The 118,081-nt window shown below is 36.5% G+C and overlaps 2 protein-coding genes across 2 annotated transcripts in view; both read right to left on the bottom strand.

The window, feature by feature from the left end:
* Nucleotides 1-15,587: 15,587 nt before the first annotated feature.
* itga1 (integrin, alpha 1) lies at nt 15,588-102,456 on the bottom strand. The gene is made up of 30 exons (XM_088910296.1): nt 102,140-102,456; nt 81,147-81,267; nt 77,072-77,184; nt 75,446-75,534; nt 74,312-74,426; nt 73,624-73,751; nt 72,357-72,505; nt 58,608-58,758; nt 58,118-58,283; nt 56,918-56,991; nt 55,028-55,172; nt 52,221-52,363; nt 51,910-52,053; nt 50,924-51,181; nt 50,260-50,390; nt 45,926-46,092; nt 45,340-45,476; nt 43,561-43,671; nt 39,780-39,865; nt 35,866-36,001; nt 35,274-35,351; nt 34,691-34,767; nt 33,966-34,055; nt 32,960-33,062; nt 24,559-24,672; nt 22,857-22,961; nt 22,562-22,666; nt 22,375-22,470; nt 20,679-20,792; nt 15,588-20,274 (listed from the first exon to the last, which is right to left on the bottom strand). The coding sequence occupies exons 1-30, from the start codon at nt 102,180-102,182 to the stop codon at nt 20,221-20,223; spliced, it is 3,543 nt and encodes a 1,180-aa protein (XP_088766422.1). The 5' UTR covers nt 102,183-102,456; the 3' UTR covers nt 15,588-20,220.
* A 14,579-nt stretch (nt 102,457-117,035) lies between these two features.
* LOC148837756 (zinc finger BED domain-containing protein 5-like) overlaps nt 117,036-118,081 on the bottom strand; it is a 1,380-nt gene continuing 334 nt past the window's right edge. The window contains exon 2 of the mRNA XM_088911136.1: nt 117,036-117,762. Coding sequence (XP_088767262.1) covers nt 117,036-117,762 — 727 coding nt within the window. The remainder of the gene's footprint in view (nt 117,763-118,081) is intronic.

Raw genomic sequence — 118,081 nt, 5'->3', positions numbered from 1 at the left:
CTGTAAATATCCATATGCTCCTTGATGTTAGTGTGGCTTTTGATACAATGAATCATTCAGGGCGAGAACATTCTTGTCTATCAATGGTACTGTCTTTAACAGGTTCTGTTCTTATCTTACTGGCAGGCAGCATTTTGTTTCCCTTGCCGCTCATAAATCCCCCATCGCTCCTGTCAATCACAGTGTGCTGCAGGGCTCAGTTTTGGACCATTTAGCTTTAGATTTTTAAATAGGCTTCAGATTATACACTACCACAGTTTTTCAGTTTCACTATTATGCTGATGCTACTCAGATTTACATTGAAACCTCTTCCCTTCTGATCTCCCCTCTTCCATCACTTATCTATTGTTTGTGTGGCATCAAACTCTGATTGACATTGAATACCCTGAACCTAAACAGTAACAAAACATAATTTTTACTGGTGGATAGCAAATGTTAGATGGAAAATCTAGAGAGCTCTACAGTAATGGTGGATAACGTCCCCATATATTTATCAGCCATAGTAAAAAATGTGATAGTCAGACTTGAGTGTTCCCTAACACTTCTCATTGAGTTGTAATACTATATGTCCAAAACTCTAGCAGAAGCTTGGCTGCATATCACTCCTTCACATAAGTCTCTACATTAGTAGCCTATTAAGTTACATATTCAATATAAGATCTTGTTACTGTCTTTTAAAAACCTAAAAAAATCTTTCAAAGACCTTTCTGTCTTTGCTCCATTATTATGGAATACCCTTCCTCAAACTCTACTCTGATTATCTTCAAATTCAAACTCAAAACTCATCTTTTTTACTAGGGCCTATGTCTGATTGATCTACATTCTATCTCTGTGTACCTGTATGTTCTTGTTGAATTGTTTTTCTTTCTTTTACTTTTTATGCCTCCACTTTGCCCTAATATCTAATAGGGATCACTTTGCTGTAGTTGAAGCTCTTGCTGTTTCTGCTTGGCAATCCAGCATTGATTGCTTCTCTTCACTCCTGAGACACCATCATCATCCAGTGTCTCAGTGCAGCCCTTTTAGTTCCTGGTTTCCAGTTCCTTCAGGCTCCACCTGGGAGCTCTGCCCGTGGTCTGGAGGATTCTAGTAGCTAAGAGGGAAACGAAGGATGGGTCTGAAGCAGGGATCTGTCTTCAGTAGATGTCTCCGTCGGCCTGGTCCAGATATCAGTGTGGTCTCGTGAAAAGCAGTCCTCCGGGGAAGTGCTTGGAAACTCACAGAACCGTATTCCCTTCCCAGGTGTATGCCTGACAGTGCACGCCTGCGTTGGTGTGAGCAGGACCTCCTCAGAGCTTTGAATTGGCCCATCTCCTGGTGCCATCTGGTCAGAGTTTCCTGTCTGGCCTGGGAGGTTAGATCCCTCCACCCTAGGATGTTCCTCTGGACAAAGCACAGCTCTGGACTTTGGTCCTACACAAGCTTTCCCCGCTCTTTCCCCTCCTATGCTCCAGTCTTCCTGTCTGCTTGGGGGTGGGCGCAGGTCTTCTACCTGAGCCATGGAGGAGAAGCCTCTTGAAGAGATCCGTTTTTTATTAAATATTGCAAAATCATCCAATTGTGTTGTGCCAAGTCACCATACGATATCTCACACTTGTTCTCCGTTTAGGCTGAGTTGACAGAGGAGTTCATCATCATCTTTTTGCTAAATTGTCATCCTCTGAGGCTGACTGTAGAAGGAATGACTGTAGAACTGTAGGAAATATGATAACTGCAACTACACTTTCACAGGACCAGAGCTGTATTGATGTACAGTAAATAGTAATAATGATATTCTATGAAATGAAATGCAGAAAGAATGAAAGAAACGTGATACCAGTTATTATTCATGTTACTTGTCATTTCTTTTTTTGAATCAGTAACACCCAAGTTGCAAATCAGGAGGGGAAGTAGCCAATGGGTCATTGTGATGAAGGGTCAATAAGGGACTCAGAAGCAAACTGTGTCAACTACTGTATGTCACATCCACATATACCTTGTAAAATAGAGGGTGAGGTCCACATCACAACAAGCAGAGATCCTCGATAGATATCCCATTGAAGACAGGACCCTGAGTGAATCAATGAGGAACCAAAAAGTTTGGAATTCTCATAGCCCCCTGGTCTCAACAGTTCACCTGACCAGCTGGTGCTGGGTGAGTTACTCCACAAAGGAAGAATATTCATTGCTTAACTTTATTTTATATAGCCCCTTTAAAAGTTTACAGAATGACAACAACAATAAGAAATACACAACATATGCACAATGAGAATACACAATGAGAGGAAATAGTAGATGGAGGTATTGAATACAGTGGGGGCAGAAGGGTAAAGAACAGAACAGAGTAAAGGCTCTTCTTAAGAAGAAGGTTTAGAAGATTTGAAGGAGTTAGGGTTAGGGTTATAACAGGGGCATAACAGGAGAAGGCCCTATCATCTGTAGAGTGAAAATGGGCTTGGACGACAGATAGCTCAGACAGGTACCGAGGTGCCAAGGCATGCAGAGCCTTATAGGTGAGCATGAGGATTTTGAAGTTGACACAAACTTTGACAGGAAGCCAGTGCAAGGACTCCAGGAGAGGAGTAATGTAATCACTTGCACTAGACCTGGTCAGGATTCTGGCTTCCTGAATTTTGGACATACTAGAGTTTGTTCAATGTGTATTTAGAAACCCCAGCAAGTAGAGCATTACAGTAGTCAATTCAGGAGAAGACACGTGTTCATCAGCTTTTCAGCCACAGTTAGCGTGGAAGACCGAATGAAAAGGTCAAGACAGTGACTATGCGTGGGAAAGGTTTTCTGTTTGCACCTAAGACCACTGTCTTAGGTGCAAACTAAAGCCTGTGATTCTTCACACCCATTCAACCAGAGAGAAATGAAACAGATTGCATGATGCTTGTTTGTTTGACTTCTGACACTGCCCCTTTCCCTGTATGTTCCTTTGATATGTTAAAATCTTGCCTACTTTTAATGTTTAAAAAGGAAAGTGTAACTTCAGTCCAGGGAGCATGTCTTACTGAGTGCTAGGGGAAACCCTTTCTCTGTGATATGCTCCCCTTCAGCTGATTGAATTAAAGATCTCTGTTTGACAATCTCCTAACCTGAGTGACTACAGAGTTTTCTTCGACATTAGCGATAACATAGGATGGTAGGCTAGCAATATTTTTGAGGTGAAAGAAATATGTTTTGGCAGTATGTCACACATGTAAGTCAGATGTCAAGCCTGAATCAAATATCACCCTCAAGTTTTTCAATTTAGACTGAAACTCAAAGACAGAACCATCCACAGATAGGATTACAGCATTGGCTTTACAAAGTTGATGGGGGGTGCCAATAAGCATGACTTCAGTCATGTCACAGTTTAGATAAAGGAAATTTTGAGGCATCCATTTTTTTATGTCGGTCTGTAATTAGATAGAATAGAGACAGCCACATCAGTGTGAGGTTTGGTATGGATGTAGATTTGAGTATCATCAGCATAATAATGATAGTTGAGGCCATGTGATCTTAAAAGCTGACTAAGTGGAAACATGCTGAAAAGTAGGGGGTCCAGTATTGAGCCCTGAAGAACACCAGACTTGACGAGTCTAATTTCAGTCCTAAATCCACCAAGAGAGACAAAGTGACAGCGATCAGCGAGGTAAGACTTGAATCATTTGAGAGCAGTGTCAGAAACTCCAAACAGTCTCAAGAAGAGAAAGTAAGGTATCATGGTTAACAATGTTGAAAGCAGCACTGAGATCGAGAAGAATGAAGATAGAAAGAAAACCAGAATCAGAAGCTATTAGAAGATTGTTAGTGACTTTGACCAAGGCAGTTTCTGTGCTGTGAAGTTGTCGGAAACCAAAAGGTGGTAACTGAATTGTGACAACACATTATAGAATTTTTTCAAGAAAAGGTAATTGTTTAAATTGTCTAGAGCCATGTTTGGCTTTTTTTCCACGGGGGTAATAGCAGCAATTTTGAGGACCATGGGTACTACACCCATGCTCAAGGATTCATTTATTATATTGAGGACAATGGGGCAGAGAGAAGTGAAACAGAACTGAAATAAAGAGGTGGGAATGGGATCTAATATAGAGGTGGTGGATTTCATATGCAAAACCAGTTTACAGATGGATGCAGTGTCCAGAAAAGAAAAGTTAGAAAGAAGGGAACCAGTAAAGTTAGGCAAGCAGGGAGGAGGTGTGGAAATTATATGCGTTGTGGAGAGAATGTGATGCTGGATTTTGTTGATTTTGGAGCTAAAGAAATCTAAAAATGTGTTGCAAATTTACAATGAGGCATATAATTTGGTGGGGCAGTTTGGGTTTAGCAGTCTGTTGACGGTGGTGAAAAGGTTATTTTCAATGATGTGAGAAAAGTAGGTGAAGGCCAGATTAGGCTGGAGTGTGGCTGAAGACAAGACAAACTCCACAAAGACCATGAAAATGCTGAGCAATATGAATTGACATTGTCCTGCTCATTGATATTCAAAGGGATGCCACTTTGCCACTTTCAGATATACAGGAGATACACAGACTGAAGAAACTCAAAAGCAAGCCACAACTGCACCAGCAAAGTTTTCCTTTGTATTAATTCAGTCATTGGTGGTCAAGTGAGGGCCAGATATGATGTCTTTTTCCCCATCTATTTTTGGAATTTATAGTGGTGCCCTCTAGAAAGACTTTGAAGCATAGCATGGCCACTACTACACATTGAGAGACATTGAACAATATAACTGCACAAATACTCCTTGAGTTTTTTTTTCTCGTGTGTATAAAGGGTTATAAGGGTGTCACGACCACCAGCCAGCGAAGATCATCTCACAAAAGAACTAAGCGCCACCGCACATGTTAATCCATCAGCACGCGCTCTACCGTGCGGCAAGCAGCACTATTTTAACCATCCTAACCCACTTCCCGCTGCTCGGTATTGAGTCTACTTCTTGAGAGCTCTACCTGGCGTTTATTCTGTACCTCACATTCTTCTGGATTCTGGACTTCCCTTTTGCCTTTTGACTTTGGACCTCGCCTCTCGTTTCGGATTGTTTGCCACTATTTGTACTTCCTGGATTTCGAACCACCTTTCTCCTTTTGACCACAGACTCGCCTTAAGTACCACATTGTTCGCCTGCTTTGTCACCTACCTACTCCTGCGTCTGCACAGGATCTGTATACCTTTTCATTGAGGATGCCTCTTCTCTGAGGGTCTCTCGGAGGGACTGAAGGACCACCTGGTACTCATGCCAATACACACCCGGTCTCCAGAGGCGGCGATCGTTCAGGTGGTTGAATTGGACACCCGCATTCGGCTTCGGAGAGAAGAGAGACACCCAGGAAGCAGACCTGTGCGTCCTGTGGGCCCGCTCCCCTCGGTGCCCACCCTGCCACATGCAACCCTGTCCTTGGAGGAAAAGGAAAGGCGCCATCAGGAGGGACTGTGTCTGTACTGTGCTGCGTCAGATCATCTTCTCTCTGCTTGTCCTTTGAGACCCCTGTATCCATCTCGAACCCTCCCACAGCCTACTGTTAGAGTCAGTAGTGCTGTTTTCTCACAATCCTCTTCTGGGCCTTTATTTCCGGCTGAGATTTCATGGATGGATACACACCTTCCCCTTTCGGTTTTGGTTGACTCGGGGGCAGCGGGGAACTTTGTAGAAGCCACTTTTGCGAAGAAGTGGGATATTCCTCTCGCTCCGGTCTTGCCCCCTTCCTGCATTCAAGCTTTGGATGGATCACTGATTGCTCCTGGACGGATTACCTGGCAGACCATTCCTCTATCCCTTACAGTCGGTGCCACACATGTGGAGAACATTTCACTCCTTCTCCTGGATTCACCTGCCTACCCGGTAATCCTGGGTCTTCCCTGGCTCAAGAAGCACGATCCCCCAATATGCGCATCTGAAACAAGCCTTTGACAAATGGAAGGCTTTTTCACTTCCCCCTCACCGTACCTGCGACTGTGCAATTGAATTGCTTCCAGGAACCCTTCCACCCAAAGGACGGATCTACCCTCTCACTCAGGCAGAGAATCAAGCCCTGGAGGACTATATCAAGGAGGCCCTGGATTCAGGTTTCATTTGTCCCTCCTCATCTCCAGCATGTGCTGGGTTTTTCTTCATAGGGAAGAAGGATGGCTCCTTGCGGCCGTGTATTGACTAAAGAGGGCTGAACTCCATTACGATCAAACATCGCTACCCCTTGCCTTTAATCCCAGCCGCTCTGGAGTCCTTACGCGGAGTGTCCATCTTCTCGAAATTAGATCTACTGGGGGCTTATAATTTAATCAGGATATGCGAAGGGGACGAGTGGAAGACGGCCTTTATGACCACGCACGGGCATTATGAATATCAGGTTATGTCTTTTGGACTCGTTAATGCCCTTGCGGTCTTCCAAACCTTCATGAATGACATCTTTAGGGTCATGGGAAATTTTGTTTTGGTATACTTGGACGACATCCTCATTTTTTCCGCCAACCCTCAAGAACATGTCCATCACATCCAGTCGGTCTTGTCCAGACTCATTGACAACAAGCTTGAGAAGTGCATTTTTCATGCTTCTAAGATTCACTTTCTGGGCTACATTATTTCTCCCCTTGGAGTGGAGATGGACTCAGCTAAGGTCACTGCTATCAATGACTGGCCAGTGCCTCGCAATTTAAAGCAAATCCAATGCTTTCTAGGTTTTGCCAACTTCTACAGGCGATTCATCCGGAACTTTAGCTCCGTTGTGGCGCCCATCACGGCTCTGACCCACAACCGACCAAGCCGGGATAAAAGGAACCCGGAGGCTAACCAGGCATTCCTACGCCTGAAACAACTCTTCGGCTCGGCTCCACTCCTACGGCATCTGGATCCCTCCCAGCCTTTCATTGTTGAAGTTGATGCCTCTGCCTATGGGGTTGGTGCAGTCCTCTCCCAGCGCCACGAAGAGGAGCGCATTCCACATCCATGTGCCTTCTTTTCTAAGAAGCTAATTACGAAGAGGTTAATTACGACGTGGCCCTCCTTGCTATCAAGCTGGCCCTCGAGGAATGGAGACGCTGGCTGGAGGGAGCTCACCACCCATTTGTCATTATCACAGACCATAAGAACCTGTCCTATATTCAATCTGCCAAATGCCTCAACTCACCCGTTGGTCAGGCCCGTTGGTCACTTTTCTTTTCTCGTTTCAATTTTGTCATTACCTATATGCCTGGCTCCAAGAATGGGAGGGCTGATGCACTCTCTAGGCTCCATGACCCCCTGGACCTGGACTATACAGCTGAACCAATCATCTCATCCAATGAAAGCCGATGTTGCCAAGTATGTTCGAGCATGCCCCATCTGTGCCAGGACTAAGACTCCACGGGTTAGGAAAGCTGGCCTTCTTCACCCCCTTCTGATCCCACACCGCCCTTGGTCCCATATAGCTGTTGATTTCATTATGGATCTTCCTAACAGACATGGCCATACCGTAATCATGGTGGCCTCTGATCGATTTTTCAAAGCAGCCCATTTTGTCCCCCTCCCCGCACTGCCCATGGCCCAGGAAATGGTGACACTGTTTGTGCAGCAGGTTTTCAGGATACATGGTCTGCTCAGGGATGTGGTCTCTGACAGGGGCCCTCAATTTGTCTCTGCCTTTTGGAAGGCTTTCTGTCAAGCACTTGGGACCCATGTATCTTTGACTTCTGGATATCACCCTGAGGCCAATGGACAGGTGGAAAGGACTAACCAAAGCCTCCTTACCTTTCTGAGAACATTCACCTCCTCTTCACATGATGACTGGTTGGGGCTGCTTCCCTGGGCAGAGTATGCCCATAACTCCCTTACCTCCTCCTCCACAGGTCTCTCTCCCTTCCTCTGTTCATTAGGATATCAACCCACGCTCATCCCCGACACCCCTCCGGATACGGCCGTGCCTTTGGTGCAACAATTTATTTCCAAGCTGCCGCGGTCCTGGAGAATGGCTAGGACAGCTCTCACCAAGTTGTCCCAGCGCCAGGCCAGATTCGCTAACAGGCATTGCAGATCAGCCCCCCGTTTTCGAAGAGGAGAGTTAGTCTGGTTATCCATGAGGAACCTACCTCTACACCTGGCTTCCAAGAAGCTTGGTCCTAGGTACTGTACATCGGCCCATTCCCCGAATGTGACCCAGAACTGGGAAAGCAATTAGAGGGTCTCTAAATCATCTCTCACTGACAGAACAATTAAGTCAACCACAAGGGAATCTGGACACTTGACTGAGAGACCTGACTATATCTGGGACCCGGCTATAAAGGTACAAGGAATGAGAGTGCATTAACTGGCCTGCACTGATGGAAGAGGGTACTGTAAAGATGTCTTTGGAGGTTCACAAGATATTGCCACTGTACCCAGTTCGGGTAAGACCAACATGGAAAAGCTGACTAAGTTGAAGAGACCTCTGAAGTGATTCAGCCCATCTTGCTTGATTGTTATCGTATAAGTTTAGTGAAACTAGAATTTTGTCTAACTGGATCTTCAAGGTGTCCAGATTTTGAGCCTAAGCCACCTGGATAAGAAGAATGTTCCAGACATCCGGCATAAAGAAATATTTACTTTTCTCTTTCTTAGAGATTTCATTTCAGTTTATAATTGTGACCATGTCTGTTTGTTTCTCTACTGAGTGTGAAACAAACCCCTGGAATAACACTATCTATATAAGTGAAGATTGGACTGTATATACTTGAACCAAACCTACTCATTCTCCTGTGTTCTATACAGAAGGTACAGTATTTAGTTCCTTTAACCTGTTTTTACATGACAATCCCCTGGGAAAATAAATCTTTTTTATTTCTGTTCTTTGAATGCTTTCTAATATACTTTTTGTAATACCAAACACCGTTTTCAAAATGAAGTTTTACTAAAACTTTTGTTTTTACTGTTTTCTCACATTCCCTAATTGAGAACATTAAATGAACAGCTTGAGAACTATACCCAAACAGTAACAGTAAACAGTAGATAAGTCTTAAGTAACATAACTGTTATATTGGAGCTTCAAGTCCCTGCAGACACTGCTGTTGTGCCTTGAGTGACTTTACTGCAGTTGCTACAGTTCACCCAGCTATATACAGTAATGATGCAGCTACTACAGCAAGCTTGCTGCAGCATATCGCAATATTATTCACCACACCGTATTTAACTTTACACTGGTAAAAAAAAGATAGGTGGCACTTGAGGTCTTTAGATGTTAGTAAAACAATTGCAGGTTTGAATCTGTTTTACTACTTTATCTCTTTAAATTTGAATCATTAAATTGAAATATTAAATTTAAATCATGTATCTACAGGAAATATTTTGGTAGGTAAACATAACAGAAGTCTAAGGACATCTCTGAACATCATTACCAATATTAATTTATGAATAATAAATAATAAAAGTATAATATACAGTATAGTTGGTATTTGTTGGTAAAATAAAAAATATGTTACACAATAGTACTCTGCCTTCTTCACAAACAATTTCTGTGTCAAAGTCTTTAACTCAGTCACTTGCTGTGGTTTTACACTTACACTTATAAAATGGACATGGCAAGATGTGTGTACAGTATGTACTTTATTGTTGCATGTCTAGGACTATTGTTTGTTTTAATATATATATATATGTTTTATTTTGACTGTCGGGTTGAGTTTTGCATGGTGATACCAAAGACAAAGTTCCATCCATTTTGGATGGATGATAAAGTTATTTCTTATCTAATCTTATCTGATCCCAGCAAGCTATGGGCGCAAGGCAGACTCTGGACTGGATGCCAGTCCATCACAGGGTACGCACAGATGTACGCACAGACAGACATGAACACACTCACACCAATTTTCACAGAAGGCAGTTAACCTACCAGTATATTTTTGCGCTATGGGAGGAAACTGCAGCACCTCAAGGAAACCCACACAAACACTGAAAGAACACGCAAACTCCACATGCAGGAAATGAACCCTAGGGCAGCTTGGTAAAGTTGTCTCCCCTGCACATGAAGATGCTCTCACTTTCAACCAATACTAACAATGAAACCCACTGAAATCCACTGCATTTCATTCCCGAGATATAGCATATTTTATTTCAGGGTATGACATCACTCTGTAACATTGGTGTACTGTTATATTATGACTGACCTCTTTGATCGCTCAGTTGAATATATTGATGGCCTCATGATTTTATTTTAAATCTAAAGTAATTTGAGAAACATATTTTCTTTAAAGTTGCAGCAAATACGTTATAAGCTAATAAAAAAATACAGTGAATACAGTAGTAATGAAAATATTTTGTTTCTATTAAGTGGTGCAATGAGTACTGACGAAATAAACTGAAAATCTCTGACATGCTACAAATTGTTGATACCAGTGCTGAAGAAAAATATTGCAACCTGTTTTAACATTCTGTGACCTGAGTGCTCAGACCCCCTGCAGTTTGCATACTGGTGTTAAAAGTCCACTGATGACACTATTTAACTGGCTCTTCACACTGCCTTGGCTCATTTGGATGATAAAGACACTTATGTCAGAATACTATTCATTGATTACAGCTCCACCTTTAACACCATAGTTCAATCCAGCAAGTTTAAGAATCTGGGCACCTCTATTTGCAGCTGGATTCTGGATTTCTTGGCTGGCAGACCACTGACTGTGAGGATCGATGGAAAGCTTTCTTCCACACTGACCATCAATATAGGTGCCTCTCAGGGATGTGTCCTTAGCTCCCTGCTGTTTTCCTCGTTTACCCATGATTGTGTAGTCAGACACAGTTCCATCTACAAGTATGCTGATGACACTACCATCAAATCAGCAGTAATGATTAGACAGCCTATAAGGATATGGTCAGGTACCTGGTGGAGTGGTGCCTTGACAACAAACTGTCCCTCAACTTCACCAAACCAAAGAGCTGGTTGTTGATTTTAAAGGCAGGGTATTGAACACACCCCTATTCACATCAATGGGGTGACTGTAGAGATGGTTAGAAGCTTCAAGTTCCTTGGTGCCTTCATTACTAATGATTTAGTGTGGTCCCAACATGAAACTGAAGCTACAAAGAAAATAATCCTAATTTCCTCAGGCAGTTGAAAACATTTGGTCTATCTTAAACTATTCTTATTACATATTACAGGTGCTATTATAGTAATAAACTTTATTTTATATAGAGCCTTTAAAAGGTGGCTTCTCAAAGCACTTTACAGAATGACAACAACAATAAATAAAAAGAATACACAAGATAAAACACAATTACAATACACAGAGGAGACTGTGGGTTGTGGTACTAAGTAAAGTAGGAGCAGAGGGGTAAAGAATGAAAGCAGTTAAGAAGAAGGTTTTGAGTCTGGATTTGAAGGAGTTTAGAGAAGATGACTCTCTGATATCCTTGGGGAGAGAGTTCCAGGGCTTGGGGGCATAACAGGAGAAGGCCCTGTCAACCATAGAGTATAGAAGGGCTTGGGGGATAGTTAGGAGACCAGAAGAGCGAAGGTTGCGAGGTGGGGAGTCAGGCGATAATAGTTCAGACAGGTACTGAGGTGCCAAGCCATGCAGAGCCTTATACTGTAGGTGAGCATGAGGATTTTAAAGTCCACATGAAATTTGACAGGAAGCCAGTGCAAGGACTCCAGGATAGGAGTAATGTGAACACTTGCACTAGACCTGGTCAGGATTCTGGACATACTGCAGTTTGTTCAATGTAGATTTAGATACCCCAATGAGTAGAGCATTACAGTAGTCAATTCAGGAAAACACAAATGTGTTAATCATCTTTTCAGCCACAGATAGTGATAACATAGGGTGTAGTCTAACGATATTTCTGAGGTGAAAGAAAGATGTTTTGACAATGTGCTGCACATGTGGGTCGTATGTTAAGCCAGAATTGAATATCACCCCAAGGTTTTTCAATTTAGGCAGAAGCTCAAGTACAGAACCATCTACAGATAGGATTAGATGATTGGCTTTACAAAGTTAATGGGGGGTGCCAATAAGCATGACTTCAGTCTTGTCACAGTTAAGATGAAGGAAATTTTGAGTCATCCAAGTTTTTATGTCAGAGATGCAACTAGATAGAAAAGAGACAGCCACATCAGTGTCAGGTTTGGTATGGATGTATATTTGAGTATCATCAACATAAAAATGATAACTGTGACCATGTGATCTTAAAAGCTGACCAAGTGGAAACTTGGTAAATGCTGAAGAGTAAGGAGCCCAGTATTGAGCCCTGAAGAACACCAGACTTAACAAGACCAATTTCAGACCTATACCCATTAAGAGAGACAAATTGACAGCGATCAGTCAGGTAAGACTTGAGCCATTTGAGAGTAGTGTCAAAAACTCCAAAAACAGTCTGAAGACGATAAAGTAACAGTGGTCTAGGACTGTAAGGCAGTCATTGTGGGGAATGACGGTTTAGAGAGATGTGATATCCATTGTAAAAATGTAGCATTCAGGACCCTGAAACTGGAAATTGTTGAAAAAGTGGAGGGCATGGTTAGTGTCCTTGATATACGTAGCCTTATGGAGCCATTTACCCAGCGGTCTCATCAGGCTGTTGAGAAAGGCCGAGATGTGAGTAGTTGGAAAGTTGCATGCTGAGACAATGGGGCGTCCAGGGGTGTCGAGTTTATGGATTTTGAGGAGGTGGTAAAATAAGGGATACATGGTAATTTTCAACGATGAGCAGGTTCGCCTGCTGGGTGAGTTCCTTGCTGCTGATAAGGAGGGAGATGGTGGATACCACTTCCTTATGGTAGTCTGTGGTAGGATCCTGTTGGAGAGGACGGTAAGCAGAAGTTTTGGTTACTTGTCCGGAGGCTTCATTAATATACAAGTCTTTTTGCCACACCACAAAAGTGCCTCCTTTGTCCGCTGGTTTAATGACAATATCATCTCTATTGCAGAGAAATTGGAATGCCTGAGTTTCTCCATGGGTGACGTTAGACCTTTGTTATTCTGGGTATAAAAAGGGTATAGAAAGGGTCTTGGGAGCTTGATTGAAAAATCAATTGATTGAAAAATACATAAAATTCATAAAATAATAATAAATAAAACAAATAAAATATAATTAACAAATAAATTATAATAGATTAATAAATAATTTAATATTTATTAAACATAAAAATATTTATTTTATTTCATTATTAGAGAAATAGTCTTAATTATCCCAATTCTGTTAAAAACACAAATTTCCTGTTGCTTGGATTTGAACACAGGTCACAGGTTGCAAGTAAGAACTACACCACTGAACTAAAGCATCACCCTGCCTGAACAAGCTAAACTACAACTGTTTCATTTTCCATTACACTGCAACTAAGTATTAAATGTAATATATAAATATACACTGGATAAACAACACACAATTTAAATTAATGATGTTATAATTGCTTGCAGAGGAAGTAAAACCAAGCAAACCTGAAGTCCGTTTTATTTCAAAGTTTTTCTAAATAAATCTATCTTAATAAAAATGATAAATGAAATCTTGGACAAAATTACAGAGAAACACACTAAAAACAGCATACATTTAAAAAATAATTGTCAGAATTATCGCAGCATTGTTTTGGAGAAAGTGTGGTTTTCCTTTACAGCCACTATGTAAAATACATTTTAAACAATCAAAATCTGAAATGAAATAATCTGTTTTCCTACTGCTGTTTATACACAATTACTAAGACTTCTGTGCTAGTACTAACACTGTATGCACTGCATGGCATTGTTGCACATGGCTTTTGAAAAGAAAATCAAGAATTTCAAAATATGGTGAATGGAAACAAATTTGTACTGTATGCTTTTTTCTTATCAAGTTCAAATGTCTTGCTCTGGTGCCTTTTTTATTTGCAGGTTACACGGTGAAATATAAAATGTCCTTAATATTTCACTTCTCTGTTTTTTGTTGAATCCATCTTAAAAACTTAAAAGGTTACATATGTGAATTTAGACATGTACAGTATATGTGTATTCATACAGTAGCGAGACTAGAACTTCCTGAAAAGTTCGCTTGTGCTCCCTCCTGTGGTGAAAACTTACAAATAGTTTACGGAGTATAGAGCAGGGACATCCAATCACCGGTGTTTGGAATCCAGCAGGTTATCTTTGGCTCAGACAAGAATGTAAAACGTTCTAAATGATTACTGAAAGAGTTTATTATATCCAGTGAGTCACAAACATAAGCAATAATTGCCTTAAATGGAAATGTAACCATATACTGATAAATAGTGACTGAAATTAACATAAAGGTACTGTGTCCCATTACTTCTGTTCACTTAAAATCACTGGGTTTTTGTTCAATGATCTTATGTACTGTATGCATGAAAGTACCTCAAATATAAAATATATATTACATTGTACTTACCATTCATATTAACATATTGATCACAAATACATATTGCTTGACTGTAATGCAGAAATAACAGTTTTCAATTTAGTGTTAGAAATATATTCGTTTTATGCTAGAACTAGATTGGAAGGTGGAGCTTTCCAAATTCTAGTATTGGTTAAATAAAGTCGAAGATGTCAGCTGTCTCACTCTTAATAGGGATAATCAGTGTGACATATTGTAGTTAACGTAGACTGCATTTGGTTTCCATTGACAAAAGTGAGCTGAAGCAATATTCAGTAAATTATTCATCAAGCAATTTCACAAGTGAGTGTGGAATAACAGGAAGAAAGGTTAAAAAAACATAACCCCTTTGTATCGTTTGAAGCAAGATTTACGGTTTTGATTTCTCTCTCATTCTCAGAAGTTGAAAATGTAGCACTGTACCACATATGGTTTTCAAGTACTGTAAGTGATCAGACATTATTATACCTTCCAGAGCAAAGTTTAATTCTGGACTTGCAAGACTTCAGACCTGCAGTCATCTCTCACCAATTTTCTGAAATGTTTTAAGTCTCCTGTACATCACTATGCAATAATCCCCTAAAACACCAAAGATTGGTCCATATACTGTATTTGCTTTGCTGAGCCTTGCTTGCACACACATTTGATAAAGCTTCGGAAACACCATCATGCTCTTACAGTACTATGGGAAGATCATAAAATCATTAGCTATCCATAGCAGATGATATAACTTAAAGGACACCAACATTTCTGGGCTAAGCTTGGTTCACTTCACTTTAAAATTGTGCCTAGTCATTTGCAAGCAAAGCTCACCTCAATTATTTCTTGTAACTTGACATCTGTTTCTGATATCTCCCCTTTTAATGGTTGGGGTCTTTTTTCACATACACATTATTTTTGTAATAAAGTATATATATATTCTCATGTTACTTAATCTGTTAGTGAAATTACATTTTTTTTCAGATTTCGAAATACTGTTTCAAATGATGTCTACATAACCTTTCTTTTAATGAATCAATGGAAACACAAATGTCCCACATGTTATTGATTTTAACTCTATAGCAGTGCACTATGGCATTAAATATAAAAAAAATCTACATGGAACACTACATTCATTTACTTATTAAAACTGAAAAGACAAATGTATTACTTTTAAGAAACGTTTTACATTTAAGATGTAACCATTGTTCTTAATATGTCATAGCTTAAAGGCAGAATTGGGAAATAGTAAGTAGTAATATTAGAAAATAATAAAATGGGAAATAATAAGTAATAGTAACTTTTTTGTAGAAAACAGAAATAGTAAGAAACAAATACAGTATTTTTTTTGTGTTTTTATTAAAAACATTTTCACAGAATTAAAGTGATAACATTTTTTTCTGTGCTGTAGAAGGTACATAAGTTAAACCAGTGCATTATATTTGAAAACAGATACACAGTGCAGATGACCAATAGTTTAATGTTTTCATTATAAACATCCCCTGGATTCATAGTGTCAAACAAGGATCAACTTATATCATTTCCACACAACATATATAATGGAACAAGTAATAGGTTTATTCCATGCTGAAAAAAAGAAGAAAGAAAACACAACGTTTCCGCCATGGAGCCTTCTTCAGGTGGGGAAGCCTGATGTACTGTATTAATTTCACATGATGATGACATGTAAGAAAATTGAATAACACCTGAAGAAGGCTCCACGGCCGAAATGTTGTATTTTCTTTCTTCTATTTTTTCAGCATGGAATAAACCTATTACTTGTTCCTTTGCAGCCTACTCATGCTGACACAGCTACCCACCTGAACTACAACATATATAATAGCTGTTATATGTTTACATATGTTTGCAACAGTGGTGATGATATTCTTTTCCTTGAAGACTACAAAACGTACTTGTGCAAAATTATTAACATTTCATCAAAACACCCAATACAATCATATTCCACGCAATGGAAAAAGAACACACCAATCCAACAACTGAGTGTAAAAATACCATAAAACATTGGAGCATTGGACAAATATGTACAGAATTTGTGTCAAAGGAATAATAATTAGAATGATAAAAACCATCAAAAACTGTACAGAATAAATGGCTTGACAATTAGTAATCACATTACAAAATGATCCACTGTACTGCAGACATGTATTTTACAAAAGCCAATGTATTAATTTCACATGATGATGACATGTAAGGAAATTGAATAATGAAAAAGAAGTACCAATTGTTTTCTGTTCATTCATAATACAAAATACCACATTGTGGAAGAAGACTATTAGCACTATTTACATGTTTTAAACATCAGAACTGCTAAAATGTGCTAAACAAGTGCTCTTTTTATGACTGTTGGACTTGGGACATCATAGAATTTACAAATCAGGCATGAAAGTAAGACCATCAGAAAGGCTTTAGCCAAAACATGAATGAAAGTACATTATATTTCTCTTTCTATTACTATTTTGAATAATGTAAAACAATTCATTAATTGCATGTTAATTTTCTATTTTGATATTCCATTCAATTACTGTTAAAAAGAAACTTATGTGCATTGATAAAGTATGAATTTAACAGCATTTAGTTTAATTTACAATATAGTGGATTTCGGTAGAATACAGAATATGCTATTTAATGTAAGTAAAAACTTAAAAAAATTAAATTATAAAAACGTTAAACAGTTTACCTACATAAACACCAGGAAAGTAATCAACAGCAAAACCAATACTTCTATTTCACAAGTAGGAGGAAACTGCAAATGCAAAGTTTTTTATTTTTTAGGTATACTGAATTTACATGCATACTGAAATCTGAAATATCATAATACACAAAACTAAATTTAAACAGAAGTGGTCAATAAGCATAAATGTACAGCTGGATCCAGGAGACCAAGTAAAATATCATGTCTAAGCAGGACTACAATTTTTGAAAGCCTTCAAAATCTACAGTCTGTCTGCATGGAACCTACAGGATATCTGTGAATGCAGACAGGCAAAGTTGCAAATCTCTTTTTAAGAAAATACAGTACACTTAGCTAAGTACTGTATATGCAGTCTGGTAGTGTACCAGTAAACAAGTCTGAAAATTCTTTGACAAAATCCAGTGGTCTGTTGAGTTAAATATTGCCTGTGTCTGAAGCACATGCCAATGTTCATGAGCAAAATAAGGTGACAACTATAAATTGTGCATTATATCTATTGTTAAGCATAATGTAGAAGAGAAAGGATTGTATTGTGTTGTATTGTATGAGATAGGTTTAGTTTTTCAGAGAGTGGAAATCTTTGTGAAATTGAAGAAACTGTATAGTAAGTACGGTAAAGTATCAAGTGTTACCATTACACACAAAATAATGGTTGCAGGTTTATAAGTCAATGATCAGAAGCACACAATCTAGTCAGCTAACTTGAATCGAATTGGTATTATATCAACACACGCAATGGCATATTTTACATTGCACTAGAAGCACCTGATAGTGTTCAGTTTTCACCACAACAGTCCTAAATCTCGCTGCTGTAGAAAAAATTACAAAAGAGAGAATCTTTTTCACTCTTTATGTTCTACAGTCATGCTGTTTAAGCTGATTCACTTGGATCCTTCCAGAAAAGGCTTAATGTGTTTCTTGAATAAAAGTTGACTCATATCTTCAAAAAGGTTAATAAGGGTGTTTTACAGTATGTAAATCCATTTTCAGAAATGCCCTGAGCCCATTGTAATGTAGATACATAAGAATTTATGATGATGTACAGAAACACACACTGTATGGCATAAGGCATAGCTTTCTGTCTCTTATTCTGTAATACAATAAAGAAGACACATACAGCTAGAGGTGACTTAATTATCTGAAGCACTGATATAGAACTAATGGGAATTGTGTACACCTGTGGAGGCAATGAATAGACTAAGAACATAAGAAGGTCACAAAGTAGTGGAGGACAAATGACCATCACACTCTTTAGGTCACTGGTAGCTTAAAAGACCTCATCTAGCTATTTCTTTTTTTGTGTAAAAAGACTATGTAGCGAGTGACAGAAATAATACCTTGAAATACTTTGAATGCAATTCTCCCTCATTGTAACTATTGTAATATACTGTAATACTGAAGATGGACTGAATGCCCTCCTCTCCTTTGTAACCTTACTTGTAGTATGAATGAACCTGATGAATTTGTAGCTGCTTTTTGACCCACCAATTTGAATAAACTCAGTTATCATCAGCTTTCACAGAATATTGAATAGAAGTCTAAATAGATGAAGAACTCGATTTTCTAATGTTGGTAAAATGTAGACTAGCAAATTACACAGGCTTTGTAAAAATTTACTGCTGTTGCATTTTGAACTACATATACAGTATGCTGAGTAGGATCATGGTTTTCATAATCATACTTTCCTGTTCCTTCAAACAAATGTATTATTTTTTTTTCTGAACATTTAAAAAATGCATTTTAGTGTAACAAAAGATGTCACTCTACATGTGCTGTGGTCTGGTTTTACATAAGGAACTTCATTAACAGACACACAGTATAATAAAAAGACTATATAAAAATATAATAAAAAGACATGATCTCATGATCTCAGACATGTTTTTTTAAAGATTACTTTTGATCCTAAATTCTGATGTAAAAATTGATAAATAAAAAGAAATTAAATTTATGTCTAAAATAATTGGAATTATATTGGGGGCGGTGGCTCTGTGGCTAAGGATCTACTCTGCGCCTGTGGCTGAAAGGTTGCCGGTTCAAATCCCATGGGCAGCAGAGGAATCCTACTCTGTTGGGCCCCTGAGCAAGGCCCTTAACCCCAACTTCTCCAGGGGTGCTGTATAAATGGCTGACCCTGTGATCTGACCCCAAGCTTATCTCCCTGTCTGTGTATCTCATGGAGAGCAAGCTGGGATTTGTGAAGAGACAAATTCCTAATACAAGAAATTGTATATGGCTAATAAAGTGTAAGGATACTCTGAAGAGGAGATAAGGGTCCTGTGCAGACGCAGGAGTAGGTGGGAGGCACAGCAACAAACAATCCGATACAAGGAATGAGTTTGTGGTCAGAGGGAGAAAGGAAGGTCGAAAACCAGGGCAAACACAGGTGGCAAGTAATCCAAGTCAAGAGGCGATATCGTGGTCGAAGGGAGGAAGGTAGGTAGAAATCCGGCAAAGACACAGGTGGCAAACAATCCGAGTAGCAAAGCGAGACCTGAAGTCCGAAGGCAAAAGGGTAGTCGAAAATTCAGGTAGTCACAGGGTATAGAAATCGCTAGGTAGAGCTCTCAAAGAGTTTACTCAATACCGAGCAGCAGGACGCGGGTTGGAGAGGCTTAAATACTGCAGCCTGCCGCACGGTAGGGCGTCTGATGTTGAGTTAACACGTGCGGCGGCACTTGTAATTATCGCACTGCTGCTGCTACTGGTTAGTTCTCCTGGGGGCTGGTCTGGGCAGGTTGGTGGTTGTGACATAAAGTGATCTTATATTAACATTTACAAAACAGGTTTCTTATTAAATTATGCCAGATCCTGTATTTAAACATAGTACTCTTCACTTACAGTATGTGTTGAATAATGTAACACTTAGTTTTGCTTCAGAAGCACAGAAATATAATTAACTCATTTGAAAGCATTTGACTAAATTAGCACAGCACACGTGAGAAGGATACCATGTTATACCCTAAACTTTTAATTAATCTAAAATTCATTTTTCTAAATTCATTTTTTTACATTAAGTAGAGGCACAAAAGTTTGATATAGAAAAGACCAAACATCATGCTTTCTGATAATTTCTCAAACTATGCAAACTTGTTTGCATTTGCGATATCCTCACAATGATACAGCATTCTTAATTACCAGCAAGTAAAATATAGAAAATATTTATAACATTTCGGCTGGTTGATCAAATGCAGTTACTGTATCAAGTGATGTTGCAAGTAAATCAGACCTGAGGAAGTGGATTGTAAATACATTTGATTAGTTTTCAGTTCATGTCTTCTTTTGTTGCTTCCTTCAGTGGTCTATTGAAAAATCCAGCCTGTCAAGAAAAAAGAGAAGGTTTCAAATAAGAAAAAAAATGCAAAATATGCTTATGTGGGCATAAATATATAGATCACCTGCTGTTTCTCATGATATATATGATACTATATACAGTAGATAAGATCTGTCTTTATTGCTGTTTTATTTCATTATTCCACCATTCTATTGCATTTAAAGCTTGTGACATTTGGTAAACAATAATCCTACCATTGACAGGGCCAGCTGGCACCACAACTTTTCATGAGACACCATGTCCCTCATCTAAAGGGACCTAGAATATGAAATGTAATTCTACAATTGCCATGTATTAAAACTAAACTACTTGAAAAATGAAAATTCCCAAAATAAAGCAGCTGCAATAAACTTATTTAGAAGCAAAGGTATGATTTGATTTATACTGACCTTCCACAATGCAAAAATGACAAGGGCCAATATCAGCAATCCTATGAGAATACTCAGTATTATAAGCCAGAGCGGTATTCCACCTAAAGATTCTTTTGATATCTTTATTGTTACCTAAAATTAAAAAACAAAACGGTTTTAAGGAAATGTTCAAAGTAGAACCTTTTTAAACAAAATAACGTGATTTCTATCATTGTTTCTATTTAATTCTGAAAAAGTTATCTCCTTGAACACCCCAGGAGCAAAGATTTCTGTGAATGTCTTTCATTGTAAAGATCCTCAGGCCTTAAATTAATTAAAAAAATTATTTTCCTTTGAGGGTTTCTACATTCCTTATATTCATTAATGAGGCATTCACATGGCTAACATGACTCCCATTGGAATGTTTTTAAAAGGGTACAGGCTTCAGACAACATTAGGCATTACTACAGAACAAAAGAACAAGAAGGGTATATAAATGCTCACATATTCACTTTTTATATGAACAGCTAGTTGAAAGAAGACCAGTGAAAGAAACAAATTCCTTTATAAAACTGTGACATCGAGAAATGGAACACCATCGCTAAATTGGAAGACTCCAAAGCAGAAATAGAAAAAAGTGTTCCTCATAAGAGCTATTCACTGTATTTAGCATGGCTATACAACATCATGATAGGTTAAAGGCTAAAATTAGTCTGTCAATCAGTGGTGTTTGGTAATTGTGTGGTAGATGTATCCAATGCATGACTGACAAATCCTTCTGCAGTGGCTACAGAAGGATTGAACACAGTGGCTGAAGGCTGGAACACACTCTACTTCCTGGCTTGCCTGCTGGCTTCAGCCTTACTCTCTAATGGCTGTCCATAGGGAGTGCAGCTGTCTTGACCTGACTTTTATAGACTGAGTAGGTATGGACAAAGTCCTCTTTTTGCCTGTGGAATTGTCTGTGGGAATAATGATTTTCCTAAATTCTTGTTTGACTTTGTCACTGTTAGGAGCTATGAACTAAATCTAACCCTAGCCCTATGCATCACAGCCCGTTATTGAGTTAGTCTTCGAACACAGCCTTTACAGAATGCAACTGATCTTGAGGCATGAGCTCCATGGGTCATACAAGTGCAGCTTGTGAATGAAGCTTGCAAGTGAATATGGAAGCTACTTAATCCATGCACCTGGAGACTGCTGAATAGAGAGAACACATTTTGCACACAGACAATTTTCTAAAAATCATGTCAAAGGTCTTTTATAGATCAATAGGTCAATAAAAGCTACATAGAGAGGCGTCTGTTGTTCATGGGTTTTATGCATTTGAAAGACATATTAATCACACTTAAAAAAATCTGAATCTGCAATAGCTTCACATATCATTTATTTAGTTTCATTAGACTACTACTCTATTTTTGAATCTCAGGATAAAAGGTTTCATCATATTGGATATCTCATGTACAGCACATGTCATTTGCTACTTGGGTTTTGTCGACTTCTAGATATTTCTGTTTTACCTTTGCTTAAGGCGTAGTTCAGCAAAAACAAGTATTACCAGAAAGGAAATATGACCAAAAGATTTTGATATTCAATTTCCTAAATGTTTCTGAATCTATGATCTTCTGAATGTATGAATCTAACCGAAAAAGCTAAGTGAGTGCACATAACTACATTTTTGGACATTAGTTAAACAATGTTTAGAATTAAAACTACTGTTTTGAAGCATACTTACTATTCTGCTCGCACTGTCTTTGTTCAGAATGGTGATTGATGTATCCTGAGGTTTCAATAAAGCATGGACAAGCAATTGTAGATCAGTGAATTCAGCCTACAAGAAGCAAAGAAAACCACACACTGTAATTATATTGCACTACACTGATTTAGTTCAAAGTGAAATAAATTATTCAGATCAAATGTACTTTAACAAATGTGGGCTTCCAGACACGCAGTGTGATGTTCACATGAGTTGAAGTTGCAGGGATTATATCACATAACAATGATGCACATTTTAAAGGCTGACAATTCTGTAAGGAGACAAAAGGAAGAAAATACAGGATTAAAACAATTCCTGATATAATACAACAAATATTTAATTTATTGTTTTATAGATATTTAATACATTTTAGATCTACTGCATGTAGTATGAACTATCAAATAAACCTACATTTTACAAATACAGAACAGCTCTTAAGTTAAAAACAAACTATGGCTTACCACAACATAGCTGCTGAGAGTTTCTTTGTAAGGGGAAGGGGTATAATGGCTTTCTGGGCCAATACGCAACGGGTTCACCAAATGTACATCTTTGCATTTCACATTCTGAAAAATGAAAGAACTTCATTATACAAGCTAAATGAAAATGGGTCACACTGTTTTTCCATGCTATATCTGTTGTGCCTGTTATTGGTTATTTTCCCTATATAGTTGAGATGCTGTACTCAGTGTGATGCAGTGTACTGTATATCTTATCACCAAGACAAATACAATGTGTAAATCCTTATGGGAGATTTTACAATGCATTTTGCTCCAGAGAAGGTACCTAATCTACAGTATGCACCTAAATCTATGAAGGTACAGTACTACTGAAGCTAAAGACAATGTACAGTGCTTGTGGAAAACACTAATTCACTTAAACCTTAATATGAGCATTTTGAATAATTATTTATATTTGGAAAGAAAAAAAGTGGAGCAAATTGTAAAGCGGGGCAAGTTTTTTTTAATTGTCCTTTTAATGGGAAAATGTTTCAGTCAAGTTACACATAGCAGTTGGTTTCATTTACAGATCAGATTCTGTTACTGCCTGAGTAAAGCACCCTGAAAACTTCTAAACAATAAATATGTTTATCTTTAAAAACTAACATTCTAAAATGATTGTTTTGAAAAACATGCTAGTTATGAAACCCATGAATCCATATCAGAATATACAAATTGTAGCCTATGGAAAGAAACTGACAAATATAGTACATACTGTAGTATAATATGTAGTTTAAAATGAAACTGTTGCTTAAAGTAAAAAAATACACATCAAATTACAGTATTAACACTATATTTGACATTGTATTCAATGTGTATATGGGCTAAAAAAATTAAATAACATTAAATTATGTGAATGAATAGCTTCCACATGAACTAGTTTATTGAGGATACTATGGATCTAAAAGACAGACTGCTTTAAATTTTATTTTGGATTGAGTTGTGTTATAAGTTAAGTCTAGGAAAGGTATCATATAATTATTGCCTTAACATCAAAAGTTTCATTTTACAGACACTCTTAATTACTTTATTCCTGAGTACAGACATTTGTCTCCTGTATGCTGACAGGAAATATGAAAGTGGACACAACAATATCCCTGGGCTGCTGGGGAGAGGATGTTGGTCATCTGTTATTTCTGATTAACTATGGTATGAAGCTGCTAGAAACAATGTCTGTATAGCTGCACACCCCTTACAGAAAAAACAACCCAGCAGGGGCCTGGTGGGCTGCAGGGACTTCTCTGGCTAAGTAATCCCACCCCACCCTTGAAGGCACTCAGCCAGATGTGCGTCGCTGCTTGGGGAAATCCTTGTCATGGTCAGTTAAAGACGTGACCCAGGATCAGATAATCATAGAGCTCAACCTGTGCTCAGGTGTGTGCCATGTACCGATGAAGTAACTCAAGAGGCCCACTTCATACATCTTTTAAACATAAGAAAGGGGTTTACAGCTCCATTTTCAATTTAAACATATACGGTTTAAGGAAATTGTGATGCTTAACTTGTGTGTTTAATGATAGAATAACAACATTTTAAAACCTAAGCTTATTTCAACCGCAGAATGTAAGAGCAAATGTCTTCCATATCAATCTAAATATTTTATTTTAAAATATAAATGATATGATGTAGAATAAATAGAATATATATGTATATTCAGACTCACCTCTGAAGTTTCCACATGCGTCATATACAGTAGGATGTTTTCTTGTAGAGATTCAAAAGGAAAAGTGACATTTATTTTAAGAGAAGGTATTGGCAAGTTTGGTTCTTTGTGGATCTGTTGAATGAAAAGCAAAAAACAGTGATCTAATAATTTTACACTAATGGAAAAAGTCATTATTATTTTGAAACAAAACTGGAAAGGAAGCTGGGCATTCAAAATATTTTACCAAAATAAATAGGCATAAATGGGGAGTTGTAATGTAAATGTTAAGGTCACCAATTAAAATACTGGCTAATATGCCTCTATAGCCAGGAATGAAAACAATGTCTATAGTTTTCTTGCAGTGAGATGGTGAAACAGGCACAAATGTAAAAGAATAATGAGTATTTATTTACAACACTTAACACATAAACACACAAACTACTCTTTACAAATAATTTCCAGAGATAGAATCCCAGGTCTAGACCTATAATTGAAAACTACCCTCACTTGTCCCCTCAAAGGTGGACAAAATGTATTGTGAATTAACAGAGACACAGCAGTGCAGTTTAGGCAATTCTGGTTTCTATACAATAAAAGTACTTTGAGACAGCCTGCTCTCTAAAACTGATAGCAGATTCTGACAAGTTTTGCATGGCATGTACTGTACTAAATAATTCTGGACTCTTCTGCCCTTAGAAATATCTGTTATATTTCAGTTGTCAAAAGAGGAGGCCTGGCTGCTAGTGCTTTAGACCTGTAAGACGTAAGGTGGAACTCACTCACAATATCTACAAATGTAGCCATTCAAAATGCATGGTAAAACCCCGTACCATGGGATTTGAGCTAGAGGCGACTGCAGTACGTGATTTGCTGGCCAAAGATGATCAACAGGTGGCACTTGTGGTGCATTAGTTGTTAGTGAAATGATTGCTTTATTTAATCTCTTTACAGTGCATGTTTAAATCTGTTAATTATGGAATATTCATATGGAATTTTACAACTAAAGGGAAATTTTGGTAGCTGAGCATAAAAATAACACTAGCATGATGTCTCCGAATGTTATATCCTCATAAAAGATATTCATTTAGGAATAGAAATATATTATACATACTATTATACATAGTGTATATGGCTGGTAGTGGTAGCTTAAAAAAAAGAACACAACAGTATTCCACTTGATTCATAAACATTATATGCATCAAAGTCTTTAACTCAGTCACTTACTGTGGTTATCTTGGAACATGTTTTACGTGCTTGTTCTGAATTAAGTTTATATACTTTGTAAAAAGCTATATGTTTTAACCTTTTCTATGAATACTTGCTGGCGTTATTTCAGTAAAAAATAACACTTTTTTTGTAAACATCTGCATCAATGTCTTTGACTCATTCACTCATGATTACGTTGGAAACATTTTAACCTGTCTGTTTCAGCTCTGTTTCGAAATTTCACTTTGGTACAGTGGATTAGGCGCTTGAACGTGGAGATCAGTGTTCAATTCCTTGTCAAGGCATGTGTTTTTCTTTTAACAAATAAGGACTATTTTTTTAAATAATGTATATTACATTATGTATATGTACATTATATTGACATTTTATTTTTATATATTACAATGTGTTCAATAAATAAATTGAAAATATGAATAAGCAAATGTGAATACTGTCAACATTGGGAGTAAAAAACAGTTCAACCGGTTAAATTCAACTCAATTCAAAATACTGCATCCCAATGGGGCAATTCAAGACAAGCCTTTACAAGTCTTAAAATGAAATAGTACAGTATATATTACAATTATAATCGAGAATAACAAAGCAATATTAAAAACACCACAGAAATCAAACTATAATAATGCATCTGATCATTATTAACAATATTAAATTATTAATAATAACAATTTCAAACCGTTTGTATTTTGTTCAGGGTCATTTCTCACCGTTTTCACAACCTTCGCTTTCTTATTAAAACACCTATTTTTGAGACAGGATGCTTCAGATTTCAATAACTTTGCAAACAAATGACACAGAGCCTTGAAACTACAGGCAATTTAAAGATCGCAATTTGTGAAAATTTTCACAAATTTTATATAAACAATATCTAGTACCTCTTTCCATTTTCAGAAACCTTATTTTTAGAAACCTTATTTTGAATAAAGTGGATCTCAAGTGTGAGTGAATCATAATGTGAGAATTACTGTTCCTACGTATGCAGACACCTCACCATATAAAGCTTTCTGTGCATTCTTTGTGTATATCCTAATCGCAGTGGGGGGAGGTGTGTGGGGAAAGGTTTAGGCTGAAATTGAATTGGGACTCTGTATTCTTCACACCTGTGTTTTTCTTCGCTTTTCAGCATGTTATTCCAACCTTTACTTGTTCCTTTGCAGCCTAGGCATGCTGATGCAGCTCCCTTCTTGAACTCTCGGTTCTTGACTTTACAACTATTTTTATTTTCTTTATGCAAGTTTGAAGTGCGACGACAAATTAAACCAATTGTAAATATGATGTTTACATTATTCATTTTATATATCACAGTATATTCACTTGACATTCATGATCATTTAAGCTAATGGAGGAGTGTCAGATGTCAAGAAGAAGCCAACAACCATGGACGGACCGACAAAGCAATTTGGAAGGGTTAACAATCCAGCCATTGCAAAGGGTGCAACTGCAGTACCCACAAATAAATAAAAAATAAACTTTTTTTTCTCCTGATCATAAGTGTAACAAATTGTCACGTTTCCCTTCCTTGTGTAGCAATCATGACGTTTCCGAAATATGAAGCTTCATAATTTTTGAAGAATTTACTACCAATAAGTCTCTGAGAGCCATTATAATATTAATAATAATATTAATTTATTGATAGAGATATATGTATTTAGCTGGTTGTATCAGGATATTAATTGTATATATCACAGTATTTAAATGTTCAATTCACATTCATGTTCACATAGCAGGGTACTGGGAACCCCCCATGGACAGACAAAGGTGATAAAGGTGTTAAAAATTCAAAGGGATGCCATGTGGCAGAGTTCAGCGCATTTTAAATTAATGAGAGGCTATAAATAATAATAAAGGTGATGAAGGTGATAAAAAGCCATTCAAAAGGCTGCAGTGTGTTAACACAAACTCTAACAGAGCCGCTAGTGACAGCAAGGTGACTTCCTGCTCAATTACATGAGAGCAACAGTACAGTCATATAGATTTTAAATTCATTAAGCAACATTAGCGGAGAATGCGAACGATGGAAGTGGTGGCGTCTCCCGGAATGCAAGGCCCAGCTAGCGACCAGCCTAGGTACGATCGACATGGACCTCGACCAGCCGGCGGTGGCCATTTGGGACGATGTGGCTAGTCAGATCCACGGAGTGGCGAGCAACACCCTTGGGGAGACGAAGCCTGGGAAGAGGTTTATCGACAAGCAAATATGGTGGTGGAATGAAGAAGTGCAGAGAGTCATCAAGGAGAAGAAGATGGTGTTCAAGACGTGGCTCCAATCTCGCAACGACGTGGACTACCAACATTACAAGACCCTCAAGTCGGCAGCGAAGCGGGCAGTGGCTGTGGCGAAGACTGTGCATTGTAACCGGTTGTATGAAGAATTGGACACGCCTGAGGGAGCGAATAAGATCTACCGCCTGGCCAGCGCACGCCACCGCAGGACATCGGCCAAGTAAGGCAAGTCAAGGACGACGACCAGGAGCCGAGAGGAGCCGACATTCTCGTGAGCCTCTTCAACCGAATCACCAACAAAGGCGCAGTCCCACCGATTTGGGCAACCAGCACCATGGTGCCCAACTGGAAGGGCAAAGGTGTTGTCATGGAGTGCTCAAATTACCGACCAATTCGCCTTCTGTGCCATGCAATGAAGATCTTTGAGCGGGTCCTCGGTGCCAGACTCCGCAAGACGTTCAGTGTCACATTGAATCAATGTGGCTTTGTCAAAGGGTGTGGGACGACAGACGCCATCCACGCTGCCCGGTTGCTCTTGGAGAAGCACCGGGAGAAGAACAAGTCCATCCACATGGCGTTCCTGGATTTGGAGAAAGCATTCGATCGGATCCCACATGAGCTCATCTGGCACGCCTTGCAATCACACAACGTCCCCGAGGCCTACATCCACTGGGTCCAGCTGCTTTACTGCAACATCACCAGCGTCGTCCGAGGCCCAGTGGGCACTTCACTGCCTTTCGCCATAAACGTCGACGTTCACCAAGGATCAGCCCTTTCGCCCCTGCTCTTTGTGCTCTGCATGGACACGGCGACGGCCGACCTCCAGGCACCTCACCCATGATCACTGCTCTACACTGATGATGTCTTCTTGGTGGATGAAGAACGCCAAGAGCTCCAACACCAAATGCAGAGATGGAAGATCCGACTGGACGAGCATGGAATGCGGCTGAACACCAAGAAGACCGAGTACATGGAGTGCGGCCCTCAAACGGATGGATCTAACAGCATTAGAGGTGAAGATCTCAAGAAAGTGACGCAGTTTAAATACCTCGGCTCCATCATCAGCAGCGACGGTGACACCCTCCCAGACACCAGGGCCCAAGTGAACACGGCGTGGATGAAGTTGCACCAGGTCACCGGTGTTCTCTGCGATCACTGGAGGCCAATCCGACTCAAGGCCAAAGTTTACAAGACTGTTGTCTGTCCTGTCGCCCTGTATGGATCGGAATGCTGGCCAGCAACTTCCAGGCATGAGCAGGCCCTCCATGTCATGGAAATGAGAATGATCCGGTGGTGTCTCGGCCTAACAAGATTTGACCACATCCTCAATGACGATGACGCATGGGAGTGGCACCAATAATGGAGAAGATGCGAGAAGGAAGACTGCGATGGTATGGACATGTGATGAGAAGTGGCAAGCACACGGTGGCATGGACAGCAATGTGACTGAGCCCGCAGGGTCAACGGTTGCGAGGGCGGCCCAAGAAGTGGTGGATGGATTGGATCACTGAAGACATGTGGAAAGTGAACGTCACCCCGGAGAACACCTATGACCGCGCCAAATGGAGACGAGCGTGCCGACAAGCGGACCCTGCTGATGCTGGATTAACAGTAGGATGAAGATTCCATATTTCATTTAAATTCGAACATTTTAACAAATACAAAAACCTGCAATGGTGGCTGTATACGTTACACTCTCCCCGCTTAATTCGCTGTCCTCTGCGAAGGGCCATTCCACCCCGCTGCTGACACCAATGTAGCGCTCTGGGGTTCACGTGGGTATGCACCCTCAACTCTGCCGCCTCAGGTCGGCCCCCCACTGTCGGGGACTCAAACCCGGGCCTCCGGCGTTACTCAACAGGGACCCAGCCACTTGAGCTAAAGGGAAATCTCCCATCAGCCCGACGTCTGCGGTCCCTGCTATTCACAGGGAAGGGCGGTGATGTCACATTGCTGGTAAGCCGGCTTGAACAACCTGCAATGGTGGCTGTATGCGTTACAGGGGGATAAACAGGGGGAACTCCACGGACTTTCTTCTTTGAACTAAACCGTGCTCCAGTAAATAATGTACATCACCTTCTGCAACTCTTCTAGTTTAGCAGGATTTGTCCGAAAAGCACATTGTTTAATGGGGGTGACATTACCCTTGTCTATATCACTGTATGACACAGGTTTGAGTCAGAGTGTCTGTTAATAAAACAAAGCGCCCAATAAATTTAACTATTGTACGATTTATTTTTCCATTTCAGCTAAATGAGGGGAATACAAAGTCAAATCAGTCAGGATCTTGGAGTTTAATAAGGGAGTGCTTTGCTCTAAAATATTTTGTGTAACAAGAATGTCAGCATCTAGACATTTTTTTTCCAATAACAGCAAGTGGTGTTCTTACTACGTATTCTTAGAAAAGGACAAAACATTATACAGTAACTTTTTTTGAAGTACTGTCAGGCGAATGCGCTACAATATAAACTTTAAAAAGTCAGAACAAACACGTTAAAACCATAACCCACTGTACGTCACCGAGTTAAAGTTTTATGAAGAAGGTGGAATACTGTTGTGTATGTTTTCATATTTAGCTGTCACTACCATCTGCTTTTTGTACATTAGGTATGTATTACATTATACTACTGTTTACATTTTCTACTACCAAAATTTACCTTTGGATTTTCTCTACAGTAGGTGGATGTAAACTTGAAAGAGGCACATTACAATAATAATATACTATTTCTTGTATATTCAACTGAGCAATCTTGCTTTTTAAAAAATATACCTAATTTTTAATTGATTTAATATTTAACATGCCGTAATACACAGTTTTAAATTAATAAAAGTCTAAACAGTATACAACTCAATTTCTATCATTGGAAAAAGATTGTCCCTCAGCATTGACCAGGATTCGAAACCAGGCATTTTCTGGTGACAGCCAAAATACTCCACACACCACCTTAAGCTTTCACTGCTCCACCTAGCGGTTTTACAAAGTAGTGCAGTCTCACAACTGAAAATTTCTAAAAAGCTGCAGTACCCCGCAGGCCCTGAACTGCGAAATACTGCAGTATCCTTCGCACATTCTAAATGGCCAGATCTGTATATAGTATTATAGTAGGCTATAGTACATGTGGTTTCATCTTTGGCTCACAGAACCTATCCCATGTCTAGCTTAACAGCAGATGTCTGATTGGTGGTAGTCACAGAGAACACTCAAAACAACCTTCCCAATTGGACCTGGGCTCTGCTAATGTAATGTAATTGCATTGCTCTCTAGATGTAACGGATACAGTCAGAAATAGCCTTCATATTTTATCTTATTGATTTGTATTGACTAAATGGTACAGAATGTTAAATGGCAACAAGATCATACAGTATACAGTAAATCTACAATGGTATACTTTCCCACACACAACAATGTAAGGATAAAATTAAATAGAGATTCTAATGTAAGACAAGATTCTGTAGAAAGTATATCTGCATTCCAATTACCATTCTGAAAAGACATATTGATTTAGATGGTGTTCATTTTAGAAGGCTAATAGAAAAGGAGATGACTTTCAGTACTTGACAGTAAATCATCATTTACTAGGAATGACATTAGCCAAGAATCTGCCATATTAACATTTTTTTGAGTATTTTAAGTTACAATAATTTGGCTTAACCTGTTTGGCTGAGGGTTAACCTTCATGCATGTATGCAAGGGAGAGAAGGGGATTACATATGATATTTATAATGTTTAAGTGGGGAAAAGATGTCAGGATTAATTATAAATTACTGACAGTTGATACTGATTGAACCTTGCTGTTGTCACCCCTTCCAAATTATTGTAATAAACTCTATTATGTTTACATTCACCACCCCCACTACAAGCCCTGCTCTTTCAGTAACTTAAAAAACCTAATTATGTCAATTTGGTGAGCTCAGCAAAAAAAACTTAAACTTAACAAATCTGCAGGGTTAAAGATAAGATGGTTTATTATCTACAGTAGGTCATTACAATCTACTAGTGAAAAGACAAGTGGGTTAATCAGTATGGTTTAGCTACTGTACCTCACATGCAGGTCAGATTTGATTTGTTCATTTTAAGTGAATCCCTAGGGATATTCATTTTGAACAGCTCAGATGGGTTCCCTGCTTAATTATTGGAATTCTTTTGCTGCCTCTTTCTCATATGAACAGTTATGGTTATGGGGCTAGTTGAGTGAATTTTAACAGTTGTAAAAAGACCTGTTTTCTTTCTTATTGTTATACCAGATTGCAGGAAGCATGAAACTATGGGTGGTCAAATACCTGCTGTGTTTGCATTGTGATGAATGAATGCTGATGCATGACACCCTGTGACAATAACCCCCATGGCTGCTGAAATTCTATAAGCTGTTGGTATTTGATTGTTAATGGAAACTTGGCATTGTCTAAAGAAAGTTTCATATGTAAAAGGTTATACAGGCTTGGCATTTGGAGACTGTTGCTTGCATTACCATTTGTTTAGTTTCTTAATATGCTGTTATTAGTCAGGCCATTGACCTCTCATATATTCCTCATTTTTGCACTATACAATCCATCCATCCATTTTCTAACTGCTAATTTAAATCCAGGGTGACTGGGGAGCCAGAAGCTATCATGGGAATCAACAGGTATACAGCAGGGTACACCCTGCATGGGACGGCAGTCAATTTGCAGAGACAGAGACAAGCACACACTCACACCAAAGCTAGTTTTGCCAGAAACCAGTTAACCCACCTGCATGTTTTTGGACTATGGGAGGAAACTAGAGCACCTGGACAGAATGTACAAACTCCATGCACATAGCAACTCAGGTCTGGAATTGAACCAGGGCTCCACACCATTACAAAATCATAGCATCATAAAATTACTGTTATGACTTCAAAGTGTTTTAAAGAAAATGTGGTTTACACAGTTAATGGGCAGATAAATCAGATGCCTGCCATTCACTTCTGTAGACTGCATGAAGCTTTCTTACCATGTAGCTGATATTCACTTCATCTCCAATCATGTCGGTGCTATTAAGAACACTTGGAAAAGTATCTCCTTGTTTTATATAGAAGTGAAATTCTCTGATGGAACTGAAATTGAAATAGGACTTATCAATTGCAATATGAATTAAATACAATTAGAATAGTAATAACTTAGAATAAAATATAAATACATCTAGTAATAACTGGCATATTTACATTATAAACCATGTAAATAACAGCCCATATTCACTTTTGTGATACTAAAATACTGTAGAGTTATATATCTTTCACAGATTAGTGTACTAATGATAGATACCTCAATCAAATAATTTTAAAATCTGTATAATACCAAAAATAATTGACTGTTGAAAAAAATCATTCAACTTAGCATTTTGAGTAATTAACTTTTCCCTTAATTCTGAAATGAAATATTATTTCTTAACACAATGGTCCCAGTAAATTGTAACATAAATAATTATATACTGTAGTGTTATGTCAGTGGCTGAACTCTTTGGGTGAAGTTCAGCCCTCCACCACCAGAAGGCAGCATGTTCACAAAGTACTCTTCCACTAATAAGGTTCTGCATTCCCGTGTATCCTGCAGTCAAAAAGAAGCTGAATAGTCTAAGGACTATTTGCTCCACTTCTTTCAATATGGAGTACAGATATTGGAACTGCATTGTCAATAACATTATACTGATAACACATCAATTTTCCACTGTACAGGCGGCATGATTGCATGGTATTTAAAAAGGTTTTCTGAAAAACAAATTTGCGTGTAATAGTCATACTTTGCAAAAATGTGTTAAACAAAAGTATTCTAGAAAAATATTATTTAATTTGTTATTATTTTGAACATTTAGAAATGTTCCCACTTCTTTTCTTGAATATAAAGGCTCTTTATCTTGTGTTTGTGTTTCTACTGCAGCATGGTTTGACTTAGTGCCTTTTTACTGGTCACTGGTCACGATTAAAGAAAATGTATCTATTGTAGGATCTTGCAATGCTCACCTTAAAAACTGAAGACTTGCTTCATAGTTCACTGGAATTATTATAGTATTGTAGTTGTCAAAAAGTGTTGACTCAGGCTCCTCACTATCACTGCAATACAAAAATGATAACCATATCATATTATAGCCACACTTTTATTTATTAGTACAATTTTGGAATGAAAAGGCAATTATAATCAGTGAATAACGTACATACAAGCATTTGTTTTCAATCAACTGGAAAGTGATAGGTTCCTATACAGTTTAATTCTTACATTGCTCTGTTTTTTAAAATATTTAAAACTATTTTTTTTTCACAAAAAGGATAAAGATGAGAAGTTTATCCAGTCAAAAATACTTCAATGCATCCGTCTTAATTAATGTTTGAAAGATACCTTTGATATTTGCCGTGTACAGTATGTGCACCAGTTAATTATGATTATGTCACATACCTCAAGTCACCTGATACAAGAATAGATTTGAAATTAAAAATGCTTTCTCTGTCTTGAACAAGTATCTTGCAGGCATGAGAAAAAGACAAACATAAATCCCACCAATCTGTAATGCTCTTGGGATACTTTTTGTTGCCTTTAAAAACAAAGTCTGCAGGCATTTGTGAAAAAGTCTGTGTTTTTTGTTGGGGAATAACACAAATGTACAGCTACAATTCAATCAAAAGCACATATCTTTTTATCTGCTGATATACAGTAAGTGATAAAATGCCCATATTAAGATAGAAAGCTATACCTTGTTGCAGAAACATTGATAATAATATTAGGCAGTAGATGTGAAGTATTGATTTGAAATACAACATCAAAAGTATCCTGTGTGAAGAAAAAAAACAAAGACTGGTTAACTATATTGGAGAACAATATTAAAATGTTCTACCTGTTATTTTTCAAATTGAAATAATAAAATAACTGTGATATAAATTAGGAGTCTCCAACCCTGGTCTAGGAGAGCATTATTCCAATTAGTCTTATACAGTAGGTCACTTTGTATAATCTTTGTAAAGATTAGGAATATTTAAATATTATTGTTCAATGTATTCAGCTAGGATAGTTCTGCTCCTTTAGGGATGAAAGAAAATTATGATTTATATTCATTGTGATCTCTAAATGATATAACAAATCACCCATTTAATTGGATTGGGACACTCCAAACCAGGTGTGTAGATGGCTACTATAAATAAAGAAAAAAACTGGATCACAGGGATGGAGGCCAGTTGGGCAACAGGATCTAAAAGATATCATAAACCATTATTCATAAGTCTTAAACGTAACATCTTCCTGTTCAAATCCAAGTATCATTTCCAAAGGTGTTTCCTCACCATTTCTCCTTTTCTTAGAAAGGGATATCCAACAGCACAGGTGATATTATGATTAGACTCGCAGTCTTTCTCTCTTGGCTGAAATGAAATTAAAAATGTGTGCCTTTTAAAAAATTATTTCACTGAGGAAAACATTCTTCAATAGTTAGTATCCAGTAAGTATAGAATTCGGGATAATGAAATACAATTTTACTCTATGACTTTGAAAAACAGGAAAATATATTGAACTATGATTACACATACAATGTATTTGCATTCACTTTATCTTCAAAATATATTGCTTTTGTTTTTTTCAGATGACAAGTTTCTTTAAACTTATTTTGTAAAGATTCAAAGACAATGACAGAAATTAAGGTTCTGTACCTACAGCACAGATTTATCCATTGATTTAAGAACAGAAAAGATTGTAATGTGAAATAGATTGTATTTGAAAATATTATTAATGTACTGTAGTAGGATAAGAAGTACCTTTGGAATAAAATCAAATACTCTAAAATTAGCTGATAAAAGAACTATTTTAAGAATTTAAATTAAAGATAAAATAATACTCATTTGAATCAATTTAAGAGAGTATTGTACATAAAACATTTACCTCTGTTCTAACAAAATTGATATTTTTGGAATAACTGATTGTAATTCTGGTATTGTATGCACTATCTTTATTGTTTTTGATTGTTATTGATACGTTGAACTTCTCCTGGCCTGGTTTAATGATGAAAGGTGAAGACCTGAAATACAGACAACATTAGTCATGTACTGTAATACAGAAAGGTCTTGGGGACACAATTAAAAGTAGTTTTAAATGTAATTTTTAAAGAAACTCAAACTCTAGTACAAAAACACACGTAATACACAAGAAGAAAAAGCAATGCAAAAATGTTGAAGGAAACTAATGGATTTGGGAAATTAATTCCACAGACAGGGTTCTACACAGGAAAATACTATTTCTCATTTGCTTTTGCCAAAGTTGGAAAAGCCTAAATAAGCAGATCTCAAATAAAAATAGAACTATACAGTAGTTATGCAATAAGTCTTTAATATAACTAGGAACTAGACTATTCAGTATCTCACACTGTACATAAGTAGGACATTGAGATTCTTAAAGTCTATTTTAAATTTCACTAGCAGCCATTGTGATTTTTAGAAGACAAGAGTTACACGCAGAAGTAAAGACCTTGAATTAATACATGAGCTTTGGAAATACCCCAATATTCCAGTAGTTTAACTTTGGTAAAGTTAAAGCATGTGCAGTTTTAATATTTCAGCTCCAGAAAGGCAGAGCTAAGATCTTAACTGAGCAATTTTAAACAGGTTGAGAAGTGAAATTCTGTGAAGTTCTCAACATGTCCTTCAACTTACAATGCAGAATCAAAAGTAACACTAACTGTCATTTAGGGTTTGATTCCAGAACTGTCTACAACAGCACTGAAAACACCAGCTTTACTAATTTTGATGTTAGAATCCCATAAGCATACTGTAACTTCAGTCTTGCCATAATTTAAGTTCTGTTGCATTCATGTCTTCATTTCAGGTAGGCACCTTTAAAAACATTCCTTTTTAGCATTCATACCTGGTCAAGAAGCAAATTGTGGGACAACACCAGATTTTAAACAGCCAAGATGTCACGATTGGCATCCCTCTTCTTAAAGGGCCCTTTCATATTTTAGTTGATTATGCGCACCTGCCTCTTGTTTTGTCCCACTGTTTAATCCTGGTGTTCTCACTATTCCTGGCTCAGCACTGGGAGATGGATGCCCGGAAGTCCTCCTACCTGTGGGTCCAGCAGAGACCCCACGGCACAGGCTTCATCACGGTTTCCTGACCATCTGAGTCCGGGGCTTGGAGTGCCTGGCCTTGTCACCTTCGTTTTATTCCCTGTCCCTGTTCTGGATCTGGTTCCGGATTTTAACTGTGTTTGTTTCATTTTGGTTGGATCATCTGGTTTTGGACTTTGGACTGCACCCTGGATTCCCCCTTTTGAACTGCCTGAACTTGTTTGCCATTGCCACATTCCCCGAGCACCAGATCACTGTAGTTATGCCCCCCTGTCTGTCAACCCGTCCTGATCCACTTCATCTCGTCCCCTGATGTCCTTCTCCACTTACTTCTGGATAAAACCATCTGCATAGGGTCCTGAACTACGCTTTGCGGGAGCCTGGACCGGCTCCCATTGCACAAGATTTACAAATTGTCTCCCAGAAGTCAAATAGTAGCCAAACCAATAAAGGGAAGTTGTAATGATCCCGTGATAATTTTCCATGTGAACCAGTAAGATGTATATTATGTGATTATAGATTGTATCAAAAATTGCACTGAATTCCAGATAAGGAATAAGATAATATTGACCCACTGTCAAAAACCATTAGCAAATCTTTAACTACCTTAACAAGTGCTGTTTCAGTTCTATTGAAAAGGTTCAAAGAGCTCATCAGATGCAAAATGAAATTGTAATTAAGATACCATTGCCTATTTCGTATTTTTTCGTAAGAAAAGACGTATTGAAAATATAATTTTTTAATTGCTTGTTAGTCAGAGGGCTTTAATCACTGATGTCTAAAGGATGCTTAAGTACTAGTTAGAAAATATTAATTTTGGTTACATTAACAAAACTTTGAGAAATTAAATAAAAGTGGGTAAAATATTTTAATTTAAATTAATTACAATTTGTGGTCTTGGCTTTAACCTACTATAAAAGTATCACAGTGACAAATACTGTATGTTTATGGACATCTCTAATTATACAGAGCTCTGTGTTTCACTGCAATAATTATTTTCACATTCAATCAAATGGGAAGCAAATTATATTATATTAAGTGCAGTAAGCATGAGCAAAACATGGAAATTAGACAATGGAAAGGTTCAACATACTGTTCAAAATATAATAGACAATGTATTCAGTCAGTTGTGTTGTAAAAATCTGTATAATTCAATAATACTATAGTGTAATTACTACATTCTTTCACAGAACATGTGACTTTTTTCTGTTTTTGATTCAGGTTAGTCTCCTGTGTTGAGAACACTTTTTCATTACTAGTAGTACCTACTTTTTACCTATTTATTACTTGTTCCTTGCTTTTATTATTTTTTTAGTTGAAATTGTAATGAGGAGGTTCAGCACTGACACACCTAGCTGTTAGTTGTGTGTACAGTACATGAGTCACTCCTCAGCTGGTACACAGCCTGCACTGTGGTTTTATTTCTGACCTTTCTAATTTTTCCCCATTGGAACTATTTACCAATATTTTAATGGCACTAAGTATTTTAAAATCATATGTTATCCATTTTTTGCATCACAATGGTTACAGCATAAGTGTTGGCCTTCCATCAATATCCTTAAAAAACTATTTAGTTGTTTATAGTGTTTATTACAATTTATACAATGAGAGCCAGTGTTATGGGTCTCATATTTACAACAGATGCCAAGCTGTCATCATGGTTTATGCAGGAGATGTATATTTCCTGCAGGAAGTATACCTATAAAGTTTGGAGTTAAATTGAGAATTTTAGCAAATTCTTTGTGTGAAGGGCTGCATTTATTAAAATGTTTTACAACTTGTTGTGGGGTGTACAAAAAAGTTTGTAATTTTTTTAGTGCAATCTTTTCAAACTTTTGACTGCCGATTAAAATCTTCAAAGTTTCAATTTCATTAGTATTGCAGAAGAAAGGTTTTTTAGTTTTTTTAAATACATGGGTCAGGCCAGCATCATGGTTAAATTTTGTCAAAAGAATAACAGTTTGCCTGTCCCATATTATGGCATACTGCATACTGTGACATTTGTTGGCTACTTATTCTTAATGAAAAGCATTTTCAAAAGTGATCAGGAATAAAATGTAAAAATACTTATGGGCACAGCAAAAATGGATGAAAAATACATTAATGTTGTAACTCTTAATTAGAAAGTAGCACTGTAAGCTTCACTAGGTGGGGTTAAGATAATTTAGATTCTTTACAGTGTTGGTGAAATGGTCTCCCTCATTTTCTATATTTGTTTATAAGCGTCAAAGCTTTAGCTTAAAACATTAAGGTTGGAAACACTCAGCTGTAAAGATTGCTGTGAAGTTCTTTCTAAGAGATTCATGTAGCTTAAAATATTAAAAGAGTACATACAGTAGATATTGAACTTGTTTTTCTTTCCTTACAGACTATTTAAAAGGGGCCTTTAATTAATAGTTTGTTACTGAAGTAGTAGCTGTTCTCTATAATCAGTTTAGTATAAATACTCTCTTCCCAACATTTACCTCATTGCATGTTTAACTCATCCCTCCACCTTATAATCACTTTGGAAGCACCTCCTAGTTGGTGTTGGGTTCTGGTGGCCTTTTCCTTATGGCTAGGAAAATGCTACTGTACATCCAGACAGTTGCAGAATTGGTTGAAGTGAAATCTCTATCTTAAAATCCTCACACACTGAACTCCTTGATTCCAAGTTTGCCTAAAACTATTTTAAAGTCTAGACTTTTATGAGCTCTTCACCCTGTTTTTAATTTATGAAATGTATACATACCTGTCTCCTTTTATATCAGCTTCTGAATGTAGCTGTAAATCTGTAATGCATTTTTCATTTTTTCCACAGTCCATTGTGAAAAGTATCTAAAAAAAGACATTCAATGACATCATAATTTTTAGTTTTATTTTTTCCTTTCATTGTTTTTTTATTCTGAAGTGATCACATATATGATTAGGCAAGTTCTTTACTCCAGCCCTTTGTTCTTTGGTCCAACATTTTGCTATGATGTAATCTTAATGTGTTTGATAATTTTGGCAATCAAAATTATTCACCCCCCCCCAGACCTTTTCACATTTTATTGTGTCTTGCAATATGGAATCGTAATGTATTTAATTTAGTTTTTTTGCCATTGATTGATACAAAAACACTCCCCAACTTCAAAGTGAAAACATAATTTGACACATCATCCTTAATCCATTTTTAATTATTTATAAAATCATAAAATAACTGATTACGTAAGTATTCACCCCCTTGAGTCAGTATTTGGTAGAGGCAGAAATTAGAGCCATGGTGTCACGGCTCTAGCTCACCACCAACACAATCCTCAGCACAGACAGGCCTCTACCTCAGCCAATTTGCTTAGGTGGTGACCTCGGAATGAATTATCCTACCATCTTGCCATATCACTACCATGACCCCGCAGCACTATCATACTTAAAGACTTTTCGCAGTATCCTTACTGCTCAGTATTTGGTTTACGCCTTCCCTTCGTCTTTGCCTATAGTATTCCTCGTGTTTGTTCATCCTTGGTTTCAAGACTAAAGCTTCTCGTCTAACTACTTTATGTTCTTGGATTAGCGTTTTTCAGCACCTCCGCCCTTCGGATCTACTACGTACTGTAGATAAGTATTCCCGACCCTTTTGTTTTTTCAGACTCTTCACAGGGTCCTTTACACAACCTCTCTGTGAACTGACATACATAACACACGAGTCTTTTGGGATAAGTCTTGGACACTGCAATTTCTACTTATTCTTCTTTGCAAAATTGATCAGGCTGCTCAAATTGGATGTGGACCATTGGTGAATGGCAGGTTTCAACAGCTGCCTGACAATTGTCGGGTCACTGCAGATTACTGATTTATTTTCTGTTTTTTTAAGCCACTGTAGTGTGGTTTTTGTTATGTTTTGTCTCATTGTCCTGTTGGAAGATATATTTTCTCCCAAGTTCATGGTCTGTCGCAAACTGCAGTAAGTTTTTATCTAGGAATTCTGTGTACTTAGCTGTATCCATTTTTCCATCTATCTCCACAAGACTTCTGGGCCCTGACACAGGGAATCATCCCTGTAGCAATGAGCTGCCAACACCATTCATCATAATAGGGATGGTGTTCTTAGTATCATGTGTGATGTTATACTTGAGTGCACTAAGCATTAAGGCCAAAAAGGTCTTCCACATGCCCTCTGGCAAACTGTAGTAGAGATTTCATGGGAGTTTTTTTCAACAATGGCTTCCATTTTGAAACTCTCCCATTTTGAAGCCCAGATTTGTGAAGTATCCTGGCAATTGTTGTCATATGCACAGTTTCTCCCGTCTCAGCCATTGAAGACTGTAATGCCTTTAGGGTCAGCATGGGCACATTGGTGGTCTCCCTAAACAGAGCCTTTCTCTCCAGTTTTTGAGGATGTATTGTTCTGCACAGATTCACAGTTGTGCTATATTTCTCCATTTCTTTATAATGGACCTTACTGTTCTTTGGGAAATATTAAATGGCTTGGGAAATTTGTTATATCCTTCCCCTGATTGGTGTTTTTCAATAACCCTATCTATATTTGGTTTGAATATTCCTTCATCTGCATGATGTAGGTTTTGTTGGGATTGTACTAATCAACTCTCAGAAAAAGGTATATTTAACCTGAACTCATGTGAAACACCTTAGCTGCACACAGGTCGACTCCATTCAAGTATTTATATTACTTCTAAAGACAATTGGTTGCACGGGAGACTATTTAGGTGTGTCATATCGAAAAGGTGAATTCCTACGCAATCAGTTTTTTTCTTTTTTATACAGTATGTATAATTAATTTAGGATTTGTAAAATGTTAAACTGAAAATTTAATTTTCACTTTGACCTTATTGAGGGTTTTGTGTCGATCAATGGCAATAAATCTCAGTTAAATACATTATGATTTCTTGTTGTCACACAATAAAATGTGACAAAGTCTAAGGATGGTAAACAAATTTTGTAGCCATTTTACATCAAAACTACAATAATGCATTTTCTTTAAACCAACCTTGATATTGATATCATATTGCAAATATCATAATGTTTTGTCCTGAGCTTAATTCAAAATATTTGCCCCCCATAGCCCTATGCCTCCTTTCTGGTTATCAATTCATGACTTATATAGATGTAATTGACTCTGTCACACACTCTCAGAACAGTAGGTTTTAATACTGCATGATGCTATTGTAAAAGTACTAAAAGTCCAAAAAGAAATCAAAATGTGAAGAGTTTTACAATTTAGTATTTGGCACCTAGTTGATTTAAATTTTTAACATTAGTGTAATATTTACATACTGATGCTATAATGTTTTAATCGGGTAAATAGCTGTAGCTCAAACACACAGGTACTGACACAGGTAGTGCAGGAACACACCACCAGGCGAAATAAATTTGGCAAAAAATCTCATACTGTATTGTACTTTTCAGTGCTTCTTTTTTTCTCAAACACTGTCAATGTGAACACTCCTTTTACTCTTTTTCTATTTTCGGGCCCCTTGGAATGTTGACAAGATAAACAATCTCAGTATTCTAGACCATGGCAGAACTGTAGATGCATCGTAGAGAAAACTATAATCTGTGTGTGATATCCTTATCTGACTAGTTCCAGGTCCAAAATGAGTAACAGTTGTATGGAAAATAAAACTAGCTCAGAAAAAAAAGACAGCAAATCAGACATCTACTTGAAGGTTTTAAAAACCCTTCCTCAAAGGGGGGAAAGAAATCAAGGTAACAAAGATCTTAGAAGAATTACAGGAAAAATTAGTAGCCAGACATTCTTGAGTGAAGGAAATCTTGCAGGGAATCTAGATATTCAAATTGTGCTACTTAAGCATATATGTATTTATTAATAAAATGAAAATTATATGTAGGACAGAATATTGTTTTCAGCTAAGTTCAAAGGAAATTAAAAAGCCACAATAAGCCACAATAAGCACAATAAGTTCAAGTACAGTAGGTAGCTGCGTCAGTATGCATAGGCTGCAAAGGAACAGGTAACGGGGAAAAGAAAAGAAAGGAAACACAACGTTTCGGCTCACACCTGAAGAAGGTTCCACAGCCGAAACATTGTGTTTCCTTTCTTTTCTTTTCAGCGTGGAATAAACCCGTTACCTGTTCCTTAATAATGTATATTTGATTTTTCTCCAGAATAGATAGAATGGATATTGTTAGAAATAGGTGGGTAGCTGCGTCAGCATGCGTAGGCTGCAAAGGAACAAGTAATAGGTTTATTCCATGCTGAAAAAAAGAAGAGAGAAACAAGCCTGAAGAAGGCTCCACAGCCGAAACGTTGTGTTTTTTCTCTCTTCTTTTTTTCAGCATGGAATAAACCTATTACTTGTTCCATTGTTAGAAATAGTTTGCCCAATTCCTTTGATTTACAATTTGAAAAAATAAAGGTTCAACCATTAATAAGCTGTTTTAGTGTTCTGAAACACTAGGATTTCTGTAGGTGTTGAATAATATATACTCTATATACTGTAACCATTGCATTATGTGGAAATTAGTATTTCCAAAACGGCATAGTCAAATCAGCTTTCAATTGAGAAACTTACAGACTTATTTAATGAAGTTGGAAGGTCACCATCTAGGACAGGGCCCTTTGTGTCATCAGATAGACCAAATTCTAGTGAAACTTTCACGGGATCTTTAAAGTCAGGTTTGTCCTAGAAGAAACCAAAAAAAAGTTTAACAAAAAAGAAAAACATCCTTACAATTACAATTGAAACAGTTCTGGTTTATAGTGTTCAATCATTCAGTAATTCTGAGGCCCAAGGGATTTATTTTTTCCCTGCATTTTTTTTAAGATGCCATACTATCTAGGAAAACGGATGCGAACAAGTTAGCGTCATGGACAGTTATTCATATTGTGTTCTGAATTAAAATGTAATTAGATAAAGATACTTCATTTTCAATTTTTTGCATAGACATTTCTTGTATGTGTCATATTCCACAACATAGTAACATTATTTTACTAAACAGTAATTAATTGTGAATAACAATTGATTTAAATAGTTTACTATTGAAGAGCACAGTGGACCTGGTGGCCTTTATATTTTCATTGTTTCAGTAGTATTTCACCAAGTTTTCTATTACTGGTATGGAAGAATTTTGTTTTTTGCTTTGGGTTTACAATCGCCCTTACTTAGAAGGGTAGGAAAGTATTATGTTTCTAAGCCTTACCCTTTTGTACCTTTACTTACAATATGTGCCTGTACAATAGACTTAAGAAGTACAACATGTTATCTGGACAGCACATGTTAGTAATCACACAGTACAGCTGTCCTGCCCAACCACAGACTGTTTCCTTATTTGTGGAATATCTCTGGAAAGCATAAAACAGCCTAAGCTCCTTGTAGCTGAGCAATTTTGAGGAATGTAAACTCTTTGAAATGGTTCTGTTTTCTGCTTCCTATTAAAATATATTTCCTCTCTCAAAAACTGAAAACTTAAAATTAGCCATTGTATTGAAATATGCCCATTATGTGATTTTCATAACTCACATTTTTACAATACAAATGAAAATACAATAATAACCTGTAGATTAAATTAATCAGTATGAATGTAAGAAAAAAACATGGTTACACAAAGGGATAAAGGGAACACAAAGGAACTGTACATTATGTCCTTTGCATTTTTTGCAAGGTGTAATAAAATAGACATTATTTGAAACCATGGACATCACACAGGACCATGGGGCAGGACCCACCTATTTTTTACACCTGCTGTCGTAGCCCATTAAATGACATTGTCAGCATACGGTAGGCTAGACTCAGTAGACAGAGCTTTATCTAGTAAATTAACTAACAACGTTTGTGGACACAAAGACAAAAAGATGACATATTCACAAGGGAGGATGGCTTCTAAATCCCTGATTTCTCTAGACCATGTTGCTAAACTTGTACAACAGGCAGTGACCCTTGCTGACAGGATGACCACATGGGGACTACATGAAAGTGAGTTTACCAAGCCTGTGAAATAAAACAAGTTTGTATCTCAAGGGGAGTGCAGGACTATCCAGCTGCCACATGCTTTACAAATGTTTCCATCCCCTGCTGCAAAAAACATACAAATAATCACCCCAAAATGTCATCACAGACCACTCACCCTGAAGCCTGTTTATGCCACGTTATAGCTTTCTATGAGAACATTTTATATTTATATCAAAGGAATTGCTGGGAGGATAAAGCGAGCATTTTACATTTTGAAATATGTAATCTAGTTTGTGAGCAATACTCTGTATACAGTTTATAGCAGCAGAATGGAATTAAGCATAAAAGCACTGTGGTATTCCTAGCCCACTATCTAAAGGAAATGAAGAATGATTTACTTGCCAACATGTAGAAGGTATGGACTCTGCACAGCTTATCATGGATTGTAACCTTCATCTGAAGCTTCCTGTCAGTTGAGTTAAGAAACAATGCTCTTGATACCAGCCTTTGGAAGTCTAGGGTTAGACTGTAGTTGAAATCTGAAAAATGACCATATATTAAGAGAATGAAAACCAAGTAAATGAAACTGTTTTTTAGGAGACAATATTTATATTTATAAAGTTTATTTTGACACTAGTTACTCTTATTTATAACACTGTACTGAGCTGAGTGTATTATTATTGTATAATATATATATACAGTATATATTTTATATAATACAATTGTCAGACTAATGCTTGTTGAAAAACAGAAGCATTCTGTACTTTCTTACTGTACAAACTCCGGTGACAAAATCTTTAATTATAGTAACTTAGCCCTTCCAAGACACTGAGCTCAAAGTCATTACTTGACTAAGTGACAGGAAATGTAATGCTGTTTTTGTGAGGTAAAAAAAACAACACTGTAATGGTTTTATATGCATAAGTTATTTTACAATAAACGCTGGTCAACCAATGGTTATTGTTAGGAATTGCAACAAGAATCTTACCAATGGAGGATTGTGTCTTCTGATCCGGTTTTAGGGTGTAATTAAAGCAGACAGTGGTCTGAACACAAACTGTATTCCTTTCATTAACTTTACATTGTGTTTGCTGTACATTTATTTTGTCTGGGTTAAAAGACATATTTGCCCTTAGTTCTGCTACATCACGAGACCTGGTTGGAAAAAAAACGCAAAACAATAAAATAAAGAAAACAGTTTAATCTTCACAGATATGCTTTTAAGATATTTGTAACATTACTTGTATGACTTGAATGGGACATAAAACAAAACAGATTAATCCTATTAATTCATATTTGCATTATGAAGCAATATTAAACTTAAATCAACTCAGAAAATGTTTGGAAAAGTGTAGTAAAATTGTTTACTAAACAACAATACTAGAGTTGCATGCACCACCCATCCTTTCTTCCTGTTATGATGTACAGATACTGGTTACAAAGTGTAAACTACAGATTTTCCTTCAAAATATGAGAAGATTAATCTGATTATCCAACCTATCTAAACTAAGAAAATAAAAAGCCTTGCTTAATATGATTCAGCATACACTATCGTGAATTGTGTGTAAAGTTAAAATTGTACAAGGTAAAAAAAATGCAAACATTGTTTTATTTTCTGTGATTTTGAATGTTTTTCTAAGTTAATATTTAAGTTAATATGTTGGTTTTAAAGGAACACAGGTCTGGTATTTGATTTTTATAACCCCACATTTTTTAGAGATAACTAACATTGTTTGGGTCCTCAAAAATAGTTGAAAGGTCACCATTAGTTGAATAATAATTATAATAATAATAATAATAATAATACCACCACCAACAACAATAATAATAATAATAATTATTATAATTATTGCTTTACAGGCAATGGGGACTTCCCTTCACCACCACCAATGTATAACTCTCACCTGGATGATGCGACAGTAGACTTAGTGCACCAGTAATGACGAGAACAGAGTGATGAAGCCAATTTATAGATGGGGATTATTAGGAGGCCATAACTGATAAGGCCCAATTGGAAATTTGGCCAGGATAAAGGGGTAACACCCATACTTTTTTTGGGGAAACGCCCTGGGATTTGTAATGACCACAGAGAGTAAGGATCTCAGTTTTGCGTCTCATCCGAAGGATGGTGCCTTTTTACAGTATAGTGTCCCCGTCACTATATTAGGATCCACACTGACCGCCGGGCTAGTGTGCCCTACTGGCCCACTAACACCACTTCCAGCAGCAACCTTAGTTTTTCCCATGAGGTCTCCCATGCAGGTACCGATCAGGCTCACACCTGCTTCAGTTGGTTGCCAGTTGTGAGTTGCAGGGTGCTATGTCTGCTGGCTATAAAGGAATTGCTGCTGGAATAAAGTAATTAAAACAGAGATAGAATAGATGTTGACTTCTGTCTGTGGTTAAATCTAACCCTAACCCCAACTCCAGCCAGCCATGGCTGGGTAGCTTGTTCATACTCCCACAACCCTTTGGGTAAAGAAGTATCTCCTATTCTTACCTTTAAAATGAACTTCCATGAAGTTTCCAATTGTGGCATCTGGTTTGTGTTTCACATAAAATTCTGAGCAAATTTTGTTCAGGTTTTTCAGTAGTGGACATTTCCTTAAGTGCCAGAATACTTATGATTGATCTTCTCTGGACTGACTTCAGAGCAACAATACCTTTACTATAATATGATTACCAAGATTGTAGACAATATTATAAATTTCACTTACTAGTGAAATATACAATTTGAACATAACATCTCTTGATTTAAATTTTACACTTTTAGATATAATCAAATCAAATCAAATCAAAGTTTATTTATCAAATGCACAACAATACGTGCAGCAGTAGTTGCTTGCAATGAAATGTCTTTTTCTGTGAGCTCACAACAATCACAAGAATCACAAAAATCACAAAATTCACAAAAAACACAAAAATCACAAAATTTGAGGTTACATTTTTTTAAATTGAATACCATTTTATTTGGCTTTTTAGTTGCTTACATTATGTAAATAATGTATCAACATAAAAATCTAAGACTTTTTCATAAGTGGTATGCCATGATGTTTGTACTACCTGCATTTGAAAACCTGCACTTCTGTACATAAAACATTATCTGACAGGTGTTTTCCAGTCTTAAATTTTATCTAAATTACTTTGAATCTAATTTGATGATTAGTGGTTGATAATCATCTTAATTTGATATGACCTGCAAGCAAGTTTACTAACTATACTGGAATACAGATCATTGATATAAATGAACAAGATCAGGGTACCTAGTACAGAATCATGTGGTACTCCATATCATCTCATTACATAACCCCAATGTATTAATTTATCTTTACCGTCTGTTTTCTATTTAATAACCAATTTCTAATCCAAACACTTACATTTCTCTGAATTAATACCACCCTCAGAACTCTCCAGCTTCATGCGTATTCAATACCTATTCTGTTCCCTTTGTTGATCAAATAATCTCTTTGTTCATTTTTAAGATCAGCAACTGAATAGCAGAAATCTGAGAGCTTAAGTCTGCACCTATGGCAACAACCCATGAAATCTATTGAGGTTTACAAAGCTGTTTCTCAGATGACTATGGGACATTGAATACTGCGTATATGTTTGCAGTACTTTTAATTAAATAGTCAAATCTGATGTATGAAATTGAAATTTTTGTACTTTAGCCTGTCTGTTTCTTTAGGCATGGAAACTGAAGGACGTTCTTTGAACAGATTCCAGAGCATAAATTAATTATAGCCAGCAGCTATATCACCCTTCAACTTACAACTGGCAACCCACTGAACTTAAGCAGGTGTAAGCCTGGCTAGTACCTGGATGGGAGATCTCCTGGGAGCTACTGTAGGGTTGCTGCTGGAAGAGGTGTTAGTGGGGCCAGTAGGAGGCCACTGTTCTCCTCCCCACTGATACCTGATGTGTGGTGAGCATCCAGGTGGATGTTGCACTTTGGTGGTTGTGGAGGGGAGTCCCCATTACCTGTAAAGCGCTCTGAGTGGAGTGTCCAGAAAAGCTCCATATAAATTATTATTATTAAATGTTCTTTTTTTCCAACGTGACAATCAGAATTGTACATAATATATAAATGTTTCAATTTTAATGTAACCTCCATTCATGTTAAGTTTAATAATTATTTATATTACAATCTTGTCCCTCAGTGATTTTCAACAATGTCTAGTGGAGGATATTTGAAGAGTCTGCATAAAGACAGTACCTAAATCCTTTTCATAAGCAACTTTTTCAAGCTCACCTTCCCCATCTTATAATACTACTTACTACTGTTTCCTTTTCTGAAATACTGTGCACTTGTATTAATTTAATGTCAATCATTTTCAGAGCATTGTTTGATATAGTTTAATAACTCTAAACTTTTGTTCCTAGGGTTTTTCTTATTACTGCAATATAATATTTACCTCATTTTTAAGACACTCTGAAGCCGAAACTTATCTCTTATAAACTTCCTCAGATGAGATGGAAGCACAATCAGTATGATACCCAAGTAAAATAAAACAGGAAAAAGACCCAATATATTGCATACATTGTGATATCTAGTAATTATTTTACAGATCTGTTGTTCTTTGTATGTAATTCTTAGACTACCATTATATCATATCTCTCTTGCTGGATATATTTCACAAAATCTTATCTGCAACTAAATCTAACTATGAGACCAATCTATCTTGGATCAATACATTGCAAGGTATTTAGGCTAGAGTGAATTGTGTTACATTAAATGATCCCCTGCCATTATGGTTTACTAAAGCCAATAATTGTAAAAACATTTTAAAATGTAATCTGATAGATTTTAAACCTTAATGTAGAAGAATGTAGGAGAAACAAAACAAATCATTGCAACTACCATATAAAACCCCATTGAATATCCTGTCTTTAAAACTAGAAGCGGGAACTATATTGCAAAAAAAGGCACTGTCCCTTGGATGAGATGTAAAACCAAGGTCCTGACTTTCCGTGGTCATTAAAAATTCCTGGGCATTTCTCGACAAGTGTAGGTGTGATACACCCATGACGTGATCTAATTTGTCCCTGGCCTTTATAGTACGTGGCCTCTTACTGTAACTATCGCCATTTACGTATTGGCTTCATCACTCTGTTAGCTCTCTCTGATAGCTGACGTGTGGTGAGTGCACTGGTGCACTTTGCCTGCCGTCTCATTATCCAGGTGGATGCTGCGCATTGGTGATGGAGGGGAGTCCCCATTACTTGTGAAGTGCTTTGAGTGGAGTGTCCAGAAAAACGCCATATAAGTGTAAGGAATTATTTTTTATTATTAGAAGAAAGAAGCCAAATATTAATACGCACCAGAAAAGAGAGGCACCTCCCAGACCTCCAATTGTGACATCAGTGATTCCATCTCCATTTAAGTCCAGTACTCCATGAATAGACTGTCCAAAGAATTTCATCTTCTCACCATCTCCACCTGAAGCAATTCTCTAATACAACCGATTGCCAAATGAGCACTTCCTTGCAGTATAAAGTTAAAAAATCACAATTTATTGTCCCTTTTTTATATTCTGTAAGTAAACTGTTTTGTTCCTGTAGCTACACCTTTAAGCAAAGTTCACTTATGGGCTTTTGAAATAATTAAAAAAAAACACATAAACAGCATATGACCAAATCCAACCACAAAAAGCATACAGAATAACGCTGTGAACACATTCAGATGCAGATAGTTCAGAAAGACTAACTTTAATCTATACATACAGTATTAACACTAACATAAAAGTTCCAGAGTCTGATTACTCAATGGAATCCCTGATGTATTAAATTCTACATTTTAAAATATAAAAAATATTTAGATTTATACTTCAGTACACAGAATTATGTTAAAAATGAAAATAATACAATTTGCAAAAAATAAAGACTACTGCTAAGAGAAGGCCATAAACCATATTTTGTATCTGTCAAGAGCTGACCTCTTGTTTCAAAATGCCTACTCATGGAAGATCTTTTTGAAAGTATTTACCTGCACATACTTCTCACGTATGGAATTCCCCGATCCATGGTATATATAAACTGCTCCTCGATGGTCATCTTCTAAAGGGGCTCCAATCACGACGTCATTAAAGCCATCCAGATTGAGGTCGGTTACTGCGGCAATAGCCGTTCCAAACCGAGACCCACACGGTTCGTTCTTTTTGACGATTTTGCAGGAGCTGGCTGAATGAGCGTTGCAACACATCTGTTTGACAGGCTTCAATGTCATCTGGTGTTCAAATGCACCCTGTTGCAGTAGCAGAGGCAGTCAATATCCATATAACTTATCCATACAAGGATGTCAGTGAATGAATCATTGTTTCAACAGTAATTAGTACACTTCCCCAGCATAAACCAATCTAAAAATGAAGAAATGAAAAGTACCAAGTTCGTGTAATAGATTTAATTATAGAAACATAAGCAATCAGTATTGGTTCTTACCTTGAGGACAGGTTAGGGCCCAGGCAGTTTTAATGAGATTAAACCACATTTTACGATATAGGAAATGTTGCACTGTGAAGTTTTGCTTTCTAAAATATTTAGCTTACAATGCAACTAGAAACAGAAAATGCATTACTAGAAACAGAAAATTCTAGTGCTGGGGTCTGTTCTATAGTCATATAGCATTTCATCTTCAGTGAGTACATCAATTGGTTAAACTTAAATAGTGCTTTTCAATCCAGAAAACCCAAAGAGTCTTGAATATAGTAAGGGGCCATCTTCATCCACCACTAGAGTGAAACATTCAAATAGGTGAGGTTTCACAATAATTAGGTGCTGGCAGCCCTAACACATACAGTAACAGATGAGGTAGAGAAGTGAGACATTGCTTCACCAGTTGAATTAAGGGGAAACTTCATGTAGACCAGATTGTGTAATTCCAGAGTGGAATCTAACAACAATGCTAAGGTCACAACCTATTGTCTTTTGGTTACTCCTAGCACCAAACTCTGTAATGTAACAGCTTCATCGTACCTTATTTAGCTTGTAGATATATACTTGACCTTGCTCTTCTCTTTCATTTCCCATATACATTGGTGCCCCAACAAGCAAGATGTCAGTGAATGAATCATTGTTAATGTCAACAGTTGTTAGTACACTTCCAAAGTATGAACCAATCTAAAAATGAAGAAATGAAAAGTACCAAGTTAATACAACAGATGAGCAATCAGTATTGGTTCCTACTTTGAGGACAAGTTATGATCCAAGCTGTTTTATTAAAGGGCTTCTTCAAAACATGTGTAAATGTTGTAGGCATAATGGCATTTATGCAATATTTCAAGTACCTGTTCTCCCTTTAAAATCTGTTTGACATTAACTGTAGTTCCATTGAAGGTGTAGACGACGACTCTTCCTGTATGGTTGTACCGAGGTGCTCCAGCAATGTACAGCACACCCTCAGCTGTGGATGCTGACTCAACATCATAACCTAAAAGATACCATCCAGTTATTTTAATGACTGTTCATGATACTGAAATACTGAACCAAATTCTAAGCAGTATAGATTTAATTTGCTATTGTAGCAGCAATGCTTATTAATAAGACCGAATAAAGTGTTGCTGTGCTTTTCTCAATGAGGCCCATCTCTTTCATCTCTGTGTTCCAAGTCACAGAGGAGTTATATATGTTTGTGCACTGATTTAGGGATGTTTGTCTTCCTGATAAGGAACAGTTCCCAGGATCGGGATGCAATCATCTATCATGATAGATGCCCACTTTTGGTGCCCTGTTGTCTAGTAAGACCCTAAGCACATCTGGATTGTGGTCCTAGAGTCAGAAGTCATGGTCAATCATTCCTAAAGTTGACCAACCAATCAGGAACCTGCAGGGTATAGGGACCCCAACTGTCTGGCAATCTCTTGACCAATCACCAACCGTATGTCCTCCAGTTAAAAGGCATTGCACAGAGCTCCGAGATTGCTTCTTCGTTCACTCTTGCACTCCTTCAGATTTGCTTGAGTAACTTGGCTGTCTAATGTGACTGCCAGTTTTGTTGTCTGAATGTTAGTAACTTTTTCCCAAGTGCTGAGCCAGAGAGAGCCCATATGTAAAGACAGAATTCTGCCCGAGGTCAAGCCTGCAGCAAGACTTCGTGAACTGCTAACAACCATTGTTGTACCCGCCTGACCACCGGAGCAATACGGTTGGACTTTTGTCAACATCTGAATACTTTTATTCAGAGGTAGCCGGTATGCCGGGAGCAAACCAAGTTTCTCCCCCCAAAGAGTGACTTGCTCTGACCATGTAGTCACCTCTGTGAACAGACTTCCACTAGTCCAGCTCAACACTAACTAGCAGGTCCCTGGAGAGTAACAACGGTCCAGCGCAAAGCTGACAGAAGAACACTCTTTCTCCTTCTCCCCACAACTCTGAGTCGCGCCAGGACTGGTGGGTCATTGAGCCAGGAGACCACGGATTGGATACCGCTTCGACAGAGCCTGTCAGCTGTTCCTCCTGTATTTACCTACGGGTATCTAGTGTAGAATCTGTATTAATGAGACGGATTAACGAGATAGTATACCCGAATGGTATACTAAATGCATATTCCTTGTCTTGTATCTCTTCCTGATTGTGATCTATTCTGTATCTTGGTAACCCTTACAATAAGATCTGCCGTCTGTATCCAGGCAAAGTGTCATATGTTTTTATATGCACAATCTTATGTATTAATAAATGTATTTAGTGTATTTGAACCTGTGTAGGATTATTCTGATGATTGAATCCTAATAGCCAAAGAACCACCACGTGAATTACTGTTACAATTAGTAAATTGTCCAAGTAAATTAATAAAACTCCTACACTATACTTAGTTCATTTAATGTTACTTGCATCGTACTCCTCAATGGATATTAGAAAACACACAAGCTGTTATGTTTTCAAGTCATCTAGAGATAGGATGTCAGTGTATAACAGATATGCAAATTGTGTTTCTTGGATTTCAGTGAGTTTCTCTTCCCTGGACAAGAGTGGAAATTCACTGAATGCAATGTAGGTTATAATAAAGTGCATAAAAGGCACTAAAAATTTAACATTTAATATTGTTGTTAATATTACTGTAGTGTCACGTACTGTATGTATATTTTGTCCCAGGATGTAATTTGATCTGTTGTCTTTCTCCCAGTACTCAAAGTATAATGTACAAAATACTGAATCCATTCATAGAGTGATCATGTGACCAGGCAAGTTTGAAAACACTTTCAAACTCTAGAGGATTATGTCACTGAAACAGGTTAACAGGTCCTGTTAGAGTGGTTTGATAAAAACCTGCAATTTTCAGCAAAATCTCTGATCAACAAGAGGGTATTTAAGTGCAAACATAGAGAGTGTACAGGCATCCGTTGCAATTCATGTTTTAAACTGTAGGCATTTGTTAGTCAAAATAATGGAAGTTCTTATTTTTGGTTTACCAGTATTGAATATGTAAGTCAAACACTGAACAAATTTATAACATCAGCAACATCAGAGAAGTATGTCAGTGGGTTTGGGCATCTCTCAAGCACAACACATTTTTGTTATAATAAAAGACAATCCAGATTTTTATTTTTCATCATGTCTTCAGGCTAAAACTATCCAAACATAAGCAGTTCTTCTATTGGGCATATCGAAACTCTGCAGCTGAGAACATCTACAAATCTTTTAAAACTAATAAAAATCTGAAGATTTTTTTTTATCAGAACTAAATTGATAGTGTGTCCACTTTTTATAGAGGAAATCTTTGTAGTTTGTTGCTATGGGTTAAGAGGATTGTTTAGTCTATTGAAAGTCAGCCAATTATTTAGTTTACATCTCTGATGCTAAAGGAGCAAATATAAGTATTCACCCAGACATTCAAGCATATCTTCCACATCTTGCTATTATTAACTTACGTCAAACATTCCCAGTTGCACACCCTGCCTCTTTGTATAATAATTACAAACCTTAAAAGGCAATGAGACCCAGGCGGGCAAGCAGTGCCATGCAAAAACATTTCAGGGTCCTGAAATTTACTTCATAGATCAGTTTTATTAAGTTAAGTTAAGCAAATTGGATTAATACTATTGCACTTAATCAGAAACTGTTTCCAGTATTAATTCAATACTTCTTTTGAACTTACCAACATAGCCAGCTAAGCCTTCATACTTATCAACAAAGGGATTATGAAATGTTGTTTTGTCTGGAATAATAAAATTCTCTCCACTTTGCATGACCACAGTTCCGTTCCAGTCATAAGCTCCAACTGCTCCAAGCATGACTCCTTCCTTTATAAGAACAGAAAATGGAAAAGAGTTAAGATGTTTGTCCACCCATCTATCTGTCTTAACAGACACATAAGGATAACAGTTTAACAAATGTAGACACAGTGTTAAAAGCATTAAAACCAAATGAAGGGATTTTTTATTCTAACTGAGTATAATGGTTTGTTTAGGACTGAAACCCTTTTTTAACAAAGGTGTAGAAGGTGATTCATCGGGATCCTTCAAAAAGTTACAAAATGCTGCCCCTTGCATGGCAAATCTACTGGCACCAAGGAAGTTATATTAAGACAATAAGACCATGTACACAGCTTGGTGGCTGGGTGATGTTAAAACAAGAAAGCTGAGGCTTCCAACTGGCCACGTGAACCTTTGAGATGGAGTGCATCAAAAAGAGATTGGACTGAATGACTGATTGATTGGCCCATGGATACTTGTAAGATTTTGTATGTTATGGATAAAAAAATGGATTTAGAAAGAGTTTTTGCGCAGCTTTTTGTCAAGCAGCCTAGCATTTCACAGTTCTGAATATCTGAAATAGTCATGTACATTTTGTAATTTAATAAGAATATAAGAACAGAATATGAGAAAAGTTACAAACAAGCGGACATTGTTCTGCCCAACATGTCAGTGTTGTGGTGGTTGTTGTACCAAAGGATTTCATTAACCATTTCGCAATATCGACTTCATTGGCTGGGTAGCTTGTTGCACGGTCTCACTACCTTTTGGGTAAGAAGTGAAATCACTCATTATTCAGAGTCTCAAATAGATCACATAACAGGCTTGTCTCTTTCGTTTAGGATGGACTTCTTACCTTAAAGAGTACTAAACCTAAAAAGTTATTATGCCTTCTGGCACTGCACTTACCTGGTTCTTCTTTTACCGTGCTGATCACACCAAGTCTCCCGGTGAGGTCTACTCTCTATCTATATTGACTCCCTTATCTCTCCTGAAACCTCTTTCTGCTTTCTCTGCCTACTGTATCTTTCTCAGATATTCTGCGCCCCCTCATTGATCTTTTTTTGTTTAGAAATACAGAGAATCTAAAATCAATCTAAAGTACAGCAGATGAAATCTGACCAGAGTGGGCTAGTTATTCTAAAGATCAGATAGTTTGATGGGATACTGTGAGTCTTAGTTCTTGATTCTCTTTAAGTGGGAAAAAATGTATTTCAGTTAATTAAACAATTCATTAGATTCTTTGTAAAATGTGGTGAATCTTGAAACAATATGCAAGCTGATCACATAATTCATTGAGTCATTATGGTAGCGGCATAGAGGAAAATTAAATATGTCAGATAAGAAAGCAGCTAAAAATAAACTTAGAAAAGGTGACACAGAGAAATTTAGAGCTAGAAAAAATTCAAACAAAGCCCCAGTTTAAACATCAGCTAACAAAATTGTTAAAATAAAAATCAGTTGTGAAACATATTTGAAGATAATTAGTGTTATGTTAGTAGTATTAATCACTAAAATGTTTTGATCAGATAGTGCAGACTCCTTCTTCACTTTCATCTTTTTATTTACATTACAGTCTGTCTGAAGATAAGACTGTCAGGAGACAAAGAATAAGATAATTTCTTAGTCGGGATTTGTTTTTGGAAATTTTACTGTTTGAGTCACAAGTTGATAGTATAGTAGTGTGCATAGCTGCCTTCCAAATAGTTGACCCAAGTTCGATTCCTGGTCAACACATCAATGCTGAATTATACAGTACATACAGTACATTCAAAAAGGCAAAATAAACTTACTTTAGAAGTATGAGCACTGAATCCAGCTTGAGACATTTCCATCTCAAACGAAGCTGCTTGTTGATCAGAGGTAGCTAACAAAAATGAACAAATTAATATGAATCAAAGAGAATTTTAAAATATATACTACTGTATATACAGCATACATTACACAGTACTGTACATTCAAAGGACTGGTGTCTCATCCAGGTGGAGAGCAGTCACATGCTCTCAGTCCTGTCTTGTGCCCTATGTTTCTGGGATCACTGTGATTTGCCACAACCCTCACAAAGAGAAGTGGCTTTCTCATTATGGAGGGATAATTACAAATAAGTGCCTGATTACAAAATTCTGAATAAACCATCTGTTTTGCCTGATCTCCAAAACTCAAAGTAAAAAAAAAAAACCTCTTTGTAATACTGGGCAACATTTTGAAGTTGAGATTAAAATAATATTGCACAATGAAAGTTGTATTCCCTGAACAGGAAATGCTACTTTCGCAGTGCAATATTTCAATTCCAATATAATAGTAAAACATATAACATAACATTCTTAGTTTGTTTTCAATAGATCCCATTTATACTTTTATTTGGTTGCAAAGTCACTGGGCTAACCTACTGTACATGTACAGTACTTGAGAGTAAACATTCACAGAAAATATTTTCTTTACAGCTGCAACAGTGGACAGCTGCATCAGAAGTTTTTCCCTTCCTGCTTCAATAAAATATGTATTTATCTATGTTTCGTTTACTTAGATAATAGGATTAAATCCTAGGAGGATCAATCAGTGCTAAGTGCAGTTATTTCTCTCTCTAATTATCTATTTCATACATGCTTAAATATGCTTTTAGAGACTAACATCTAATTTAATACCTGCAGCAAGTAACATGAGCTAAACACCCCAAATCTAAACTACATTTATTATTCCATGTTGTTGTAGTACATATCAAAAATTAATCTATGATACATGTGTTACATTAGTTTGCACTGTGCAAATTATGCTATATATATATATGAATACACATTATACTGTACATATTTGAGCCTCTAAATAGACTTGAGTTATATAACAAATGACATGTCAGTTATTTAAAACTACAGTATACATCAGCACCCAAAAACAGTTTCAGTTACTTGGCATTTCATTAAATTCAGCATAATATACTGACAAGATACTTATGTAAGTCATTTAAAAAAGAAAATTTAAAATACATTTCTTACCTTCTAATGCAAAAATCCTTTCTCCAAGAGCATCGGCAATTGTTACCAAAGCGATTTCATCCGAGACGTTGAAGAAATGCTGTTCGGTAGGCTTACTTGCTATTGACTTAATTTCTGCAATAAACTTATCAATGCTCTGATTTTGTCTGCTGTAACTACCAAGAACCTAAAACATAGTAAAATCAATTATTTTACATGGAATATATTGTAAGACTACTAGACTGCTCAAAACCCAACCACTGGTGCTGTATAAAAGCAATTGAATTTTGAAAGCTTAACATTTAATAATTTTTCAGAAAAGAAAAACAATAGTTAACATAGATGTGCAGTGTCTACAATAACATGCTTAGGTTGACAAAATATTGAAATGAAATGTCTGTCTGTTCCTTTATCTTGGTAAATAGCATTAGACATACTGTACAATTGATGTGTACAAACCAAAGAGAATGTAACGTATGTATATAAAATATGTTTGCCTCATTTGACTTACAGCTATTGAAAACCTTTGAATTCCATCATTTTCACAGTCTTTAATGACACCAGGGAGGTTATAGCTGTCATGGGATTCACCATCTGTCACTATCACCATGACTTTTTTCACTCCTCGCCGTGCTCCCCGTGCTTCTGTGAAGGCCTCAGTTCTGAAAGTTAGGATAGACACCAGTTAGAAAAATTACGGGTCTTTCACATGAATGTTATTGGTGTGTTATTGTCCAATTTCAAATTGCTCCGTAATCTGAATTCAATTTAAAACTGTACAACAAAATCAAACAATTTACTCAAAATTGCTTTTAAATAAATATAAAACTAAAATGATATTATCTAATTGTATAATTTGTTTCTATATCTAAATGCACAACATTAGATTTAATGCATACACAACACAATACTCATACACTTATAATCAACACAATTATGTTATAGTTCTATTTCTCATCTGGAGGATCTGGGAAGCTTGTTAAGACTGAAGGGCAAAACTTAGAGGAGAACCTTCTTCAAATCTTTCAACATGAGCATGATCCAAAGGACAAGGCCAAAGCTACACTTAAGAAATAAGAAAGTTAAAGTTTAAGAATTTAAGTTTTAAATGAAATATTACAGTTCAAATATATATAAAGATTATTTTGTAAAGTTAAAAAACAATAAATCATATTACAGGACTTAATCACTTGCAACAGTACTACATATACTACAGTTAAGGATATATTATTAGAATCATAACCACCAAAAAAAAAAAACAGCCAAAACCTTCAAATCATTCCCAGATGAAATACAGTACAAACCATTGGAGGTTAACACTTCCTGAAGTGCTACACAGAAAAAAGTAATTCCCTCATCACCATATGGTAGGAAAAAGTCTGTGGGAGTTACTGTTGTATTGAACTGTATTGTTCATCTCTGCACAGATCTTCTCCATGAAAAACAGTAGGGCGATTGTAAAATCTCTCACTGTCTCCAATTCATTATACGATCCAAAATGATGTACTACAGTACACAGACTTAGAACATATCTGAATAAATACAGTATGGTAACTGATAGGATATTAGAACTTCTGCACCAAACAAATATACTGTAACATAAAATTTAATGCTGGGGAGCAGAAACCACAAAACGCCTTGCATATATTGTGGGAGCAAAAGAATATATATTAGTTAAGCACATGGTTGCCCTGAAACAAACAGACAAACATTTCCCTTTATGAAGGGAAAACTAGCAGATTCCTAAAATAGCACATGACTGAACTAAAAAATGCATCAGTAAACTCAAAACATGTACCTCTTTCAATGAGGTACATTGAAATGTACCTGAAAATTGAATTTATGAATAACTACAGCAAGATCCTGGAAAGAGTACACATTGAAAGAATTTCATCTTATTCCAGGATAGGTGTTATTTCATAAAATGGCTATACTGTACAAATTGTTAAAGAAACTTCTGACAAGATGATTCAAATGTTTGGAAGGCAGCTTTAATTTACTTTATAATTATGTCAGCGTGCACAACTTTTAATTTGAAATTGTGTTAGTGAGAAAAATGCATTGAAGATGTAAGTTGACAGGGTTAACTGCCCTGTACAGATTAACAGTAGTTTAACAAATATGTCATCTGTCATGTGATGTTCTGATAATAAAGAAGTAGTTCAAAAGTTCTTTACAATCTTAGGGATTCTTGGTTACTATGCTCTATGGGTCTGCACCCCTGTTTCATAACCAGAAACAAAACATACAATTCATATAGACTGAACATGTGCCACCTAATAAATGTGTAATGATAATGATCATGATATTATAAATTCCTGAAGTGGTATATTATAGACAAAAAGCTAATATTCTTACAGTATACAGTATCTTATGTTTCTGTGTACACAGATATGCAGTATAAAACAGTTAATACTAGTAGCCTATTTCATTATTATCTCTATGCTGAAAATACAGTATTATGAGAGCCCGTATTGCCTATTCTACTATTGCAACTAAAGGTGCACTGCAAAAGTATTTAGACCCCTTTCTATGGTGTACCATTCTGTGAAATGATGCGTATATACTTTTTAAGCTTAATATTTTCTCACAAGCTTAATACATTTAAGATAAGTTACAATTAATGGCAGGAAAAATGAAAAAGAAAGAAAACTGAAATATGGTGATTACATTTACTCAAGCTTATTCAAATTGCTTGGGGATCACTTATCAAAAGCGGTTTTCAAGTCTTCAACACGTTGACTGGGCCACACAGTGACATTTATTTTTAAGCCAGTGGTTTAAGTGTACTTTAAGTGTAGTTTTGACCCCATGCTTTGGACCATTATTCCACTGAAAGGTGAATTTCTGTCCCAGTTATAGGTCTGAAACAGGTTTTCTTCTAGACTTTGCCAGTACAGTACTTTGTGCCATCTACATTCCCTTCAGTCTTTATAAGCTTCAAGACCCTGCTGATGAGAAGCAGAACTAGAGCTTAATGCTGCCACTTCCCTGGTTGACAGTAGGAATTGATAAAAACAGATAAAGGTTTATTCCATGCTGGAAGGAAAAAAAGGGTCTCTACTGATCTGCATATGTAACTTTATCCCTGAGTTGTTTTGAAAGCTTCAAGGTATTTATGGTGGAATATTTCGTTTTTTGCCTAAAATTCACTACTCAACTAATTGCCCTGATATTTTTGTATCTAAATTAATTTACCTTTGCCACAACAAAAGATATGAATATTTATGCTAAAAAATACTATTTTTTATTTATTATTTACTTTCTTATTGCTTCTTTCTTTGAATGGTGTGGGGTAGGTTTTGTGTAACAAAAAGTAATTGCTACTTTGAATGTAATAATTATAAACAACAAAATCTAAAAGTTGTGAATGGGTCTGAATATACATTTGCAAGGCATTGTATATCCTTTGTTTTGCAATTCATCCAGTGCTTTGTGTCTACATTAATCTGTATGAGCCATGAAATATTTGATATGGGGGAGCAGATTGCTACAACAAAGTTTTTTTTTAATAAAAGACCATTATAACATACAGTACGTGATGTTACAAACAAGAAGAGGTCATTTGGTCCAGTTGCTGGTTGCTACAGTACAGGATTTGAGAAATGAATCTCCTGCTTCTGAAATAAACCAAAATATCAGTTTCAACTATATGGCTTAGTCGATTGTTGCCATAATCTTTGTTTTTGAATATTATCTCTGGAAGTTGCAGGATAAAAAATAGTCGCTGATCAGGGTGTGGTTTTTCCATGTTGCGGTGGAAATCTACAGGTCATGAATTGCAGTTTCAGTATGTCAGTATGAGTTGGTCCCAACCCTTTGGAAATCAAGGCTTGGATTGTGTTTTAATTCTCACAAACTAGAGAGTGAGAATCACTGTGGGTTGTGTTGAGAAACCCGATGACTGGACAGACAGAAATTCCTTCACTGGTCTTTGGGGAGTCTATATAATTTTTGGATCCTGCTCCCATTGGCAAAGGAGAAATCTTTTTGGTGTCTGGAATTGGCATGGTTGTATACACTTTTGATGACGATGTTTAGTTTCTAGGGGTTATTACTGTTTGCAACAGCACGAATGTGTGAGTTTGACAAATCATGAGATCTGGAATGCAGCTTTGAAAGTACCCACAAGAAGAAATACAAAGAGTTGTGATAACTGTCACAAACAATTATAGCAGCTTGCCTCTGCAATTGGGAAAGACTCCTCAGTAAAAGAAAACAAATAATGCTCTCTTAATAACTTTTTGTTTTTAGAAGAAAACCATATGTTTCTCAGTCATCAGTAACCGCTTGGTCTTTAGGAGGTCATGGTTAACCAGAAGCTAACAACAGTGGGGTGGTCCATTGCAGGGTATACACACATATACTGTAGTATATACCTGTACGGAAGGATTTTTTTAGAAGCTGATCAGCATGCTTTCCAGTGAGCTGGAGCACTTGGAGATAGTGAGAACATACAAACTACGAAAAAGCAATAACCACCATGCCACCCAATAAATAAAACAATTACCAATACAGAATTACAAAGAAATTGCACTGTAAAATAATTTAAAAACAACAACAACAACACAGTTTATAGTTAAAGAAAGGGAAAAGGGATCTTAGAAGGGCCAAGACAGAAACAGAGAAGAATATTGCAACACTGGGTGAAATAATGCTTTTTAGTACTGCAACAGCAAACAGTAAAGCTAAGTAATGAAAAAAACTCTTCCAGCACACAAGACAGCATTCATTCAATGGAAAATTGTTAATGTAGTACCCATCAATAAAATACTTAACATGATAAAAACAAACAGTAATTATACAGTAGACCAACAAGTCTGACTGATATTACATATACGTTTACAGAAACGATATGTAAAATTAAACTATACTACTGTATGACAGTAGGATTCTCGAGAATAGTTAAGAATGCTTTAAATAGGTAAGCCTACCTTAACTAGGATGGTCTTTGAATAATCAAAAGCAATAATAGATACACACAGAGCATTGAATATGTTGTATTTAGTTGTTTAGAGGACTTTTGTTAAAGTTCACACACAGTACAAGATACAGTAAATGCTTAAACTGAATTGATCTGAAGGTATTCCAGAAAACATCTGTTTTTTTGATTAAGAACTGCTTCATAAATAAAAAAAAAAAACAGAGTACAGATTGTGTAGTGAGTTTCACATTAATTAATGTTAGGACCACAGCTCTTCCAAATTTATGAGAATTATCTAGATTCTGATATAGCTAGTGAAATAGTAAAGTTCTCAGATAATACCAAAATAGGAGGATTGGCAAACACTGTAAAGGAATTTCTGCTCTAAAGGAATTATTTAAAAAAACAGATTGGACACACATTTCACAGACAGTTGCAAGCAGACAGCAGATACTGTATTGCTGCACTGGAGTCTGTCCAGGGAAGAGCAGCCAAACAAAAATGCTGGTTTGTTTTTATCATGTAAACTGTAGGAATGTCCTACAATTGTAGAATACTGCATTTAAAACCGAAAACAGAAAGTAAACAAATTTCTTTACCAAAAGGGTTGTGGGAATCTGGAACAAGCTAAACAACCATGTTGTTTAAGCAAGATAATTTCCATTTTCTTTTAAGATAGGGCAGGACGATATCCTTGGATCCGTTAACCACAGTATTAGCTACCAAACAGGCTAGATACTGTATAACAAATGAGCTCCTTTCATGTCTAACTATTCTTCTGTTCTTATGTATTACAAATGAAAACTATACATACAGTATAAGAAACAAATATAGGAAAATTACTTTTTCTTTTTGTGTTGGCCCATTTAGATTGAGTAGCGTATGCCTATTCATACAGATGAATTTGGAGCCCCTTGTGAAAAACAAAAGTGTGCAGCATGGCTGATGTCGATGACACTTGGGATGGTGGATGGGTGTTAGAGTAGTGAAATAGTGGGTTAGAGTTATATCTTAGAGATGCATATTTATACCTTAGATAATTCTATGAATGAATGAACTCCAACATGAAAAGTAGTAAGGAAATGATTGTTTTATATGCTGTACAGTATTTGAAACAGACTTGTGTTTGAACCATTTTACATTAGATGTCTATATTGAATAAGGAAGGAAAATCCCTACAATCTTACTTACTCAATACTTTTACACAATGACCAAAATGTATCTGGTCAATATAGTGATCTGCCAGTAATTTTTATATACTGTATAACTTAACATTAAATCAAATATAAATTGTTTGCTTATGAACTGAATAGTTCTATGAACAGTTCTAAACACGACTAATCAACTATAAATATAATTTCTAGTTATTAGTATTGTTACAGCCTCAGGTAGGTGATAATGGAGGTGTCTAAGAATCTAGATAAAGTGTGTAACAACCTGGCATGTCAACATTTCCAGCTTCAAAGCAAAGGGGATGTTTGCTGAGTCTATGATCAAAGCAATCATAAAGTTTACAATGATCGGAGTATATTTTGGAATAGGAAAATAGGCTCCCATGTACTGTATTTTGTTGCATCTGGGTTAGAGAGATAGAGATTTAATCATTGTATTCTATTTAGTGTAGAAGGCATCTTCTTATCTTTTCTTTGGCCTCTGTAGGTATTATTTACATAAAAATAATTGATAATTGCCTGGGGTTCTCTGAGTGATTTAGATGCAGGCCTCTGAAACGCTTTGTCTGTACATACTGTATACGTGGAGAAACTTGTATGTTTTATGTTTGTCACTGTCATTGTTAATACATATTTGTTTCACCACATGTGCCTGAGTCATTATTATTAAAGCTATAGCAGTGCACAAAGAATTCATGTGCCTCCAATTATACCATCCACTTAGGTATAATTCTGGCAAAATCCTTACAAGATGGGGGATCAATTATTTTACTTATTGACTATTCTGCTTGGTCATTTCCTGATTATTCACCATTTTCGCAACTGCCCATTTGTAATAGTATGATCTACTTATGATGATCTACTGGAATATGATCTAGTATGATCTATTGCAGCCAGCAGCCATATCACTCTGCAACTCATAAGTGGCAACCCACTAAAGCCAAGCAGGCATGAGCCTGGTCAGTACCTGGATGGGAGACCTCCTGGGAAAAACTGCTGGAAGAGGTGTTAGTGGGGCCAGAAGGGGGTGCTCACCCTGTGGTCCATGTGGGTCCTAATGCCCCAGTATAGTGATGGGGACAGTATAGTGTAAACAGGCACCGTCCTTCGGATGAGACGTAAAACCGAGGTCCTGACTATCTGTGGTCATTAAAAATCCCAGGGCATTTCTCGAAAAGAGTAGGGGTGTCACCCCAGTGTCCTGGAGAAATTTCACATTGGCCCTTACCTGTCATAGCCTCCTAATAATCCCCATCTATGAATTGGCTACATTACTCTGCTCTCCTCCCCTCTGATAGCTGATGTGTGGTGAGCGTTCTGGTGCACTATGGCTGCCGTCGCATCATCCAGGTGGATGCTGCACATTGGTGGTAGTGGAGGGGAGTCCCCATTACCCGTAAAGCGCTTTGAGTGGAGTGTCCAGAAAAGCGCTATACAAGCGTAAGCAATTATTATAATTATTACTTCAAACCTTTCTTCTCCTCTCTTCACTTGACACCACTGTCGATATTGCTTCTCTGCTGATCCCGCATCCTCTCCACTCCTGGCTTTTGTTCTCCTATACTTTATCAACAGCTGGTTTTCCTCTCTCCCTCACACCTGAAGAAGGCTCCACAGCCAAAATGTTGTGTCTCTTTTCTTTTCAGCATGGAATAAACCTTTACTTGTTTCTTATGTACTATAATAATAGAGTATGTGTGTTTTTAACATTAAACAGGAAAAAAAAATAAATTAAATCATTGTACACTGATCTTTACAATGTTTAATGTCTACAATAGGAAGAATGAAAATGTTGACAAAAAACATATTGGTAGAGAGGTACAGACACATACTTGTGGAGTTTCTGTGATATCCCCCAAAAATTATTTAAAAGAAATGTATTCATAATAATGTAATTTTTTAAAGTTAAAAAAGCTTTCTGTCTAGTTCTGTGTAATTCCCTTTCAAATAAAATTAAAAAAATACAAAAAGTTATATTTAAAAGCTTTAAGTCATGTAAAATCTATCAGTATGTCTATGCCTATTTGAGGTGAAAATCTTAACAAACTTTATGCCACCATGTGCTCTGGGCCTCAGTGTTAACATTTCCAGCACTGTGCACAAAGAAGAGAATATTTTTTAATGGCATTTCTATAACAGATATCATCACCAAGACATCCAAGCATTTTGCTATTAAAGTATAACAAAAAAGTACTGAATACTTAATTGAGTGCAGTTAGTCTTGAGAATTATTATAAAGAAACAAGCAAAGGAAATAACCAAACCTTGTCTTCTCTTGCCTAACATATTGCAAGCAGAACATTCTGCAGGCTAAATTTTAGACTCATGAACACATGTGGAAAATATGGTAAGCAGGCTTCATTCCATTCCACTGAAATGTTTCTTTAGAATCATAATTGTCAATGTGTCACTTTAATCTCAAAGCTTTGGTAAAGATGTGCTGTACTTGGGAGACTTTGATGTTTTAGATATTTTTCCATGTGCAGAATGACTGCAGAGTTCAGCTTGCACAGCATTTATTCTGTCACAAAACTACAGTAAAGAAATACACTGAGCTTATACTAGAGCAAATGTATTTATTTCTCTGCTAACATCTTACATGCACTTACAGTACATACTGAAGTGATGTTAGTTTATGTTATGAACCCTTCTTAGGCTCTTGCTCATTCCTTTATGTTCCTTAGGAATAACACATAAAACATCCACATGGACAGTGTCAAACTGTACAGCATAAACTACCTGGCAAAAATGACATCAGAAGACGAGCTCAACTTGCTCAGGATAGTAGTATAATTTAAAAATCTAAAGCCAGATTACTGAAAAGCATGATCAATATTTCACAGTGTCTAATAATTATTAAAAGCTGCAACATGTTTCTGAAGTATCCTAGTTGAGAGACTAACTTTAAATGACCTTTGACTATGCTCCAGCTTAAATACATATTATTTATATATAAAAAAAATAATATATTATGTATGTTATTTTAAGATTGTATAAATAATATTACACAATATTATTGTTACAACTTTAGGTGACTGAGAAGTGTCTCTTAGATTTTAGATGATACTTGGCAGAGTAAACACTTCTAGCTTCAAAGAAGAGAGGACGTTTGTTGAAATGTGGGGGTTGCTTGATCAGAAACCATTGTAAAGGTTACCCTGGTATACCTAGGTAAGTTGTGGGTTAATGACTGTCAATGAACAATACAGAAACACACAATATATGACCACATTAAGAGCACAGAGCAAGAAGAAAGGAAACAAAAAGTAAGAACAAGAAACAAGAAGAGGAGAGAGAAGAGAGGAATTGGAACTTGAAGCTTACACCAGGCTGAGTTAAATATTTGAATCTTGCTAGCGAGAGCTTGCTATTGTGTTTTTAGCTAACTTGGGTTTCGAGGGTAAAAGACATCTCAGTTAGAAAATGTCTTTCCTGCTTAAGGGTGCATTTTTAGAATAAGGAGAAAGGCTCCCATTTATTTTGTGGCATCCAGGATGCAGAGAGAGAGGTTTAACTGCAGGTTGTATCGCATTTATTTAGAAAGACAGCTTATTTGTTATTTGGCCTCTATGGGCATTAATAATTTAATACTTAGTAGTAGTCTTGAAGTTTTCTGGGTGATTAGGATGTTAGGTCTCTGAAAGGCATTGTTTAGAAATACTATACATACAGTAACTTGTGTCTTGTATGTTTTGTTATTTTTATTTATTGTCATCATTAATAAATACCTAGTGTACCTGAATTATTACTCTTTTCAACAAAGCTATGCCAGAGAATAAAGAATTCACATGCCTCTAATTATACCAACTGCTCGGGTATATTCTAGAGAAATCACTTACAGGTTGGGGGTTATGAATATTTATTTTATTTATTGACTAAACCATTCGGTCAACCTCTGATTTTTACCATATGTATTTACAAAAATTTATGGTCTTAAGTAATTTGGTTTGAAAGTTGAAGAAGCAAATGAGCTTCCACCTGCCCCGATGAAAGTGATCACATTATAGATAATTACCAATGAAGTGCATACAGAATTTGACTAGTTTAAGTGGATGATACCTGGCCATGTGGAGGAGACAGTAGAATTCCTATAATGAACCAAGCAGGTGTTACGCCTCGGCATTCCACCTCGCATTCCAGCACTGTTCCCAGCCTACTTAATGCTGCTTCACTCTCTCACCCGTGCTCAGTATTAGGTTTTCCTGGCTAGAGCTACCCCCGTCTTCCTGCGATTAATTACGTCTTGGTTTTTGGCTTCCTGACCCTGGTTTGTTCTCCGACTACGTCTCCTGGTTTTGTTTTGGTACTTTGACTATCGTTCTGGCTTAGACCCTCGGCTTACTCAAGGCTTCCGGCTCCGCTTCTGATTTTGTACTTCCGCACCAGTTTGTTTTCCTTCGGCTTTCTGACCTCGGACTGTTTAATCGACTACACCTCTGAAGTTTGTTTATTCTGCATAGGGTCCTCATTAATATTCTGTAACAGCAGGCACCTACTGTACCACTTGCAAGTGGAGAAATGAAATTAAACATTCCAAAAGCAAATTCAGCATTAGGAGATAAAAGCACACCAAGCTCATACAGTATAGTATTCAGTTGTTGAAAAACCAAGACAGGTATTAAATACAGATCATGAATGTAGTGGAGGCCATACTGTAATTACAATTTATTAAATAGGTGTTAAGCTGAGGGGCTGAGAGTCCATGCAAATATTTGGGTTGCCCAGGGAAAGTCAGGATGTAAGGTGCTCCTAGCCTGGGTGTAACAGTCCCCCAATGGTGGGTCTTCACACACCCCTTGAATCCAGAATGCATACAGAGCTCATCTGTATTCTCCACAGGCAGAGTGATGGGAGGAAGATTGATATTGGTCAGTGTGGGGTTGAGAATCGAAACGTTTAAAGCTGAGAGCAGGGTAGTGCAAGGAGATAGGTGAAGTGTTCATGTTCCAGGACCTTGTACGGGCTGATATATGTAGAACCTGATTTTCCAAGAGGGCAGTTGGAGACAAAGATATCGAGTGGAGAGCCAGACTCATTGTCCAAGAATGATGTTTTGACAAAATGTCGCACATGTGGGTTGAATGTTAAGCCTGAATCAAATATCATTTTTTCAATTTAGACTGAAGCTCAAGTACAGAACCATCTACACATAGGGTTACAGCATTGGCTTTCCAAAGTTGATGGGGGGTGCCAATAAGCATGACTTCAGTCTTGTCACAGGTTAGATTAAGGAATTTTTTTGTCATTCATGTTTTTATGTCGGAAAAGCAATTAGAAAAAATAGAGACAGCCACATCAGTGTCAGGTTGGGTTTTGATGTGCTGTAGATCTTAATATCATTGAAGTCATGTGATCTTAAAAGCTGACCAAGTGGAAACATGTAAATGCTGAAAAGTAGGGGGCCCAGTATTGAGCCCTGAGACTTAACAAGTCCAATTTCAGACCTAAATCCACCAAGAGACAAAGCGACAATGATCAGTGAGGTAAGACTTGAACCATTTAAGAGCAGTGTCAGAAACTCCAAAGAGAGTCTCAAGGCGAGAAAGTGAGATATCAAAGTGTCGAAAGCAGCACTGTGATCAAGAAGAGGATAGAGAATCAGAATCAGAAGCCATTACAAGATAATTAGTGACTTTGACCAGAACACTTTCTGTGCTGTGAAGTTGTCGGAAGCTAGATCGTAGGAGGGTTTGAAAAGTTTAATTGCAATGAGGTGGTAATTTAACAGAATTGTAACAGCACGTGTCTTCTCCTGAATTGAATACTGTGACACTCTACTCGCAGGGGTTTCTAAATCCACATTGAATAAACTCCAGTATGTCCAACATTCGGAAGTCAGAATCCTGACCAGGTCTAGTGTAAGTGATCATATTACTCCTATCTTGGAGTTTTTACACTGGCTTCCTGTCAGGTTTTGTGTCGACTTCAAATCCTTATGCTGACCCATAAAGTTCTGCTTGGCTTGGCATCACAGGAACTGTCTGAGCTGCTAACGTCCTACTCCCAACCTTGAAACCTTCGCTATTCTAATTCTGGTCTTCTATCTGTCCCCAAAGCCTATCTACACTCTATGGGTGACATGGTGTTCTCCCAAAGCTCTGGAACTCTATCCGTAAGGATAACAGAGAGTCACCTTTCCTAAATTCTTTCAAATCAAGATTCAAAACCTTCTTCTTTAGAAGGGCCTTTACTTTAACTGGTTCTGTTATTTAAACCTTTGCTCCTACCGTATTCAGTATCCCTATCTACTGTCTCCTCTCATTGTGTATTTTCATTGTAAGTTCCATGTTATTATTGTATATGTTTATTCCTTACAATTTACTGTTAATCTGTGGTTTGAAAGAAATATTTCATTCCATTGCAACATGACATAGAGAGCAATTATAAAACAATTAATTTAAAAACAAAACATGGGGACAACACACTTCTAAAATAAACATTCCATAAACCTGGTATAAATGTAAGCATTAAGAACGAAGCCCATAATTGAAAGACAGAAGTTTGTGAAAGATATTCCTACCACCTAAAATAAATTGTTAGGTTATAGTGAAACACAGTATCACCTCAAAGCATCTACACTACAGACAATATTGCATTACTTAAAAAGACAGACACGGGTATTTTTCAAGCGGATGTGAAGAACAGAATTTAGTGAATCTGACAAAGCATTAATTCCTATAAAAAGGTGGAGGGGTCTGATTATTTTAAAGTATCCAAAGTATCAATGTGCTTTGAACGAACTAATGAGTGACCTTCAATATTGCAAGTCGGACATATGACAAAATGAAACGTTCTGCATAAAGTAATCACTATAACATGTTGGAAGAGGTACAAGGGACATTAAAAATGTAAGAAATATCAGCTTCAGCTAGAGACAGGTCATTTTCTGCCCTATCCATTTGATAACAGTGGTTGCATCATCAGTTGAAGCACAAAGCAGGAAAAGTCACAGCTAGAAATTACACTTTAAATGAAGAAAAGTTCAAAGTACAATTACAAACTGTCTTCCCTAATAATTTTAGTAATAAATGCAGTAGCAACAAGTGAGAGGATGCCATTTGGGTCTTCTAGCTTGTTTGCTTGTAGCAAATTAAACTGAGCAACAAATCCAGTTAATATTTCTTGAAAGAAACCAGTGTGTCAGCTTTGGCAACATGGTTGTGTAGCTTGTTGCTACAATCCGCTGTGTTAATAAAGTGTCCCTTGTTTTCCGTTTTAATTGCTCTTTCCACTAATATGCTCTTGTTTGTGTCTCACTGTTAATTCTGTAGTAATCCATTGGGTTGACTTTGAGAATTTTGAATACTTGAATCATTTCCCACTGTTGTCTTCTCTGTTCAGCTAACAAGATTCAATTCATTTAGCCTGTCAAAGCATCACATTCCTTTAAATCCAAGAATGTATATGGTCATGCTTCTTTGGGGTGATTCCAGAACAACAATATCAGTTTAACAAAGTGATGACCAGAATTCTACACAGTATTCTAAATAAGGTCTTACTAGCACATTATACATCTTTTAACATAACATCCTCTGATTTACCTTTGCATGCAGCTGAAAATAATATGTATATATGAGATTAGTTGATTTTTAGAAAGATGAATCATAAAATAATGCTAACCCATTAACGTTAAATTACAGTTTGTCTCAAGAGCTTGGAAGGAGGGCAAACTTAAATTCCCACCACCTTTAGGGTATAAATATGAATACTATAAATCAACTTGATTTTTTTTGCTTGGAAATATATAACAGATAATACAGTAATTTGTTTTTCATTCCATCACACACTGTTCGTGCATTTAAATATGATACAATCATAGCCATTAATTTGTGAGCAAATAACCTGGCACTCCCTTTTATTTGGGACGATAAGAGAAATACAGTAACAATAGTGCATTATTTTCCGGCCAAAAGAATAATTTATTCAAATCCCTTATTCTAAGCATTCATTGTTAAAAAAAAACATACAATCTTAAGACAAGTAAGCAATTCTCATTTATGTTGCGGAAAACTTTTCTTATCAAAATTTAAAGAATCCATAAAACTAAAATTGTTACAAAAAGAAACATGATTTTCCCAGTGTGAAAGTCAGGCTGGACTAATTGTGTAATATCCTCTTTGTAGTCCAGATACTGGGGCAGAACAGAAAAAGTATAAAAAAGTACCTGGCTGTGTGAATTCCAAGAGCTGTCATTGTTCTGTTCCCCTGCCTCTGGGGGATTTTCTCTGCTGCAGCAACTAAGTCTTCAGTGTTGTTGAACTGACTAAGGTTGAACACATGACCAATGTCATGTCCATACTGGACAATTCCAACCTAAAATGGGATAACCAGACCAGACAACAACCTGTCATTTGAGGTCAGTGAAAAAAAACCTTTTGCTTTCAGCCTTCCCTGGAAGGAATTATTAATTTATATGCAGCATATGACATGACTTGGATCTGATACAACGTCTTTCAGCAAGCACTGTAATTACCTATAATATAATGAAAAACATGATCCAAAAATGTCATCTGCTTAGAATATACAGTATTAGTTACAGGTGGTTAACATTAATAAAACTTTACATTAACAGCTACAATTTTAACATGCATTTAGACATTTTTGCTGCTTTGCCCCACTGCAAATGCTGTTTTCAATTGATTTTTAATTTTGTTTTATTTTTTGCATTGTGGATCTCATTTTCTAGAGATGTGGATGCAGTATACAGTGGTCTTCTAAAATAGGAAAGCATCTAAACTAACCAAATACCCATGAAACCCATGGAGAATGACAGTAAGATAACAAATACAAGAGGAGTTGCATTTCGGGTCTTGAGACCTTTGCATTGAGAAAATGTACACTCTGTGGTGGTCTGAAGCTGGTTACTCAGGTTCAGACCAGTAGAAGAATACAAATTCAACCAATGATGTACAGCTCCAAAAGTGAAGTAGTTAACCACTGCTTTGGAAAGTCTGGGGTGTTCTTACCACAACTTGCGGGAGAAAAATTGAGATGGGATAACCAGATAAGGAGGAAAAAAACAAGATATATTTTATTTTAATCAAAATCATAATTTCTCAATATAAATCTGAGGAACAGAGCTTGTACAATACATACTGCATAGAGCTACAATAAGTGACAGCTCCCTTAGGTTAGCTAGAATAACAGTGTTTCTACTCAGGATTTGCAAGCATTTGAGACAATATTTACATTTAATTGAATACTCAGTGCAAAGTGTAAAGAAACAACAGAGAAATCATGGAATAACAAAATGATATTTAAGAAAAACCCCGGAATCAAATGTATAAGTACAGAACGAGGCTGCTTTAAACTACAGCATAATGAGTCAATGTAAGATGTACAGTAATTGCTCTCCTTTAAGGGTCAGATATTAGCCCTGTTATGTGTGTAGGAGTAGGGTATTCAATTATAATCTTGTATTGATTCCTTACCTGTGATTTGTTTGGGCCAACATCAATGCTTTTCAGCAGTTTTACTAAGAAGTCAATTACACTTTTCCAAGGATAGATACTATTAGAGCCATCCAGAACAATTACTATGTCAAGTGCAGTTTTACACCCTGGAATATACAATAATATACAATAAGTTTTACCACAAGCTTATATTAAAAACAACAACAACAACAACAACACGTGCAGTAAAAATGATAATTTATGCACTTGCAATACATTTAGGGAATTTTATTTTGCTAACACCTAGATTATAAATAGATATTGTGGTTCTATTAATTTTTAGTAACCACAAATTATATTACTGTAGTTAAATGCCAATTTATTTAGTGTGAAATTGATAAAATAAAAATTGATTATTAAAAAATAAAAGAGGAAAATGGTTGGAAAAAGGAAAAGTAATGGTTGGAAATACACAGGCTACAGTCATCTAGTCTTACTGAGCTAGCTGAGAAGCTGAGAAGATTAATGTGCTTGAATCACTCCTAATACTCCTAGTACTGCAGATGGAGAAAAACACAGAGCAATAAAGACAGCTCTTTCCTAAATTGGAAATGTTGGTTTCATTGCAGAGCAGTTTACAGTGTCTGGTATGTCATCATGTACACTAGTTCTGCTCAGTGCTCTTCCAAAACACACAGTGAGTAAACTAAACTTGTGGTTTGCATACCTTTCACAGTTGGAGCTATAGAGTTAACAACCTCAAAAGATGAACTGATATTGGAGCATATGCCCGTTGTATAGAGCAGACTTCCACATTTATAGGCATATGATGGTCCACAGGCCTAAAAAATTAAAAACATTTTTTTTTCTCTAGCAATGTAAAAGAAACAAAAACAGACTGTAATTCAACATGGATTTTGTGAATATGAAATCTATCAAAGACATGAATCCTAAAAACCATACAATGCATCACCATACCAAACTTATTACCCTGATTTATCTCTGTTATGTGGGGAGGAAATTGTTGCTAAAGTGTTGTGAGATTAGCAAGAAACAATTGCTGGTTGTATTTGAAAATAAGAACAATTAAATAATAAATAAATAATTGAATAAAATTAAAATAATTATTTGTAGTTGAAAGTGTTCTGAAAACTCTGGATCATAAAATTGAAGTGTAATCATTCTGAAAGACTCAAACAGTATTGATTCCCATCAGTGATCCATAAATATGGTCACATTCTTGGTAAAAGGTTCTTAAAGGTAACAATACAAAAATCTGATCTGTATCTGTATTGCTACTGTAAAGTTGATTTTTGCCACAATGTATATAGCTAGCTAAAACAGTTATTTTACCAGATACAATACATTTTTATTTTTAAATATGTTGCAATTAACACTGAACTTTATTTTGTAGTTGTGTAATGAAATAGTTATTTGTCTTGGACGGATGAAATATAACTATGCTGTACATCGGCACATGTACAGTAACTATGGTATATACACGATTGCTTGGGGTCTCTAGATTCTCAGTTCAAGTTTGTCACCATTTTAATAATAGGTCCCAAATAAGGAATTTTCCAAATCCATGGGAATAATGAGTCTTCTGGGTGTCTGTTGAAAGATTTTTGTTTCCGGAAAGGGGCTTCCATAGATAACCGTAGATTTCTGTGAGTAAATGTAACACAGTACAATTGGTAGAATATTATAATGCCCTGGAGATTTCTAATACCTACAGTATACTCATAATAATAATACTCGTGCCTTAATTAATCTACTTCAAGATCTTCTTTTCTGTGAATGCTTGTAATTCTTCATACTCTTTTCCTTTAACTTTTATAAGTTTTAAAATCCTTTTTCTCACCAGAAATCCTCCATTTGGATTAGTGACTAAAGTGGTTCCAAGGGTCATGTTTTCCTTGACTTCAGTAACATTAGGAATTGTTGTGTATTCTGTGAGAAAGAAAAAATAATAAACCAAGTGAATCCTAAAAAAAAAAAAACACCAGCTATACTTTGTCCCATTCTGTCTCCCATAGGTATGGCAAAATATTATGTTGTTAACATCTTAATCATTAAAATTATTGATAAACAGAGATGTTCTCAATTATCATTTTTGTTTTGTGAGTGAGAATTAACACAGATCATATCACCAGTATGTAATTGGTGTTGGGAGAACAAGTATAGGTAATTTACAGGGCTCAGTGTGGGATTATTTTTTTTCATTAATGGAATGTGCCACTTTATAGGAAGTGCTGCTGTGTAGCTAGGAGACTTTGAGCAACTGTGATTGAATCCTGATAGAGGGGGAGCAGAGATGCATTCATGACATTAACAGTAAGGATAATAATAGTGTTAAATTTACTGTAGTAATAGCAGTTTTGAGGAGCTGAGCAGTACATGAAGTTCCTTTCAGAGCGGCAAAGGAACAAGCAGAGGTAATTTCATGTTGATAAGAAAAAAACCAGTAGGAAAGATATTTTTTTCTGAGAAGAAAGTCTTCATGTATGTGGTAGTGATCACAATACTACTAGGAATAATATTGTATTACAGAACTCTTCATAAGAATTGATCTTTGAGTTTCCACATCATTGCAATATTGGATGTAATACTATGGAGAAAATGCTTTTTTGATTAATCTTAATCCTAATTGAAGTGAGGGATAGATGAGATCAACATACGGGAGAAGGAGAAAAAGAAAACAAAGTCAGTAGTGACAACTATTAAAATGATTTATATGCAACCCCTATCTCTTCTTCTCTTTCATAAACAGCTGAACAAATATTCATATTGTCCTTTGCATACTGTAGGTATCATTTTCTTTAAAAATGTGCAAATGTGCCTTTTCTTTTAAAAAATTTGCAGATGTTTGATGATGATGTAAATGATACCATGAGTATGACAATGTGGATATCATAAACATTTTATCCATCTATAGAGATACTGTTTTGTAAGCTATAAAATAGCAAAATACCATTGCATGACTGTCAAAAAGTGTAACCATAACAGTGAGTTTTCTTGTTAATACCACATACATAAAGCCTTATGTTATTTTCAATAGAACAAAATCTACATTAATGTACTGCATGATACTTGTAGCATTTTTTACGTCCTGTGTGGGTCCTTGTTACATTTGCCTTTGAGCATTGACTGTTTAAATAACTAAATGGATGGTCACTTCTTTCCTGTGACTAAGTAAATTTATGTAGACTGTATGTGTGAAAATGACAGGTATGAGTTATTTCTCTGTTTTTAAAATTTTTCTTTTAATAAAGACTGACATTCTGAAAGTGGAACATAATGCTGCTCTATTTTTTACCATAAGTCATGAAAGATGCACACTAGTACACACTGTACATCTGAAACATTTAATGCACACTAGCACATCATGTCAAGAGCTATAATCCTCTCGAAGCAACCACTGATGTAATTTCAGGATTGTTACACAGAAGTAAAGCACAAGCCCAACAAATATGATATTGTTTCCTACCGGGCAGCTCAAGTTTCATGCAGCTGGAATTCCTGCCCTTGCCTACAGGGCATTTGTAGACATCTCCTGTTCTTTTTGCTGGCTGTCCAACCAAGGGAGATCCAATTAGTACCCTAAAACAGTAACAAAGAGGCTTTTACAGTTTTTCATAAACCAATGATCCCAGATATGGTTATTTATATCTATAGATGTTTAGATAAAATCTCATCTCAATTACTGTACTTCGATTTCTTCTGATATCACATCTATAATAATAATAATAATAATACTTTGTCTTTCTGTAAAACATGCACATTTGCTCAACAGCCTTGTTACCCCTGATGTCACTACAGTAATTATATTTTATTTGTCATAAAAAAACACATGTTTTATGGGGAAGGGGAGAAAAGTGGATCAACTACATTGCTCAGAGGGCTGTGGGGATGACTTGCTATATGCTGTCACCTGACCAGACTGGCTAAGTGAAGTGGATCCTTATCAGTTTGCAGTATCAGAGCAAGCGAGCAGTCAAGAGTTTTTGTGCAGGTCAGTGAACCTTATGTTAGCTGTGCTGGCAAGCAGTTAACAACACAGTGAGGAACTGAAATGACAGCAACATTAGCAACAGGAGTTAAGCTTTGGTCATGTGTTTTGTTTTGATTTAAATTATTTTCATTGCAGATATGTACACCTCCTTCATGTTAGAACACTTCTTCCATGCAAGAAGATGAGTGGAAAACAGTCTGGCTGTGGTGATTAGCAACCCTGAGCTATCACACATGGAATAACATGGGGTTTGTTTCAGCCTTCATGGTCACATTCACTGTCAGAATTTCATCGACCAAAAATCAAAACTGTAACATGAAACAACTATTGAATAAAAATAAGAATATGGTGTAGCTTCACCAGCTGATTCACTCTTTTACAAGGAGCCCACAGCCTCTGGTAAGTGATCAGTTTTAGCCACTACTCCAATTAAAGCTACTGTATCCTGGACACTTTCACTTGTCACATTTTGCTTATGTAATGGCGTGTGCTTTTGTTGTCCATGGGAACATGTTCCTCATGGTTTCATTGCAATATTCAGTTTCATGATGCAGATCTGTAAAGTACCAAATAACTTCATAAACATCTTGTATAAGAACATAAACAAGGCTGCTAATGAGAGAAGGCCATTTGGTCCATCTTCCTTCAATCATTAGCAGCTAATTAGTCCAAGGATCTCCTTCCAGCTGTTTCTTGAAAGAAGCCAGGGTATCGGCTTCAACAGCATTACTGGGTAGCTGTTGAAGTCCTGTTGAAGTTGATTCAGTATTCTTTCAGCTTTACAAATGTTACATTCCAACAGCATGTTAACATAGGAATTAACTTCCATTCCTTTCTGCTTGTTTTGAATAAGAAAATGAGAAAATTAAAATGCGAAAATGATCTAAAGCACATGCTGAACGTGACATTAACAGTTATCATAAATGTTGATTACTGTGCTTTTATGAGAACCCTAGTACCGTAGTAGAAATTTATGAACCCATATTTATGTCCCATGTGAACTTTCCTAATTAGAATGCATTAGGACAGGTTACTATACCAAGGCAATCATTTCCACATGTGTGTCGAAAGATTTAAAGAAAGCATTTTCAAAGGGTTGGTGAATGGTATTTATGATGAAAATTAATGTGCAGTTAGGCTTGTTTCAATAGAGAAAGGGGGCAGAGTCACCCAGTTTTACAATGTATTTATGTGAAGGTTTTTATATCTAAGTAACCTGGTACCAGTAACAGACTAACTAGAGAGCCAAACATGTTTTTTTATCACTAGCCCTGCCAGTTAAAAATGTTTATTGTTGAATTTTTAAGCTTATTAAAGTTGTCTCACGTTACTTGTAATCAAGCTTTTTGTTGTTGTGTTTGCATAGAACTCTTATCCAGTACTGGACTGGTAAAACACATATTATATTAGTTGATTTACAAAGATTTAATATACAGTATCATGATCTACTAGCTCAAGGTGTGGGCATTGGTGAAGAGGAAAGTGAGATACAGACATAGAGTGCAATTAGAAAAGCCAAGCAGGAGGCCACAGAAGGCAACTGTAAAGATTAAATCAGTAAAAGTCTGAAAGGTGACCTCTTTATGACCCTTGTCTTATATTCTTGTCTGTGGCTTTTTTGCTGTGGACTTTGAGCTGTGCATTGTAACTAGCACCAGGAGGGCTATTATGCTTGTACTTCCTGGAACCTACAACCACATTTATAAGTGCTAAAGTACTTAAAACAAAATTGATGCAATGAGAATTATATCTCCACACAACTTTAAATTAAATTAATTTGCTCAAAAAAGACATAATATGTTTTATGTTTTCATACATTATATGATGGGATACATATTAATTTCAGGTAAATTTTCAGAATACAAACTAGGACATTACAGGGCAGACACAAACACAGACACACAAACTCAGATCAGGGGCAATTATTCCAGAAGTCAATTAACCTACCAGTATCAGTATGTATCAGTACCAGAGCACCCAGAGAAAACCCACATGAATAGAGGGAGAACATACAAACACCATGCAGATAGTAATTGAACACAGTTCCCCACTTCTGTGAGGCAGCAATGCTATTGTTATGACCCCAAGTGTCTAGAGGTAAAGGGGTGTAACATTGAGGATAATTCTTTTGGAATTTTGGGTTTTGGTGAGGGACTAGGAAGCGTGATAACAAGGGTAAGGAACTAGAGTGGTGCCAAAGAAAAGAAAATAAACAAAATGGAGCTGGCTAGGAAAGTGAGGGAAAGCTAATCTGACTACAAAAGAAAACCCAAAACACACGGTCTTCGGCGTCTTCAACACCCTAGCTAACCTCCACTGACTACCCAAAACCATACAAGACAAATGGCACTCACCCGTACTAAACTAGTGTACTAATACAAAATCAACTAAGTGTGTAAAGTGTACCCAACAACCTAAAATAACCTTATCTACAAAAGTTCACACAAAAACACAAGTGAACCAGAAATACAAATAAGGGAAAACAAGAGTAATCAACAGGAACAGGGTACAAAAGAACACAAAAGGTGAACATGTAACACGTTAGGGCAAGGTAATGGCAAAACAAGGATAAACACACAAACAAACAAAAGTACAAAGAAACTAACAGAAAACCAATAAAACAAAAAAGCCGAAACTCGAAGCAAAGCGAAGCGATAACCAAAACCAAACGGGACCAAAGTCAAACAAAAGGCCTCTCCTTGCTGAAAACCTCCATGTTATATGCTGAATAAGATGTGTTCTGATTGGCTGAGAGCTAATTGATGATGACGTCATACTGAAAGTGTGGTGTAATGGTGGGTCAATGGGGAAGGGAGAACAATCAAGGGTCAGCAGTGTGGACATAACAGAAAAAACACACACAGAACACACACTGGGACGTAACAGCTATCCACTGCATCTCTGTGCCACACAGTTTAGAAGTTATTTGGGACAATAATTTTAACACACTCAACAATCGTTGTGCCCTTTAATAAAGGCATAAATTGCTTATATTGATAACTTACTAATGTTTCCAATAGAAATAGGTTATTATGGGTGACATATAAAATATGTGGATCTGGGAATTCCAGAACCAGAATTAGATTTATGCCCCTGTTCGAAGATATGATATAGAGATTATTAAACTGAATCCTAGAGTGCTGCAGTCCTGCATTAATCACTAATGTTCATTCCGGAACAACTCTTTATCTAATTGAACCAATTATTGTCTAATCCAGTGCTTCTTAACAGGCATTCCCAGCTTTTTGGTTGTTGCATTGAAAAAAAGGGTAAAGAGGGTAGTCTTTTGATTTAACTAGAAGGAAACTAACATAAGAATCAGTGAGTGATTTTTATTTTTGTCTTTTTTTTGTTGTACATGGAAAAAAACATTACATTCACTTATTTTTCATGTCAATAAAAGTCTGTAAAAAAGGATTTAGGACACTAAGGGCACTTAGGACTGGACTGTCTCCATCTTGTTTCAAGAAACAGTGAAAGGATTTACTTGTCTCTGTAGCTCTTTGCCTTATTTAAAAAAATACCATAAAGTGCACTGCAATTAACTTACCATTTCCCTTCACTGTTTTCAAACTGTTGAACACTATACCCAAACATGTCTTCTACAGAGCCACTAAATGACATGCCATTTTTCTCATCCACGTTGAATGCTGTTGCACACTGAAGCAAAACTGGAAGGAAAACAAAATAAACAAGAAAGGTTTTGACATTTATTTAGTCGTATGTAGCTCAGATTTATTAAGTTATTTTGGGTGTCTCAAAAGAAAAATAGTGACCCGGTCTGCAATGTCATTTTTTTTTAAAACAACACTAAAGGTGGAACAAATAAAAGTTCTACTGTATATTAATTTATTACCGATCTATAAGATTTTCCTTAATGTCCAATGAAAATACTGTACAATAATGAAAACAAATATATTGTCAAAACCAAGATTGATATTTATTCTTATATAGTATGAGTATTCAAAGCTTTTATCTTATTTCTTTACAAGCTGAGAAATGAATTGAGAGATCTTAGAGTTGCTTTTTTTCTTTAATGCTACCTTTGGGTTTTCCCAGAAAATTGTACGTGTTCAATGGTAAAACGTACCTTTCATCTAAAAACACTGACATTGGTCAACTTTTAAGCAGGTTATACACCAATCTAAGATATTGATCGTAACATTATACACTTCTATAAAATAAAATTATAGAAGATTACAAAAGGTAGCTAAATAACCAGGTAGGATGTGAGTGATTTGGTTTACAAGTTCTACACTAATATCTCATGTTTCTTTCTAAAAATAAATAAGAAACTATGGGTTAAGTCAAACCTGCAAACCAACCACCAGCCAAACTGTATATTAGAAACCAGTAAACTGCAACAGGTTATGCTTGCCAGAGGCTTGCTGCTTATACCTAATAAAAACCTGCTGTCAGGGGCTGACAATAAAACAATAAAAAGTAAGAAATAAAAGCTATTATGTTCAAAGCACAGACTGAAGTGTTCAATATGTAAGGACCTGTAACCTGGTGAAAGCAAAAAGTATTAAAAGCATCCTTTCTCAGATGAATGCATGCATGCATAAAGCACTGATATATTCAAAACCAAAACCTACAAATGGTATTTAAAGATTTTGTATGAATTCAGCCCTTTGTATGCAGAAGTAAATACTTTAAAAATTTTATTTTTTGTCACCTCTGACCCTGTTGCTGACCTTTCATCCGCTCAGACAAAAATGTTCTGAGAAAAAGCTCTCTTAATCTTTCAGATTCTTGTTTTTGGAGGCTATAAAATAAAGACCCACTATTTATAGTGTACATGGCCTCATTGTTCTTGTCACAGCTAGACCGTTCATTCCAAATAGCATGCAAAGAAATTCCTTCCTGTAACTCCTTATATTTATGATTTGCTAATAGACATGTGGTACTTGCTACATTATTCAGCTATTTAAAAAATTAGCACATTTCCATTAATTTTCCATTAAAAAATATTTATGGAAAACACCCAGAGAGAGGGTGTTTCTTGTTAATATTGTGGTTGCACTCTGAATACAACATTATGTTGCAAGATTTTTGGCTAAAAATGAATGAATGAATTAATTAATTTATTTAATTATTTATATGAACCCAGAAAATCGGAATGCAATGCAATGATAACAACAAGCAACAAGTCATAACCATATCATATTGAACTGAGACAAAGAAATAAATTATAAAAAATAAATACCAATGCAGATCAAACCTAGATCTGTTTGTGTTCACTCCATCTATACTGCAGAGATCTGTTTTTCCAGATCAGTGTAGCAGGGGAGCCAGAGCCTATCCCTGCAAGCTGTGAGTGCAAAGGCAGGCACTCTGAACAGGACAGTCTTTCACAGGGCACACACAGACACAAACATGCACATACTCACACTAGGGCCAATCAACTTTCCCTGATGCCAATCAACCTACCAATATGCCTTTGGGCTGTGGGAGGAAACCTGAGCACCTGGCAGAAACTCACACATACAAACTTCACACATATAATTATGTTGGACCCTGGGCCCCAGTGCTGCATGGAAACAATGCTAACTTACTGAACCCCTGCACCACCTACTATAAAACACATTTACAATAATAATGATGGGTTTATATTAGTTTTTCAATGTCTTCAGTATGTACAATATGACTGTCCCAAACACCATGGTTGGTATGCATCTGTGCTTGAAAAACACTGAATACTAAGATAGTACCCTAAACTACTGTACAGTATATGATTATTCAGTATTTGTTTGTAAATTGGAAATCACTTCACAAGGTGGTTTAATCAATTTGAGTCAAATGGTCAGACATAAAGAGAGTTGCACCAGAGGTTTGCTTGTAAAATAAAAACCCTGTCATGAATTAAAGTGGTCAGTTCCACCTACAGTATAACATTTAACTGAGAATGTAAAATATATTGCCTTTTAACTAATGACAGTAACGTGTTTACAGATGTCATGTCAAACTACTTCTATCTGCTATACGTAAGCATGCCCAGCGGATCTGCGTTGATGTATCACAACAGAGGTTAAAGAAATGAAAGGAGGTTACTATTTTAATTATGAAAATGTTCTTAGACAAATAAATACATTTTTTATTAGACCACTTGAAAGTGACATTTCAATGCAAGTTTGTTTTTTTTTAAATTAAACAGGTTTCACTTTATTTTGGCAAAGGAGTTTGTGCAACAGTCTCAGGCAGGGGTGTCATCTGGGGAACTGAAAGGGGTGGCTTTCCTGGTGGGTATGATATGTTAAAATATTATGTTTTTTATTTGTAAATTTAGAGCTATAAACAGAGGAGAATGAGAAAAGCCAGACTGACTCCCCTGAAATACACAGTTTCAATGTATTTGTCTTTTACCATATCCCAGGTGATCCCAGAGTTTTATTGCCAGTTGGAGAAGAAGTATGACCATCATTGGTAACACTGCATGCCTGCAAGCACCTACTGTAGGACGTAGCAAGGCTCACTATGTTATTAAGCTCTGACAGAGCCCTGGTCAACTAATCCCACTTTGCCCTCACCAGTGCTCAGAAAACTGTGTGCTAGTGTCTGGAAAATACCGGTTACAGATGAGCAACTTTACCATTTGAACCAAACTGCAGTCCACAAAATATTGTATCTTTAGACTTCAATGGATAATGATCCCTGAAATACTGACATGCTCCACTGCCAAACTGTCTTCAGTTTGAGAACGATAGTTCTGTTCCCTTGTATTTATTATAATAAAATACATATGTCATGTTCTACCAATAACATTACTACAGTAGTTCTTGTTAATGGTAAGTACACAAGTAATAATGGTGTACCAATGGTAAGTACACAGTATAAAAACATGTTTTTACAAAAAGAACATGCATTGTGAGTATTTTAATTCTTTAAAATTGCCTGGCCAATTGCATTTGTAAGTGCACAAAATACCAAAACACTCTAGTGTTTACTTTATTACAAAAGGTCATGTTAACAGTACTCATTGGCCACAGTATTAGCTGAATCCCAAGTGAAATCAGGAAATCTGCTGATAAAACAGGGAAGTCTGCAGTTGTAACCTCCCAGTTTTGATTGTAGTTAGTAACTTTGATGGTTTGCTTTAAAACTGTTTGAAAGTCAAAACTATCTGTGTCCTGTCGTTTTTACTCCAACCAAGTTTATGACCACAGGCTGATTGTTTTAGTTTTGTGTTTGAGGCTTATTTTAAAAAAATATATTTTGCACTTAATGTTGCAAGGTGAGTGGGACCAACCGTGTGCTAATTAGTCATTTTCAGAACTGCCCACATTCAGGTGTGTAAATGTAAATCATTGTGGGACTGTCTCATATTTTCTTTGGCAACAATGTTCTTTATATATTTTTAAGACTAAGGCCTGAGCTCAGAAAAAAAGTCTGAACAAGCAAGCCAATCAATTACAACATAATTGATTAAAAGCTGGACAAAAATCATCAGACAGCAGTCCCCCAGGACAAAGGTTAAGAATTACAGTACTGGTATAGACAGTATTAACTGCTAATTAGTAATAAAGCTAATTACAGTTACAGTACATTTTACCCCTATAGAATGGAACCTAAAACATACTGAGCATTCCTTGAGTAAAGTAAAAAATGCAGCTGTAATGTAGTAATGTATAATATACTGTAAAGTTCAACTGAATAGCTTGGCATATATCTACGTATATCTATTGCTAGATCAGACTGCAAATTTCCAAGAAGTAGTAATCAAGCCAATCTTCAAAACTATATCAAAACAGATTAAGGTTATCCAGAAAGGATCACTCATCATGAATATAAGAAAACAGTTGACTTATTTTTACTCTGAGGAAGACCAGTTTGTGGTATAGTATCTGTTGAACTTGTCCTGAAAAATGATGGAGATTTACAGTAAAAGCGTCCTGTGCTTTCATTAGTTTTAGTAATGCTTACTTGGCTGTTTCTGATTGATCAGAGAACTGCTCTATTGATTGCTTCAGTAAGAGCAAATGCTGCAGCAATTTAATAAATAGTTTCCAAATAGCCATTGCATGATATATTCTGCCCAACCTGTTATATCAAATGCAAATGTCAAATATCAGATCAAAACATTCACCATGGCCAGTGTTGGGGGGTGTTTGCATTTATCTTTGTTCCTTCACTGCAATGAATAGAATAGGTTTTGTTTAGGTGACTTTGCAGAAATGCTTACACTCCTTTTACTATTACAAGTATAAGTATTAACTTGTACAGTATAAGACTGTCATGGTAAAGGTTGGTTGGTTTAGGATGGTTAAGACTTTAAAGTGAATTCCCCCTCTTCGTGTGCAATCTTTGGATGGTTCCCCAGTATTCCCCAGAGCTCTACTCAGACTTTGACGTTGACAATTTGTCTGTTTGTCTACCCGACACCTTCCACTAAGGCAACCATCTCGCAAGCTTGCCCGCAGGTACATCGGCCCTTTTCGTCGTGCAGTTCACTCCAGTAACTTACTGTATGAACTGGCCTTGCCTCCTACCTTTAGGATTCACCCTACATTCCATATTTCCCTCCTTAAGCCCTTTCACAAGATCCACTTTGTTGAAACCCCAACCCCCACCGCCTCAGGTAATTGACGGACTCCCTGCCTTTACTGTAAATAAGATCCTAGACTCCAATTGGTCTTGTGGCTCCCTGCAGTATCTTGTTGATTGGGAAGGCTATGGCCCAGAGGAACGTTCGTGGGTACAGAAGGATATACTGAATCCAACCCTGATCCGGGACTTTCATCATAACTTCCCTAATTGTCCTGCTAAGGTGGGGGTGTGGGGGATAATGTTACGATCCCCGCTTCCCAGCAACGGAGTTCGGACAGCAGAAGAAGGTGTAGACCACGCTGAATTAGGCAACCTATCGGATCACTTATTCACCATGTAGTGGCAAGGCTTATTAATAATACAGGTATTAAGTTTGCTGCTCCCTTGCCAGTCCCTCTCTCCCTCATCTCAGTGGTGCTGGACACAGAGAGGCCATTCCATTTTGTTTAGATTTAAGGTGTTTTTCTATCTGATAGAGTTTCCTGATAAGGAACAACTTCCAAGACTGAGATTCTCCAGCCACCCCAATAAATGGTCATCTCTGGTGCCTTACTGTCTGGGAGATTCCAAAGGAGAGTCTCATCCCAGGCTGTTTACATCCCTATTGTCAGAGAGCATGGTTACTCATCCTGCACCTCGATCAGCCAATCAGCCACGTGGGCCTTGAATGCCCGCAGAACATTCAACTAATGAACGACCGTAGTTCCTCCAGATAAAACAGGCAGCACAGAGCGCCTCCTGGACATTTCTCAGACTCAGCTCCTCCTGGACATTCTCCGACTCAGCTCGGACAACCACGTAACAGCCAGTGTGTCCGAGTGCCAGGACTTTACTTTGTTCTAAGAGTCGAGAATGGAGGTCCCCCGCGCGTAACCAAAGGATCCGCCCAAGATTAGCCCAGTAGCAAGCCTCGTGAACTGCCGGTACCCCACCGCGAACGCTCGCCTGATCAACAAGTGAACTACGGTCGCAACTGTCGACAGCTGAATCTCAGTATTCAGGACTAGTGTTGCATCGGAAACAAACCGGTCTTTTTCCCGTCTAAAGAGTGTGACTTGCTTGGACCCACAGTCACTTTCCATGTGCACAATCTCTGCTAGTTGAGCCAGGACTAACTAGCCAGTCTTCAGAGAGCCCACTGCCAGCGCGCCTCAGCAGCAGAAATCTCTCCCTCCTTCTCCCCCCCCATCTCATGCCAAACCAGGACTGCCTGGCACCAGGCCAGAGGACGCCGATTGGATGCAGCAACAGCCTGCCGCTGTTCCTTTGTGTCCGCGGGAGATCTGTATCCACACAAATTGGATGAGTATTCAACATTCTGCATTACAGCTCGAGAATTCAATTATTACCTCAACCCAGTTGATATTAATTTAATTCCTATGAGTGACGTACTTGCTTGTGAGTATTGAAGAAAGATGTGAAGACGGGGGTTTGAATTTAATCCTTTCTGTATGCGGTTTAGACTTCTAAGTCACAAGCTGGGGTTTATGGCAGGAAAGGGGGTTAACTAATAAGGATTGCAGATGCAAGCTAGGAACCCCCCTGGGTGTAATCTTAAACTGACCATTTGGCCAGGACATCGTAAACTGGCCAAATACCATGAACCCCCCTCTTTACCATCAGACCGAGTGACGTCAGAAACGAGGAAGAAGACACTATATAACCCAAAAGTTTGTACCAGTATGGAGAACAATACTTCGGTTTTGTTGTTTCTTGCGGGAAACAAGACTTCGGCTTTATTGTTCCTTGCATGCAATAAACTCATCTGTTTTACTTCATCTCGGGATCAAGAACCTTATTCTTTCTGTTACAACAGTATCTAGTGTAGAAGTTGTAATCAAAGTTCATTAATGAAACGGTATAAATGAATGGTATACTGAATGTATGTCCCTCTAGGTATTTGTAACTCTTCGTTATTGAATATATATCTTTTGTTTTCTGCTAACCTTCACTCTTAAGATATGTTATGTTCAAATGCACATTTTATGTATTAATAAATGTATTGTCGTGTATTAGTATCCGTGTGTGTGTGTTGCTGAGTTATCCCGCAAGGTCAGTTTTCTAATAGCCATCAAATAATAATTTTGTGACTTATTGCTACAATTAATAATTGTCCCAGTAAATGCACAAAACCCCTACAACCACCACACCTCCATCTCATTATATACTTAAGCACAGTCTTCCCTAACCTCCTCTCTCACTTATGGTTTTCCATGTGAGCTTCATTACTGCTTTACGCTTTTTTTCTCGTTTACACCTTTTCGGCTTGGAACTGCTTTTCTCTGTTGGACCTACAGCTTTTGGATTACAGCTTGGCTTTTGAAAGTACCCCTCTAGGTTTTGGATTTCTGACTTTCTCCCTTTACTACGCCTCCCGGATTGCGGCTGTGACTCAGAAATCACGCTCTCTCGATTTAGGATTACTGGCTCCCCCTTTTGACTTAATTTTTTCGAATTGCAGAGAAGTTCTTTTGCAGGATTATTTTCCAGCTCCCGCATTAGGGTTTAATTCTTAGTTTTGTTTTTATTAGCCAGACTCGTAACAGGGGCCCTAATAGATGAAAGAAGTTAATGAATTAATAAAATACTCTATATGCTGCAAGTGGCATAATTTGCTTCCTGTGAAATGCCTTTGCATGTATATTTTTCTTTCTTAGAATTGTTTCCTATAAAAACAAATGTGGACTTTCAATTTAGATTCACTATTGATACCTTCTCAAATAAAAAAAAATACTTTAGGTCATTTGAATTTAGTGAGTCATATTTCCAGCTCAATCAAACCTCTCTAGTTTCATACAGACATGTTCTTTATACACAATAATATATCTAAAGCTATTACCAATACTATCATTGTAAGAAATTGAGGTTATTAACATTTTATAAAATTAGCAAAAGTACAATATTTATACTGTGAAGAACATAAAAATGAATTTCATTTTTGCACTGCATGACTGACCATAATAAACATAAATACACAAGTACAAGTATAAGGAAACTCATTTATACTTTGACAATAAGATTAGGAAGCTTAGGTTTCTGTGCATTGTGCTTCAAAGGGTGTTGTATTAACAAAACTAAAACAGAGTGGTAATTATGCTGAATTAAGTTTTTGTTTCAAAAACATATCTTCAAACACTTTAGAACCAGACAAGAAAACAAACTGTGTAAGCAATTGCCATCCTATACACTAATCTCGCATATCAGCTGCAGCTCACATACTGTATAGCACGTGTAATAATGTATCTACTCCAACAGCATGTACATAAATTACTATTTGTATGCTAATTATTGTTCTCATACTGGGCTGAGAACATGATTACATGTCTAGCTGCTCACTATAAATAGTTTTTTATGGATTGGCTGGATCATAGACTTTAACTGAGTCTACAGTAACACATGCTGTACCTATTGAAGATTTTGCATCTGTTTTGTGTGTCTGTTCTTTGACTCTGACTGGGGGTGAATCTACATCTGACTGCATAGGATTCCATTGCACCGTTTTATGGACAAGTACATTGCCAGTGTTAATTTGGTATATGTGCAGGAGGGTGATTGTGTCATCAGACCTCAGTGTCTACAGAGGGGGCCTGTGAACAAAAAGCTTCTATTAAGGATAATCTATAACTTGCTGTATCTTGTTTACTGAATTGATATAATTATTGAATAGTTTTTGCATAAATGCTGTTCAACCTAGACAAATGCAGCATATTATCCCCACTACTTGGATAACAACTGTGAAGCTTAGCTTAGTGTTAAGCTTCACGGTACTGAAACACTCACCCAACAAACACCTTTTTCTCCTTGAATCCTGAACACTGAATAAATGGGATTTTTCTCAGCTTGTATCTTTTTCAATTCGCTGCCTTCTCTTAGGCTATGGCTCCCCATCTCACTATCTGTCATAATCTGTTACTTAACCGTCCTAAACGCTGGCACATTCCCACAACCTCACTTAATCAGACACCAGCCCGGTCCAATTCTCAGAAACGACAACGCACTAAATAATCATCCAATCTTTCGCCGCATCTGTTATTTAAACCTTCCTCAAACCACACTTCATCGCTTGGAATTAAACAGCCTGTTTTCCTCGCTCTGTCACCCTTTTCGAAAACCTTCTCGCCTTCCTGAAATCCGACTCACTGCCTGCGTCACCGACACTGACTTTGCCTAGCCCTTTGGATTGACGATTGCTGTCTCTGCCTTCCTTGAATCTGACTCTCTGCCTGCCTCATGACACCAACTTGCCTTGCCCAATTGGTTTCGTTCAAGACCTGCATAGGGTTCTTCGCTTCGCTTTGTGACACCCCAGCCTCTTCAGTCTTGTTCAGCTGGGAACCTTCACCTAAAGTTGGACAGCTTCATTCCAGCCAGCTTCTCTGCTGCATTAAGGCAGCCTTTTTCCTGCACAGTAATACATTAATTCGGCCAGCTCCATCTCCAATCATCATGCGTTATTACTTCATCATCTCTCATTAAAGCCTTGCTCCCATTGGGCCTTCCCTAAGACTCCAGAGGCTTCGCTGTGACCTTATGCTTGGTACTCGGCTTATTATTCACCACAGCAGCATAACGGTTTCCTTAAATATACAAAAAGAATCAATTCAAAGGCAAAATGTCTACCATGTTGTTTTTATTACTGATATTCATTTAGTTTAATTGATCGCCTTTTATTTCTTTCTTTAAAACACTTCCAAATCACAAACGTTTAGCAAAAAATGTAAGAACTTTACGCATAGATATCACAGATAACATATTACTTTTATAACAAATAGTCTTCAAAGATTATTTTGTGCACTGCTTTGGAATTATTAAACTGAAGGGAGTGTTGTTAGGAACCAAAATGTAGGGCACAAATGGCTCTAATCTTCTAGAACTTAATCTTTTTAAGCATGGAAACAAAAACTACCCAAAGAATGACATAATTCATTTTACTGGTTAGAAAGGCATGTATCCAAGAAGCACACACCCACTTGAGTAGATTTACAGTAGTGTCTTTATTTCTCAATGTATTCTAAAACCATAGCCAAAAGAGTGTAACCTTTGTGTTTGCAGTTATTTTAAATGTCTTTAATCACAGATTTCAGAAATTAAATGTGCCACACTTAATACAAATACTATCAAAAGCTCTGCAACATCTGTCTAGAAATGTAGTCTCAATAGAAGTTGCTTGAAGGTAACATGCACAGTAATGTATGTTTAACCTTCTAAATACTTTCTGCTGTACTGTGCCACATACTGTACAGTACAGTATGAGCTTGCAGGAAAAGATATCAATAGACTGGTGGATTGTTTTGTGTATGGACTATATAACAGACAGCTTTCCAATTTACACAATGTGGAATTTCTTTCAAGTAGCACTTCATTCATAACTTTGTTTTAGATTTTTAACCTGTTACTGAATATTGACTCCTTTTTAAGTTGCATACATTTATATTAATGTACAGGCATATACACATTGTACTGTAGCTTGTAACCTCCCTGAATGTCTCCCTAGTCAGGGTTCACTAATCTACACAAGTAACCTACAGGCATGTGTTTAGAGCAGATGGAGCAGTACAGAAAAGATGCACTGTAGTTATTATACTGTGTTTGTCTTCTATTAATGCTTTTCTATGTGTGCTAGTTGTATTTTTCATTTTAGAATGAAAATATCCCTTTATCCAAATAAGATCATGACCCAAATCAGATTCTCAACAGCTGAGTTTTTTTAAAACCTCATTCTTTTTTTAATTCTTAGAAATACATCTCCTGTGGCCAAAAGTATACATTTCAGGCTCATTTTTGGTTCACAGAAAATGTACAGTTGTTTCCTGTTTCTAAGAGGACAAATGAGGCTGCTTGCAGGGGTAGTTAGTTCACTTTTGCACCTATAAGAGAATAGTTTTAAGCTTCTTGACTACAATATTACACTGCCACCGAGTTTTGTAGGCCCAATATAGCTGTTTCTACAGCTTGAATGAACCTTTAAAAAGTTAATAAATACCACCCAATTAATTTTATATAGCAAAACTAATATACATTAATATACAGTTATACCTGTAGCTTATTGACACAGTGGTTAGCATTGGTGCCTGACAGCGCTGGAGCCCTGGGTTCAATTCTGGACCTATATATGAGGAGTTTGTATGTTCTCCCCATGTTCACATGAGTTTCCCCTGGGTTTTCCGGTTTCCTCTCACAGTCCAAAAACATATTGGAAATTGAATTGGCTTCAGGGAAAATGGTCCCTGCTGTAAATGTCTGTGTTTATGTCTGTTTCTGTGTGTGCCCTGCGACTGACAGGCATCCCCATCCATGGTGTATCCTGCCTTGCACCCAATGCTTTTGGGACACGCTCCGGGCCACTGTGACCCAGAATTGGATAAGCAGTTATTAAAAGTGATATTATATAATGATATACAGTATATAGCACCAGAGTGAGTTAAAGCCTGACTCAGTAGACAGCTGCCTCAAGGCAGGATACAAAATGGGTGATGCCACGGTCCCTTTATCATAAATAACATCTAGCAACAAAATTAAAACCTGTGGTTTATAAAGTATACTTTATGGAAAGAAGTCTGTAATACATATTTTACTAATAACATCAGTGACCACACATAGCAGACCATCCATTTGAAGTACTAGTAACAAATTTCAAACAAGGTGAAGTGCCTTACAAAATTATTCAGATCCTTCTAATGTTGTTTTTTAAAAAAAGTTCTTCTTTTTTGCAATTTGTGAAATCATTTTTTAAACTTAATATTTTATTTAGAGCTTGAATGCTACAACTGAAGATTTCTAAGGCAAGTTATATGAAATGGCAGCAAAGAAAGAAGGATGAAACATGTTACTGCCAGAAGTATTCAGTGCCATGAACTAAATAAAAAACATTTGGTGGATGTGCTTTTGACAGCAATTACAGCAGCAAGTCTTTTTAGTAAGACTCTGCTAGGTGACTTTTTTGCGACTTCTTCTTGACAGATTTGTTCAAGTTATTTGAGGATCACTAACATCAGTGTTCAAGTCTTATTTGACTGTAGGGATGGTGTTGACTGGAGATTTGTGTGTTAAGTCTGTACCAAATGTAACATTTAGCATTTAGACCATACAATTTTGGTCTAATCTGACCACAACACCTTTTACCACATTTTCGCTAGATTGCTAACTAGACTTTACTAGATTGCAAATTAGTAACTAGGGTATTTTAATGGCTTTTTTTAGTAATGGCTTCCTCCTTGCCATTCTGCCATATAGGGTAGTTTGAAAAGTATTCAAGAGCATTTTTCTCTTCTCTCAGTCATTGAATTCTGTAGATCTTTCAAAGTTGTGGCCTCCCAGCAATTGAAAGAGTTGGCCTGATCTAGCTAGAGTATACCCTTCTCTATTATTGCACACAGAGAATGGTCAATCAACTAATTGTGTGTGTCACTAAGGTAATTTCTTCACCTATGTTAATTTAAGTTTATCATAACAAACAAATAAACTGACATGCTTAAATATCTATTTTATCTTGATAAGAAAAGACTACAATTCTAACAATCAAAATTCTCAAAGTCATTGACAAATTTAACCCTTTCAGGTTAACAGTGGGAAAATTAAGTGGATACTAAGTGGATAATACTGAGAACAGGAGACACTTCTTTGTGATATGGAAGTCTTAAGTAAATGCTCCAGTCATGTCCTTAAAGCCAGTAAAATCCCATGCTTTAAGGAATAGTGATCCTCTGATAAATTAGCTACTAAAAACCAAATAAACTAAATGGTCTTCTCTCATTTACACAATTTCTTGTGTTCTTATGAATTACATTAAAAAAAAATAACAGTTTCTTGAACACAAACGGGTCATTTAATTTCCAAATACACAAAGTATCCATCAACTAAATATATCATTCCACAAAATAAGCTGAGGTGAAAATTATATGACCTGTAGGTCTTTGTCAGCTTGTTTGGAAGAAAGTTTAATTCCACATAAACCTGATTATGCTTCAATACCAAATTGATACCCAGTGGTATGACAGTGTTGTTTCATGCTCCTCATGGCCCACTCAGTAATCTGTTGGGGGATGCAGTTCAATTCCTCTTAAAATAAAAACCCAAGCTTCTTCCAAAGACATTCCAGAGGTGAACAACAGGTAAGTGGTCAGCTGACTGTATATCACAAAATCTCTAGAGTAAATCTCTAGTGTATCCATCACAATATAAACAGTCAGTCCCAAGTAATGCCATTTTTGAAAATGAAGCCACAGTCAGGATGCCTTTCAGTGTTTGTAGCACAACACTGTAATCCTACAAGCCGCTGGGAAGCTGCAGGAGTCACTATGACATCTGGAAATGAGAGAGCCCTAGTGAACTAATCCTGTCCCATCCCCTGGTGGCACTCAGCCAGTTGTGCTCCACTGGGAAATCTTGTCACAGTCAATGACTTGAACTTGAGATGCCTGGAACCATGTGAAAACCTTTACCACTTAAGTCATACAAGAGCCCCAGGTCAAGTTCTAAAGCACTGAGATCTGGTTACTTTGTTCACAAATCTTTGCCAACATTTCTCCATCACATGAAATGAACCTGAATTTGTCTATCTTCTTCTTATTGCAAATAGAAAAACTTAAAGGTTTTAACAAAATATTTAAAGATTATTTAAAAAAAAGTCATATTTTCTGTAATGACTTCTAAAAGCAAGTAGTTATTTTAATTTTTTGGTGCGACCTGTCTTTGTTGTTGTCTACCCTTGTTTTTCAAATGCCAGATGTGAAATTTCCAGACTTGTTTTAAAAATTCCAGACAATGTTATACATACTGTAGTGTGAAAATAAAAGATAATGTAATCATTTTACTGTCTCTTGAGGTTTACTGACACCCTAGCTGGTTTGCTTGTTACCAAGAAACACGATAGAAAACATTCCACAAATATATACAGTAACATTCTCAGAGTGTCTGCACACAAAGAGCTCTCTTCAAGGATATGTAACAGACAATCCTTGAACTCTTATATAGGTGTTATATGTGTACTAGCACCTCACTGTCTCAAAATAGCTATGCCATAGCTCTCCCATTGTATTCACAGATTGAAATATTGATAAAAAAATTTGCAAGGCATGAACAGACAGACATGCTCACCATCTTTTGGAGCACCTAGAGGAAACCCACAAAACATGGGAAGAACATACAAACTCAACACCTATAACACAGTAGGTCTGGAATTGAAACCAGGGCCACAGAACAGGGCAGCTATGTTAACCACTGCACCACTGTGCCTCCCTTGAATTATACAGTTCCAGTTCTATTCTATTTTTCTAAAGCTTTATTTTTCTCATTTTTACACAGGATTGCTCCCATTCAGATTTCCAAGGTCATTCTATGAACCGTATTTTTAACATCGGGAATAGAAAGCAGGAAGAAGCAAGATTAGATTATCTGGCAGTGCTAACATCAAGAAATCGTAAACAATCATCTCCAAATACTCCAATTAGAAACTGAAAACAACTGTTGCATTGTTTGCTTTAATTGCAGAAAAGGGCTTAACTCTAGTGGCTTGTTGGTATGAAAAAGAGTCTCAGTTTTAGTTTGTGGAGCTATGAACAAGAATAGTCTAAAAACCAAAATGAAACATACTGTGTGAGAAGCAGGACATCCTGTTGATCAGATATCTTTTTTAAATTAAGATGGTATTAGGAGTTTTAAAATGAAGCTAAATATTTATGTGACATTTCCTTCCTGTTCTTTTTCTAAAAAAATAGTGGCAGCTGTAACATTTCTGCTGTACTTAAGTTAAACTCTAACCACTTCTTGAAATATTTTCTAAGTATCATGTGATCAGGGTTCTGCTATAGCAGCTCAACACTTAAGGTCCAGACAGCCTTTTTCATTTTGTAGTTTTCTCCTGGTTTTGGTGGATTTTTCTATCAGGGATGTCAGTGTAACAGATTTGACAGGATGGGAGGTTGATGTGCTCAGGGAATTTGTGATCAGGATTAATTGATATGGTGAAATAGTACTGTATATGCTTGGAAATGGTGTTAACAGGCAACAAAGGATCCTCCTTATTTGCTCTTTCTATGGGCACTTAGCAGGGGTTCCCACTTTCCAGCTCAATTCCAGGAAATTCCAGCTTAACTGATAATTAACCAACTATTTCTACCTCTATTGTCATTAACAATTCACAACATTGTATTTCGTTCATGCAGATAATGTTTCCATAGCCTTGTCTCATCTTATAATAATTTTGAAGCTTTGAAGCTTATCAGAGTCTAAAATTAATTGGTCTGTTCAAAGTATAACCTTTTCTGGGACTTTTGTCAGTGAAGACATTAAAGTATAGACATTAGAAGTATAAATGCTAGTCATAGTTCACCTCATCTACTACTGTATGAACTGTATACTACAGTATATGTGCCCAGACGCCTGATAGTTATTTGTTTTGTAACAAGTTCAACAATGAATATAAGAATGAAGTGTCTGCTTTCTGCTGTTTTCAATTCCTTCTTTGGAAAAGAAACAAGACAAAACTAAGAATGCTCTGCATTCTTTTTCTGGACACAGACACTTTGTCAGACAACTTGTAGGGAACAAACTTTGTAACCATGTAACTGGCAAACATATTTTGTAACTCTCAGTACAGCACTTTCATGGCTCTAGGTATCAGTGAAAGAAGGGCTTTGTACATACAGATGATTTCCTGGAAATCAGAACAGTTTTGGTAGAGCACTTTGGTAGAAATGTCTTGAGAAATCCTACAGCTGAATTATATAGTAATAATAAAACAGCCAAGAAATATTCATTTGTTGAGAATCATATCATTAGGTTTAATCAAGCCTTGCTTAAGTCTGCAAATTTGTATGAGTTCATGTAAAGGAGGAAGACATTGCAAGTATGGAAAAGGTTTGTCTTCTAATTACAAACCAATCTATTGTCTATCCATAGCATTATACAGGTATTAAATCATTTCTATCAATTTAGAATCTCCAATTATTTTTTTGTCACAGAGAGTTCTGGCCCCCACGCACATGGCAGAATAAAGTGTATAGGCAGACTCCTATACACTCCTCCAAGTCATTCACCTTCCAGCCACTTGTCTTCCTGCATGTCACATGAACCACAGCCAGTGGGTGGTTAGTGATGGAGGAGAAGCAAGTCCCTCACTGACACCTCTACATGGCAGCAGGGGTCTCAAAATAATTCTGATAATAAGTAAAAAATCTCAAAATGATCCCACAATGTCTTCATTTCATGTTTATCAGCCATTATAATATTATATTGGATCTCATTTATTTTCTGTAACTACTAAAGGTTTGTGAGAACACTTACAGGTATATCTCAACATTACATTATCAACTGGTAAATAGATCTAGGCAGAACCTCTTTGATCATGTCTGAAGCCCCTTCAGTCTTTGGAGCTGGAATGCATTTGAGTATTGATGCAAATCACAATAGGTAGCAAATAGTCTGACTTCAGTTCATGAGACATGACCATGAACTGTATATAGCATATACTGTATAAAGTATAGCAGTATTTTGATTAATGAACTAAAATGGCTCAAGTAAAGTACAGCATGACAATACTTTACTGTATTTTTTCTAAGAAGGAGAATGTATTTCAAAATCTGTATCTACCCTTAAGTAGACCATGGTGCACCCAAAGCTGCAACTCACTGCAAATCCAAAACCAGAGCAAAAGCTGGTGAGTCTTTTTCCTTGCAAAAAAATGTAATTCTTCTGTTTTATGCATTATAGCTTTACCAGTCTTCACCCTTATTTTTACTCAATTATCTGTTTTTTAGATTTAAATCAGATAACCAACTTTGCCATTCATTCATTGAAGGAAATCTACCCATATATTTTCTAATCCACTTAGCCAATACAGGGTTGTGGGGGATGTTGGAGCCTAGCCCAGCAAAAAACAAGCACAATGCAGGTTACATCCTGGACAGGACACTGGTCCATTCCAGGACACATGCACACACTTACACCAAGGCTGATTCTACAGAAATCAATTTACCTACCGGCATGTCTTTGGGCTGTAAGAGGAAAACAGAGCACCAGGATGAAACCCACATGAACACAGGAGCAACATACAGTACAAACTCCACTCAGATAGCACTCCAGAAATTGAACCCAGAGTCCCAGTGCTGAGAAGCCCTGTGTTGTCCACTGTGCCACTGTGCCACCCTTGAAGGAAGTCTTTTGACATTGATTTTTGACATTTAATACTGATAATATAATAATAATAATTAATAATTCACAACGTTTCGGCCGTGGAGCCTTCTTCAGGTGTATATAAGAAATAAAGTTTGCATACCCTTGACTATGAATAACTTTAACACTGGATTACACTTGAATGTAAAACAAGTTCCAAATATACTGTAGCTTTGCAATATTGTTTGCACCTTTCACAGGAAATTGCAATGAAAGCACATTCTGATGTGTAAATTACTTTTAACTCTTATTTAAGACAATCTTCAAAACATTAATAATATATATCAGTATTGTTTGATTAAGGCAAATCCAAAACACCACAAATTTTTTAAATCGTTGTTTTAATAATTTAGTAAATAACAAGATAATGTGTTTTCACTTGTGCACATTGCATTGGAAACAGATTTCATTGAGGATGGCTTTCAACACTACAAGATCTGAAGAACTCCCATGCCCCACTATGTTTAGTGTTAAATACCACAATAACAAAATTAATTGCACATTGTTAGATATACCTGTAGCTAAAAAGTTTCTCCTTAAAAATAATACCATTTCCTTCTGGAAGTTAGTCTTTTCTGTTAATTATATTTATTAAATCTTTTGATCTTTAAAGGATATTATGACTCATAACATGCTACAGTATGTGCTAGAAAGAGCTGACAAAGCGCCTTTTTTGGAATCTGTTTTGGAACCAATGTGTTTCTATATTCTTGTGCAAACCGCTTCTTCTGTCTTTCTTCCTGTGCCTTCTTATTGTTATGATAGCCAAAAGACATTACTATGCATACACAAGGATGAGGAATCACTATTTTTTAATGTTAAATAAAATTGCAATTTAATACTTTCAGACATCATGTGTTCCTATGTTCATATGTTTAAATACAGTGCTTTTTTTATTTGTCTATACTGACAACTTGTTAAACCTTTGGAGTCTCTTCCAGAATGTTTTTTGTCACTTCTTTCACAATGCTGCAGTTCATAATATTGTTGTCTGACATAACTACAGATACTTCCATCACATTAGAGTTTGGAGAAAGCCATTTCCCTATTCTTTATCATGAGTGTGGCAAGCCAGACTAACAGTATCCTAGAAAACACAAAGACATCCTAGATGTACAGTATGTACAGTACAGGCTTTAAGGTCTGTTACTATGAATAATTAAAAGGAAAAGTAGGAAGTAAACAATAGTAAAAAAATACTTTTGACATCATATTTCTTGTGATATAGTTTGTCATAAATTCCAGAAAATAAGTAATTTGGTAACATTAAAATAAAGACATAAAATTAATATGAATTCTACATGAGTTCTGAAGTCATTTTTATGACTCACTGATGTGGATCTAGTATTGCCCATATTCATACTAATGCTCATTAAACTGCTCTGCTTTTGAAGAATCAGACTTTTACCATTTGCTTTTGGAATGAATCAACCATTATAACAAAAAGAAAAAAAATAGGCCTAGACTTGTCTCAGAAATACACTGTATCCGTTTTCCTTTGATGAGTCATGCATTTCACTGCAAGACTATGTCGTATATACAGTACATACAGTACATACAGTAAGTAGTATATTTTGATCAACATAAATCTCTGAAGAAAAAAGTATCCAAAATAATATTAAGGTTATTACAAAAAATAATAGACAAATTGGATACACTGCATAATCAGCTTCTTACTTCTGAAGGTTTTTCAAATGGATATTAAGTCTGTTTGCCCTTTACACTGATTAGAGCCATATGAATACTGTGTGAGTGTAAAACTGAAAACACCTGGTAATCCATCATAGGAATAAACCTAGGAGTTTACAATTCTGAATTTAAACCACTGCAATAACTGCATCTGGGCTCTGTATACTGCAGGGCCCAGATGAGAAGCCTAATTGTAGTTTGCTGTTTCTAAACTAGCAGTTTTTAGACTAACCTTACCATTGGATCCATCTATCAAAGTGCAGTAAACATTTAATTTAGTTGTAAAGACATTACTAAATGTGAAAATAAGCTTAATTGTAGTTTGCTGTTTCTAAATTAGCAGTTTTTAGACTAACCTTACCATTGGTTCCATCTATCGAAGTGCAGTAAACATATAATTTAGTTGTAAAGACATTACTAAATGTGAAAATAATAATATTATGTTTATTATTGTAAGTGTATTTACTGTAAATGTAAATTTGTAAGAATTTACGTGTTTGTTGTAGACCATTAAAGTAAGATGTTGATTCTTATTACATGTATGTTTTTTTTTTCTATGGTTTTAATGTGACACATCAGTCACAACTAAAACCAGTCCAGACAAGGAATTTGTGTTCTGGAATAACCTTAATCTCTTCTGAGTGGTGCTCCAGTAGTATGAAATCAACAACTGCATCTTTAACTCAATTCAAGTTTAATAAAAGTCCCAAGATCGCATCATATGTGCGAATCAAATTCAAAACAGCAAGATGTATTTTTATTTTTTTATGATAAGTAAGGTGTTTTACTATTACATCTTGACAGAAAATTGTGACCTTTTTATTAGCAGTAAAACATCTTTATTCATTGTTTTGACTTACAAATGTGCCAGTACACACTGACACCTGTAGGTGTCAGTTATAGTAATGCAGTATGAGAATTTGCTGTATGACACTTCACATAATACAAGCACCTAAACTACAGTATTCAGCATGGTGTCACATAAGGTGATACTTAAAAATGGTATGATTCCATTGAGTTGTCTTATGTTATAAGTGCATTTTATTCAACAATATAGCTGCAAAAAAACTACTATCTTGTAGATTAACTTAATTATCCAAATGAATATGATCATATTTACTAAATCAGCTAGATTCAAGCTAAGAAATCAGATTCTTTTCTGTCATTGTTGTAGCAATGTAAACTAATATTAACATAAATTCTTTTCTTTCCCTTCATACACAATAGTACGAGTACTTCTGTGCTGACTCTATAGTGACAGTGGAGGTGGAAAGTAAACAGGATTTCCTCTTTATAAATTCAAGACACATCAAAGTATCTGCATTGTAATTGAATTAGATGACAATACGCGTTAATTCTACTTTAAATAGACAATGGAGATAAGATTACATCTTGTATCTTCTATGATACAAGATGTGGCTTACTAAGTTCATGTAAAGTTCCAAAAATACCTAGAAAAAGCTGACTGGGAACCTGGGCACAGACAAAAAATCTAATTTCAGAAGGCAGTCAACAATTCTTTTATCTATTTATTTTTATTGGATATCCCCATGTTAAATCTAAATTGTGTATGTATTTTAAAAGTAAACATTCAGAATCAAACATACTATGTGTGTATTGTTGAACAAAGTCACTGTAGATCTCAAAACTGTCAATAAGACTAGATATAACATCAGTGATTATACAAGAACATACATCACATATTTAATGCCACCTATTTAGAGGAAAGAATAGGTAGCTCTCCAGAATTTTCATTTGACTTCCTAATTAAAAGATTAACAGTATGCTTACTAATATAGGCTTTTGCACTTATAGTTAAACTTAAAGTTAGCCAATTGCTCTTTTGAAGCAACATAGTTTTGCTGTGAAGAAAGTTCACTTAGAAGAACTATATGCTTTTATTTGCTAGATTCTTAAAAAGGAAATTCCTCAACAGGCACTGCAACAGTACACTGCACATCATCTGTATAAAAGTTTCATTAGCAGCTGACAAGTAATAGCCCCACTATACAGTAGTAGACATGTGAGATAAGATCAAAAACTCACATAATTTATAATATTTATAAAATTTTACTTATCGGGAAATATATACAATTATAATGAGCTACATAATCTGGCAGAAATGTACTTACTTACCTTGTAGCATGAAAATGCTGAAATGCTCCAATCTAACAAACATATTTGATTTTCTGACGCAGGAGCACAAATTCCTCTGTCCTTCCAGGCTGAACTACAGCACTCAACTGAACAGTAGTACATAAATTCTCAGGAGGTTCTGGGATGAGGGAACCATGAGAATTCAGCAGGCATTTCCTGTCTCAAAATCTGCATCGAGTATTAAGATGAGCAATTAAGAAGAATTACTGCTGCTGCTTTGCAATCCTTGTTTTTTGCACCAACTAACAGCAGAGATGAAGCTTGTATCTCTCCTCTTGTATCTCTACTGTTTCAGTACTGCAGGAAAGCATACAGAGCCCTCTAAGGAACAAAGTGTGAATTTCTTCTCAAAGAATAATGACTTCATGTAGGAGTTGCCAGCTAACTCATGAATGCAACGTAACAAATTTCATTGAGTGGAAGAAACGTCCTTTTTGCCTTTTTTATGTCATAATGTTCTATTTCAAAAGCTTGGCAACATATATGGTGTAAATGAATTTTTAAAATGCAACAGAATAAACAAAATGTGAGATATATAATATAAGCAGTTTAAATACACAGGAGCAACAATGGTAATACTAGAATAACATTAGAAACTGAAAACAAGGAAATAGCAAGAATAAAAATATATGCATTTAATATAAAGTTAATATACCAATTCAAAAGTCTACACTGCACATACTGTACTGTAAGTTAAACATAACTGCTGATAATGCAATGTTTATTAAGGAAAATTTGAAGAAATATTTTGACGTCATTTACTTTAATTTTCATGCTGTTATGCTTTATAAAACCTATCACAAGCTACACTGAGATGTTTGGCAAACCTAAAGTACATTGTCAGTGTGTGTAGAGAGCTAGATTCTGTGAAAAAGGGTTAAACATTGATTTAATTTGCTAATTGAATATTTTGCCGTTCTAAAGACTAATTGATGAAAGTGGGATAACACCATAGTACTATTGAAGACATTTTATTTATCTGATACATTTTTCTTATAATTAAAATATTTATTCAAACTGAAATTTCTACAGAGCTTATGAAATATGCTGTTTATTGATGGATTTTGTCTGACCCTTTTGTATATATATAACAAGTAATAGGTTTATTCCATGGTGAAAAGAAAAGAAAGAAAACACAACTTTTCGGTTGTGGAGCCTTCTTCTGGTGAATAAACATTATTATGTACTTGTAAACTGGATCCACACTGGATCCATACTGTATATCGTCATCTGATGGACCATTTCGTATTTTTATTGTGAACAACTGACTAACTGTTTTGTGCATAAATGTAGTGTCATCATGAAAATGATATCAATATAATTTTTTTGTAGTTTTTATAAGAGCTTAGTGTTTTCTCCTACAAGTAAGGTACAATGGACATACTGTATTAACACAACACATTACACATGATCGTTCACATGTCAGACTGTATGAATAAAAATGTCCTTGCCTCTCCTTGTACTGTTTTATGCTTTAAAGTCCTTTAATGTTCTTCATCACTGCCTCTATAAATAAAAACAATCTTTTGAAACTTTCTAGAAAATGTAATGCTGTTTCTACAACATTAAAACACGTTTGATGTGACTGGAGTCTTTTACACATAGCAAAACAATGGCTGTACTTAATTTGAATTGTTAAACTGTTAATTACAAACCATAAAAAATAAAGAAAGTTATATTTTACACAACTGCATTTCATTGCTGTAAAAAATGTGCCATATCAGGGTTAAATTTATTCTGTAAACACACATCCCAGAGGATGAGTCTTTTTACAGTGTCACAGACTTATAGGCAGAGATTCCACTCCAAAAATTAAAAAAAAAATCCTTTTAGAAAGCTTGTCGGATACTGTTATAATTTGTATGGTTTAGACAGCTGTGCTGTGATGTAGTTTTGGGATCTTCATATACTGTAGCATACCCATCAATGTTTTTATCTTGTCTTTGAGATGATACAAAACATGTTGTCTGTCTTTTTACTAGAAATTCCTTGAAACTACTGTCAAGTTCAATTTAAAAGCTAGTACAAAAGTACAATTAGGCATTTTGAAAAAAAGGAGATACTTCAAAAACATGTTAAGCAATTTCTCTTCCAAGGAATAATATTGAAGTAGCTGGGGATGACTAATGAAGCTGTAATCTGCTGACAATCAATGCAGTAAGATGGACTGAATGGCCTCTTCTTGTTTGCAACCTTTTATATATACAGTAACTCTGTACACTAGCTGAATAAACATTATTATGTACTTGTAAACTGGATCCACACTTGTAAAAAGAAAATAAAATCTAATATTTTTTTAAACAGCACTTTATTAATGAAGTATTAAAATTATAAATAAACAACACTGATTAAGCATCTGTAATAAGGCTAATTACAGATTTTATTTCTTTGAAATGCAGCATGTGCAGAACTAAAATTTTGAGAATGTGGGAGCCATGATTCCTATTGTTTGCTGCTTCCTGAAAACAATCAAAGTAAGATGAACATAGGAAAGGGAGTATCAAGCAATATTCTGGCAGAGAAAATACAAAGAAAATTCAAGAAATATGTGATAGGACATATGCAAATTGCATACCAATGATATTTTGCTAGAATAATAAGTAAACCTAATAAGTCAGGAAAAAATATAAGGTATACATACTGTAAAATACAAAAAGTAAATTCTAACAAAAATGATCCGGTGTACAGTATATCACAGTACAGTGTATAAAGTACACTGCATACTGATGTACAGTGATCTCCTGACAGGGAACAAACAAAGAAATGATGAAGTTTGGATGGTCACATGAAGTAAGTTTCTTTCTGAGAGCCCTTTGCATGGCATGGTACTTGGATGAGGTGGTTGTTGTTTTAATAACGAAAAGACATTCATACATTACAAAACACATTAAAAACATTAATGTAAAACACAATCAAATACAATATAATACAAGAGTATAGAGTTAGTAAGGTCATGAAAAATACACAGGTTGAAGAAAATGAGGTAAAGGACTGGAATACAATACACCTGAAAGACATCAATGTAGCAGATCAGAGATATATAAAGATTAATCATCCATAGTAGGTATTGTGATGCAGCACTGAAAGCAATGTATAAGAGTTATTAGGCTTCCAAAATGGATGGACCACAAGATATAGCCTGAACAAGGCTAACCAGGCTAACCAGCTTGAACAAGATTTTGAACTGGCTTTACAGGAGGTGGCAGAAGACTGTCAGAGATGGTGCTGTCCTAGGGCTTTCTGATATCTGGTTCTACTCACGGGGAAACAGAATTATTTGTAGGCATTTGCAGAAGAGTGAATGGAAATTATAATGATCTGGGAAGCAGAAGTTGAAAAGAATGACCAAAAGTTGAGGTTGAGGCTAAAGAAAGCACAGTATACATTAAATTCTTGCAAAGAGCAAAGAAGCAAGTGGAAAATATATGCATGTACAATATACACACTAGGCAATTGGGGAGACCAGCCAGGAGGATAACAGCATCTTTTTCTTACAGTATCTCTCCCACATACAGAACTTAACAGACTATTTATGATGCTTAAATTGCATACACTAGTTTTTAAATTAAATTATTAAGTGTGGGTCATTTAGTGAGTTTCCTTGAGACTAAATATAACAGATTGAAGGAAATTTTTATTTAAATAGGATAAAAGCAGGTAGTTAAGAATGGAAGTGCTGAGTATTAGATGGAAGAAATAGACACTGCTTCAAACTATTCAGAATGAATAGATTAATAAGGAGGTATTCTGTATTAGTATGCTTTTTTGGGCCTGAAGTAAAATGGATGCAGAGAGTGAGTTAAATGAAACCAATTTCCAAATAAACATCCGGCATCACATTCTCTCCACTACGGATATAATTTCCATACCTCCTCCCTCCTCATCCAACTTCTCTGGTTCCCGTCTCTCCAGCTTCTCTCTTCTTGACTCAGCATTCCTAAACAAACTAGTTATGCGCATGAAACCCACCACATCTATTTTAGATCCCATTCCCACCACTTTATTCCAGTCCTGTTTCTCTTCTCTCTGTCCCATTGTCCTCAATATAATACATGAATCCTTGAGCACCGGCATTGTACCAACGGTCCTCAAAACTGCTGCTATTACCCCCGTGCCAAAGAAGCCTAACATGGCTCTCGACAATCTTAACAACTTTCGCCCCATCTCCAACTTACCCTTTCTCTCTAAAATTCTAGAACGTGCTGTCACACTTCAGTTACATAACCACCTCATGACAAACAATCTTTTTGAACCCCTCCAAACTGGCTTCCGTCAACTTCACAGCACAGAAACCGCCCTAGTCAAAGTCACCAACGATCTCCTAATAGCTTCTGATTCTGGTTCTCTTTCCATACTCATCCTTCTTGATCTCAGTGCTGCCTTTGACACTGTTGACCATAACATCTTACTTTCTCGTCTCGAGACTGTGTTTGGAGTCTCTGACACTGCCCTCAAATGGTTTAAGTCTTACCTCACTGATCACTGTCACTTTGTCTCTCTCAATGGGTACAGGTCTGAAATTGGTCTTGTCAAGTCTGGTGTCCCCCAGGGCTCAATACTGGGCCCCTTGCTCTTCAGCATTTACATGTTCCCACTTGGTCAGCTTTTAAGATCACATGGCCTCAGCTTTCATTTGTACGCTGACGATACTCAAATATACATCCATACCAAACCCGACACTGATGTGGCTGTCTCTATTCTATCTAATTGCATCTCTGACATAAAAATTTGGATGACTCAAAACTTCCTTCATCTTAACTGTGACAAGACTGAAGTCATGCTTATTGGTACCCCCCATCAACTTCGTAAAGCCAGTCCTGTAACCCTGTCTGTAGATGGCTCTGTACTTGAGCTTCAATCAAAATTGAAAAACCTTGGGGTTATATTCGATTCTGGCTTAACATTCGACCCACATGTACAGCATATTGTCAAAACATCTTTTTTTCACCTTAGAAATATTGCAAGACTACGCCCTATGCTATCATTAACTGTGGCTGAGAAGCTGATCAACATATTTGTATTCTCTCGAATTGACTACTGCAATGCTCTACTCCCTGGGGTATCTAAATCTACTCTGAACAAGCTGCAGTATGTCCAAAATTCAGCAGCCAGAATCCTGACCAGGTCTAGTGCAAGTGTTCACATTACTCCTATCCTGGAGTCCTTGCACTGGCTTCCGGTCAAATTCCGCGTAGACTTTAAAATCCTCATGCTCACCTATAAGGCTTTACATGGCTTGGCACCTCAATACCTGTCTGAACTTTTATCGCCCTACTCCCCACCTCGCAACCTCCGCTCTTCAAATTCTGCCCTCCTTACTGTCCCCCAAGCCCGTCTACATTGTATGGGCGACAGGGCCTTCTCCTGCTATGCCCCCAAGCTCTGGAACTCTTTGCCCAAGGATATTAGAGAGTCACCTTCTCTAAACTCCTTCAAATCCAGACTCAAAACCTTGTTCTTCAGAAAAGCCTTTACTTAACTGGTTCCATTCTTCACCCCTCTGCTCTTCTTAATACCACCTTCCACGGTCTCCTCTATTGTTATTGTTGTATTGTTGTAATTATAATTGTCTCCTATCTTGTGAAATCTTCTTATTTATTGTTGTAGTCTTCTTATTTATTGTTATTGTCATCCTGTAAAGCGCTTTGAGAAGCCACCTTTAAAGGCACTATATAAAATAAAGTTTATTATTATTATTATATAACAGCAGGCTTCTGATTCACTTCAGGGGTTAAATTAATTAATTTATGAATAAATCAGCAATGTAATTTAATTGGCCTGGAATGTGAGAAATTTGATTAAACAGTTATTTGAGGATGACCATACAGGAGATTGAACATCCTTTGTTAATGAAGTATAATACTGAAAGAATACCTAAAAAGATACTGTGATTAGTATTGTATACACAATTGTATACTACATTCACACAATGTAGAGGAGCACTGACAAGAGGGAATGGTAAGCTTCATGGCTGTGAAACAGCCTCCTTTAAAGGATTTGATTAAATTAAATGTAGTATAAAAATTAATTTTCATAATCTGGCTTTCAAATTGTGAACGGCTTTATGCCCAGTACAGCATCCTTTGATTTTATTATTTTATTAGAAATAAAATGTAATATTATTAAAATCATGTACTTGTCTGAACTTAAAGGAGATGACAATTTGTAAGTCAGTTAAAGATATTATAAAATCAGGCAGAAACGCACAAGAAAACTATCAACTATCACTATACTCAGGTTTGGAAAACGTGAAGTTTCTTGCTAGACTTTCAAACCCAGTTTAAACACAAATTACAAACAGTTACAAGCTAAGATTAAATGGTGAAAGCAACATTAATAAAAACATGAAGAAGATGAAGGGAGTTTGAAACGATATACTGTAGGTGTGCAGACATTTCTATAGCTTTGAAGGCTTTGAAGGTAACTGAAATGGCATATTCAGGTACTAACACATTTTCCTCTGCTAAAAGAATAAGGGAAGCACCAAGATGGATAGAAGCAGACACCTATGCTCCATAATATTTGTGTGTGGCTATACCTAGTGGACATGTAGAGTTTTCAAAGGGGCCTATCATGAACCATGACGGACTTCCCCAGAGAGAAATAGATCTGTCAGTGAAAGCAGAAAGAAGTGATTTTTCAGAACAAATAAATGCTGAAACAGAACCTGTATCAAGTAGGACATCAGAGAAGACAAACGGGAAGAGGTGAAAATGATTGAAGTAGAGAGGGGGCTTTGGTTGTCTAGTGTGAAAAAGATATTCCTTGTATATGACCATGTTTTTGTTTTCCAGCCATAGTTAAGTGCAGTGAGAAGTCTGGTCAAGGTTCCAGGAGCTGGATTTACAGAAGCAGTCTAGTATGCAAGATTTGATGTGTTGGTATTAGGGTATTAACTTTACAATTGTGCTTTGCTTTAAATGCTCCTTGAATGTTTTATTGTCATCTGTATGAGGCTAAGAGCTTCATAATTTTTGCTTTTTTATATAATTTTATTAAAAAGGCAATCTGTGATGCCAGATGCCATAATGACGTTCTGTGATTTTTCTTGTTTGCAACATGCTATGTTGGTCTTCCCCCATTTTTTGGTTTGCGCAAACAGATCCAGAAATTCAGAATGCACACTGGATAATGCAGTACATTATGCTACAGACACCTCAAGGAACTGTAGTGTGCTGCCCTTTTTAAAAATATTCTGTTGTGGGACTGCACTACATATAAAAACAAAATCACTCAGCTTGATATATAAAAATGTTTATTATTATACTATAGCTTGTTGTGAATGTGATGTGCTTCTTTCAAGTTTACATCCACATTGAGATAATTTACACTTTGTCTTAATGCAAATATCAGCAATGAGTAATCAGAAACATTTTTCTATTTTGAATAATATATTTCACACATACTGTTCTGTAGTGGTTTTAAAGTCAAACGGTCACATACATAACATATACAGAACTTCATGTACAGTACATTATGGCCAATTCTTAACAATGTGGCCAGTCCTTATCCATTTAGGGTAATGCTTTAAGAACAAAGCTGTTACTGAAAATGGCTGCATGGATTGTGTCTTATTGACTGCAGCTGCCTCCAGAAGAGTGGTGGTAAATACAAATTAAAATGGGTTTTACAATTAAAGCAACTGTTTTACTAGTATCTAATACCCCACAAATGCCACCTATCAATCATCTTTGACCAGTGAAATACATAACACAACGTGCTGTGTTACACATTTGGAAGAAATATTGCGTTCTGAGTGGCTGCATCTGTACTGCAAAACATGTTGATACAGTTTCATAAAATAAAGGTTTTTACTGTAAAGCGTATTTTAATTTTTATTTACCACCACTTGACTGGTGCAGTCAGTAAGACACAATCCATCCAATCATTTTCAGTAACAGCTTTATTCTTAAAACATGAACCTAAATTGATATGCCACTAAGGTGGACCACACTCTATTATACAGGCTCTCATAGGGTTCACCTACTGTATACAGTACCTGTACACAAATGCATTAACTTACAGACAACATAAGGTGAGGGGGCAGAGGAATGGAATACATAATATTGAATGGAATTTATCATTTTTTTGCAAAAAGAAGATGATAATAAATGCTATTTATTAAGTTCCAGCTGTTACCATAATCTAGTGTTGCAGCTTTTCACACAAAATTAGCAGGTATCTGTTAGTCCTAGATTTTCTTGACTTTTTTGGGGAAAGTTCTTCTAATCTTCCAAATGTTCTTGAGAAAGCTCTCCACTTTTTTGCAAAAATTGTGGATGAGACGCATTTAAAGTACTATAGATTAGCAGCAATTAAACACTTCACTAAACTAAGTAAGAAGTGGAATGATTGGTAAGAGCATTAAAACATTGGTTTAATTAAAAATAAAATCAGAAATATGGAGCAAATGTGAGCCACAGAACCTTTATGGATTCCATTAATAGAATGAACAAAAAATTGTTGATCATTTTAAATAATTTTAAAAGGATAAAATGGAGTTGGAGATTAATACAAAGATGTTCTCTAATTGTTATCATTTATTACTGGTTGCTTTGCAAAGCAGTAGGAATTGATAATGTTGGTAGCCTTTTAACTTTTCAAGTATATGAAAACTCACTGGAGTTTATTCAACACAAAATGGCTTCAGGATGTTAGACTAGCCTTGCTTTAACCTGTTGCTTTCATATAATTCAAAATAACATTTCAAATAGTATTTTGAATGACCTAGAGTGCAATTGCGTCACCTTTATTGTTAGTGTTTTCAAAAGCTGGTAAGCACGTGTTCCAGCTTCACTTGTTGAGAGCTTGATTACCTGTCATTTCCTTTTATTGTGCATAGAAAATATTCTTTGAAGCATTTGATAACTTACAAGCAAATCTTTAAATATTCACATGTTTTTCCTTATTTGGACTGTGTATAATGCCAAGGCATTTTCGCCTTGACTGTTTGCCATAATAGGAATGTCTTTTCGCCTGACTAATAAAAAAATTCGCCTGCTATTTAAAAAACAGTTTTCTGTTTTTCTTGTGTTTTAGAGGGGCTTCAGGATGTTTATGTGGAGCTGTATACTGGATGACATTTCAGACAACTTGTGTGCTTTACTTTAACGTACCTACTAATTCTAAATAGAACAATAATAGACTAAGAATAACTACTAGCAACCAAAACATGGCCTGAAATGCACTTCATTATTACAAAACAGCTTTTTCCATGGACACCAGGAGCCTAACCCAGGAGTCGAGGGTGCAAGATGGGACCATGGTTGAAAATCAGTACATGCAGTTTTATTTCACATGAAACATGGGACACTACCATGCTTGACAATGGGATGAGTATTTCTTTTAATGCAAAATAAATATTTGTAATAAAATATGGATGCACCCAAAGTCTTGTGTGCATTTCAAAGTTATTTCTACAATTACATTAATGAAAAGTGTATGAGGATGGTACCAAAGCCATTTTATAAATGTTTTCCTCAAGATCCTGACAGGATTTCAAGATATTGTTCTTCCACCTCAAAACCTTTTTTTTTAAAAAAAACAAACTTATACTAAAATATATTTCAAATATTTATAAAAATTATGATATTGTAACGCATACGGCCGACAGGCACCGTGTAAGAGCCGGCTTACCAGAGCAGTGACGTCACTGCCCTTCCCTGTAATAGCAGGACCACAGCCGCTGGAGTGTGGAGAGATCTCTCTTTAGCTCACCAGGCTGGGTCCCTGTTGAGTGACACCGGAGGCCCGGGTTCGCGTCCCCGATGGTGCGGGGCCGACCGTAAGCGGCAATGGCAAGGGTGCCCGCCAGAACCCCGAAGCGTTACAATATATATATTGTAAAGATCAACTTATTTGTTAATGAAACTGTATATTTAGTGTTTTTACATTTAATTTCCCATCAAGAGAAACAAAAAAGAACAGATGTAACTGTGACAGAGTGCTTGTTATTTTTTCTTTCTTTTACTGAATGTGAAATAGTCCCAATATTTCCCTCTACCCTTCTGGTATGTTTGAGAGTGTGTATGTGATATGAATGATACGTACCCTTTTTGTTGTTTCCCTAAAATCACTGCAGTGTTTTCCCTGTTGGAGTATTGTATTGTGTTGATCAAGATGGCCACCAGTCACCTTTCCTGTTTGTAGTATCACACAAATGATCTTAAAGGGAAAGGTGACTGGTGAGCCATCTATAAATAACTGTATAAGGTTAGTTGTTTTGTTTAAGTGAATATATCACGGTTGCATGAATCTGTTAAAATGTATAAGTTTTTTTTTGGATGGTTAAATACTTTATTTTGGTCAAACTGCCTATCTCTGTTAAGAAAATGTGAGCGAATCCCTTTAAGAGGATGGTCCTTAAGAAAAGGAGGGGCTATAAAAGGGACTGGGAGAGCTCATTATGGGGAGGGGTGCCTTGGAGGAAAGGTGTGTGGAGAGTACTCCTGTGAGGGGGGTTTGTTATCCCTATTGTGATGGCAATAAATCCAGTTTTGTTTGCATTTGAAGACTGCTTTGTGGGAGTTTCTTTTCTTTTGAGCCAAACCTGGTCACTTGGCTGGTGACAGTAACTAATGATAAAACCAGATTAGCAATTAATGTTATTAAGTGGAGACACTGATAACTGGCTGAGAATTTGACCTCTCTGAACTATGACTTTATAAACCACTCCAGAGAACCTACAGCTGATGAGTAATTATTTCAAATATTTATAATTATTATGAGATATATTGTAAAGATGAACTTATTTGTTAATGAAACTGTATTTTTAGTTTTTCCTTTTAAAAGAAGCAATTTTTAACTATTTAACTAATAGGTTCAGGTTAATTTGAATTGAATATACTGTAAACATTTTCACCTGCTTAGTTTTCCTTAAAGTAAGTAGGTGGACAAATCTACTGCGGTTGCTTGATTAGAACCAATCTGGGCTGTGAGACATGTCAGTTTTTCAAGTTGAGGGATACTGTACTTATACTCCCCATTAGTTATATACATTTCCATTCTTAATTAGAATTAGACATCTTTAAACTTGTATTTCAAAAGTTTCAAGATATTATGTGATATTTTTATAGTATGAAATACATACTTTTTAATCTCACTTCATTATAGAAGAATGACTGTCCTGTTAGTGTACGCTCCTTCCTCTCTTGCTCTCAAACAAGTGGTTCATCATCTGCTGTCAAATTTTACCACCACTCCTTCTAGATCCTTTCCACTATGACTTCCATTCAGCCTATTCAACACAATTGCACTATTCTGTGTGACTATATTATTGTTACTTGTGCCAGTTCACTCTTATCTATTTCAAGCTTGACCACTCAGCATCATTTCAAACTTAGCTTGACAAAACTGACATTTCCAACACCTTGTCAGTGATTCATATCAGAGACTGGCATATTTTCCAGCTCTGGTATTAACGTCTTCAAGCAGAATAAGTCCAACCACACAGAATATGGTCATATTTGGTTTCATGATCTTATTCTAGAGTACAGGTATATATTGTATACAAAACATATAGATTTGTTAGTTCCCATCTAATCTCAAGTGAAGAATCATTGGCAGTTATTTATTTCAAAAGGGAAATAAAAAATGTGGCTAAGGATTTCTTTCTTTGCAAACCCAGTTCTATGAATCAGATGTTCTTCCGTTAAATCTCCCTTTTGTTTTTGGAGTTGCATTTCTCCTCATTAGGTTTCACTGAGGCTGGCAATGTCAATGCCTTTACTGCAGAGTTCTTGAGCCACAAATACATTGCAGAAATCTGGTTGGTAATTGTCTGCACTGTCCATTAAGGCTCCAGATTTTAATTTTCTCTTTTGTATTTTTCAACTGCTTAAAAAAGATCTTTTTGGGAAGAACTATCCAGTTAGTAGTGATAAAGCAGTTCATGTTTAGGAGACTTCATCTTGCCTACTACACAATAGGGGTGAGAAGAGTGAATCCTTAAAAAAAGCTGAATATGTAGGAGTCCTAACTGGTCTTTAAAGTAACTGCAGTACCTCCAGGACTGACGGAACCGTCACTTACGTCTACCCGTCGGTGCTGACAATTTATTACTCATTGTCCCGCAATGTCCATTCCACAATCAGGACAAAGAGGAGGATTTGACAACCTACAACACACAGTGGATGAAGACAGCAAGATCACTCTGTTGATGCCAGTCAAAAACTTATATGTAGCAGAATAGTGGGCTATGAAAAATACAAATAAGAGGAAATTTGTCTTATTTGATAATTCCATTGGCAGCACATAGGACTTGCTTGTTCTTTTCCTTTTCAACCGTAACATACATACACAGTGCCAGAGTTACTGTACTTCACACTTCTCTTCACCTTTGCCTTTCTCTTCTCCCTGTCTCCTTTACTTTATTTTCTTAGGCTGATTTAATCTACCCCCCCACCTGCTGCAGGACAACGACCAGGAAACTCAGATATCAATACCTAAAGAATACAAAGAATATAAAGAATTCTCTAATACATTATTATCGTAATCATTATTACAACTAGTCTTCACAAAAAGACTAATAATATCATTGCTGTAAAAATACTATTTCCAACATAACTATGCCGTTATGTACTTTAATCCCTACAGCACCTTTAGTTTTTAATGGTCATGCAAAACAGGTAATATTCAACAGTTATTAACTCAAACCGCAGATCAAGAAAATTGTAGGTATCAAAGCTGAGTTAACAAATCTATTAACATTAAGAAGAGATTTAGTATGGTATTGTATGCAGAAAAGTTATAGCTATACAAAGTTATCAAGCCCAGCTATAATGTAAAGATGCAAATAAACTTATAATATTGTGTGCTTTATTGCTGAAGATAATATAATTACAGTTATTGTGTTAAGTTTAATACAGTGTCTCCCGCTGTTCATGCTGTGCAGTTTCTGGTATTTAAACAAATTTAAGCCTAAAGTGTTCTAATAGGGATTGCCCTCATTGCTTAGCCACATCAATGTAAACACCTGCATTATCATGGCATAAACAATAACCTGAAAGACTTTTACCAAACCTTATTCAACAGTTTCTGTGCCTGTGCCCTGTTTGAGAGAACTGCCATTAATGAGTGTTATTAATGAGGAAAACAGCTCACCCTGAGTTTTAATAAAGAGAGTAAATGTTTGGAGAAAATGAAGTTAAGTAAAAGCACAATATTTTCTTCATTCAATTAAGATTAAATTAAGTGTAAAAATAAAAAGGAAATATAAAATCAAAGTATTTAAGTAAAAATAACCAAACCAACACCTTAAGTAGCATAACACAACATTTCTGCTTCATTCTGTTTTTCGCTTCCCAACTGAAGTGCTTTAACTTTATCTAGAAATGTTTAATATGTAAACATGTATACATAGGCACAGTATTTTCAGACAGAGTATCCTCTGACTGTAGATGTATGATTTGTTCCATTCCTTAAAATGTTTAGTTAAGAGCAATCATAATTTACTGGGTTAAGTCTTCTTAAATGCAGTACTTGTGCAGACTGATTCAAAATGCCAGCCATGCTAAATCCGTCCAAACTGGGTTTATTGCACCTCCTAGTACCTCAATTTCCCATTGTGAGATGCTGGAGCTACTGGATGTTGCTGTCCTGTGCTGCTCTACATCAAAAAGGCAGCTCCCTACTCTAGATGTATAATTAGAAGCTACTTCTACTTTTATAAACCACATGTCAGAGGAGAGTAAATCAACATGATGACTCTTCATTAAGTGTTTTACAAAATGGAAAATCTTACATATCTGGAACTCTCTGGCAGCTTCTTTTGTTTATGTGGAAAACACAATTGTTTCCACCCAGCAGGCGCATTAGCAGTGACATTGCCGGTGGCATAACCCATGTGTGCCTGCTTAGATATAAAGAGAACAGAACTCTGCAAAACAACATTTAATGCATAGCAATGGTTCTCAACCTTTATTCCTCCAAGGTCCCCCAGGTGTCCAAGAGAATGTTTGAGGGCCCCCCTACACAAGCCATGATATTTTCCCTCTTGTACTTTTGCTGCAATGATGACAAAAGCGCTTGTTTATAATAATAATAATATCACTTTATTAACCCTTTACAATTTCTTGCATTAGGAATTATCTTTTTGCATACCCCAGCTTGCTCTCCATGAGACACACAGACACCACAGATAGGGAGAGAGCCTGGGGTCAGAGCGCAGGGTCTGCCATTGTACGGCGCCCCTGGAGACGTTGGGGTTTAGGGCCTTGCTCAGGAGCCCAACGGAGTAGGATTCCTTTGCCGGCTGCAGGATTTGAACCGGCAACCTTCTAGCCACAGGTGCAGATCCTTAGCCACAGAGCTTATTAACAAAAACATATTTGATGCTAGTGCTATTACACTATCTATGTTTTTTTTCCAACATTAACACAAAATTAATAGACCTTTCAAAAACAGCCTGTATGTTTATTAAATAAAATTTATTTGTGCTAGTGTCTAATTTGCTTAATCATAACATAAAATGCGTAGTTATTTCTGGGGCATAAATGATAATATTAATAATAATAATAATAATAATAATAATAAAAAATTTCCAAAATATAAATTTTGTCACTGCAGACATTTTTCATATCTCTACAACAAAAGCTACTCACCTACTCACTCGGCTCAACTATTATTTTTTAAAGGAAACATAAAATGAGTAAGTATTTCTGAAGAACAACAAAAAATCAAAAGTAGTTCTTGAAAATACAGAATTTGGTACTGCAGACATTTTTGACAACTTAATTACAAAAGCTACTCACTCTGTGTGAGGACTGCTGCTGATGCTTGTTAATAATATGGTCAATGTGTGAAGAGATTTTTGAGAAGGCAACACGCATCTCATCCTCAAGGGTCAGTCTGGCCCTGTTCTTAGTTTTGAGGGCTGTCATAGCTGGAATTCCAGCTTCACATACTGTAGGTAGGTGGTGCTGAATGGTACCAACACCTTCATTGCTGCATCGTGACATACTGGGTACTCTGCAGCACTCTCACACCAGAATGTTTCCAATGGGACTTCACTGAAACAAGCTCTCAGGGTGCCATCAGATGATATGTCTATGAGCTCTTCCAAGAGTTTTGATGAGGAAGTGGCTGGAAGCTTTGCTTCAATGTATTCAGTGAAGGGGTTTTTAATCCAAAGGTAAGAAGCCGCTTGCTTCTCTGTTAGTGCAGGGAAATAACTCAAATTTCTCCAATATCTTTGAGAGATACACCGTTTTATGATGTTTGATGGTGCTGTTTGCTCAAGCATGTCACTGATTCCTGAGGATGCCCAGTTTTCCCGTAGTTTTAATTTTCTTTTAAAAGCCTTGACTCGTTCATGCTGGATAATGCTGTTTGTGTTTGCACCCTGCATTGCTTTCTTAAGCTTGTTTGTTTCACTTAATATGTCTACAAGATAGCTGAGTAGAGCGAGCCATTTCTCATCTCCCAAAACCTTTGCAAGATCAGCCCTCTTGTCTGCAAGGAAGTCACGCAGCTCCTCCCTCAGGCTAAACAGTTTCAGCATCCGTCCCTGGGATAACCATCTCACCTCTGTGTGCATGAGCAGAGAGCTGTTGTTAGCACTCACCTCCTCAGAGAGGGCAGTTAATAACCTGGAATTTGTGGCTCTGGATTGGCAAAGTTAACGATGGTTATAGCCATATCCAAAATGTGATGAAGACTGGGTTCTATGTCTTCTGTAGCAAGTGCATCTCTGTGCAGAAAACAGTGTGTTGAAACAGGACAGGGAGCAACAGGCTTTATTCGGTGGACTACACCAGACTGTCTGCCCATCATTGCCTCAAGTAAACACTTTTCCAAAATTACCACAGCAAGTTACTGAATGAAAGACTTTGATGTTTAAAATGTTTAAGAAGAAAGTGGAATATTCTTGTGTATTTTTTATTTAAACTACCACTACCAGCCTAAATTCCTAAATTAATATCG

This window comes from Atractosteus spatula, chromosome 3 (genome assembly GCF_055471065.1).
Source record: "Atractosteus spatula isolate fAtrSpa1 chromosome 3, fAtrSpa1.hap1, whole genome shotgun sequence".
NCBI lineage: Eukaryota > Metazoa > Chordata > Actinopteri > Semionotiformes > Lepisosteidae > Atractosteus > Atractosteus spatula.
The sequence above is the reverse complement of the archived record's forward strand: the minus strand, read 5'-3'. Positions and strand labels throughout refer to the sequence as shown.

Excerpts from the sequence above, each read along its gene's own strand:
- itga1 (XM_088910296.1), bottom strand. The coding sequence starts at position 102,182 with ATGTTTGTTAGATTGGAGCATTTCAGCATTTTCATGCTACAAG. Across the intron at positions 55,173-56,917 it reads TCAGTGCTCATACTTCTAAA|GAAGGAGTCATGCTTGGAGC; the intron begins GTAAGTTTATTT and ends GTTCTTATAAAG. Across the intron at positions 35,352-35,865 it reads TCAATTTTGTTAGAACAGAG|CCAAGAGAGAAAGACTGCGA; the intron begins GTAAATGTTTTA and ends ATTTCATTTCAG.